General features: G+C 33.7%; 15 protein-coding genes, 2 long non-coding RNA genes and 1 pseudogene across 19 annotated transcripts; 11 read left to right on the plus strand and 7 right to left on the minus strand.

The window, feature by feature from the left end:
* Window positions 1-2706: 2706 nt before the first annotated feature.
* On the minus strand, window positions 2707-6998 carry LOC108217566 (triacylglycerol lipase 2). The gene is made up of 9 exons (XM_017390398.2): window positions 6721-6998; window positions 6474-6584; window positions 5048-5188; window positions 4503-4613; window positions 4255-4398; window positions 3687-3727; window positions 3499-3578; window positions 3319-3414; window positions 2707-3224 (listed from the first exon to the last, which is right to left on the minus strand). Exons 1-9 carry the CDS (start codon window positions 6892-6894, stop codon window positions 2902-2904), a joined length of 1221 nt encoding a protein of 406 aa, XP_017245887.1. The 5' UTR covers window positions 6895-6998; the 3' UTR covers window positions 2707-2901.
* Window positions 6999-13248: 6250 nt separating this feature from the next.
* Window positions 13249-16367, minus strand: LOC108217578 (uncharacterized protein At3g27210). The gene is made up of 3 exons (XM_017390412.2): window positions 16045-16367; window positions 13911-13991; window positions 13249-13808 (listed from the first exon to the last, which is right to left on the minus strand). Exons 1-3 carry the CDS (start codon window positions 16232-16234, stop codon window positions 13405-13407), a joined length of 675 nt encoding a protein of 224 aa, XP_017245901.1. The 5' UTR covers window positions 16235-16367; the 3' UTR covers window positions 13249-13404.
* Window positions 16368-18167: 1800 nt separating this feature from the next.
* On the plus strand, window positions 18168-21635 carry LOC135146801 (uncharacterized). Its single transcript, XR_010290934.1, has 3 exons — window positions 18168-18384; window positions 20139-20337; window positions 21263-21635. It is a non-coding gene; the product is annotated as an uncharacterized LOC135146801 (long non-coding RNA).
* Window positions 21636-36078: 14443 nt separating this feature from the next.
* Window positions 36079-37009, plus strand: LOC108217585 (major allergen Pru ar 1-like). The gene is made up of 2 exons (XM_017390421.2): window positions 36079-36356; window positions 36477-37009. Exons 1-2 carry the CDS (start codon window positions 36173-36175, stop codon window positions 36773-36775), a joined length of 483 nt encoding a protein of 160 aa, XP_017245910.1. The 5' UTR covers window positions 36079-36172; the 3' UTR covers window positions 36776-37009.
* Window positions 37010-38182: 1173 nt separating this feature from the next.
* LOC108217222 (major allergen Pru av 1-like) lies at window positions 38183-39075 on the plus strand. Its single transcript, XM_017390064.2, has 2 exons — window positions 38183-38465; window positions 38584-39075. The coding sequence occupies exons 1-2, from the start codon at window positions 38282-38284 to the stop codon at window positions 38880-38882; spliced, it is 483 nt and encodes a 160-aa protein (XP_017245553.1). The 5' UTR covers window positions 38183-38281; the 3' UTR covers window positions 38883-39075.
* A 10000-nt stretch (window positions 39076-49075) lies between these two features.
* On the plus strand, window positions 49076-49886 carry LOC108217225 (major strawberry allergen Fra a 1.07-like; annotated as a pseudogene).
* A 1664-nt stretch (window positions 49887-51550) lies between these two features.
* On the minus strand, window positions 51551-52682 carry LOC108218066 (calcium-binding protein CML38). Its single transcript, XM_017390990.2, has one exon. The coding sequence runs from the start codon at window positions 52315-52317 to the stop codon at window positions 51895-51897; it is 423 nt and encodes a 140-aa protein (XP_017246479.1). The 5' UTR covers window positions 52318-52682; the 3' UTR covers window positions 51551-51894.
* A 2971-nt stretch (window positions 52683-55653) lies between these two features.
* LOC108218212 (uncharacterized) lies at window positions 55654-57363 on the minus strand. The gene is made up of 3 exons (XM_064092323.1): window positions 57120-57363; window positions 56963-57035; window positions 55654-56309 (listed from the first exon to the last, which is right to left on the minus strand). The coding sequence occupies exons 1-3, from the start codon at window positions 57283-57285 to the stop codon at window positions 56072-56074; spliced, it is 477 nt and encodes a 158-aa protein (XP_063948393.1). The 5' UTR covers window positions 57286-57363; the 3' UTR covers window positions 55654-56071.
* A 3418-nt stretch (window positions 57364-60781) lies between these two features.
* LOC108215986 (probable adenylate kinase 7, mitochondrial) lies at window positions 60782-64490 on the plus strand. The gene is made up of 4 exons (XM_017388630.2): window positions 60782-61178; window positions 62532-62672; window positions 62993-63226; window positions 64106-64490. The coding sequence occupies exons 1-4, from the start codon at window positions 60861-60863 to the stop codon at window positions 64256-64258; spliced, it is 846 nt and encodes a 281-aa protein (XP_017244119.1). The 5' UTR covers window positions 60782-60860; the 3' UTR covers window positions 64259-64490.
* A 2000-nt stretch (window positions 64491-66490) lies between these two features.
* Window positions 66491-73681, plus strand: LOC108219267 (COP9 signalosome complex subunit 3). Its single transcript, XM_017392625.2, has 11 exons — window positions 66491-66825; window positions 68234-68349; window positions 68437-68683; window positions 68995-69052; window positions 69153-69242; window positions 69771-69836; window positions 72038-72127; window positions 72240-72398; window positions 72495-72616; window positions 73129-73201; window positions 73293-73681. The coding sequence occupies exons 1-11, from the start codon at window positions 66638-66640 to the stop codon at window positions 73359-73361; spliced, it is 1278 nt and encodes a 425-aa protein (XP_017248114.1). The 5' UTR covers window positions 66491-66637; the 3' UTR covers window positions 73362-73681.
* A 1236-nt stretch (window positions 73682-74917) lies between these two features.
* Window positions 74918-79890, plus strand: LOC108219268 (succinate dehydrogenase subunit 5, mitochondrial). The gene is made up of 5 exons (XM_017392626.2): window positions 74918-75105; window positions 76564-76740; window positions 78518-78834; window positions 78920-79105; window positions 79465-79890. The coding sequence occupies exons 2-5, from the start codon at window positions 76578-76580 to the stop codon at window positions 79519-79521; spliced, it is 723 nt and encodes a 240-aa protein (XP_017248115.1). The 5' UTR covers window positions 74918-75105; window positions 76564-76577; the 3' UTR covers window positions 79522-79890.
* A 1417-nt stretch (window positions 79891-81307) lies between these two features.
* On the minus strand, window positions 81308-85478 carry LOC108216451 (kelch repeat-containing protein At3g27220). 2 transcript variants are annotated; one of them, XM_064091572.1, is made up of 7 exons: window positions 85142-85478; window positions 84694-84806; window positions 84267-84386; window positions 83224-83394; window positions 82142-82247; window positions 81805-82011; window positions 81308-81697 (listed from the first exon to the last, which is right to left on the minus strand). In XM_064091572.1, exons 1-7 carry the CDS (start codon window positions 85301-85303, stop codon window positions 81527-81529), a joined length of 1050 nt encoding a protein of 349 aa, XP_063947642.1. In that variant the 5' UTR covers window positions 85304-85478; the 3' UTR covers window positions 81308-81526. The 2 variants fall into 2 exon arrangements, with proteins under 2 accessions (XP_063947642.1, XP_017244706.1); XM_017389217.2 differs by having other exon boundaries at window positions 84267-84496; window positions 84624-84806; window positions 85142-85477.
* A 24696-nt stretch (window positions 85479-110174) lies between these two features.
* LOC108217226 (TLC domain-containing protein At5g14285-like) lies at window positions 110175-111217 on the plus strand. Its single transcript, XM_017390065.2, has one exon. It carries the CDS (start codon window positions 110264-110266, stop codon window positions 111011-111013), a length of 750 nt encoding a protein of 249 aa, XP_017245554.2. The 5' UTR covers window positions 110175-110263; the 3' UTR covers window positions 111014-111217.
* A 1915-nt stretch (window positions 111218-113132) lies between these two features.
* LOC108219262 (lysine histidine transporter 1) lies at window positions 113133-116123 on the minus strand. 2 transcript variants are annotated; one of them, XM_064091718.1, is made up of 8 exons: window positions 115959-116123; window positions 115332-115501; window positions 114579-114962; window positions 114086-114479; window positions 113894-113999; window positions 113728-113819; window positions 113568-113636; window positions 113133-113474 (listed from the first exon to the last, which is right to left on the minus strand). In XM_064091718.1, exons 1-8 carry the CDS (start codon window positions 116022-116024, stop codon window positions 113376-113378), a joined length of 1380 nt encoding a protein of 459 aa, XP_063947788.1. In that variant the 5' UTR covers window positions 116025-116123; the 3' UTR covers window positions 113133-113375. The 2 variants fall into 2 exon arrangements, with proteins under 2 accessions (XP_063947788.1, XP_017248104.1); XM_017392615.2 differs by having other exon boundaries at window positions 115947-116086.
* Window positions 116124-116174: 51 nt separating this feature from the next.
* Window positions 116175-118283, plus strand: LOC108219264 (uncharacterized). The gene is made up of 2 exons (XR_010291243.1): window positions 116175-116660; window positions 117613-118283. It is a non-coding gene; the product is annotated as an uncharacterized LOC108219264 (long non-coding RNA).
* Window positions 117945-121485, minus strand: LOC108219263 (lysine histidine transporter 1). The gene is made up of 8 exons (XM_017392616.2): window positions 121252-121485; window positions 119981-120138; window positions 119484-119867; window positions 118994-119387; window positions 118799-118904; window positions 118625-118716; window positions 118480-118548; window positions 117945-118385 (listed from the first exon to the last, which is right to left on the minus strand). Exons 1-8 carry the CDS (start codon window positions 121306-121308, stop codon window positions 118287-118289), a joined length of 1359 nt encoding a protein of 452 aa, XP_017248105.1. The 5' UTR covers window positions 121309-121485; the 3' UTR covers window positions 117945-118286.
* A 13035-nt stretch (window positions 121486-134520) lies between these two features.
* On the plus strand, window positions 134521-138264 carry LOC108215692 (isopentenyl-diphosphate Delta-isomerase I). The gene is made up of 6 exons (XM_017388237.2): window positions 134521-134861; window positions 136186-136241; window positions 136357-136448; window positions 137128-137230; window positions 137315-137452; window positions 137753-138264. The coding sequence occupies exons 1-6, from the start codon at window positions 134593-134595 to the stop codon at window positions 138004-138006; spliced, it is 912 nt and encodes a 303-aa protein (XP_017243726.1). The 5' UTR covers window positions 134521-134592; the 3' UTR covers window positions 138007-138264.
* A 1639-nt stretch (window positions 138265-139903) lies between these two features.
* On the plus strand, window positions 139904-143240 carry LOC108216780 (prohibitin-3, mitochondrial). Its single transcript, XM_017389618.2, has 2 exons — window positions 139904-140998; window positions 142968-143240. The coding sequence occupies exon 1, from the start codon at window positions 140154-140156 to the stop codon at window positions 140991-140993; it is 840 nt and encodes a 279-aa protein (XP_017245107.1). The 5' UTR covers window positions 139904-140153; the 3' UTR covers window positions 140994-140998; window positions 142968-143240.
* Window positions 143241-143528: the final 288 nt, after the last annotated feature.

The raw sequence follows: 143528 nt of genomic DNA on the forward strand, positions 1-143528 counted from the left end.
TCTACAAATGTTAAATCATGAATATACTCTTTATAAATAGCCACAAAATTATTATACTCTACGAATATTAATATTAAATCATTAATATAATTTTAATAGGCCGCCGCAACGCGCGGTTTATCAACTAGTACATATATAAAGGAGAAGCGAGGGGCGTGTAGGTGGCGCCTCTCACATCGCTCCGTTCTATTTTTCTAATTTTTTGAAATTTTTGGATAAAAAATATCAATAATTAGAGCTACCTTTTTTAGTTTCAGATATATTAGAAGCAAGTTCAAGAATCTGATTTTATTTCAGATTATTTATGGAATATAGTATCTTGAAAGTTTTAATCTGATTTTGTTTCTATATAACTGAAATTTTTGCGCCTCTCACATCGCTCCGTTCTATTTTTCTAATTTTTTGAAATTTTTGGATAAAAAATATCAATAATTAGAGCTACCTTTTTTAGTTTCAGATATATTAGAAGCAAGTTCAAGAATCTGATTTTATTTCAGATTATTTATGGAATATAGTAGCTTGAAAGTTTTAATCTGATTTTGTTTCTATATAACTGAAATTTTTGGATAAAAAATATCAAAAATTAGAACTACTTTTTTTAGTTTCGGATATATTAGAAGCAAGTTTCAGGATCTGATTTTGTTTCAGATTATTTATGGAACATAGTAGCTTGAAAGTTTTAATCTGATTTTGTTTCTATATAAAGGAGAAGCGAGGGGCGTGTATGTGGCGCCTCTCACATCGCTCTGTTCTATTTTTCTAATTTTCTGGAATTTTCGCAAGTTTCAGAATTTGATTTTGTTTCAGATTATTTATGGAATATAGCAGCTTGAAAGTTTTAATCCGATTTTGTTTCGGATTATTTATTTATGGAAAAGAGTAACACACAAGTCTTTCTGCACTTATAAATACCCCTATAGGTTGTAGGGTTTTGGATCATCTAAACACAATCTACTCTTTCTCAATACCACAACCCTACCTCTCTCTGGTGGTAATTTTCTTGCTCGATTTCTAACTCGGTGGTGCCGTTCTTCTACAGTGATAAGTGAAGGCTGTTTATACGGTATTAAAAAAATAAAGGTTGTTTAAAGCAAAAGTAGTTATAGACCGTTATGTGGGAGTCGACAAATCCAAACACGGGAGAAAAATATAGTCTTGACATGATATTGATGGATGATATCAATAAATTAACTATTAGTGATGTATGTTTGTTCGTTATTCTTTTATAATATTTTCTTTTGTTCAACGGACATGTTTGTTGTTGTTAATTTTTTATATGATTTACATTGTACACGGAAAAATATTATTCATCATTATCTGTTTTCTCCGTTCAAGCAACTTTTAAGTGAAGACTGTTCATACAGTATTATTGTTACAAGTAAGGGTAGTTATAGACTGTTATCTCACGGATTTAAGTTAGATGTTTTTGTGCACAATCAATCGGAAAAAAATTGGAGGAAGGTGACAATGTAAGAACATGATTGCTTTTTAAAAAAAAACACAAATAAAATTAAGATTCGTCGTGCTTTAAATTGTTAATTACGTGTAGAAATTTATTTTCATTTTTTTACCATGAATTATAATCCAATTTTACAATTTTATATATTAGTATTAGCATTTTACAAATATTAATATTGAATCATTAATATACTTTTTATAGGCCGCCGCAACGCGCGGTTTCTCAACTAGTTCAATTGAAAAGGAAAGACGAGTACATGTTTCGTTAAAAAAAGCGAAGTTGTAACAGAGATGGGATATACTTATTCAGAAAAACTTCATTAATCAACTTTATACATTTATAAGATTTTTAAATTGATAAAATATAATTTTATTTTAAATTAGTGATGCAAACGAAAACAAAAAATTTTCAATGACTCGCTTGATATATATATTCTAACGAAGCAAGTGCCCTACTTTATAACTAACCCAATATGAAAATATGCATGAGATCGAGTATTAAAAATAATGAAAAGACTTATTTATAAATTAGAAAATGATATTTTATCTTGTTATTGAAAATTATAAATAATCTATCTATAATTATTAGTATATTTGAAAAAAGAAAAAATATCTTATTATAAAATTATTATTTTTAGATAAACTTTGAGATCATAAAAATATGTTTTCTTGTGTACATCGTATATGGTATATTACGAATCATAACTGTAAGCATATTACGAATCATATATTCATCAACCAGAAAAAGAAAAATCATATATTCGAAATTGAGATGCCATATTCCCTGGTTTGAAAAAATTCTGATGCCACAAGCTAGCTTAGTCACTAGCCAGCAGAAGCATATTTCACACACCACAAGAGATCGTTTCCTTCCATATATTGAAAAAAGAGGAAGAAAGAGAGAGCATTCCCTATTTCCCTTTGTTAGGTGAAGACTGAAGATGCTTTGGTACGAAGTTGGCTAAACTTTAACACAAGCAGAAAAAATATAATTAATCACTAATTAATTTAATTAATCAAATAATAAAATTTATCGTCCAAGAGATATCCAGACATTCACCCAAATCATCTTTGGACTCGAGTCCGGACATGTTTTATTAGTTTTGCTATCCTTGCACATGTTCTGTATAATGTCAATGTGTGAAAAGTCACTACTTACACTCAATCTTTATCATATCAACATTGGACAAACCTGCATAACCCTAATTTATTTATTTCAAATAAGCAACTTCTTCTTGATCTTATAGATTACACTGAGAAAATGTCTTTATCCAAAAATGAAAACTTTAGTCCTTGTAACAAAAAACACCCTCTAATCGTTAGTTTCTGGAAATTCTATCAAGAACATATATAAAATATAACTTAAACTTCCCATTTTCTAACACCCAGCATACAGTAGACCGCAAAAGCTCAAGCCAGATATATTATAAATCAATTCAAGATTTATGTATGGCGTTTGAAGAAGGCCATAATTTGATTATACACTATATCCTTGGAGGTGGTTCCCATTATGAAATCTGCGTGTGCAAAATCTTTTATGTATTGAATGTTGATCTTGTCTACATCATGCAACTTCAGATTATCCAGTAAATTCTCTACATCCTTAACATCTGATAGCGAATCTTGCCCTCCATAACTCAGGAAAAGAGGAAGGTCACGCGGAATGTTGGCCAGGTTATAGACAGGAGGCTCAGAATCACCATAATGCTGCGTATTGAAGTTGGCACTTCCATAGTCGTATTTTGCCAATCTTCCATTTCGGAAGGCTGCAATTTTAGACATTGTTATAACACATTAGGTTTCTCCCGGTGACCAAGTAGCATTGTAAGTTGGAATTGATTCAAGTATGAAGTAACTTACTTTGCGCTAAATGGACCATATTTTTAGTTGATGTAGACTGAGGTTCGTTTTTTAAAAAGAGCTCAACAGTGGAGGTATTGAGACAACAATTCTTACCTAAACAAATTCAGGTGAAAATTATGAAAGAACTTCACACATTAATAATGACAAAATGTGATAAAGTGGTAGATAACTATTTACCTGTCAGTGCAGTTATAAGATCAAAACAGTTTACTTTCGGGTCTAGGCATAATACCTTGAGGAAGTTTGCCACTGGCTCTCTGTATAATGTTAAAAAGGTTTATAAACCTTTATGTCAATTATGATGTTGCGTTGGAAAACAAGATCAAGTATAAATCAGAAATGCTGAAATGTTCGCAAAGATTTACCCTTTTGGATTGAATTCTGCAAAGCCAGCTACTGTAGTAATCTGTTGAGAAACCTTGGTCATTAGTATTGGGGAGACATTGTTTTGAATGTACTTTATATATGTATGTTTTAATTAACAAAGCTGTGCATAGAGAAATAGTTGGCATGTCACAAAGGGCAGAACAATAAGTAACGTGTTTATTATTATTCTTTAAAGAAATTCAGTGGCAAAATTCAAATATTCGCACACGTGTTGTTGATGCTTATAACGAAACAGCTATTAACAAGACAAGAAAAGGCTGGGAATGTTCGTTAGGATATAAGTGAAGTTTGTTACAAAGGGAAGAGAAGAAGAGAGTATTTAATATATCTACGTCAAGTTATGCAATATTTTTTGCTCTTCACTAACTACAATTTGACATTGACCTGTTTAAAATATGAATATTCATCAATCTTGTTTACTCTTCTGCTGTTATATATTTAAAATAGCTGTAATAGTTGAGTACTGCTCAAATATTCAGATATAGTGATTCAAGAAAATGGTAAGAACATTGCAAAAAGATAGGAGTGCATACATAATAAACGTACCTCGCCGACAAAGGCTCTGGCTGCAAGAATACCAAGGGCAGTGGTCATATGGCTCAAGTAAGCAATTGGGCTTAACAATGCTGCTGATTTCACCTTGTCAACCTGTTTACCTTCTGAGAATGATGTTAGAGCTATTAAAGTTCCCTGCCCACAAATAAGCTATCATCAGCACTATTAAATATGTGTAATAAGGAGTTGCCAACAGACTTCTCATTAAGACACAAATTATTACTGGTAACTAATATTACCATGGAGTGGCCAACATAATGAATCTTCTGCCCAGTTTGCTTGAACACAAAATCGATTGCGGCTGGTAAATCATGAGCTACCAATTCATCCCATGTCCAGTCCCAAAAGTCCTGACCATTTCCATGACTATGTCATATCAGCTATCAAAAATAAGAAATTTTGTATGGGCTAATATTGAGACTATCTCTAAATTTTGACAAATATCTCTAAACTTCTCTGTGTAATCCGATCCCACTCGACTTACACAGAAGTGCATAAAATCTGCATGATAGTTGAAAATCTAGAGCAAGATTAGCAGGAAATATGCCCAATCAGACAAGGGTCCAGGTCCCTAGCATATGTATGCTGGGGACCTGTTAAATAACATACGGGTTTTTGGTTGTTGGATGAATATCCAGTACCAGGATTAAAATATATTTTTAATACATATAGCGCTTTAAAAGCGCTGGACGGGGCATACATATGCTAGGGACCTGAACCTATCAGATAAACATGAAGCAGTGTGATGCAAGTAGCACACACAAATGTGTGGGAGATAGCGTACCGGATTACTGGGGTCAAGGGAAACATGTCTTCGGCTGAATCTGGTGCCTCTGGTATTAGCTATCCATACATCGTACCCATTATCCGCCAATATTAGTGCCAGGGACTGGTCAGCTGAATTTAACAGCCATGTCATGCCATCCTGCAATATATATAGAATAATTAAAGATGAGTTTTTATTACACCAGGCATCCATATATATTTTTATCCAGCGGATGCCCACGTTTACTGATTGTCAATTGTTACAAATCATATCAGAGAGCAGCCATATCCAGGCGACTGTGATGGAAAAAGAACTATACTCCCCCGTCTCACCAGATTTTTACATTAGAGGATGGAGATTCGGCATGTATTTTAAAGTTCTAAAAGTGTTCATTTTTTTTGTTAAATCTAATTGTCAATATGTGATGGGTTCGACTCACACTAATAATAATGAACCATGTATGCATATAAATCACCCAATCAAAATTAGTCATATATCTGTCACGTAAACAGAATTTGGAGTACATAACATTACTCTTTCTTTTACCTCGAAATGGGATTTAATTAATAATAATCCAGTCCGAGCAATAATGCAACAACGGTGAACGGTGTATATATGAACTTGAAATTAAGGTCCTTATCTCCGCATCTTGTAGGGTGAGAAATGTAACAATACCATGATCTCCGTGCATAGTTTTTTACAAAACAAAATCATGGAGTGGCATGTGTAAACGTACAGTTACTGAGAAACAGGCAACCCCACAGGAGGAAAAAAGTGATGAGCTTTTTCTTGATGCAACCGCAAATTTAGGCTTTAAGATTTTCTTATTCTTTGGTGGAAAGCAAGTGAGGGTTAATTATAACTCTTGAGAAATGGTGATAAATAATGTTGTTTTTGTACAATTACAAAGACAAGTCGTCTTGGGTTGACTAGCAAGCAGCTACTTTCATATTCTGCCAAAACTTGGGCGAGCAAAGTTGTTCAATAACCATTTTCTTATATATTTATGATTTGATTGGTTACGTTTTATGGGAGCTATAAGCAGTCACGGCTGTATCTTGTATATTACTACTCCCGTTTCATATTACAAATTAATTTTGGAAAAATGATGTATATTAAGAAATTCTAACATCAAATATTGTATGTTTTCATTTTTACTCTCATTAATTATTTCGATTATTTAATGAATAAAATTTTCATTTCACTACAGAATTTGACAATTAAAGTAATTAGTGCTACTCTATACTTATATTTCGGAATAAGCAAATAAATGATAAGTAGCGAGAAAAAAAAAAAAGTAGCGAGAATTATTTAAATTGTATTGAAACTAATACAGACAAGTATTGTAAGATAAAAATTTTCAAAAGTGACTTGTAATAATATGAGACTAAGGGAGGAGATCAAACTTTTCATGGTAACAAACTGAAATGAAGCAATTGCTTACCACAAGAACCCCATGTTGCAGCAACACTGGCTGCTTATTCATTCCACCGCCTCCATTTTTACCCTGGGGAAACCTCTGCAAGCTCAAGATATACCCATCCGCTGTAGTCACCTGATCCATTTCATAAGCAAATGTCACATATATTTTCAATGACAAGATTTCATAATTTGGAGTCTAGATACATAAACAAGTAGTGAGGATCGATAAAATGTGTGCATGGACGAGTGAATATATGAGTAGTACTTACATCATACTCCTGGCATTTGTAACCATGCATAATCTCCGCGGCGGAACATATCCCAGCTACTGCTTCAGTGCTAGCTGGTTTGGTTGGTGGCGAAGCCGAAGCTTGATAAGAAAGAGCTATAACTAGTATGGCTAAAAGAGCAGTTGAGCTTGAAATCAATATTCGGAGACTCATTTTGTTCTGGGACAAGTGTTTCTATCCGAATCTAGGACTATATGTAGAATGAGCGTGTGTACGACTGTCTGTGTGAACAATTGACAAATTGGTGTTAGGCCCGATATATGACATTTTTCATCAACAATGTACTCAAATATCACTCTTTAAATCAAAACGCTGCATCGCCTTTAATGTAAAATGAAATATTGTCTTATATTTTCGCCATGTTTGGAAGTTAGAGGTATGAGGCAAAATTAAAAGTTTGGGGTGGTTTAGAGGTTTGACCACTACAATCCGCTAATATAAGTGTTTGGTAGTTAGCGGATTGAAATAGAGATTTGGACCCAAAAAATTAATTTTGAAAAATCTACTTTGAGGAGCGTTTTGGGTTAGAGGTTTTGGTTTGTGTCAGAAAAAGCTAATCAATCAGCTATTTACCAAACAGTTTTACGATAAACAGCTAATTCAATCCACTAGTCAAAACATCTATTTCAATCCGCTAACAGCTAACCGCTAATCCCCAAACGAACGCTTTTGTGTTATGTTTGGTAATTATTTTTAGACCTAATTTATAAGAGAAAAGGCCGTTTTCTTCCGAGAATCAAAGTACTAAATTATTTGTTATCTATTATATATATAATACTACAACATGGGTTTTGGTGAGCCAATTTAATCATAAATATCCTCATTAATATCTACACTAATAATTATTTTCTTTCATCTATCGTTATTAATTATTAATAACTACATATTTAATATCTGTTATTAATTACATCTAACTATTATACCCTCATTAATATCTTGCATAATACTAATAATTAATCTGTTTTATCCACTAATAATTATCATCATTAATTTATTTCATCAATCATTATACATTATTACTAATAACTAATAACTACTTCCTCTGACAAAAAAATTGAGCTGCTTTGACTTTCACAGAGATTAAAAAAAAGGTAGTAAAAAAGAGTAAGTTTAGTTGAAAAAGTGGGTGAAGTGGTGGGACCTATCAAATTTTAATAATAAATTTGAAATGGAGTAGGAAAGTAGTGGGTATAATAGTTTTTATTTAATAAAAAGAAAGTATAAAATAGAGAAGTAGTGGGTGTAATAGTGAAAAGTAGGGTTCCAAAATAATAATTATACTAAGTTCATTTTTTTTGGGACGTTCCAAAAGGAACAAGGGTCAATTAAAATGGGACGGGGAGAGTATATATTTAATATTTGTTATTAATAATATCTAAATATTACACCCTCGTTAATATCTAGCAAATACTAATAATTAATTCATTTATCATTAGATCGTTTCATCAATTATTGTACATTGATAATTACTAATAACTGCATGAATAATATTTACTATTAATAAGATCTAATTCATTATTATAAAATAATACTTTTGAATGAATATGTTTTTAAAATATTTGTAAAATACTCATATCAATATAATCTATCATATAATGACTAACTATCAGTGTTGTAAAGAGCGCATTAAGGCCGTCTAAGCGGAATCGGCCCTAAAACGCTTCGATTTTGTATTAAGCGGGGGGTTAGACGTATTTGAAATTTAAGCGGACTATTAAGCGGATTAGACAGTCGTTGAGAGGATTAAGCGGTAATTAAGCGGTGATGTTGACTTGCTAATTTCTTTAATTTGTAAATAATATTTTTTTAATAACATAACTTTAATTATATTAAAAAAATTGAAAATTTATATTTTATTAAAAATGTAAATTCTTTTCACAATATAATATTATTTTTAAATATACTAATATTATAACTAAATTTAATTACATTTTATTAATCCGCTTATGGAGCCACTTAAATTTCTGTTTTACAGCTTAAGCGGTAGAAGGTCCTTCCACCGCTTAGAACCGCTTTGCGCTTTTCGCAACATTGTTAATTATTTCATGATTTTATTTACCATAGATTTATTTCATCAATCATTATACATTATTAATTATGAATAACCACATATTTAATATATAAATCTTCTTTGTGAGGTCCCTACAAAAAAAAAAAAATCTTCTTTGTGAGGAATTCAACAAACTAATGCACTCGAACCAAAGACTGAACCAATATATGGTAGTTAAAGGCAACTCGAGTTATATGTTATGATCAGTAAAGAATTGATCTAATGTAGTTATGGTATTTATTAATAAATTAAGCAAGTTATCTTGTCAAAATACTATGCACACATAATACTACAATAATGCGTAATTGTTCCATGAATGTCTATATGCATGAATGCTAAGGGTTCTATGCATGAATGTCAAGGGTTCTGATTATGCTGATTTGATTTAGTATGGCTGGAGTTTAGTTGTCGATAAGGTTATTTCGCAATATAGTATATAACATCATTAGTTTTCCGCTAATTTTTCTTCGAAGGCATCATGTCAAACAACTGATTTGTGATGATCTTTTTTCTAAACCACTTTGATAGATTTTTTTTTTTTACTGTTTTTCATTGTATTTTCTAAAACATATGAAAAATCCGAAACAATCCAAATATAGACATGTTTAGAGCATGCCCGTGCCTCGCACGGGCTATAAAGCTAGTTTATAAATGATATTTGAAATACTTTTTTATATATTTTAAACATTACTTGTAAAAAATGATAACACTGAGGAGTTAGGAAATGGGCCCTCTGGAGCCTAAAAAACCAAAGCTACTTTCATATTGCTCTGATATGGGCGTCACTTGGCTTTTGTGATCTTTTTGTTTTTGTAATTTGACGACCCACTAAATAATAAAAAGTGTGGTATCACTTGTGCAACTGAAAACACCTTTCAGGTTATATTTTTCCTACAGAAACAAGCAAAGTCGAGGACTCACCTCAGTCCATGTCAATAATATATTTGTTAGACACTTTCTTATCATTTGTATATTACGTTAAAGTTGCACAAAAAGACATTTCATTTTATCTGCTTCAGGATTATTACTTATCTTCTCTTTAACAGTATCGAATATATATGAGATATCTCTCTTTGTTCCTTTTTTATATTGTTGAATTTCTGATATCGTCCATTGCATATAATTACTTAACTTTAGCTCAACAAACAAATAAATACTTAAATTTTATTTACTTAAAACTAGCTCGGAAACTCAAAACAGACAGCTCCACGTGGCTGCAGAGACGCGTTTTCGTTTTTTGTCAAAAGGTTTTATTGACCAATTAAGACTAAGCTCTCGGATTCTTGTCCTCAATTTTAAGTCTAACTATAGTAATCATATGATTTTGTAAATAATTTAAGTGCAGGGAAATTAGATTCGAAACTTAGGAAAAATAGAAAAAAGGGAAGATAATAATCGATTGATATTTGATTCCATTAACAAGTTAGCGGACTGTCATGGTTCAAACACACGACGATCTTGCACTCTTTCTCTCTATGTCAAGCAATTTTTTTTTTTTGCCGGGTATCTAATCAAAATTAATTTTTATATGTACAAGTATTCGGTCAATATTTTCTAATGTATTTTAAAATTTGATGGTGGCATCATTCCCACCTTAAAATGAAAGCATTACTAATATTTTTTATCTACTAAAGTAGGAGCATCTCCAACTTTTCAAAATTTTAGCTAAAAATTTGCATGACATGTCAAAATAAAATTTATATGATGCACACATAAAATTTTAAACATCATCACTCCAATGATTAAAACCCTTTTATTTATAGGGTGTTAGTCAACATGTCCCTTCGTGAAGATTTAACATTATCTATTATCATATTAAAATGATATATTATATTTATAACAAATTTAAAATAATAATAACATATCTAACTAAAATATAGTCAATCAACATGTTCAGTGTAATCGAAGTAAAATATCTTACATATTCAATAAATTTTACATAATGTCTTACAAAGCCAGTTTAATCAACCATCTTTACCTAGTTACGTTGGAGTTAGATACTCTTATTTTAATAAATACGAATGTAATTAATACTATAAGAATATACCATTTAATAGATGATACTCCCTCCGTCCCACCCAATTCTTTACATTGGGTTTGGGCACGGAGGTTAAGAAATATGTATAAAGTAGTGGAAAAGAGAAGGAAAAGTGGGTGAAGTGGTGGGACCCATTGATTTTTAATATATAAAAGGGAGTTGGTGGAGTAAAAGTAGTGTGAAAGGGAAGAAAAAGTGAGAAAGTGGTGGGACCCATTAACTATTTTAGGAAAGTTTTGTGATGTAAAGAAATGGGTGGGACAGCCAAATAAGGAAACTGTAAAGAATCTGGTGGGACGGAGGGAGTATGTGTTAATAGATGAGGGTACAACCCCCTCAACTTGAATGACTCGTCTTCTTTGTAAAGTGCCTGCATATCCTTTATATGGGATTAAGCTCAATGTAGTTCTATTCATCTATCTTTATAATTTGTCCTCTAAATCATATTTTCTTATGATTTTGTATCTTTAAAGAACAGTAACTCTCATCCAAACACTAATTCATAGTGTTTGGGAGATTCTAGAATTCTCGTGAAGTTAGAATTGTGAACCTCAAAGTCTTTGATGTACCGGGTCTCTAGTCTTCAAGTTTCTCATTAATTCTTCATTATTATCTTCAAACAAATAGTAGATATGCGGTAGAATACCTCTGGAACGTGTTTCTAAATATTAAGAAGTTCATTCTTTCTTCTAACTACCGGCAGCTTCTCTTCTGTGTCCTGCATAAAGCTGTTTGTTGTGAACTTTACATCTTCTAAGCCGTGGAGGCTCCATAAATAACCTCCTTTATTTATCCTAGGAGCTATTGAAGTGACATCCTCATGATCGAACTTAAATAAGTTCTTGGACCACTACAAACAGTGGCGGAGGGAGCCATGTGGCTGGGGTCAGCTGCCCCTGCTTAAAAATTAAAACAAACTGTGTATACATATATAAATTGCAAACCCATTGGTCATTGGTCCTAAGATGTCTTTTGTATTCCTTAGTTTCTCTGTGGTATGCTTGCCTGTGTTGATCGATATGAACTTTATTGTACTGGCTCCCTATTAATGATTTTATTCGATTAATTAAAAAAAAAAATCATTGGTCATTAGTCTATTAAAACTTAATGAAAAATAAACAATATACTGAAATGTAAAAAAGTTGACAATGAAAGTTAGGCCATTATAATATTATGTTCCCTTCGTCCCACCAGATAATTTACGTTTATTGTTTGCACGTATTTTGAAACTCCTATAAAGTATAGTTTGATAATGTTTTTTAATTTATTTTTTTTTAAAATAAAAGTTTAAAAATCAAACTTTTATTCAGGAAAAAAATTTAAAAAAAATATTATAGAACTATACTTTATATAGGAGTCTCAAAATGTGTGCCAAAAAATAACATAAAGAACCTTCCGGCTGGCGGGACGGAGGGAGTATTTATATGACGTCCCTCCTTACATGAATTTCTAGTTCCGCCACTGACTACAAACCTCCTTATAACTTCACAGAAGTCACATAACTCTAAGTTATCTTCATAGACATCCATTAATAAACATCCATAACCATTTTAGAACCTTCCTAACTCTAAGTTATCTTCATAGACATCCATTAATAAACATCCATAACCATTTTAGAACCTTCCTACGTAGTCTCAAAATCTTATTTCCTAGACAAGTTCCTTGTCAGTGAGAACCTCCTTTTTGAATCTATTTCTTTAAACAAGTTCCTTGTCAGTGAAGAACCTCTTTCTTAAACTTATTTCTTTAATACAGAATAACTTCATTATCAGCTCAAAACCCTTCACTACTTAATTAATCGAGCCAATGCCACCTCTGTTGTCCCAGGTCCTGGGTTCGACCCTGGCTCACCCCGAGAGTTTCGTAGAACAGATACTCATTTGTAAGGCTATAAGCCATATTTGTCAAAAAAAAAAAAAAAAAATCGAGCCAATGCCACATTATGGGCATTCAATAATTGCTATAGACAACAATATGAAATCTTGTTACATAATTCCTAAAAATTCGTGAAATATAGGGTCTGTTTGCTGCTTCCGGCTTCTTTTTTTTGACCCGTTTGTGTAAAGAAGCAGAAGCACTTTTAGAAAGCTGAGAATGCTAGCTTCTCTCTCACAGCTTCTACTTCTTTTCCAAACACTTTATTAACTTATTTACTTCTCACTTCTACTCCACTTCTTTACTTTAAGCAAAAAATCACTTTTTTGAAGCTTGGCCAAACGGCCCCATAGCCAATATCAGGCAACTTATTCATAAGGGAACTTATTTATAGACGATGATGATTGGTGGTCCAAGTAAAAAAAATTTACATATTATCTGCAATTTTTATTTATGATATTATTTTTTGGATTTAGTCAAAGGTTTTAAAGAGTTGGAAGTGCTCCCAGGCTATATATTAATACTTTTGCAGAAAACGTTTAAATTAAGAAGGCAAAAAAAAGTTTATGGTTTTTAATGTTAACTTAAACCTCATAGATACCTCTTTAGCATCCAAGAATTTTGTAATCTCATAGGCCATAGCCAAAAAAAACTTGGCTTCACCAAAATACATGAGCAGTGATGCCAATTCTAATGCATGTTATTTAACCATTGGAGTGGACAGGGCTCTCATCTTCTTGTTTTCACTCAAGGTATTGCTTGCAGTCAGATTTGGAAGGCAACACTGAAACGACTTCAAAGATTTCGCCCGATGGGCCTTGACATTTGGATTAGGGATTTGCTCATTGCTCTGCAAACTGGTGGTGGAATTTTTGTCACTTAAACTAACAGGTGCATTTTGCTCATCATCATCATTTTGTTTAACTCTTATACTCTGCTTAAAAAGGTCAGATAATCTCATTTTCTTATCTGTTGGAGATGGTTGTCCTGGTATAACAACAGGTACATCAAGCACTGGCTCCTCAACAACTGCTCTGTGGACTCGTTGAGATCCAGTAGCAAAGCTATGATGTAATGGAGTGTTACCCCGGGAAGGGGTGAATTCTGCATTTAATTTGACAGACTGTTATAAAACAATGTTTTCAAAGCTGGTCATCATATGAATCAGAAAAGTTAAAGTTCAATCAGTTCAGACACAAAACTTACCCCCATTAACGCTCATGAAGTCGTCATCACAGTCTGAATCTAACCAGGCTTGTGAATCAAAGAATGTTTCTTCTTTACTACCTGCATGACCATATATCAGATTTGGTACAAGAATGATAAACTGTACAATAAAAAGTACACAAGTACAAGATAATGGGTCTGACTGCATAGTTAAGGCTACTAGCTCTCAATTGAATTTGAGAAGTCATTATAAGACCTCTCTGTGGAATGGACATTAGTTTAATGAGCAACAAATATATAGACAAGGTCGAACAGTCTTCGTGAGAAAAATAACACTTGACCGACTAAAGAGAATTTACGTTTTCCTAAAGAGGAGAGTACACTGGTGCACACCCACATGGCCACATTTGATGAACCTTGTTGATGAGTGATGAAAAAGGATACTCATCAGATGCATGCAGAACAAAGAATCTGCATAAGCACCAGCTTCCTAGAAGACTAAAGGATACCAGAAAATAGAATCACTCCTATACAAGAGAAGGTACCTACATTTTAAACAACTAATAAGCCACCATAAGCCTAAAGCGTTTCCCCTGGAAAACAATTGACATCAAGACCGCACAGGCAAGCCACACTTCGTTAAAGATAAAGTTTTGGACAGTGGTAAGCATGAGTATAATATTCAGATTCAAACCACAATTCTACTATCGTTTGAGCATCTTAAAAAACAACATTAATCAATAACCGCCAACTAATTACATCACAATCTGCACTTACTGTTGCTTAATATTTAAAGCACAAATAATCTCAAACTTAAATACGGGAAGTGAAAACAAGTAAGTTAAATCTTATTACAAAAGACACATAATCTATTATGACATTCACCAGTGAAATGTGAACATTGATATATATATTTGAAAAAAAAGGCCAACCCTTAGGGGCTAATCAAATTCCTTTTAGATTTCTAAGTTCCTGTATAAACTCTTACTAGTGCAGGCATGGTAGGATAGACCCCAAAGGCGAATTCTGAAATATTACATTTACCTGTATAGAAAAATAGTGATGATGCGTAACTGTCCTGTTACATTGTGCTATAGATTCAGCTATTGTATTTAACAATCTTTATCGGTGGTGGCCCAACATGATTCATAGCACATTGCACATATGAAACTTTTTAATAATCAATAATTAACAATAATGAAATTCTTTGATGCAAGGCATGTATAAAAAACAATACGAATTTTTCTAAAACTCACAATATGCAGCCACTTCATTGTTTGTGTAATACCTCCGTCTCTGTCCGTCTTCTTTACAAATACTATACTGACACTAGTTTGGTTTATAAGCAGGAAAACTGTGGTAGTAAAATACGTTCAGCAATCAGCCCCTTATCATATGGTGCTTGATAAAACTACTTGACCAAATTCCAGAGAATAGTATACTGTTGTGCAGTTTTGGTTGTATGTGCAATAAAGTAGCTACTTCAACATCATAAATCATAATTGTGTCCAAGATATCTGTAGAAAATTGCCCAAGTGGTCCCTCCTTTTACATGACTTGTAAAAACATATTGGTTCTAGAAACCATTATCCAGGTTCTCACATTGAATTTAATATAAAAATAGTACAAACCTTAAAGTTGAAACCCTTTCCGTAAACCATCATCTAATAGCCAATTAGTGGATAAATCTAATTAAGTACAGTAACTTCATAATTTTAGCTTTATGTTTTAACATATACCCTAAGATAGCCATCACAATACATACAACAACAGAACAAGTAGAATGAGAAATAAGAATTTACAATATCTCCTATTACGAAAATCCACCGGAAGAACCAGAACAATATCATTTACGAAAGAGTGGTTCAGCCATCAATTAAACACAAAGTGAACTGGTGAGAAATATATGTTCGATAAGCCTGTATATAAATGAATAAAATGATATCCAGTAATTCAGTTAGTCTCTACTCTCTAGTGACATCTATACTAACAACATCAAACACACCCAAAACAAAAAAACTAATTAACAAAACCCAGATTAACTAAAAACCAAACTTCATAACATCAAGTCAAGATTCAAGAACATAAAGAATATTACAAAAAGTCCACATAAACTCAGAGAAAACAGTCTTAACAGATAATCAACAAACACAAGATTGAACAAAGAGCATACCAAAATCAGCAAAGTTGTGAGCTGAGTCAGGCTGTGCTTTCGGACCAAGTTCACCATTGGGCTTGCTGTTATCTTTAATGGGTGAAAACACAACAAGCTTATTATCAGATTTAGCCCTAAAAGAGTTATGGAACTTAACATTATTATCTGATTGTACAGAGTGTTTGTGAGATGATACACAAGAACCCATTTGACCAGACACGGAAAAAATAAAAAGCAGGGGAAGTCTGAAATTATTTTGAACTCAAAGACATCGGTATCAGTGCCAGAAGAGACACGAAGAGGAACCTACTGCCATATAAATTTTGGCGTTACTGTATCTAAAGACGTTAAGGACAAATATATCAAGTATGAAAGCAAGTATCCCTGTGGGCCCGTCCAGCACATCTTATTCGACCAGAATATTATACGATTCAGATTATGTTAATTATATTCCGGTGTTTACATTCTCGCGATATTTTCTATATATAAGATTATGCTTTTTTATGAATTATACTTTTTATATTCCTATCAATTTTTATAATTTTTTAACAGCTTGAGACGTATTTTAAGGTGCATAGAAAGTATTGGTTCATGATTTGTTTTTAAAAATTTTCTTGCCATGTATAATTCAAACAGTAAACTTTTGTTCAGAAGAACAAAAAGAAAATAATTTATCAAATTATACTGACGAGAGTTTTAAAAAGCATTTTGAATCCTTCTCATGTAAATAATTATTGGGAATGGAGAGTGTATATTATATATTTTATATAAATATCGTAAGAGGATTAAATGATATGATGTGTTGTATTATTCAGTCACCCGTCTTTCATTTTTGTAACACGAAACTAATGTTGTAGTTACATGATAGAATGAAATGAATTTTTTTAAAAAATATATATGAAAGAAGAGAAAGTATGAGAAATAATAACTAAATATGAGTGAATTCAATTTTTTTGTGATGAATAAGTGAAAGGAGAATTCTTTCCAAAACTCAAATTTGTAGTTTTTTTTCTTTTGTCAAATTTAGAGCATATTTCATTAATATTTTCAAACAGACTCAATCGGGACAAATCTAAACTGATCATACAACCATGTTAAAAAAACAAATAAACGAGCAAAATAATATGTAACTTTTTTTCCGAATTGTTTAGCGCAAGTCCAATAGGTTAGCTACACTCCTAAACTCACATTTAGGTAATGTACTAAAAAAAGGCTGTAATGACCCGGATTTTTTTTAAAATTTATTTAATATTATGAAAGTGATTTTCTTCAAAGAAGGGAATAAGATTTAATATTTATTCCAATTTAATGAATTTTCAAAGTTTTATATTTAAAACCCCGGGTTATTGTGTTATTGATAAATAATTGTATTTTCAAAACTGATTTTCATATATTGTTTTGAAAATTCTGTATGAATATTATGTGAATATATGTGTTATGTGATTAAGCGGTATTGGTGAATTTGTTTGTTAATTAGTAATGATTAATTATTAATATTATAGGATTAATATATGAATTTTTGTGAATTTTATATTATCTGGTTTATTGAGTTAACAGCTCATACGTGTTCGTATTTGAGGGATTTCAATTTCTATATGCCTATGAGGAAGTATAATTTATTTGGATATTTTCATATCGATTTATGGAATGTTAGATGATTTTATAATCGATTTACGGATTTAATTGTATATATTTATATTTAATTATTGATTATTTGATTATTCGAAAACCGTTCACTCGTAACGGTGTAGCAAATTTTCTTCCCGAAAGTTTCGAGAAAACTCACCTTTAGCCTAATTTGAGTATTCCGGACATTTTTCGTGTTTTGACTTTTTTGATCTGGAGTACGTTTTTTCCTGGAGTCGGTCCGGCGGAGTTTTGCGGGTATTTTAATTGTTGATAATTATCCAGTTTGTCTCGATATACGTGAAAGCCAGATATTTTGATTATTATATTACTTTTTATCGAAATACGTGCAAATGGGACCCGCAGACTAATCATTGCTTTTAAAAAGCCCCGTTTTGATGATTATCCTGAAAACCGGTACCGATTGGACCCCGCTTTATTATATAAAGCTAGTAAATATCGTATTTTCATGTCATAAACGATCCAAAGGGGTACCAATTATTTGTAAATATAAATAGCCCTTTCTACACCTTATTTTCAACCGTAAATCATTTTCACCAGTTTTCCTGCACGAATACCGAGAGAAACCAAAGTGTGTTCTTCGTGTTCTTCGTAATCAAACGAGGATTTGGAGGTGTTATTGGAATCCGATGGAGGCGTATGAATAGTCAAAACGAAGCTATCGACGTGTAGATTATAGTTTAATCATTCGTTTGTGTGCAGATTCAACAGGTAAATTGCTATTAATTTTTGAAAATTCGAATTATATTGATTTGAAATATGAATTTTTGCAAACGTGATTGTTTGACTATTTTGATGATTCCATGATGTAGAGCATGTTTTTCTCGTCGTTTTGGTATATTATATGTCAAAAACGGAGTTCAATAACATGTTGAAAAGGAGGTTTAAGTTTCGGAATCCATGTTCTTGAAGTTTTGGCCGGAATATTTGGGATTATGCCGGATTTTAGTTCTGTTGGGTCTGGGTGCGATTTGAAAGCATGAACAGGTGCATTTAGTGATGAGAAATCGAACCGTGTAATCATTTTATGTATTGGAGTCCTAGTTTAATCTCGCCGGATTTTTAAAGCTTCGCCGGCGGCGGATCTTTGGCTGCTTTTTCCGGCCTTATTCCGCGTCATCTGATAATTCTGATCGCATGAGAAGGTTTTGGGTGGCGTATAGTATTTATCTGGAGAGTTTGATGAGCCCTGGTGGCCTGGAAAGCCATATCCGGTGATGACAGGGGTGGCCGCTGCCGAATTGCAGTTTGGCCCCCTGACTATCGGAGATGGTGAGTACTTGTCACCCTTGTTTAAGATTTTACAAACTGTGCACCAAACTTTCGGAATGTACACTTTTGACCCTGCCGTAAAACTTTTCAAAAGTTACACTTTAAACCTTTTGATTTTAATTTTCAAAAAAAATTGTTTTTATTTATTTCTTTTAAATTCAAAAATGCTTTTAATTATTTCTTTATTCAAAAATAAATCTAAATTAGTTTATTAATTAATTTTAATTAGTAATTAATTATTTTAATTGGTCAATTAATTTAAATATTAATTGATTAATTATTTTAATTAATTATTAATTGATTTTAATTGATTAATTAATGGGATTTAATTAATCCTTTTTGATTTAAAAATTTCGAAAAATAGTTTCGAGCTTTAAAATATTTTTCCAAATTATTTTCAAGGCTCGATAATTGTTTATGAATGATTTCAAGTCCAGTTTTGAGCATCCGGACTTGATTATTTATTCAAAAAGTGATTCTTTTATCCGTTTTAATTCCGAAAAATGTTTAAAAATTCCAGAAAATTCCCGAAAAATCATTTTTAACCCAAGACTTGATTTAATATCAATTGGGATGGGAAACCTTATGTGTTGTGTGTTGTCTGCTATTGGTTGGATGTGTTATGTGCCGATAGGAGAGTGAGAAAACTGTTTTGAGCATAACTTTTGATCCGTAAGTCGGAATCAAGTGAAACGAAAGAGAGATAGAAGCTTATAACGTCTATTTTAATATGATGTGATTATATGTCTGAGTCTATAAGGTGAATAATTGTTGATAAGTATGCATAATGTGATAATATGTGATCTAAGTGCTACCAAGTGATGATTATGTGAAGTACGTGTTAGTTTTGATATTGTGAAGTGATAAATGATTCGTACGATTGATATTGGATAAGAATATATGGATTATAGTTATTGGATTTTGTTGGTTGATTAATGATTGAGATAGGATAATAGGTGGATAGTCTTATACATAGACGAGACGATGTCGGATTTTCGATAAGGATTTATATGATAATTGATTGGTGATATGTTATGTGGAATATGATTGACTATATGTTAGAGTCAAAGCATGCTTATGTGTTACGTGGTATCTGATAAGTTAAAAGGGGTATATAAGTGGGTATCGGTATACGTGATATGTATATGCGATATATTGTTTAGTGACTATAGTATTATCTTATTCTCGTAAAGGATTTGGACGAGACGTGTACGCTCGAAGACGTCAGGAAGTCGAAATGGTATTGCAAAGCGAATAAGGGATGAATCGAGTAAGCGAAGCGAAGTGGTGAATAGAGTATAGCTAGAGATGGTCTAGAGATTTCGAAATGCATAGATTGTGAAAGTTGAAAGATGAGGTTGAGCTATGAAACTGGAGTCAGATTTAAGGCAAGTATCCTTAAACCTTCTCTTGGATATCCTGCGATTATTCTGATCCATTCTTTTTATATGTGTTGCAAGTATCCTAAACCTTTCTCTTGGATATATTGCAAATATTCTAATCCATTCCTTTGGTATATGTTTCAAGTATTCATACCTTTCTTTTCAATGTTCGAAAGTGCGAGTATTCTGACCCATTCTTTCTAATCTTCAAGTTTCTAAAGAATTTCCGTTTTACAAAATAATTCGAAGTTCAGATTGTCATTGAAGCATGTGTTGCTCAGTGATAGTTAGAGCTTTGAATGAATTGGGATCTTCTTGATTATTCAACCCGCCATTGTCATGCTGGTTTAGCAGGCTAAATTCAGTTGCTTAGCCGATAATGGAGGATACTGAATAGTTGAGGATTTCCTGAACTGTGATTTATGAAATGATGGATCATGATTTATGAATAGATTATTATCAAAGTTTGAATTGGAATTATTCTGTTGTTGATGATATTTATGATGATGTTCTGTTAATTTACATTGGCTTCTTGAATTGAATTAGAGAATTGGATTATTGTTTTTATATAAACCTGTGGACCAGATTCGTGGTCATGTTAGGCCAATGAGTGCCTTGGATCCAGTGATAGAGCATGGCGGGGCCTGCTCGGGGTTAGTGCGGAACTGATCAGCTGCCTAACCTTGGTTTTAATAAAAAATGTGATAGTCCAATTCAATAATTCTTCTGGAAAGATTGAATTCTTCGGTATTCCATTGATGCAAGGTATTGTAAATCTTTTTATACAATACCGGAACTTGTGAACTCAGGTTGAATCTTTCTATATCTTAAACTTCTGAACTCCTGTTATATCATTTCAGAATTTTCATTGTTTATTACTGCTTGCTGAGTATTGTTGCTCACCCTTGCTTTTCCCTTCTAACCATTTCAGAAAGGCTGAAAGATGAAATGATTGATTGAGATCGTGAATAAGGCTAATGCTAGGCGAGGAGACAGAGTTGAGAATCCAGTGGTCGAGGAGTGTTCAGGAAAGTTGATGAGGTTGGTACAAGCTAGAGCTGTGCTATAGAGATTCAGATGTAAGTCATGGCTGGAATAGATTGATTGGCAGTGATTCTTCTTATCGAAGATGATCTGATTTGGTAAGAGATGTTGTGTAATAATAGTGGTAGATTCTAATTTCAATACTGTAACCTGGATGCGATCCTGTTGCTTTTAGGGGGTTTAAATGTTCTTTTTCGAATCATTTATTAAAGTTTAAATGTTCTCTTGAAATTCTCCTATTATGGTTTTCAAGTTTGAAATTCAGGTTTTGAAATCATTCGATTTATGTTCTCATTCAAATCTTTTATTAAATGTTTTCAGGTTTTAAATTCTTTGATTTCATTAATAAAAAAAAAAAAATTATTACAGGTTTTCAAAGTGGTTTAAAATGGTTTTTGTGTGGTGACGTCAGAATCCAGGCCCCCGGATTCCTGGACCGTCACAAAGGCACTCCAACACTCTCCTGTGGTTACTTAAATCACTAGCAACCTCAAATCTCTTAGTTATTACCTATTTATAACTAACCTGTAGCCATTACCTATTTAATATTTATGAATAAAATAATCATCTCCCTCCTCCTTTCTTTGTCTTTTCGCTCCCTTTCCCATTCTCTCTCCCAAATTTATTATTAAAATAATATTAAGAGAACAAATATAGGGATTGCTATTGGAGTTGACACTAAAAATAGATTATTTAAATCACTAAGACTCACTAGTTGCTCTTAACAAATAGAATACAAATATTCTGAAAATTAAAAATGAAGATAATGAATAATCCAACGTGCATCTCCACTGAAAATAGTAACTTCACAATTGACCTGCACATAATTTCATCGCAATGTTCAGAAGACTCAGTTACAAAAACTGAGTTTAAAGGCCTCATGTTATAAAGATATATTTTTTGTGAGGTGAGCACGTGCAATTTTCATTATCGTTTCAAACGCACCTTAACTATCCACATGTCAGACACTAACTATAAACCTCAAAAGTGTTGTTGATGCGAGATCTGAATATCCCAATACACCATAAAATTCATTTTCAAGACTACCAATACATCACATAAAGTGAGACACACCGCACAAAGCGAGACATTCAAATAAACAAATAATAACTCAAATCAAAGGAAACGAAAAAACCCAAATAGATTTTCGAAATCTATTGTAAGTCTAAATGTAAAGACAACCCTATCTGTTACATAGGGATGATAACTCAACAATAGAACAGGACAAGTAAATAACACTACGCCTGCACCGGAATCGGAAGATACGAAGACAAAGGTTGAAGAAGCCATCTACAGTCTTGAAGGAATAAGTTCACTGGAAGAAGTTCATTAATATGTTCATGCCTCGGTGAAGAATAAGGATTGAAGTATTCAAGATTGTGGAAGCAATGAAGATGTTGTCCAAGTACTCGAAAGATTTCAGTGCAACCCCTGAAGCAAGATATTTCTATATATCTTGGTTGGTTATTTATAATCAACAAACTGAAGCATAAACTAACCCGGAATGACTGATCAAGTTTATTATCAAGCAAAGGATTCAAAGAATTATTTCAGTTCGAGTCGTTCGTGAACCAGACCAGTGCACAGGACGTCAGGACGTACGAAAGTATTCAGTGAATTCGACCAACGAATTAATTGATCAAGTCAATCGAGCTGCTCCAGGATATATTGCCAAAAGGATCTTATTAATTAGATATATATATATATATATTAATTGTGAATTATTTGAATTTAAATAATTCAAGTAATTAAGTTAACACAATTATTTATATATATATGTATATTTAATTAGTATACAAAACAAGAAGCAAGATCAAAACATGGAATTTGTCTAAGGCATTTCACAGGAGCACCCAGCGCAAGGTTTGACCAAGAGTCAAAGCGCAAACTTTGACTCAGGTCAACCCCAGCAAAACTCCTTGGTTTTAATTCTAAGTACCACACACTGCATATGATGTACAAGCGCAACTTGGGGCGCAAACTTTGACTGGTCAAAGTTTGCGACTCCAAGTCACAATGACACAGAAAATTCACTTAGAATTTCTTCTAAGTCACATGTACTGATGTCACAATGGTAAGGCGCAATGTTTGACCAAGAAGGGCGCAAACTTTGACTCCTGCACTCTACTACTTCCTGGCGCAACCATTGACCATGTAAGGCGCCATGTTTGACCTCTCAAGTTAGCACAACTTAGAATTTATTCTAAGTATTACAAATCATATACTATGATGAAGTCAAAGCGCAAGGTTTGACTACCACTGGTCAGTGGCGCAACTTTGGTATGCACTTGGAGTTAGTTTTATTTTTATAAAACGAATCCGTCCAGGACGAACTCAAGTCGTCCAGGACGAACTCGTTAACCATGGTTAGATTTTGTAAAGCCTATAAATAGAGCCTTGTAGTTTCATTTGAAACTAACTACACACTTTGTAAAGTGCACACACTACACACATACGAGAGCTTAGATAGAAGATCTGTTTTGATAGGCGTTTGTGTGTAGAGTGTATTGTAGTCTCTGCAGCCAACCTTCGGGTTTGGATTTATAGCACCTTCGAGGTATTTATCAATATACAGATATACCTTGGAAAATATTGTGTGTTGGTTTAATATTTTCATATCCTCAGAAACCGACCCAATAAATATCCGGAACACGAAACCCATTACAGAACTGCAATTTGTTTATCCGCAAGATTCGAAAGAATTTTAAATTGTAGTGAGTATCGTATTCAACCCCCCCTTCTACGATACTTTGGACCTAACAATTGGCATCAGAGCGCAGGCTGATTGATATACAAATCAGGATCCTTATCGTACGGAAAATCAAGAACCTAGCTTTTGATATTTGATAAGGGGAAATGTTCTTCCGGTTTGTGTTGCTGAATTTGTCCGTAGGCCTAAGCAAGGATTATCTGTCGGATACTGAACTTTGGACCAGGACTTATAAATTTATATTTTAAATTTTAATAAGTTTATTTTATAAATTTAACTTAATTTATTTTAAACTTATTAATTGAGTTTATTATGAATTAATTAAATTTATCTTATAAACTTAATTAAATTTACTTTATAAACTTTGCTAAATTCTTTTAATAAATTTGCTTAAATTTATTTTAGACTTGTAAAGTTTACTCTTAGACTTTATCAAGTTTATCATAAATTTTTATAAATTTATTATTTAAATTTGTATAGTTTATGATTTAAATTTAAGTTAAAATATAAAATATAAATTTAAGAGGATTTAACTGATTATGGATATAAGTTCAAGTTCAAGGGTTCAAATTCATTTGTTCTGGAAGCTATGATTTAATTGGAGACGAGACACTTGAATATTTTCAAAAGTTAAATTTATCTAATAAATTTTAATATATTTACTAAATGAATTTGAAATAAATTTATTCTAAACTTATTCAGTTTATTATGAATTTATTTGAATTTATTTTTTAAATATAATTAAATTTACTTTATAGATTTAACTAAGTTTATTTTATACTTTATTTTCTTTCATCTTTTAAAACTTAATTTTAAAATTTATTTTCTTTATAATTTAAACTTAGTTTAAATAATCAAGTGTCCCGTAACCTTTTTAATTATTCTACACCAAGACAAATCAGATTGACATTTAGTTGAGACAGATCAGGCTGACAGATTACAAGACAAACACCGGGATTTCAAATACCAGATTCTCAGAACCGGTAATGGAAGTACATTGATGACCCAATCCAATTGATTACTCAAAGGATTATTAGAAGCAGTTTTCTATGTTCGACAAAGCTGATTGTGATTCGAAGAAGATTCTATTGAAGACTAATTTGGTACTACTAAGAGTGGATTTTGAAGAAGGCACTTCAGGCCTTGATCTGAGTAATTACTCCGACTTGATTATCAGATCACCAGATCAGGATGGAAATTTGCTACATCTGCAGTGAAGCATCTTTCCAGGGCTCGGAATGTCAACTTTGAATGGCACCACTGGTAGTAGGAAAAGAGAAGTTTTTACGGACGAATCTTCAAGGGATTTCAATCTAACTCAGTGATTCAGGGATATACAATTACCTAGTGAATTGTATCAATGCTAAATCCATCCAGAATCAACTGAACAAAAGACAGAGAACTGTGGAGGTTTAAGGATATAATTATTGAGTTACTACCGCACCAAATCAGTTTCGTGCATTTATGTCAGAACCTTAGGATTGAACAGAAGAGTTTGTAACTACTGAATTTGAGGAAGCTCACGTCGACGAAAGTTAACACTTTTGAAGAATGTGAGGACAGAACTTCAAGGATTAGCATAACATTGTCTGAGAGGTTTAGTCATGTCAGATTCAGATGGAATCCATTGGTTTCAAGTGGAGACTCTTCAGGGTTCAATTCAACAGGCTGTTTGAAAACTGAGTTGGTCAGCGCACACAATATTTTTGGTATCTTTAGCAAAAGAGGGTTGCTATATATATTTGAAGCCTCGACAAACAAGGATGATAGGGCTTGTCTGAAATTCAAGTGGATGTTTTGAAAGAAACATCACAACAAGTTCTTATGCTATTTTAGGAAAGGTGTGAGATGGATCAATTGCTAATGAGAAGGATGATTATGGTTATCTGGCTATCCTAGCATTCTCTGAAGATGACTCAACTCGCACATCTCAGGTATGAATTCTTTCTAACTATGCAATACATATTCCTTTATATTCAAAGCATGTTATAAATCTCTGAGTAGAATTGTTTAACACACAAGTACAAGCATGATAGCATCACAGTAGAAAATGTTAAACTGGTATGCTAGATGACTGTTCTAGTTACTAGGCTTGATGATAATCTTGTGCATGTGTCTTTAGCAGATTCTTAACATGTGTATGAATATTTAGGATTTGATTATTTGCTATGGTGAGATTAGAAGCTTTCCTTTGGAAAACAACTCTTAGTTTTAGGGGTTATGATCCTAGCATATATAACTTTGTTAAAACATTTACTTTCAGATTCCCTAGTACAATTAGATTTGCTTATCTAATCTGAATTGTTTGTTAAGGAATTTATTTGTTCTATGATGGAATGTCTACCTTGTGTCAGTAGAACTTTTAGAACTTCATGTTAGATCTAAAACTGACTTAGGTAATAGAGATAGTATAATGCCATATAACAATAGAGTGGGATTAGTATGAATTGATAATGTGATTATTGATTTGTCTATGATCATTATGCTTTTAGGAGATTATTGAATATCTGTAATTCTACTTGCTACCTGTTGCACTTGTGTTAATTGGTTTAAGTAGAGAGTACTGAATCTTCTGAATTGCATAACTGCCTGTCTTGCTCTTGTCTTATCTTTGATTGTTTGCCATGTGTATTCAACATCATGTCTGCTTATTTTCATGTCATGAATGCATGTCTTTGTACTTGCATTGATTTTAGAAAAGCATGTTTGAGAATCACATTAGGGCAATGTCTAGATAAGAATTAGCATGTTAAGGTTGCTTTTGTTGTTACCATTGTTAAAGAAAAATCTCTAATCCATCCGGACCCAGTTATGATTGGGGACCATAGAACTCTTTCCATTTGTGATTGCAGGTTACATATGTTCCATATGATTTTTGGTGCACTCTGTTTGCTGAGTAGCTGAAATCATATATTCACCAAAAGTAACCTATTAGCAAATGTGATCATGTGAGCAGTTCCGTCAATAATCTTTGAAAGATGACAACAAAGATTCTCTTACGGGACATGCCTGTTTTCCTGGAATGTCATCATGGAAGCATATCTTTCTTGCAAGGAGTCAAAACACACATTCCTAGTATCAGACGGTTCTCTGACAAAGGACATTATGTCAGTTCATGGAATAGTGTTTTATCTTAAATCAGGAAGGATGTGAATTTGCTCGTGGCTAATATGGAACTTCAACTGAAGATGGAGTGAGCTGTTTTGATAGTGAAGCCTCATCAGATGAGTATTAGCTATGGCACTTGAAGCTCTCAAACTTGTATGTCAAAACAAGTAGCTCTTTTTATTAGTAAGAAGAGAATTGATGAGAGGACTACCTCATCTGGAATTCAATATGGATGAAGATTATGAGGTATGTCAATAGGGAAGTCGAAGGAGCATCGCACAGAAGCAAAGATATGACTAACATTACTGAGCCGCTTCAGATGATACGTATGGATTTCTACGGATCAGCTAATGTCATGTCTGCAAACAAAGCTAGATATCTTTTTGCGATGATCATTGACTGCTCTAGATTCTTTCGTGTTGTTCATATGTGTTCGAAGGACAAGACGTCACAAATGAAGGTTGATCAAGATGAACCCTGATCATTGATAAATCCAGAAAGACACCATTCTTGGCAGTGGCCAATCAGAAGCAAACACTAACTCTTGGTATGTGTTTGGAGGAAAATGCCTATTTGCAAGTCTTGCATTTGAAGCTCAAAGAATATTTTCCTCAGCTACTCAATGGAGTCTACAGTCTACAGGGTGATTGTGATTAATCAACAGAAGGTGATTGTAAGTCTGGACAGGACATTGAACGACACTTTGCTCCAAGCTGTTAAAGGTGATATTATTGGTTTAATAATGATTCAGATCCAAGCAGAATCTCTTTGCAAGGATAAGGATTATTAAAGAAATCCCAGCAACAGCTTAGGGGGAGCATTTGGTGGATCTACTAGTCAAACTCAACACCACACAAGATGAACAGGACATATAAAGAACGTATCTGCTTAGACAAAGGGTTTGGAGTCAATATCATTCCCGGGTTCTAGTTCTTAAATGTTCCTAACGGTGAAGTGAAGACTGGGAGAGCTATTGTGAAATGATGTTATTTCTTTGAGTTTCAATCTGAAGTGAAACTTGAGGAAGATTCAGAAGCTCTTAAATGGATCCAGATTGAGTGATTGCACAGCAAGATGATCTCAATCAGTTTGAAAGCAGATTGTGCGGATTCTGATACCCTGACCTAAAGACAATTCAGTACTTAGTACTTGTCGGGTATTCATATTCCAACTGGATAGTTTTGGCTCTGTTACGAGGGACAAGCCAATTTGGTTGCTTAGAGTTACTACAAAGGAGAAGGTTATGAAGATGATGGAAACAGAATCTTCAAGTTCAGGACTCTACATCTTAGGGGACTCAACGACCTTCATGATTGAACTAAAGCACCATTGACGAGACTGGGGTTTAGGATATTACAGTGAGCTAGAAGATGAAGATTCATACAATATTTCAAGGACTTTGCAGTTGCAGATCCAACGGAATTTGTATACCTATTTCTTCACCAGCTCTCTATGAGTTGCTATTCAACACCTGATGATCGTCACAGACATGGTATGACTTCTGACTAGCATATTATCTTAATATCTGTTTGCTAGAGTCATATTTGGTATCCAAATTATTACCTCTCATGATACAAGGCACACACAATACAACTATATGTGCTGTGATACCATGATTATATTATATGTGGACTAACGTCACTTGTGCAAGATAATTGCTAAGTGAATGCAGATTAGTGATATGATGAGTTTGTTGCAAAGTTGCAATTCTTTATGGTCTACTAGTTAGCCTAAAGAATGATGGCAATAAAAAGAAGTCAAGGATCTTTTGAATATGCGCATTTTGGAAGATTCTAGACCTGCCAAGACTTATGCCAACAACCACTGGACTTAATCAGTACAAGAAAGGTACATCAACTGAAATGTCAAGTCTCAGAGGTATTCAACTTATCACTTTACTTAACTGCAAGTGGATCACATGATATATTTTCTATAAGGTATTACTTCTTTCATGAGCATGTCTATCGTATTTCTTGAATGAATTCATGAGTATTAAATTGTCTATACATAGGACTTGTGAATTTATTTAAAATCCAGTACCTCGTGCTTTTTGCTATTATATATGATTGCCATGTTTATTGATTTGCATGCTTAGATGGTGATTATATGTTTTAGCATGAGTATTTGTTATTTCAAATTATTTAAATTGTGTTGCATGACAATTAAGTGACTTATTTGTTCATGATTTAAATGATTAGAGATGACATGAAGCATGACTTAATTATGTTATTTTTCTTGATCTATACCTCTTCAACAATTGGTATCTAGTAGAGAACTTTGTCATAATCTAGTCGTGATATATCTGTATTTGTGAACATACTTAGGATTATTTTCTAGGTTGAATTCATTTTTATAGGTATAAAATCTGATGCATGACTTATTTGTTTCTAGACTTGTGACTTGTATCAGTAATTGGTATGTGGTTAGAATCTAGTTAGAATTTAGTCATGATATACTAGTATTTGTGGAGTTACTTAGATTCTCTCTAGGCTGAATCCATTTATATTAGTGTATATACTTGAAGCATAACTATTTGTGTTGGATATTTGATGATTCATTAATTGATATTTCATTTCATGTCTAACTGCATATAGTTGTGATACTTTTAGTGTTAGTGATATTTTTGCATGCTTATATGTAGATCACTAATATTAATTGTTAATATTTTCTGCGAGGAGTTGTGTGAGTTTACTTGTACTCAATGCTTACATGTATAAGACTTGTGAACTTTTCTTCAACTTTCCCTCGGGCTTGCGTATATCTTTGTATGATTGTCATGATTTTAGTTGTTATATGATGATCTGATAATTATATGATATAGCGTAGGTAATTATTATTTTATCTTAGTTAAATTGTGATCCATGACAATTATATGCTTATTTGTTTCATGATTGACTTTGATAGAATAATAGATGCATGATTAATTCACATTTTGAATTATTTAATTGGTATCTCTCTTTGATGCTTTATTGATGTTTTATTTGTGAATTGATTGTGATATATTGGCACTGGTGAAATATTGTTGCATATTTCTTAAAACCACTAGGGCTAATATATTTTAGGTGTTTAATATTCTGAGTACAAGGGAGACAACATAATCTTTATTCAGTCTCATATTTATGTTCTAGAGTGGTGAGTTTCTTTAAAGAAATTTTCATATCAATTGATTTCAACAATTGGTATCCACTACTCTATATCATAAAATTTCTTAGAATATTTTGCATCTATACATGTAGCGTCATAGGACGATACATTGATTATCTTGTATTTGTGTACTTGGTGATCTTTGTCACTTGTAGCGTCTGTTTTGACGATGTGCTAGTATGAGGCCTTTTCACTAATTATTGTGGTGAGTGCTTTATACACTGTAGCGCATAAATTTTCTTTTTCCCTTTTTAAATTGTAGTGAGAAACAGGAGTCTGTGTCTTTTTCAAAGACAAGTTCATTTAAACCTTTTATGCATAGATTCAGACTCTCGTACTCAAACAAGTTTTTAATGGAAAACTTTGATTCTTTCATCGGTTGTGATTGTCATTCTTTATGAAAATCAATTTACAGTCACAACTGATTCATTTTTCCTCAAAAGATTAAATGCAATTGCTTTCATTCAAAATCATAGATTTTCTAAAATGCATTTATATCTCTTTCTGTTCTTTGGAACTTAATCAGCCTCTTGGCTTTCCTAGATAGTCATAAGGTTGAAAAACCAACAATCTTTATCCCAGACTACAAAACCAAATTCAGAACACATCCCAACTTTCCCCATGGAGTAATAAGGAACTTATTAGACTAGAGGTCAATGAGGGAGAAACTGTACTTGTTGCAGCAAATAAGGATGTGAGGGATAGTGTACCCACAGCTCTACCTCTCAAGAAGAGAAGGTGTTTTCAAACCTGAGGTAACTGTTGCTCATCTGTATTCTCTCAAAAGAATATAGAGCTGAAAAGGCAATAAAACAGTCTCTGGAATCATTCTCTCAACAGGATGAGTCCATTGAAATTCGCTCGTCAGCCAGAGCATCTTGTATTGAGTCAAGCACATTATCAGTAATCACTCTGATAAAGAGCCTACACAGAAAATCTTTTGGACACAATACAAGAGAGTGCACAGTAAGGTTAAAGGTTTTGTTCTAGAAGCAACTTCTTCATTTACCATTTCACGGTAGATAAGATGGTTGATGCCTTTACAGGTGTATGGAGGAAACGAGGATCTCAATTGCCAAATCTTCAGGATTCTCGTCTCCCTCCCCAGATAAGAACAGATCTGGATCCAATCGGAATGGATTTCCTATTTATAGGAGATCGGCAACTCTCTGACTATGAGTCAATTTATTGATGAGTCAGTTGAGGATCGGGGATTTACGAAACCCCATTGCACCGCCAGTGACCTCTCTTGAAGGGGCTATGGTGATTTTCTCATGCAGGTACAGAAGACCATACTTTGAGTGCTGAGAGAAACACTGTGAGCCAAACACTGAGAGTTAAACACTTGGTGAGATTCTGAGAAGGACCAGTGAGATATCAGAATGAGAAATATGTGAGCATGAGTGAGTGCAAACACATAGGATATTGAGAAGAGTGAAACACTTGTGAGGTACATATAATAATAATTGGTATTGAAAGCTCACAAGTTGTTGAAAGAATTGACGGAAGCAACTACGGTTCATTCCATTTCACGTTGTGAACCTATGGTTGATGATTCTCTTGAATCAAGTGTCTTCACAGACATTGAGGAGGACTTAGGCCTTTGCCATAATTAAGCCTTTGTCTAACCTCCCAGAGCAAACAACTCTGGATCCTTAATTGGATAAGCCACTTAGTGGTTGGCAACTTGTGGACCATGATTCGGATTTATCTGATGCGTCTACAGGGACTGGGAATTACGAACTCCCATTGCACCACCGGTGACCCCCTTTAAGGGTGGCTAAGGTGATTTTATTGCAGGTACTCAGCATTTTGGAAGCTTAGTATTTGTGTGGAGGGATACACTTACAGAACTCGTGAGTGACACCCTTACCCAGAAACCGAGAGAAAATTGAGTGTCGAGTGATACACCTGCAGAACATTTAGTGAGATAACCACTGATTACCAAATTTATACCTAAAGGCAAAGTGGATACTTTCACTGAAATGTTCGACTGACTGCCGTTGGAGCCATGTTGAAGATGTTATCGAAACCTTACCAGGGATCTAACAATTGGTATTGCGACCTAACAATATCGGGAAGCTTTAGCATTTGGTAACACCAAAGGGACACGATTGTCAGATTTTACTCATTACTTTTCCGTTTGGAACCTATTCTTTCAGCATAGGGACCAACCCAATCAAAGTAAACCCTTCTTCTGAACTCTTTCTTCGACCCCAGCTTTAGCGTTGTGTAGTTCTCTATGGGGAGATTATCTTTTGGTACAGGAAGTATTGTACACATTCCTTGACCATATTTGATACCACATATCCTCGGAGGATTCCACAACTAAGGGGGAGAATATATTTAGGGGGAGAATATATGAAAGGGGGAAGAAAAAGTAAGTTAGCTTTCTTCTGTTGTCTACAACTAAGGGGGAGTAAACTACTCTTTAGCTGTGTAATACGGAGGAGGAGATTCATCTTTCAACTAAGGAGGAGGATTCATCTTTCATCTAAGGGGAGATAGCTACTTATCACCAAGGGGTACTTGATCAAGGTAATGGGAGGAGAAGTAATAAAAACTCATGTACACCTCACCACTGTATTGCATTCTTATTCAGGTGGTACGTGGTATGATTCCTAGGAAGTAGTGGTATTAGTTCACCACTATCTCTAACAGAGGGAGAAGCATAAGCAAAGACTTGTTTCTTTACTTTTGAGGGATCACGGTGATACATTTATTCTTCAGTAAGTGGTAGACAGGAACTTATTCATCACCACTGAAGAATTTAAAGAAGCTGCTGATTGTTCTTTGCATAATGGAATGTTTTGAATTCTCTTCAAGACAAACTATGAGGATGATCTGGCAGGTAAGCAAGAACCAGAGAAATAAAGGTGATATGCACATTTGTTATTTCTATTCATGAAATCTGGAAATGTATTATATGATCCAGAAACTTTGTAGCATTATTTACTAGTCCAGGATTTTACTTTTTCTAGTGTTAGTTGAGTTATCCTCCAGAGGATTTGCTTGTTATGATTAACAAACAAATAGGGGGAGATTGTAAGTCTAAATGTAAAGACAACCCTATCTGTTACATAGGGATGATAACTCAACAATAGAACAGGACAAGTAAATAACACTACGCCTGCACCGGAATCGGAAGATACGAAGACAAAGGTTGAAGAAGCCATCTACAGTCTTGAAGGAATAAGTTCACTGGAAGAAGTTCATTAATATGTTCATGCCTCGGTGAAGAATAAGGATTGAAGTATTCAAGATTGTGGAAGCAATGAAGATGTTGTCCAAGTACTCGAAAGATTTCAGTGCAACCCCTGAAGCAAGATATTTCTATATATCTTGGTTGGTTATTTATAATCAACAAACTGAAGCATAAACTAACCCGGAATGACTGATCAAGTTTATTATCAAGCAAAGGATTCAAAGAATTATTTCAGTTCGAGTCGTTCGTGAACCAGACCAGTGCACAGGACGTCAGGACGTACGAAAGTATTCAGTGAATTCGACCAACGAATTAATTGATCAAGTCAATCGAGCTGCTCCAGGATATATTGCCAAAAGGATCTTATTAATTAGATATATATATATATATATTAATTGTGAATTATTTGAATTTAAATAATTCAAGTAATTAAGTTAACACAATTATTTATATATATATGTATATTTAATTAGTATACAAAACAAGAAGCAAGATCAAAACATGGAATTTGTCTAAGGCATTTCACAGGAGCACCCAGCGCAAGGTTTGACCAAGAGTCAAAGCGCAAACTTTGACTCAGGTCAACCCCAGCAAAACTCCTTGGTTTTAATTCTAAGTACCACACACTGCATATGATGTACAAGCGCAACTTGGGGCGCAAACTTTGACTGGTCAAAGTTTGCGACTCCAAGTCACAATGACACAGAAAATTCACTTAGAATTTCTTCTAAGTCACATGTACTGATGTCACAATGGTAAGGCGCAATGTTTGACCAAGAAGGGCGCAAACTTTGACTCCTGCACTCTACTACTTCCTGGCGCAACCATTGACCATGTAAGGCGCCATGTTTGACCTCTCAAGTTAGCACAACTTAGAATTTATTCTAAGTATTACAAATCATATACTATGATGAAGTCAAAGCGCAAGGTTTGACTACCACTGGTCAGTGGCGCAACTTTGGTATGCACTTGGAGTTAGTTTTATTTTTATAAAACGAATCCGTCCAGGACGAACTCAAGTCGTCCAGGACGAACTCGTTAACCATGGTTAGATTTTGTAAAGCCTATAAATAGAGCCTTGTAGTTTCATTTGAAACTAACTACACACTTTGTAAAGTGCACACACTACACACATACGAGAGCTTAGATAGAAGATCTGTTTTGATAGGCGTTTGTGTGTAGAGTGTATTGTAGTCTCTGCAGCCAACCTTCGGGTTTGGATTTATAGCACCTTCGAGGTATTTATCAATATACAGATATACCTTGGAAAATATTGTGTGTTGGTTTAATATTTTCATATCCTCAGAAACCGACCCAATAAATATCCGGAACACGAAACCCATTACAGAACTGCAATTTGTTTATCCGCAAGATTCGAAAGAATTTTAAATTGTAGTGAGTATCGTATTCAACCCCCCCTTCTACGATACTTTGGACCTAACATCTATGAAACAAAAATCAATTTTTATTGAGGATGTTTATTAATTGAAAGTTAAGAATAAGAAAAGAGGTGTCGTGTACATGGAGAAGGGTCTGCTAGGAATTGAGAGCGGGAGAGAGTTGAGATGGGAAGAAAAGGGATAAGAGATGGAGGTAGAGCTGAAAATGGGTAAAAGCATAGAAGAGGTGGACAAGGAGATGGTGCAGTTAGAGTTAGAAGGAGATGGGCGGCTGACTCTCATGAGAGATCTCACGAATGACTTCTTAACAAAGAAATCGTCGAGAACTTTTCCTACTAACTCTACTTAAATTTGTAGTTTAAATAGTTGAAATGAGAATTGTAGAAATAATGTAATTATAGATATTTTTTATCACTCCAAATTTAATATACGAATTTCATTTCATTTTCCATCCATTCTATTTTATCCAAGTCTGAAATCATGTAGTGAAGCACGTCCGTGAACGAGAATGACCTGCCACGTGTGTGCATTTCTTGACTACGACAGTCATTTTATCGAATCTTGAGTCTGAGTCTAGTACAAATTATATGAAAGCTCCTCAAGAATCAAGAGTATTGAAATATTGACGAGTAATGCTGGTTAATGCTTATTCCAACATAAATTGTTGTTACATCCCGCTAGAAATAGAAACTCGACCACAGTATAATCAAAATCTCAATCTAATTAATATTGGCTAGTTGGTCTCGATACCCTTAAGCAAAAGATAACATGTGCATGTCCGGGCACTCTCAATCTGACGCAGTGTGTGACACTAGCTTACAAAACACAACACAAATAGGCAATCTGATGTACAAATGTGAAACACAATTTAGTTGTAACAGAATAAGAATGTTGTAACATCTTAAGACTCTTATTGTCATCAGATCTAAGTATAAGTTTCCTAATACTCAGAGATCCAAGTCTCTGTCTTGTGCAGTTCCTTAGAATCTGATCATGTAAGAAACTGAAGAGTGTCCTTACCTCTTTATCCACATCTCATCTTGCTGTCTTCTGATTAATTATATGGCCACACCAAGATGGACAAACCCCAGAATATTTGCTCATCTTTACTAATATATCCTATATATATGGATACAAAAAAATCCTTTCACCATATCCCTAAATCAAACTTAAAAGGCTCTTTACTTTTAATCACCTCTTCTTTGTTTCCGGTACTACATTTTATAAGAAAGAGATGGGTTTTGCAAGCTACACTGATGAGTACACATCCCCCATTGCTCCATCAAGGATCTTCAAGGCCTCCATCGTCGACTCTCACAACTTAATTCCTAAACTCTTGCCACAAGGTATCAAGGGTATCGACCTCATTCAAGGCAACGGAGGAGCTGGAAGCATCAAGCAGGTCAACTTCATTGACGGTTAGCTATAACTTTTTCCTATTCATACATTCTAGCTAATTCGTATGATCACGTATACACATATATCTGCATTGGTATATACTAATTGGCTGAAATGATGTAACATTGTAACTCATGCAGGCCGCAATTTTAATAGTGTGAAGTACCACGTTGACGAGCTCAGTGAAGATAACTACACCTATAATTACACGTTGCTAGAAGGCGATGCCTTGGTAGAAAACCTAGAAAAAATTACTTACGAGGTTAAGTTTGAGGCTTCTCCAAGTGGTGGGACTATCTCCAAGGTGACGAGCAAGTATTACACTAAAGGTGATTTCATGCTTAAGGAAGAGGACATCAAGGCGGGCAAGGATAAGGTTCTGCTGATGTACAAAGTCGTCGAAGCCTACCTCCTTCAAAACCCCGACGCCTATGTGTAGAGGCTTTGTTTCCTTTTAAGCTTTTCCGTGCTCTCCAAAAGGTCTTTTATCTATATATGTAACCTGTCATGCTGTTTCAGTCTGGTCTGTACCAATTAATTATGGAATAAGGAGAGATTGGTTTTTGACACTGAGTCTTAACAATATCCAGTCATCTGTTTTAAGTTCTGTATTTTCATGTAAAAAAAATAAGGAAGCTTCTTTTTAAACTAATATCACTTTCATATGACCTAATGATATTTGATCGAACAGAATACAAGCAAGAAACCAACTATGTAACATCTTTTTTCCAAAAGTTCAGCACCTCCAAAAAAAGGAGGGGCCATTAAGACAACAAAAAATCATCCAAGAGAATTTAGTAAAATAAGACAAATGCTGAAGAATTCATGACTATGTGAATTAATTCAGTGCACTAATAAAACCAGTCATACAACTTTGCTAACTTAGCAATAAGGCCTGCTAATAATATTTCTGTATAAGTGGTTTAAAATATTTTGCGGCCCTTATAGATTGAAGGTCCTTTGCGGTTGGACTCCTTGCACACCCAGATCACAAGTAGTTCTCAACATGAGAAGTTGCTCGTAATTTCTACGTTGAATTCTGCAATCCAAAACTACATTCCTTTCTTCAAATAAGAAGTGCATTCGAGCCTTTAGTCAAAACTGGTGGGGGGGTTTATTACAGATTAATAATACTTCAGTCAAGTTCAGCATACTTTTGGTTCAAACTAGCAAGTTTCAGAGTAATTTAATCTCAGGTCAAATGGAACGTTTAATGAATCTTTTCCGATCTGAATGCTAATGCTACCTCTATGTCAATTTGAGCACTGAGAAATCAACTAGCTACCACCAGCAGAAGTGCTAACAACCAGAAAGATATTACAGCAAATTTATTAATTGCAAGAAATTAGCATTTGTCCAGCTTCTTCTACATTTTTAAGCAAATCATATATGTAACCTATCAATTCTGATACTGGTAATTTTCAATTGGATGTATTAAGATTAAAAAAAAACAAAATTACCAGCTACCAAGAAAGACAAGAAATCAGACAATTGTGTTGTAAAAATTAGATTATAGATGCAACAAAGAGTTCTCGGGCAACAGAATAATTATGTTGTCACTACTTAAATCCAAGTGAAAGTATCGAATGAGTATGTTGGATATGAGGACTCTGTTTAGCATTATATTTCTCAAATTCTTTGTATGCTTATTCTTGAAGATCCAAAGTTTTGTCTTGTGCACTTCATTAGAATTATATTCCCCTTCTAGTCTTGCTCAGTCACCATGATCATACATATGACATTGGACAAACACCAGAATCTTGTTCTCATTTTTATTGGTAACATATCATGGTATTGCATAATAAACAACACTGCAAACTGATCTCTGCTCATCCTATAAATATCATTCTTTCATCATATCTCTTATCAACCTCAAAAGCTCTTCACTTGTTTAACTAATCACTTCTCCTTTACTTTCAGTTTTCATCAACACGTCTTATAAAACATGGGTTTCGCAAGTTACACTGACGAGTACACTTCCCCTATCGCTGCATCAAGGATCTTCAAGGCCTCCATCCTCGACTCTCACAACTTGATTCCAAAACTCTTGCCACAAGGTATTCAAAGCATGAAACTGATTCAAGGTGATGGAGGAGCTGGAAGCATCAAGCAAATTAATTTTATAGACGGTCAGCTAATTTAATCTTTGCTTTATCAACACATTATTCATGCACATAGATATGTCTTCGAGTATAACATGACAAATGCTTATATACTGATTGTGCAACATCAATATTACACATGTAGGTCGCAATTTCAATAGTGTGAAGTACCATATTGACGAGCTCAGTGAAGAAAACTACACCTATAACTATACGTTGCTAGAAGGCGATGCCTTAGTGGAAAACCTTGAGAAAATTACTTACGAGGTTAAGTTTGAGGCCTCTCCAAGTGGTGGTACCATCTCTAAGGTGACCAGCAAGTATTACACCAAAGGTGATTTCATGCTTAAGGAAGAGGACATCAAGGCCGGCAAGGATAAAGTTATGCTGATGTACAAAGTTGTTGAAGCCTACCTCCTCCAAAACCCTGACGCCTACGTCTAGAGGCTTCGTTTCCTCTTTTAGCTGTTTCGTGCTCTCCAAAAGGTCATGCGATATATGTATGGTGTGTCATGTGTTTTACAGTTTGGTTCGTACCATTTTGTCACGGAATAAGGAGATTTGACTCCAGTCATCTCCTGTAATTAAGTGCTTGTATTTCCATCTTATACAATAAAGAAGCTTTTTTCAATAAAAATCACTGTCATCTTATACAAGAAGTTTACTACTACTTGTGATCTGATTTTCTAAAAGCAAGAAAGATACAAGTGTTATAAATCTTTAAGGCCTACAAAATACAGATTAACCCCAAAGCATGATCTGAATTGGCTCCTGACATGTACAACTTCTAACTTATCAGACATATAGGATCAAGCCTGAATCTTGTCGTCATGCTCCAATGAGACTTGATTAATCTACTTGCTGTTAGTGTTACCTACTATATTCCTAGACGCGTCATTAGTGACATATTTCATATATGAAGCACAGTCGTTAATAGTTCATAAAAAGCGGTAGATGTTTGAATTTACATGTTGATTCTGCAATCCTAAGTCACAGTCCTCTTTTCAAATAAAAGTACACTTTTCTAACCTTCAGTCCAAGTCAGTTGAGGGTTTTCTCGCAGGTTTCTGGTATCTCATCAAGGTTTGTTACTAACTAGGATGTTTAAGATTCATCTAGAATCCCACCTCTGCATGATGTAACTTCTGATGAATTATTCTCTATCTAAATGCTACTTTCATTTTTATTTGAGCGCCACGCTACCACTACCAGAAGTACTACTAACTAGAATGATATACAGTAATTTATCTCTAGTTATGAATATTTGCTTCTGCTTTTTTTTTTGGCTAATTGAATGTTTGCTTTTGTCTAGCTTCTTAGACATTTTCAACAATTTTTATGTATGACCATTGATACTTGTGATTTTCATTCGGATGTCTTAAGATAAACAACAAAACTCGCCAGCCACCAAGAAAATCAGACAATTAAGTTGAAAAAATTGGATAATAGTTGCAATGGGGATGACTCTGGTAACGAACTAATTATGGTGGATATGCAGGCTCTTTTTATCATTCTATTTCTCAATATTTCTTTGTATGCTTCCTAACTCTCAGAGATTCAAAGTTTTGTCTTGTGCACTTCTTTTATAATACATTTCCATCAAAACATCATATAAGAAAACTAAAAGTGTGTCCTTACCACTTTAGCCCCTTCTGGTCTTGCTGTCTTTCTACTTCAATCTTTATACCTGGAAGAGTAGCTCATTCACCATGGTCACGTCAAATTGGACAAACACCAGAATATTTGTTCCCATTTCTCTTGGTAACATATTACGGCATTGCAAAATCAAAAACGCTTCAAACTGATTTCTGTTCATCCTATAAATAACATCTTTTCATCATATCCCTTAATCAACCTCAAAAGCGCTTAACTTTTCTAATTAATCATCTTTTCTTTGTTTTCGGTTTCCACCAACACCTCTTACTGAATATGGGTGTCACAAGCTGATGAGTGTACACTTCCCCTATTGCTGTATCAAGGATCTTCAAGGCCTCCATCCTAGACTCTCACAACTTGATTCCAAAACTCTTGCCACAAGGTATTCAAAGCATGAAACTGATCCAAGGCAATGGAGGAGCTGGAAGCATCAAGCGAGTGAACTTTATTGATGGTCAGCTAATATACTTGTACTTATCACCCCACTTGGAATACACATAGACCATTAATCTAGTTAAAGGATGAATGCTTATATACCTTTTTTCTTGTAAAAAATGATAAATGTCTGTATATTTATTGTTTAACACACTACTCATGTTGCCCGCAATTTCAACAGAGAACCTTCAAAAAAATTATTTCTGAGGTAAACCTAATGTTGGTACTATCTCTAAACCACCAACTATTACACTAACCATACACAAGTTCTTAGATTGGTTAAGCCGGGCCTGGGTCAATCTGACTTTGGCTCTTGCAGGTATACCTGGGAAGACTTATACCCGTGCAATGCATGGGCGGTTAACATATTTGTTATTTTATTATATATATTTAAATTTATCTAATTTTATTGTAAAAATAAAATTATAATAGAATAATGTGATTTAACAAAATGTTTTATTTAACAGTTGGATAAATTTTTCATAGTTAAGTCGGTCAAATGGCTAACTAAAAATTGGGTCGAACATATATATTTTAATGAGAATGTTAAATCTTTTACATGTTATAATTTAAGAAGACTATAAATTCAGATATAAACTAACCAATCAACCTTTTGATATTTCGTTATTAATAATTAATAATATGGTATAAAACATATTATTATAATTTAAAGAGACGCATGAAACCAACCTAAATTTAATGTTTTGCTTTAATAGATAATAAAAAATATACTATAACATGTTATAAATTCAAGAGCTCCGTAGGTCGAATACCAACCGATTCACCAAACTCAACTAACTGACCAACCAAGTGAACTTTTTATTTTCGACTTTAATAGTGTAATAATATATAGTATATGATAGATTTGTAATATTTTTTTAATGTAAGATCATTAGAATATTTAAATATAATGTTATTAATGTATTTTAGTTGAATAATATCACATGTTATATATTAATAATTATATTTAATGATATTATATTTTTTTTATACATGGCGCCCGTGTTAATTGCAAAATCTCGGTTTTTTTAGTTAGAAAATCTAAAAAAGATAATGCGTTTTGATTAAAAAAGCAATTACTATGTTGCTCGATATTATTTTAGAAGATTGAGTTTTTTTAGCTAAAAAATATATAAAAGATAATTTATTTTAGTTAAAAAGAATAATTGGTTATATATATAGATATGCTCGTACTTCGGCCCAAGTACTGACCGCCCGACCAGTACAATAATACTCCTTCTATTTTTTATTATTTGACGTTTAGACTTTTGGCACACATCTTTACGTATAAATATGTCGCCCATTTCCTCATTATTGTAAAAGATTAATTTTTAGTTTGAAAATTTATAAAAAGATAATATATTTTAGTTAAAAAAGTAATTACCATGTTTCTCAATGTTATTTTAGAAGATTGAGTTTTTTAGTCAGAAATATAAAAAGGTAATATATTTCAATTAAAAGGATTAATTGGTTATATCGATAGACCCGTACTTTGGCCCAAATTAAAAAGGATAATTGGTTATATACATAGGCCCAGAATAATTGGTTACATAGATAGGTCCAGAATAATTGGTTATATAGTTAGGCCTGTATTTTGGCCCAAGTACTGACTTACCAAACTTTTAATGTTTCGGTTTTAAAAGGATTATTAATTGGTTATAAAGATAGACCCATATTTTAGCCCAAATTAAAAAGAATAATTGGTTATATAGATAAGTCTAGAATAATTAGTTATATAGATAGACCCGTATTTTGGCCCAAGTACCGACCGACCAAACTTTTAATGTTTCGGCTTTAATAGTATAGTATAGATTTCGCATCTTAAAAAATAAAGAAATTTCTGTTAATTACTTTTATATGGATGAATGATATGGCTATAATTGAATACAAAAACGAATACCTTTCAACTCAACCTTGTGACTAAATTTTATTTATTCGTCTTCCTAAACACAAAACCTGTTCACTTGCTAGCTTTAATTCTCCCTAATATCTCAAATCTTACGCAAATAAATGTAGAATGATAATATCGGAATCGACTTGATTTCAAATTATAAATTATAAAGTCAAAATTCATTATAATGTGATCTGTGAAAACAAAACGTGAAACTTCGTATCATGCCAAATGGGTCTACTCGGGTTTGTTAAAGTTTTATATGTCATAAATCAAGTCATCCCTCTCATTTCTTTACATTTCATTTATTTTAAGATATATATAAAATATAGATTCATAATTATTTTTTTAAAATTTTCTTATTTTGTATAAAAATTTAAACATTAAACTTTTATTTAGAAGAAAAGAAATTTAAAACAATTTATCAAACTATATTAATGAGAGTTTTAAAGGGTTTTATATCAAAGGAGCCACTCATTCTGTTCAAAAATCTCACTTACATCACCCATTAAAAAACCATATCATTTAAACCACTAAATTGAGTATATATATCATTCTGTTTGATAACGTCATGGTAATTGACGGAGAATGATAAGTTTTTAAACATTCTGTCCCATTCAAATTTGAGGGGTCGAATTTATGACATCTCAAATACATTTTCTCCCAAATGAATAGTTTAATTAGGGCTTTTATTCTACTTACATGTTATTATTAGGTTGGCCCGATTAATCTATTTAATTTATCTTTTTTTCTAGACGCCATGTCGGATGCATGCCGGATTTAACATTGATGAACACGTCAACTTTGAATTGGGACAAAAAGTTTAAAAAACTTAACAATTTATGTCAATTACCATAACCTTATCAAACATAATGATATATATACCCAATTTAATGGTCTAAATGATATGGTTTTTCAATGGGTGGTCTAGGTGAGATTTTTGAGCAGAACGAATGGCCCATTTGATATAAAACCCGAGTTTTAAAATGCGTGTCAAGTCCCTTATCCTCCAACTATCCTCCATTAATGTAAACAATTTTGAGAAACGGAGGAAGTATGAAATAAAAGGATTCAGAAGCTATAGAACTTCAAGGTCTACAGAGTACAGATTACTACTGAAGCATAATCTGAACTGGCTACTGGAATTTAAAGCCCATTTTTGGGTCAAGCTCGTATCACGGGTGCACATCTTTGGGAATATTGATGGTCGTAATGTGGCGAACCCGAGTCCCCTGCAAGCCTCAAGTCTAATAACATTTTAAGGGACTAGTTCTCTTAAAACGTATGTTAGGAGAGATTAACAGGAACATATTATATCTATTAATAATCAACTCGTAGAAATTTGGAAGACATTTAATTTAAGACATACAAAAGCACCTACATTTGTAAACTGTTTGCGTTTATGACAACTGCAGTAGTACTTTCTTTGATGAATTGCCTGTTTTATATAAGATACTAGTAGCAATCACATGTTTCTATGTGCTACAAGCAACGACTTGATAGTTCTCAACTAGAGAAGATGCTTGTAATCTATACCTTGAGTCTGCAGGTGCATTTGTTCAGTCCTCAAGGTTTGCAAATTGCAGTAACTCTTGTTACTACACAGGAAGTTCCAGAGTACTTTAATATCAGTTCTGATGTAACATCTGATTAATTGTTCTCAATCTAAAAATTAATATCTTGTATATAGTTTGGGTCGCGGTACCATTAATGGCTGTGGAGCAGTTAAGTAGCCCACAGTTTTTGGACCGTTGGATGAATATCCAGCGACCAGGATCATATTAAAAATTTAATATGTCCCGCACTTTTTTAGCTCTGGACGGAGCACTGGACATGAGTATCCCCGTCCAGCGCAAATAAAGCGCTGGACATGTTAAAATTTTAATATGATTCTGGCCGCTGGATATGCATCCAACGGCCCAAAAACTATGGGCCAGTTAAACCGTCCCTGACATATGACTGCCAGGGACCCGGACCCATATAGTTTTTCTGTTTTCTGATATTTGTTTTTATTTTCTCCAAAAGGTTTAACCTATTTGGCCTGTCTTGTCGTGTTACAGTTTCATCTGTAACATTTTGTTTCGGAATAAGGAGAGATTGGTTTTGACACTGGTCTTTACCATATACCGATATTCACGTCAAGTCATTTCTAGTTTTACATCATTTATTTTCATTGTGAAGGGGAAAAACAAGGGACTGAGTATCCAAGTGAAAGTATCCGGAGTGTATTTAAGGAGGTGTATCCTTAAAGCCGAGACACCAGCTAAAGATATGAGTCCGTATTGTGGCTCATGCGATCAATGCAACCATTATCTGGGAAGTTCTTAGCAAGAAGCATCAAGTGCCTGATGGTAATTACTTAGTGACCTCAACACGATCTGATAAACCAGTGCCAAGACTCTCCAAATGCTCTGCACACCATCTACACTAGTGGATGCCAGATACTGATGATAATCATTATAAAACTTGTGCACATTTTTTGTTTCCATTATTCCAAATTCCAATACCCTGCTGTGCCGGTGGATCAACTTTCCAGCCTGGTTCATTCTCCATTACACCCTTCGATATCACTGGAGACTTTAAAACGAATCCATATTGCACCATACCCTCTACTCCTGGCCTCACCCCACCCCAGAACCCCATTATCGCATGCCACACATAAATATACTTTAATCCGTATTTTTCTTTTGCAATGCTTACTATGTTCTGGATTCCTAGCCATTGTAATTTGTAGCTCCATATTTTTCAGATGTAGGTGTCTGGCTTTCTGGCATTGCAACATATAACCCTATCATTCCTAATTCTCATATATCACATGTTTAATTAACATGGGGCAAAGATATATAAAGTATATATTTAATATACTTTGTACAGTTGTCCACAACTCTATAGTCTATACAGAGAATTCACTAAGTTTTAACAAAATGACGAGTGGCCAAATATGACAAGGAATTATGACGTTGTATATCAATTTTAGCTAGTAGTCTTAAAGGTGAAGAAATATATATATGACGAGATGGCCACCAGATATTATTCAAACTGTAACATCCACATTTTTTAATATCAAATATCAGACTTTTTCCTAGGGAGGAACTCATCTTATTCACTGATAATAGGATTTTAAAGGAAATTATATAAACAAAAAGCAAATTAATCTTAATACTAATTATTATCATCTTAACAATATTCAAAAATGAACACGGCACGCAGGGTGAGGCTATTGCATTTTCATTGAAATATGCTCAAAACTATGAGACGGAGATAAGATCTGCCTGATACGTGTTTTCATACAAAGCATAGTGCACAATTTGACTAATTATTGGAGAAGTTGCTGTAAAAGAATTTGGTACCTTTCATTTGATTTGAATCAGACATGGTATCAGTTGCCTGAGCAGCGACTCCTCTCCTAGATACACTTATTATATTTCGCAAAAAGTAATTTATTGGGGAACCAAACCATCAAAATAGGACTGAGCCTGGTGATAAGCAGAAGCAACAAAATCTGACATGAAAACGGAACAATGATAACAATAAACGGAAATCATGAACCTATATTTTGTATATTCATTTTTGGTCACATAAAAAAGCTATTTTTTGGATATTGAATGTATTTTTTTAATGTGAAGGATTTTGTCGCTACAATTTAGACATTTTTGCGAGGCAAGGGATACACTTATAGCAGCAAGCAAAAGCAAACAGAGGGAGGTTAAAAAACGGGGACAACTACAAGTCATCAATTTGCAAGTAAAGAGTTCAAAACTATACAAAAAAGACCAAGTGTCATACATGCAGATGGTAAGTCCTTTTCATAAAGCAAGTGTGATCAGCTTTTGTCCAAAAAAATAGGCAAATTTCAACGCGAACAGCATCAATTGGTAAGGTTATGGATAAATTATACGAGGTCCTTGCTATATGATATGCACTCTGACATTTCTGATTACCTCCAAACATTTAAGCATACTTCAAAGGGCTTATAATATTCTGAATTACCTCCAAACAATTAGCAGGAGAAAGAGGCATACGATGTCCAGCATCAGTCTCTCAAGCAGTACAATTTTATTTTAACAGCTTTCTTATCATCTTCATCGCATTCATGCTCCAGTTTCTCTTTTGCCTTTAACAAAGCTTGTTGAAGACTGTGGGTGGATGCTGCTGTCTTCTTGCCTTTTGAGAAAGCAATTAATTCCGAAATCAAATCAGAATTAATTTCTGTCAATTTAATTGATAAATTCAGCAAAACTAGTCCGTAATTCTCCGGGCCCAGATTTTGCTTGTGACACGCGGAAAAGCGCAAAGCCCAGAATTAATTTCTGTCAATTTAATTGATAAATTAAGCAAAACTAGTCCGTAATTCTTCGGGCCCAGATTTTGCTTGTGACACGCGGAAAAGCGCAAAGCCCGAGGCTTGCGAAGCCATGAAATTTGCCTCGAAATCCCACAATTTGCACCCCTACGCGCACGTAGATGGTGGAGCATAACATACTAACACAAGTTAAACACTACAAGAGTGTTCTACTATATAAAGCCATTAAAGGCCCATATTCTTTTCTATGTGGATACTAGCTTTCTTTTCCAATTTTCCACTACCAAGGAAGCAATTTTGGATCATCACAACTCATCCATTCCTTAGTCTTTTTGAGTGAATAAACATGCATTGGAAAGCTCTCTCGGAGGAGAACATAATCCAAGCATAACCCGCCACGAGCACGTAGCCGAGCCTCACTCAAATTTGTGCTCAAAATGACAAACTTCCAACAGTATAAACTAAAAGCGAGCTGAGTAGAAGATTTTAGAGAGAGGAAGGGCACCTCTGGGTTCTGGTGAATAATGTGTGTTGTTAGATTTAAGACTGAATAAATAAACTTCCCTGCTACTCTTTTTGCCACTTCTTGCCAGGGCATACCCCAAGAGTTCATACCTAATTACACTCCATGCCACCGAGTCAAATATTGACTGTCCAGAGCTGTTCCCTGCTTTACGACATCTCTTTCTTCCCTATCTCAGAAACAAACGAAACTGCAGCTGTAGTACCGTCTGCTTTGCTTCCTCATTTGCATTGTTGTGATTTCAAATTCATATCCTCTTATTGGATTCAAACTCATTCAAATCTCATCTCTGTTCATATCAAAACTCTCTAACCTCACACCTCCGCCTGCGTATCAATGTGGAATACATTCAGATATAGACCCATAAAGGCACCTATGTGAACTACTTGAGTTTATAAGAGCATCTCCAATGGTTGGCACCCTTCAAGGGGTGCCAAATTTGACTCATCTCAAAATATTATTTTTTATATTCACACTCTTCCAAATCATTTTTAGCACCTTTTTTTCAAAATACACTCCAATGGTTGGCACTCCGAGATGCCAACTTTATTAACATAGAAATAATATTTTATGTATTATTAGGACCACAAATCTATATTTTATGTATTGTTGGGACCACAAATAATGTTGGCACCCTACTTTATGGGTTGCCAACTTTTGACACCCCAAAGTGTGCACATGGTGCTAACGAGAGTGCCGGTCCATGTCATGCCACATGGCATTGGCACCCCTGTTAGCCCATTGGAGATGCTCTAACTGCACTAGTGCAAATCCATTGGAGATGCTCTAACTGCACTAGTGCAAATCCCTCGGTGCTACAATACTATCTATTGTTTCCTCTGTATAACTATTATTATTATGTTTTCTCATTATAATTTACCATTTTCTTAGTAAGTTAATAGTGGCAATGACATGCTGCTATGTGCCACAAGCATCCACGTATAGTTCTCAACAAACAGAAGATGCTTGTTATTTATATGTTGAATCTGCAATCCTAAGTTACAGTCATTTCTTAAAAAATGCATTTGTCGAGCCTTCAGTCCAAGAAGGTGGGCTTTAATCCCAGATCTATGGTATCTCAGTCAAGTTCTGGAAATTGCAGTAAACTTTGGAACCAACAAGGAAGCTTTAAAGCAATTTAATCTTGACTCTAATATATTTGATCGCCACCACCACCAGAAGATATACAGTAATCTATCTTTTGTTATGAGACATTATCCTTTTGTGTAGCTTCTTGAACAATTTTAAACATTTATTAAGTAATAACCTTTCCCCATCGTGATACTGGTGCTTTTCAATCGGATGTTTTAAGATAAACACAAAATCAGCAGCCACAAAGAAAAACAAAAAAATCAGATAATTTCGTTAAGATAAATTAGATTATAGTTGCATTGATGAAAATTCTGGTAACATATTAAGTGTGTTGCCCCTACCTATGTCCAAGTACAAGTATCATATACTATATTTTACAACCATGTTGGATATTTGGACTCTTTTTAGCATTACAGTTCTCAATTCTGTATGTTTTCTAATTCTCAGAGATCCAGAGTTTTGTCTGGTGCATTTATTTGAAAATAAATGTCCATCACAACATCATATAATCATATAAGAAACTAAAGGGTGTCCTTACCTCTGAGCCCCTTCTAGTCTTGCTGAATAGCTTAATCACCACGATCTCATCAAGTTGGACAAACACCAGAATATTTGTTCCCATTTGTCTTGGACTCTTGGTAACATTCTATGGTATTACACAGTAAAGAACCATTCAAATGATCTCTGCTCATCCTATAAATATCATCATTTCACCACATCCTTTAATCAATATCAAGAACTCTCTTCTAGTCTAATTAATCAGCTCTTTTTTGTATAGTTTTTACCAACAACTTTTACAAAACATGGGTTTTGCAAGTTACACTGATGAGTACACTTCCCCTATCGCTGCATCAAGGATCTTTAAGGCCTCCATCCTCGACTCTCACAACTTGATTCCAAAACTCTTGCCACAAGGTATCCAGAGCATTAAACTCATTCAAGGCGATGGAGGAGCTGGAAGCATCAAGCAAATTAACTTTATTGACGGTCAGCTAATTTATTTGTGTTAATCAACACATTATGCATACACATAGATCTGTACTGTAGAAATACATGACGAATGCTTACATACGAATTGGTTGACATTGATATTACTCATGTAGGCCGCAATTTTAATAGTGTCAAGTACCACATTGACGAGCTTAATGAAGATAAGTAGATAACTATACCTATAACTATACGTTGCTGGAAGGTGATGCCTTGATTGAAAACCTTGAAAAAATCACTTACCAAGTTACCAAGTTAAGTTTGAGTCCTCTCCTAGTGGAGGTACTATCTCTAAGGTGACAAGCAAATATTACACTAAAGGTGATTTCATGCTCAAAGAAGAGGACATCAAGGCGGGAAAGGAAAAGGTTTTGATGATGTACCAAGTTGTTGAAGCCTATCTCCTCCAAAACCCAGACGCCTACGTCTAAAGTTACATGTTTTCTGATATCTGTTTTTACTCTTCAATATGTTAAATGTATTTGGCATGTCATCTGTTAAAATTTTGTTTCGAATAAGGTGAGATTGGTTTTGTTTCGAATAAGGTGAGATTGTTTTGACTCTGGGTCGTTACTCTATATACAGTTATACATATCTAGTCATTTTGAGGTTGTGTATTTTTTTATTTATTTTATTTTTTTTTTGCTAAATGAGGTTGTGTATTTTCATTGTGAAGAATAAGGGAGCTGCTTTTCAATGTAGATATGTATTTGTCTCAGATATAGTTCTGTATGACTTCATGTTTCAAGAATATTGAATATCTCATGCAATAACTGTTAATGTTATTGACAATTTTAACTTGTAAGGCTCTGTAGGCGGACACTGAACTCTCTGTTCTTAGACATGTTGAACCTTACGGCTGAAAATATTTCGATGTTGACTGAATTCATGAAGTTAGCGAGATTTTAAAATCATGTAAAAACAAGGGAGTGAATATTTAAGTGAAACTATGAGGAGGGCATGTAAGCAAGGCAGACTCTTCGGTAAGACAACCGAGATGAACGTTTAGGACACCACTCGGGACCAGAATTCGTATATTTTTATGGTCTGTTGCTTTATCTGCAGTATATTTTTCTTTTGCTTTCGGGTTGTCTATCACTTTTTCTGGGTTTGCTGTTAGGAATGCATTCTCTACATTGCATTACTATCTGAGAGCTGGAAATTTATAAGGTTGCGCTGTAACTGGGAAATGCTTCATACCCCGAAAGCTCAAGACTAGAAGCTTCCGCTGAACTTAGAAACAGTGATAACTGTGGGATATCTAGCAACAATTCACTATTTCATTATCTGCAGAGAAAAATGATCATGTGGTCCAGAGTAATCTTTGTGGCCCATAAAATCAACGCGAGATAGTGTAACTTTTGTGATGCAAATAAAACATCATTCAACAATGTAATTTTCTATGTAGCAACAGAAAAGAAGTGTCACTATCCGACTCTTTGAGAGTGTGTGGTGCTCGTGGTTTTTGATTAAGTCGATAGTTTGCATCTTTGTTGCTTGATCCGACCATAATCATTATTTATCATTAAGAAGCTAGTAGAATGAGGAGAAAGATCAACAGCGTACTACTTGGGTAGTTGAACTTTTATTATATTGGATAAGAAAGTACTTGGTCATAAAACACATTTATACATACATCCTTAGTTTAGCAACCGTGACTTTCTCTCCGGACAATTTCTTTTGGCTCATTATACATACATCCTTAGTTTAGCAACCGTGACTTTCTCTCCGGACAATTTCTTTTGGCTCAGTCCGACAATTTTTTGATTTGTTTGACTTTTCATCATAATTTAGTTTATATATTAGCTTTTAGAATTTTAAAAATTACAACTTAAAATAAGAATATATATATATATATATATATATATATATATAACTTTAACTTCTTTGATCATATAATATATATAATTTATAATCAAAGTTTGATCAATTTTATCCTAAAAAGTCAAATAACTAAAACAAATTTGGGATGGAGAGAATACATCCCAAGAACATTTCCTAAAATATTAGTTGAGAGCGTTTTTAATGTCATTTTAAATTACGTGTGAAACGTCTAATTGATAATTAAAAAGAAATGAGAATTATAGTTTCAACACATTCTTATAATTTTATATACATTTATATTAACGAGTCTACTAAAAACATGTCAATCAGAACAATACCGATAAGCATATCTAGGTAGACCTATTTTAACTTGCCACTTCAAAAATAAATTTCAATATAAATTAAATCCCAATCTTAAAGTTCGTACATTATCATTAAAACTATAAATAACTATAAATAAATAATAGAAGTCAATATACAAGACACTCTCTTTACAAATTCGTACGGGACGAACATATTAGATCAAAACACTGCAGAGAACATATGAAATGATCGAGATTTGCATATCTACAAGAAAGACTAACGGATCTACAAGAATGTTCCAAGAATTACTACATATAGTATACACTATACAGCAATGCAAGAAACATCACAAGCTTACTTATATATGTAGTGTTGAGACTAATACTATAAACAACGAGAATCCCTATATGTACGAGAGAAGTGTAAATGAAGCAACGATGGATCAAGACATCATCACAATAAACTCATCGAACTGGAGAACTCCATCCCCATTAAGATCATAATTTTGTATCATCAGCTTACACTCATCCACGCTCTTCGACTCTCCTATTTTACTAAGCATCCTCTTCAAACTCTTCGGCGTTATGCACCCCCGCCCTTCCATTTCGTACAGCTTAAATACCTCCTTCAACTCGTTCATTTTCTCCTCGTGTCCGCCGCCTTCTACTAACCTCACGAACTCCTCCAAGCTCAGCATTCCGTCTCCGTCCGAATCTACTGACTCCACCGCCGCCTCCGCCTCCTGCACTGTCAGCTCCCCGCCGATCAATGCCACGCATTTTTGCAGCTCCGGCGCTGATATCTTCTTGTCTCCATTCTCATCAATGTGATTGAACACTCGTTCATATTGTTGATTTCTGTCCATTATACTCGTCACAAAAATCTCACACTCTGGTTGTAATTGATAGTTCGGATTTATCCCGGCTGGATTTCAGTATTTGGATGAATTTTTTGTTTTTCGTCAAAAAATAAAAAAATTGTGTTCGGATATAATACTTCAAAATACGTGTAAAAAGTAAAATAAGAATCGACTTTATTTTCGTAAGCCCGAAAGACGCAGAAAGGTGTTGGAATTGAGGGAAGTGTGTGCATGTTGTATATATAGGAACAGAGAATTGCCGTGTTGTGCTGACCGAAACGATGAAGAAAAATAGAAATAGAGGCGATGCACGATTGCACGTTCGAAATAATAAAGACGGCAAAGACCGTTGATTTTTCTTATTGTTTGATTTAACTCGGAGCTAAGCAATGCGGTATACAAGTTCCAGAATATTGGGAGGAATTAGCAAGGAAGCGTCGGGAATGTGGTCAATCACAGATTAAAATGAAAAAAGGAGCAATCGTTTACAACAAGGGTTGACCTTATTATTCTTTTCCACGACGAGAAACAAAACTTAAAGCTACACACTAACCGTCAATCCTGCCGTAACCACAAAACTATGAACCACAGAATATGCCCTCTTTGGCCGTCATAATCAGTCGAATCCAACTTATTGGCATCATTTGTTTGGTGGTGGTATAGGGTTCGAAGCGAGAAAGTAGGATTCAGAATGAGGAATTAGACTTAATTATGGGTATTTCGGCAAACTTAAAAAAAATATAAGTGAAAAAGTTGATTATAAGTGAGAAGTAAACAAATTAATAAAGTGTTTGGAAAAGAAATAAAAGTTTTTAGAAGTGCTTGCAGAAGTCAGTAGCTTCTTATTCCTCAAAACAAAAATTTGTAATTTTTTATTATTATAATGATAACTTTTATATTATTAATAAAATTATTTACTTAAACTGAAAAGTTAAAAATTATTCTTCATTTACAGATTAATTATTATTTAATAAGTATCTTTTCTAAATTAAACAAAACGGACGCTTCATTTATTCACAAAATGCAGGACTTTGTTTTTTTATTATGGATAAATAATAATGTCCGAATCCCATCAATACCCTTATTAATAAGCGAAACCACGTTTGATGGAACATCGGTACCAAAAGTATGGTCATCTTATATCATATTTAATTATTTTTATTATTATTATTATTATAGCAATTATAGCTAGCGGAATATTATGGCGCTGCCGGATGCTTCTGATCAATAGGAAGAGGAGGAAAATAAATAGACTCCTATTAAAAGTATAATATTATCATTAGGAAATTTATATTGGTTAGGAATTTATAATATTTTTAGATATAATAATTAAAGACGACTTCTATAGTTATCAGGATTTTATAATCAATATAAATTTTTTATTTAATAATGATAATCATTAAACTATTATGAAAAAAATGTCGTATTGGTTAGGATTTTATAATTTTATTATATTATTATGAAAAGACTTTCATATTTATTATGACTTTATAAATAAAAACTTTAATATTGGTTAGAATTTTATAATTATCAGACTTTGACATTGATTAGGATTTTATAATTAAAGACTTCAATGTTATATCATTAAAAAAAAGACTTCTAACGTTGTTAGGATTTTGTAATGCAACAGTTATACCACCAATAAAATTATTTATTTTAATTTCTTTGAACTCAAATAATAATTTATGAAACAACTCTGTAAAACTCCTATCATATTTCAGCATTCAAATAAATAAAGGTTTATATTGATATTAATAGCCAAATCGATATTATCCATATATATACTTTTTATTAATATGCGAAAATTTTCTTTAGTGGGAGAACATCATTACCAAATACCGAATTATCAAAATTTGGTTATTATCATGTAATTTAATGTTATCCTACTCTTCACAATATTATAATATTATTATAATAATGGAAAGGGGAAACAGTTATACCACCAATAAAATTATTTATTTTAATTTCTTTGAACTCAAATAATTTAATTTATGAAACAACTCTGTAAAACTCCTATCATATTTCAGCATTCAAATAAATAAAGGTTTATATTGATATTAATAACCAAATCGATATTATCCATATATATACTTTTTATCAATATGCGAAATTTTCTTTAGTGTGAGAACATCATTACCAAATATCGAACTATCAAAATTTGGTTATTATCATGTAATTTAATGTTGTCCTACTCTTCACAATATTATAATATTATTATAATAACGGAAAGGAGTGGTAGCACCATGACAAACACAAATTCCAACGATAATAAAATTACTGTGAATTCTCTGGTTATAGCCATGAAAAGAGGTTTACAAGATTTTCTCAAAAAAGTTATAAACAAATTAATTTTAAATTCATTCAATTTATAATCTCTGTTATGGTTTTATATTAATTTGACAAATATTCATCAATATTAAATTTATAAGAAATTCAATTAGCGTTACACTTAATAATATTTATTAGACGTCTAAAACAATTATGAACTAAAAAAGTTAAAGTTTATTAAAGATTGAATACACTCTCAGCCAATTTATATATGCTGGTGTTGAATTTTTTTCCATATATCTAGAATCAAAAACAACATAATGATTTTATTAAAATAAAACATATCATTTTAAAATAAATTCATATAATAACATGTATCTTGAGAATATTTATTTTGAAAAATAAAACTTAAACATAATCAAATATTAATATGTTAATGCATAATAAGTTTTGTATCTCAACAATAATAATTTAAATAACATTAAAAATATTATATTTCCAATAAGTAATGAACTTAAAAAATTCATATAATCCTGTGCTTGGCGGGTTATTAACTAGTATTAAAATAATATAATAAGTCAAAGTTTTCATTAGTTTTCTTTTCAACTTGGTTTAAATATCTGATTAAATTAAAGCCAAGGATGTTAAAAGTTTGTATTAACAATTTTGCATAAACTACTTTTCAACGCGGGAAAAGTAAATTGCCATCGGTATAATATAATATTATTCTTCTATTTCAATTTGTAGTTATTGTTTAGGTTCTCACAAATAAATCCTCATTAGAAATGACAAAACAAGAGTGTTTGAGAATTTGTTGCATCTATTGTATGTTGATTTGCAGATATGGACGTTCAAATATTAGCGGGAGGAATATGGACGATAAATATGGAATAAAAATAATTAAGAAAGAATAATATTAATTAGGATGGACGGTGTATCAAATCAGCAGGGTTGACTTTGGAATGAGTTCTGTATTCCAGTCTTAAAAATTATTTAAGTATACAATACATATCTTGTATTCGAAATTTATAAGCATGACTAACAATTTCCATGGTGCATTGACTCGGTAGGTGAGGAAAAGATTAGGAACCAACCTGTATCTTTCATAATTTACCATAAAAACACTCACTCCCATACAGTGGAAAACCAAATGACATCAGCCAATACAGAACCAAATGACATCAGATAGAGCCTAGAAGACAAATCTACCACTAGGGATTCTCTGCTCAAGTTTACCGACTCTTTTCAGTGGCCAGATAATGTGGAAAGGAACCTGCGATGCACATAGGATTATAGCCAGTGGTGGAGCTAAGGCAAGAAAGTATATAAGAAAAAGCAGACCGCATCCTTCTAAATAACCAAATCCAAATGTTTAGCAAAGTCACATGATCTTTAGAACAGTGAAGATGAGCTGACAAGCTACGCTTTTGCCTTCTCGAAATTTTACTGAATGGAACTACATTGAACAGTTAATTTGCTTGCCTTTTAAAGATTAAATGGTATACTCAAAGTAAACACTTACACCCCAATTGAGAGAAAATAGAAGGTATGGATTTGAGCATACCGGGCCAATGGATCTTGAATCCAGGCTAGAAGCTGAATTATCTCCTTCAACCCAACAATGCCCATCTGGAATCTTCACAACATCATTGGAGAAAGGAGAACTGACCCAGTAACCTGGCAATGCAGTGATTCTCTTCACACATTTTTCCTTGTTATCATTGGGGGAGCTGCAAAAGATGGAAACAGCAGACAGTCAATATTTACACATTAAGTACTCCAGCAACTAATAATTTATATAGTATTCAGGAATAAAGTCTTCTGTGTCTATCCTGACCAAAAAAAAAAAGTCTTCTGTGTCTATTGTAACTTGTTCAAACACAATTCCACGGGCCAGTACCCAGGTCATTACACAAAAAAACTTCATTCAGTGTCTAGTCATGAAGCATTTACATTGCAAAAGAACTGTAAGCCCCCAGTAGACATATATCTGCACATCAAGTAATGCTAAATTTCATTTACAAAAAAATAATGTCAATTTGATTTCTTTTTTTACTATAATGCAAATCAATATATTTGTCCTAAAGCACAAATAAAAGGGCATATTTATGTAAAAGACATGATAATTAGAATAAAACTTCAACAGAGAAAAATTCCATATTACAAACATGAAAAATATAATGTATACACACATGCAAAAGAATAAAACTCAAACATGTGTCATACCTAATATGTTACTTCTGAAAGAATTTTAGAATGAACACACAAACAGGCATGCCATACATGTATTGCCATAGAATTAGTTTACTACTGGTGCATCATTCATTTAATTTACTAGGATCCACATTCTTTAAATTAGCAGAAAGAAAATCGGTAATCATACCAGAAAACTATGACATCACCAAGTGAGAACTCGTACTTCTGCAAGCAAAATTTTTCTACCAAAACACTGTCATCTGTGGCAAAACCAATATATTAGTATTAAACAGCTAATCATTCAGGCATGAGGGTTAATAATTTGATCCTCTGAAAGATTTTACCTGTAGATCCTTCCAAAGAAGTACTGCAATGGGGATTGAAGGTTGGAGACATAGAACAGCCTCGAACGGGAACAACACTGATATAACGATCAGATATGGTGAGGCCTTTAAGCCCATATGTGAAGAAGTTTTTTGAGAGACTTGAGATAAAGTTCAGGCTTACCATCCTTGTTAGCAAAGAACAATCAAACTGACAGGAATGACATCTGTACAGAAGCTTTAATCAAATTAGAGAGGAATAAGCGTACGGGTGTGCGCGCGCACACACATATATATTATTGATATAGACTTATCGGAGTGTAAGTATGTTAGCCATGAGTTCACAATAAAAAAATAGTTAGTACAACAATCACCATAGGATCCTCAAAAACGCTTGATAAGTTGATATGTTGAGTACTAAGAGTACAATTGACAGTATATCAAGTCTCTTAATGCTAATGATGGAATGCGGTTTCTTGTAGGGCGGCAATCTTTGCAATTCTCTACATAAGGTGTCTTGGGTTGATTTTTGTAAACCAAGGACAGAAGGAGGCTTAGGGCTTCGTGATTTTATACCCTAGAACAAAGCTTCTATTTAATTTCAGTGTGGAGGATAGTACAACCTAATTCAAATTCAATATGGATTCAAGGGGCGAAATCGAATTCCTCGCGGGGTAAATCTCTCTGGAGAATGAACATTCCTGATGACTGCCCCCAACCTTCATCATATTTTAAAAACCAGCAATTAGGCCCTGCAACATTTATCTTATTAGACTAGTGTTGATTCTCAACTTATCACTTGGCATGATCATTGGCTGGTTTGTGGTGAAACTTTAATCTCTGCTGAAGAATCTTATAGGGGGGGTACTTGGATGGTAGGCGGGAATGGGAATCGGAAATTGGATTGAGGCGTATGGCAATGGGGTATTCCAATGGGTATCCCAAGGAGTGTGGAAGAAATGATTTACCCACCAAGTGGAAATGAGGTTTCCATTTCATACAACAAAATTGCTAATCCAAACATCAACACATGGGTTAGGATTCCAGTTCCTGTTAACCGCACTCATTAACCATGAACTATACACCCCGTAGTGTGGCAAAACTACTAGCTCTAACTTTCACAATCATGAGAAACTCTGGTGACCAACATTCCCTTTGGTCACTATGATGTTATTTGCTGGAACAATCTCTCAACCATTGGTGTGTCAGCTTAGAAGTCTCTTTGGAATCAAAACCCTTGTTTTGGCTGGTACAATCTGGTTGAGTGTTGTTGATCTGACTTGTAATCGTCTAGTAATATTTATTTTCTTAAAGGATTATATTAACATGTCCAATTACCCTCCCTTGGTTCAAATCTATGTACTCCCTCCGTCCCACACATTTCTTTACACTTTCCTTTTTGGAGTGTCCCACCCAATTCTTTACATTTCAAAACTTACCAAAAATAGTCAATGGGTCCCACCACTTCTCCACTTTTCTTTCCTTTTCACACTACTTTTACTCCACTATCTACTTTTTATACATTAAAAACCAATGGATCCCACCGCTTTACCCACTTTTCTTCCTCTTTTCCACTATTTTATACATATTTCTTAACCTCCGTGCCCAACCCATTCGATAAGAAATGGGTGGGACGGAGGGAGTATATTCTAATGGTATCTATCGGATGAATGTGTGAGTTGGCGGAGTGTTGGTCAAATATGTTTTCAACAAGCAAATGAGTGCAATTCGTTTTCAGATGTTAAATACTTATCATGTTAACCAAAAACCAATTAGCGACTTGTCCGCATTGGGTTTAATGGCATAATATAGATGAATCTTTTGCGATTGACAAGCAGATGAATTAGTAGCTTGTAATTCAATACATGCAAAGAGGGTTAAATATCAATCAGGTGACTCATTTCAATTCGATGATTCAAGTTGATCACTGATTGAAAAAGTGACTCAAATGAGTTACTCATTTAAAAATCTGTATCAAAACTATTACTTTATCGTTAGTCGAAATTCTGAAAGTATTATATATTGAGTTTCGCATATTTTATATTAACGATATTACATCCAAATGAAAAGTTCGGAGTTCTACTATTTTAACTAACATTGTTAGAGCATCTCCAACCATGAAGATCCTTTAGCTAAAAGGTGAGTTGTCATGCCAAAAATAAAAAATTTAGCCAACCACTTCAAAAATTCACACTCCAACCACAGTGACCTGTTGTCTATAAATTTAGTCAACCTCCTATGGATGGCTAAATTTGTCGAACCACTACAGGTCTGTAAGAAATCTGTAGGAAGATTGCACATCATTTATTACCATATTGAACTGATATATTCTATTTTAACAATCTAAAATATTAATAACATGCTATTTTTAAATTATATCCAACCAATATACCCAATACCATTGAAGAGAAATCTCTTACAGGTTCAACAAATTTTACATAACGTCTTACAGGTCCAATTTAGCCAACGATTATAGCCAACACCGTTGGAGATGCTCTTAGATTTTAAAATTTATCAATTATTTATTTTTATTTAAATCAATAAAACAATCAAAAAATTAAAAATAAATAGATGATAAAATTATAAAAATCCAACAAAATTAGCTAAAATAGTAGACTTCGAAACCTTTCATTTGGATGCAATATCTCATAAAAAATGTGCGAAACTCAATATATGATACTTTCAAAATTTCGACCAATGATATTTCTGATGCAAATTTTTAAATGAATAACTCATTTGAGTCACTTTTTCAATAAGTAACCAACTTGAGTCATCGGACTGTCAGTTACCTGATTGATATTTAACCCATGTGAAGGGAACATACCTTTTCCATTACAGGGGAGCTTAGCTTGGTATACCATGACGGACTAGGATTGGAGCCTGTAGATGAGTTTTTTTGTCGAAACTGGGCCTTTCCGACAAATAATTTGGGCCTCCGTTATTAGCACAGCCGTCGGGTTGGGCCAACAAAACCGACCCTAAAGAGAAGGAGCCGTATAATTTCAAAACCGGTTAGGTTTGATTCCAACTTTTCCGGAAAAGTTTGGTTAATTTAGTTTATAATTATCGATCGAATAAAAATACAGTTAGGTATTATTGTACTTTTCCAAATTTTTCAAGATGTTGGCTGACTTTAAAAATTACATAATAATGATCAGAGTTTTTTTTCGCTTTTTAATAAAGTGGCGGTCGTGAATCTCCGTTAATTTTCCTCCGTTAATTTCAAAAAATAAAAAAATAAATGAAAAAGTGGTGGAAATCGAGCCAACATTTTGTAAATTTTGGAAAAATACGGCCACCACTTTGTTCTTTACTTTTTTAGTTTTAAGAGTTAAAAGGAAGAAAATTAACGGAGGTTCCCGGCTGCCATCTTTTTAAAAGACGGAAGTAAACTCCGGCCACCATTATGTAATTTTTAAAGTCAAGCCAATATCTTGTAAAATTTTGAAAACAACGGCCACCACTTTGTCATTTACACTTAAAAATATAAATTCCTCTTTTTTTTTGTATTTAATACTTTTTATTTAATTTCGGGAATTGATGGATAAAAAAATATATGGAAAATATGGTGAATTAAATTGGAACCGCAGAAAGACGATGTACCAATGACAAGTTGCCACGTCTTACTCCAAAAGTGGAAAAAAGTCAAACTCTTTAATTACCCCCTCTTTCCTCTCCTTAAAACACTAACCTAAACTTAAACCCCTCTCTCTCTTCGCGTGCCAAACACAAGAACATTCTCTCTCTTATTTCTCCGCCGCCATGGCCGTCGTGAGCCACCGCCTGAAAGCGGCCGCTTCAGCCTTACCCCATCATTTCCTCCGCCGCAGGCCTTTCGGATCGGCCGCGGCGCTTGCTTACGATTACGACGAATCGGAGCACGAGGATGGATACACAACAATGGAGGATAGTGAGGGCTGTGTTACAGGGAGAGATGTTCAGTGGGTTATTCTTGGGGATCCAATGGCTAAGCGACACGTGTATGCTGATAGGCTCTCTAAGCTTCTTGATGTGCCTCATATTTCTATGGGCACTCTTGTTCGTCAAGAACTTAGCCCTCACTCTTTCCTTTACAAACAGGTGCGTTTGTATATCTGTATGTATGTATTTGTGGTTATGTGCGTGGTGAAATGTTTGTTTTATATTCTTGATTTTTAGTTTTTGTGGGGTCTTTGATGGAATTTTGTGAAAATAGTTTTCTCATTGTTGTTTGAAATGTTATTTTGGTGTTCTTACGAGTAATTGTTACTACTGCCGTGTTCTATTTTTCTTGGAATATATGGTAGTATTGATTTCTGAAGATCGGAATTACTTGATCGATAAAGGTCATTTGCAAAGATACCGCATTGGAGGAAACTCGAGCACTCTGTGTATGGGAAAATGTTATTTATAATCCATGGCATAAAATTGTGAACTGGATGCTGTTAAATTATTTTTTTTGGGGGGGTAGGGGTTTCATGATTGTTCGCTGTTTGATAGGGTTTCTTGGGTTTTAGCTTGGAGTGAAAAAATGGTTTTTAATATTTAAAGGATTGTGATGTATCAAGATATTTGATCATTTCCCAGGTCATGAATCGAATCGTCATCCTTCCATCCCCTGTAAAAAAAACTATGTGTGAATGTCACTAAAAAAGGGGGAACTTGTTTTTAAAAAAAGTAACGACTATGAACTTTGATGATATGATGCTGTATATGTATGCTCTCCTTCACCGGACTCTTCAGTTTGACCTTCATACCCTTTCGACCGAACATGACATGGGAGTGGGTATAAGATCTGAGTCGGACACTTCATAAAAGCTGGTAAAACAATCTTATTCAAAATGTTTTACAAGGTCTCAAAACAACTCGTTTCTAGAGTGATGTTCACGGATGACTATTATATGTCATCATTATGATTTATGCTACACAGTTAAAAATAAACAATTATGTGTTTGTTTATTAGTAAAAGACACTGATTTGAAAAATGTAAAATAATTAAAAAATGACAGTTTCATTTATGTTAACATTATATGCTGAATCCCGGCACCCGTATCCACTTCGGATCCATATCAAAGTGAACATATCCACCAATCCTCTTAAACTACAGATCCGACACTTGGATCCGCACCTGTACCTGAGCTCGATAACCGGCAATTATACTTGTAGTTATGATTACTTAAGTCATGGCTTGAACTCTGAAAGTATTTTTTCTGTACAGAAAAATAATATTAAATATCATCTAATTATTTGGTAGAAGTTACCTTAACTGCCGGGGCCCACTTAGCAATCTTTTGAACACTACTATGTTGGGACATTAGAAGTTTTCTTCAAGGAATAGTATGTTGATACTTGCATGATGCATCCCCTCTAATATGTATATTGCAAGTTATGTATAGTGTTTTACACTTTAGATATTCATTTCTTCTGATCTCATTCGTCTTTGTTCTTACTTAGATTGCAAACTCTGTAAACCAAGGGAAGCTTGTTCCACAGGAAGTAATTTTTGGTCTATTGTCGAAGAGGCTGGAAGAAGGATACTGCAGGGGTGAATCTGGGTTCATTCTGGATGGTATTCCTCGAACAAGAGTGCAAGCTGTGAGTCATATTTTTATTGCCTTTTTATTTAAGTAACTGTGACCAATTATCCTCCTGAGCATGCTTCTTGAAGCTATCACGTGTCCAGCAATGTTATTCTATCATGTCGAAATCTCTATGGATTATTCTTTTTACTTTTTGCAATCTGTTGTAAATGGCTGTTCTTCATGCCCATATTTCACAGCAGTCTTGGAAGAAGAGTTTTCCGTCTCTGTGTTAAAGTATAGGTTGCCTTTCTTAGTAAAATCTAGAGTGCTGTAATAGTCATAGAAATACGCTCATGTTCTTAATTATTTCTTTGTTTTCTATTCATGGTGCAGGAAGTCCTAGACAAAATTGCTGACATAGATTTGGTCTTAAATATCAAATGTACTGAGGATTGCATGTTAAAGGGACTTTTAGGTGATCAAGCTTGTTCTGCCTGCCATGATTTTCTGGGCATGCACAGCTCCATAATGACTAGAAATCTGCATTCCAAAGTTAATACTGCAGAACTCAATGGTGCTAATCTAGCAGGTGTTGGTGGAGACAAACTTCGTACTTATGCCGAGCAGGTACACTGTCTAATTCAGAAGTATATATATTCCTGGTTCCAATTGTATCACGTGCTTTAAATATGATGATATTTATTGGTTGGTGTTGAAAACTTTTTAAAAAGGCAGTCCCTTGTTCATGCTCCACCCCACCAGGATCATGCGTTCTCTCTCAGGTGGGAGGTTGAGTTTTCAAGTGTTAGGGAACCTCCATTTGAACCTTCTTGCATTTAGAAATAAGTTTTTATTCCCAATATGTTTCTTATTGCATGCATCATTGTGTTGATTCAGGTTGAATGTTTTCCATTTGTTTAGGATACAATAGGTTAGCTTATAGAAGCTTTGCTTTGACTCCTAATTGTATAATAGTTATTACTCCAGATATGAATACTTAGACAGATAATGATGGTAAGCTAGTTTACGTTGTAACAATTCGTGAAACACATGTATGGTTGTACCGATGGTAAATGAAAATGGATCCTGAATTGATTGATAGGTCTGAGGTTATCAAAAAAAATGGTCGTCTTAACCATTTTGTTTCTATAATGTTAAGTCAGTTTTGTCCAAGCTGTTTTTCTTTTCCCACCCTCTTTCTTCTGCCCATGTAAGTGTCATGAATATCCACAGAACTTTGTTGTTAAAAAATATAATTTATTTCCATATTAAAAATGAGTTTAGACCTGCAATTCTAATGGCCTTCTTCTAACATTATTCTATTAAATTTTCCTACTCTTTGTGAACTTGCAGTTATCTATTTGATCCTGCTATGTGTTGTGGTTTTTGTGTTAAGATGCTTTGTTAAATGTATAGATTTTGGTAAACCATGCTAATGTTTGATATTATTATAATAAATGTGATTACTTAGTCGTTATGAAGCGTTTACAATTCTCCTTTCATCAGAGCAAGCCCATTGAAGAATATTACAAGAAACAGAAAAAGCTTCTGGACTTTCAAGTGGCTGGTCCTCCCGGAGAATCATGGAATAGTCTCTTGGCTGCGTTACATCTTCAGCATATGAGTGCTTTCAGCTCTTCACAGAAGTTGAATGCATAATCTATAGAATTTAATTCAATGATTCAAATACCAACCGTATGGTCTTTATACGACACATCGGCTTTATAGTAGTATATATGAGTTGCCAGTATGGCTGGGTGATTTTGTTCCCCAATTTTTGTTTAGGTTTAAAAGACGAGCTATATGAACCCAAAAATAATGAAACTGTGATTGATTCGCCTTTATGGTGTATTTTTGTTATATATGAATGACAGGTCATTTTACCTTTCCAGCCTGCGGTAAAGTGTTTTTTTTTTCCCTTTTGAAGTGTGCGTAAATATGCTGTTAATTCGTTCAATGTCTACTATCTTTGGCTCTTGAACTGAATCATTTATTTGTATTGAGATTTGAGAAGACTTTGAAGATCAATGTTGTGTTTGGTTAGGGTGAATGATTCCGGAAGGATTGGAATGAAAAATGAACTATCTTATGAACAATTTATAAGAAATTTCATTCCTTCCTCCATTTTATTCCTTACCTCATGTGCTAGATATCACACCTTCAATTTGAGATGGAATGCTTCATTCTCTCCCATCCTCAATTTCTTCTCAAATCTCATCATAGCAATTTTGCACTTTCTCAAATTTTTTTCAAATTTTTTTCTTATCTTTATTAGTTTCAAGTATCTTTACACATTTCATTTCATTCTCCTCAACCAAACATAACACAAAGGAAGCTTTACAAGAATGAAGCACAACTTTCCTTTTGTTGATACTAATAAATATCAACAATTCCAAACTTTCTTGAGCTGTAGAGGTGACAACAGACAATGCGCCGGTTTGTTTTGAAGAATCAACTAAAAAGAATGCTAACTATTGTATAACAACTTCTACTTTTTTTATAAACACTTTATTAACTTATTTAATTCTTACTTCTTTTTCACTTCTTTAATTTAAGTAATAAGTCACTTTTTTTATGATAACCCAAACAACCCGAATACCTTATACTTTGTTACAGAAACCAGTAAGTATAAGAGTAAGGAAAAAATAACTTGATGCCTATAAAAATTAGAAGGTTTTATTTTATGGGATATATGATCATATAAAGTTTCTTGGCTGAGTTTACCGTTTACACAGGCAATTTAGAGGAGATGGAGGAGATGGTTTAAACATGTTTTGACAAAGGAAATGGTTTAAACATGAACTACTTACTACCTGTCAAATAACTCGTTCAATGTAAAATCGTTTTAGGTTAAATTCCCCTGAGTCTGGTAACATGTATATCATTTTAAACTTTAGATTTCAAATAACATGATTTCAGTTGTCATTTCAAATTTTTAGTTTTATATTAAGAGGGGTGTATTTGATTGAGATTTTAAAGCATTTTTTTGCATTCATGAAATCCGAGGGTATTCGATTGGGATTGTTTGAAATCCATTAAAATATTGAGGTATTCAATTGAGATTTCAAATTATGCTACAAAATCTGGTGGTATTTAATTGGGATTTTAAATTATGCTTTAAAATCCGATAGCATTCAATTGGGATTGTTTAAAATCCATTAAAATCTGATGTTATTCAAATGGTGATGGATTTTTTTGCATTTAATAAAATGATGATTTTGTGGCATTCTTCAGTGTATTTTAGGTTTTTTGAAATCTCATCAAAATCAATGGAATTTTGAAGCATTGTGCTTAAATCCTATCAACTCTGCGACATTTTATCAAGAATCCGCGCAAAATCAAAATCAAACACAATCCATTAAAATCCATAGACTAAAAACAATCCATTAAAATCCCAATCCAATACACCCCTCTAATTTTAAAATTCCTGGATTACAAATGAAATTCAAATCTAACCTAAAACATTATTTGAAATGAAATCCAAGTTTTCAAATAGGGCATTAGATATTTTTAAGATGGGAAAACTTTATTTTATTATAAAGAGATAACTTTTAAATAAAAATCAGTTTTTAGATAAGAGTGAAGACCATTAAGTGGTAGCTATTTATTAGTTTTATGGTTATTATTTTGAATTGATATGATTATTGCTCTCACACTAGTTTTGTTGTTGTTTCATTAATTTTATTTGTAGACATGAATGTTTTATTATTAAAATATTTGGAAAAATATTTACATAACCTTTGTTTAGATATTAAATCTTCATGAATTAAAAAACTTTATTTTATGAATATTGTACTTCGATACAATTCATCATGCGAAAGTGATTATCGAAAAAAAAATATTAAATGATTGAATGCATCAAAGTCACCAAGGATGGAAGAGGAAAGAGAAACCCGAACATAATAAAATACTAGTAATGGTCCATAGTTGACGGGCCCAGTAGTGTGATATATAAGTAGAGAAATCGCGACAACATACCCTGGGAAGAACACCACACCACCGCAGCAGCTGATAAAGTCGAGACTAAGAGGGGGAAGCATGTCGGACGCCGTGGAATCGATCGTCGGCCACATCCAATCTCTATCAAGCTCGCCCATCCAACTCGATCAACTCCACCGCTTTCTCAATCGCCGTGAAAAACAGCTTCGCTCCGAGTCCACTCATTTGCTTTCTGCACTCCCTCAACTCGATCCCTCCCTTCATTCTCTCGGCTATCTCTACATTGTGTATGTCCATCTCTCCCTCTTTTACACGTAAATTCATTAAATCTGTATTGTTTGTTTGTGTTTATTCACAATTCTCTTGTTTGTTATTTTATGTATGTGTTTTCACCATGGTTGTACATGATGGATAGTACTCCCTCCGTTTCATAATACATGTCCACTTTTGAACAAATTACGCATATCAAGAAAAACGAACTTTTGTAGAAATCTTTCATTTATTATTGTATTTATTGCATTGACCAAGTATAATATGTGGCATATATTTGATCTAGGAAATATAATTTAGTAAGGTGTTGTATAAAACTTATCTTGGAAATACAAATATTGACTACACTCCATTGAAAGTTGAAATGGACAAGTAATTTGAAACAATTTTTTGTTCTCAATAGTGGACATGTAATATGAAACAGAGGGAGTATATGGTAATTTTTGTTTGATTGTTTCACGACTAGTAAATTATATCGACTATGATTTGAGGATATATATGTACAGGGAATCTTATTGAATTATTTACTTATTGTTGTGTATGATGTGATCAGTTCCTGAGTTTTGTAGGGTTAAGGTGATTTCTAGTGGCGGCGCACAGCACATTTGTTGTATAGTTTAATAATTACCGAAGTTTGGGTGAGAGAAAAGTCGGAAGCCCTAAGAGAGTTATTCAATTTGATAATTACAGAATTGTGGTTGAAAGACAAGTTGAAAACCCTAAAGTGTATTGTGGATGAATTATAATATTGTTGATGACGTTATGGATTTCTAGATTTGGCTGGCGAAATTGTGGATTCTGGTATCTGACACGATCGATCATATTTTTATAATATTTAATATTATAAACACTGTTGATGAATGACAAAGGAAATGTTTATATGGTATAATGGCATTTCAATGTGGCTGCGGATTGACTACTCAGTGTGGACTGTGGATTTTGTTACTCGTTGGGAATGTGATTTTGTGCATATATTAGCGGGTTATCTATCCAATGTGTGGCAATCTTTTTCCCTAGATCTTGATGATTCGCACAGGTTGGCTGTATGGATAGTTAGGAAATACCCTATGTGTTTAAGAAACACATTATTACCGTTAACCTAGTAGCACGCAGCATTAACTTCCGTATATAGGTTACTGCTGATTAAGATATGATTTGGGCAAAAATAGAGTTGCAAGTAATTGCCCTTGTATGAAGTACAAACTACAACCAGTACTGGTTGTCTCAATGCATTGTTTTTGATCTTTAGAATATTGACCATGGAGTACTAAAATAGCAATGTCTTCATGAGCAGTCTTATAATGCATATATAATATATTGTCATTGAGATAAATTATTTTTTGCTGGTGTTAATATCTTTGTAATTATACCATTTCATTTTACACGACAAGGAATACTAATGCTTTAGGTTCATTGCTTCAACAGGGACGGCTACACTACAGCTCATGACACAAAAGAGCTTCCTGATGAATTTGTTTCTATTATCGGAAGATTTCTCAATACTTGCTCCGCCAACCAGATTCGCCTTGCGCCTGAGAAGTGTACGAATGTTTATTATATTAAATCCACTATTATGATGTATGTGTACAGTGCTTAGTGTTATGTGACGATGAATTTTGAATTTACAGTTGTAGCTGTGTGTAGAAGGCTGAAAGATCAGGTGATGCTGATCCAATCCCCTATACGAGGGGTCGCCCCTTTGCGGGCCGCTATCAGGAAGCTTCAAGCATCTCCTGAACATTTAACTGCTATACATCCCGACTTTCTTCTTCTCTGTTTATCGGCTAAGTGCTACAGAACTGGCTTAGCAGTCTTGGAAGATGATGTATATGAAGTTGAGAATTCAAAAGACCTCCTTCTTTACGGCTATTATGGGTGAGTTTTTAGTCTAAAGAGTTTCTTACTCGATCGAATCCATACTTGTATCAGTGAAAACAAGACTTGATATGTTAGCAGCTGGTCCCGATAGTCTTACAGCAATTTCCTTGAGGTTACAAAATATGTATCTGATCATTTTTTGAGTAAACAGTGCTAGGATTTTATTAAATACATGTGCTTTTAGCCTTGACCTATAACAAGTGCTTGATGGCATTCGTTACATTTTCAAACAATTAAGTTAACCCGTGTCACGAAGCAATGGAATACATGTTTAATTACTGACATTATTCAATTTTACACAATGATAGAGGGATGATTTGCATCGGACAGAAGTGCTTTCGCAAGGCATTGGATCTCTTACACAATGTATTATTTCTTCTCATTAGTACATTTAGTTAATTTTGTACAGATATGTGGGCAGTTTAGTAGAATGATTATAATTAATACACTAACTAATTAATCTCAGGTCATAACTGCTCCTATGGCCAATTTGAGTGCTGTAGCTGTAGAAGCTTACAAGAAGTATGTCCTAGTTTCACTCATTCACCTGGGGCAGGTTTGCTATATTCTCTCTTACCTGGAACAGAAATTTACTGTTGTACATTTGATAACTGTTTTTTTTTTAATATGTTTGCTCCGCCACTAGTTTATAAGCTGGTTACCTCTTTGGCTACTGCTTGTGTTCTGTAGTTTCACCATTTTTTGTTGGTGGTTGAAGAAGATGGTCTCCATCTAGTGGTTTTCTGGATGACACGTTCTCTTTCACAATGAAGTTAATATAGTGTTTTGATCTGCTAGCTAATCTCGATCTAACTATAGAAGTAATGCTGTTGTGTTTATGCTTATTAGCTACTAGTATTTAATAACATCTATTGTATCGTAGTTTTGCAGAAGGCTCTTTCCATTATATTTTATTTAGTTCCTATGCAAATCTTGTATACATTAATTTCTCATAGGTTATATCTTTCTAGGCATTATATAATTGGAAATTGTCAACATTTTATGAAATGGGGTTTTGTATGTATCTTACTATGTGTGTGGATTATTATATCTATACTACTTAACTTGTTTACTTCTATTTCAGTTCATTCCTGACTTCCCCAAGTACATTTCTGCAACAGCTGAAAAGAATTTAAAAAGCTATGCTCAGGTAATGTTTTGTACTTGTAAAATTGATTTTCTTTATTTGTATACTTTGTGAAAAATGTTACATTTCTACAACACAAACACTATACTTCGTCATATGGTAGAAGTGGACTGACTGGCACTTGTGCCTAGTATAGTGTGCTCCTGTATAGTACATTAAGCGAGTTTGGAGATACAAGTTACCTTCATGTTTGAATATTTCATAGAACTGGCAAATCGTTCATGTCGTGTATAAATGTGTCATGTACTTTCGTGTTTCGTGTACTTGGTGGGTAGACACGAACACGACACGAATTCAAGTCGTGGACATGATCTATAGACACGAACACGACACGGTTTAAAAAAGGCCAAACACGACACGAACTGTAGTACACCAAAATTTTCTATTTATACGTGATACGTGATCGTATACGTGACACGAACTGAGTTATACATGATTGTATAATTACACTGATTGCACTTGGCCATATCTGACACACCTCCAACACCTGCGAAGTAGTCAAACGTATCCCATACTTTTGACCATTTTCTTTTCCTGCCCTTGCCCTTATCACTCTCTGGCTTCACATAACTTTCTGGTGTTGGTCCCGTGTCTTCATTCTAGTTTTTATCTATGTTACTCGGACTCGGGTACGGAGTGTCGGACACGACACATATCCGAGTGTCGGACTTGAGAACTATGGAAATTGGGGACACGGGGACACTGTCCTATTTTTGGACACGGGTACGGGGACACATCGTAATATACTAAGAAAGAAGTATGGTTAGTAAGACATCTTAACAAAAAGTAACAATTAAACTCATATTAGACATGATTTTGTAAGGGATTTTGCAAATTAAGCGTCTTTTGTACTTAAATCTCATTCTTGCTTCTATCTTTTTTCTCACATATTTCTTTTCAATTATAAGTTTTACTCGTATTTGATTTTTAAATTGGTCAAAGTGTCCACATTTTAGTCAAAGGATCCGACACGAAATAAGTGTCGTGTCCGAGTGTCCAAGTGTACGACACGGGTACGACAACCTAAATAGAAGAGTCAGAGTATTAGAGTAAGATAGGTTTTTATCCGCCTCATCTTCGCTTAAAGATTCATATTGCTAAGGAATCACAAGAAGAAACCAATTAATTTAACGAAAATTGAAAGGAATCCAAGATTCAAACAATATATAAGCTATAAGCTTCGATGAAATCGAACAACTACGAAACAAAATCTAACAACTATGAACTAACAACTACGAAACAAAATCAAAGACTCTAATTAGGAATCTTACAGGATTATTTGAATTCGGATTGTCACGATCTTCCTCCATAAGCTAATGTCGGTTTGACGAGAGATGCGGCGGCTTCTTCAGTCGTCGTCGTCGTCTCTAAGACTGTAACCCTAATCTCGCGGTGCAGCTTGAATGTTTGTGACTTTTTTGATTGTTTTATTATATTGTATGAGTATTATAGACTTGTTACTTAAAACAAATGTTTGACTGTCTTTGACTACTTTAAAATAAGTCATTTTTCTATATATAATATGGCACAATTTGATTTATAATTTACTTATATTTTGAATATAAAAAAATTGTATTTTTATATAAAATATATGTTATTAAAATAGAATATTGAATTTTAAATTATATTATAATGTGTATTTATTTATTTATTTCGTGTACCTCGTGTCGTGTCGTGTACCTAATAGGCAAACACAAAACCGACACTACATCTTGGTTGTGTATTTCGTGTTCGTGTATTTTTCGTGTTGTGTACTTAATTAAATTGCAAACACAAATACTAAATTTTAACCGTTTACATGTTTGTGTGAAAAATTGCCGAGTCTAGTATTTCACTTTAAATTGTTGGATGACATAGATGCATCGTGTTCAGCTGTATCTTATAATCCTTTGACCGGAGGCAAAATGGTGTCACATCTGTTAGTTTTGTACTGGCCATGTGGTAAAAAGCAGCTCATGTTTCCGAACAAAATATCTTTTTCTCCCTTTGCAACAATGCACTTTACATAATTTTCTCTTTCCTTGGAATAGTTAGCTGAGTTGCAACTGTGCTATACGTTAGGATGTATTCAAATGGGTGATCATGGAAAAAGATGACCTTACCTTGATTTTATCTGTTATCCTATACTTGTACAATATACTTACATGGTTTTCTGGTTCAATTTCTATCGAGTATGCATTCTTATTATAGTCTTTTCTGGGCAGCCCTATCTGGAATTGGCAGTTACTTATGATACTGGAAAAGTAACAGAACTGGAAAGGTGTGTTCAGAAACACCAGGAGAGGTTTCAAAAGGTGAGTATATTCGTGTTATAAGGTTTTATGTATAAAATGGAACACTTTGTGAGGAATCCTGAGGTGAGTTTTTACCTTATTATATCATGTAATGATTACATTTGCTGTTCAGGACAACAATTTTGGGTTGGTGAGGCAGGTCGTTTCATCAACGTACAAAAGAAATGTGCAACGATTGACTCAAACATATTTGACTCTTTCTCTTCAAGATATAGCCGACAGAGTGCAACTGAATAGTTCCAAGGAGGCAGAAATGCTTGTTCTTCAAATGGTAGCTAGATTATGAATTGCTACCTCTTTACGATGCTTTATGTGGGTGCTTCTCTATCCTATAACTCAAACCTTCATTATTTTAATCTCATTGTAGATCCAAGATGGTGAAATATTTGCTACAATCAACCAGAAGGATGGAATGGTTAGATTCCTGGAGGATCCTGAGCAATATAGATCATGTGAGATGGTTGAGCGCATTGACTCATCAATGCAAAGGTATCTCTCTAGTCTATTATGAGCCTGTACTAAATATAAGTAAACAACACCTGAACAAGCTTTTGGAAGAATTCTAATTCGAAAAGAAGTCCATTGGGTAGGCTTGTGCCTAATTAAAATCACTTCTCTAATTCTAATAGCTACGAGTAAAAGTTTATTATAATGCTGAACAGTTTATGGTGCAAACATTAAGCACCAACTCCTGCTTTCTCTTTTACTTCTCTGCTCTTTTTGCTCTGATCTGTTATATAGAAGTAGTTTGATGTCGGATTTGGTGAAATTCATCATATATAATATTAGTTGTCACTTCTAATTAGAATATTGTTAATGTCAGCAAAAATGTAACCAGTTCTTTTTTTCTTTCACTCTTCTCTTGTCACTTCTCATTAGGATATTGGTTGATGCGAACAAAAATGTTACCAGTTTCATTTTTCCTCTTTTCTTAATATAAGAATACAATGTTATACTTGGTTCCCTAAATGGTGAGTTTAATTGAAATCACTTTGTTCCAGGATGATGATGTTATCAAAGAAGCTCACTGCTACAAATGAAGCATTGTCATGTGACCCTGCTTTCTTGACAAAGGTAACTCTATTCTTTTTTCTTTTTAGCATTTCCATTAGGATATACACAAACACATTATAGTGTCGGTAACTGAAATGCACTTTTCGATCAGGTTGGGAAGGAGCGATCGCCAATGCTCGACTTGGATGACTATGACCCTGCTCTTGAACACTTTATGTGAAATGAGAAAGTCTTGTGTGTTGAGATGGTTAAAAATATAATGCAAAGCTGTAGCATCCTGCCATCACTGTAAAAAAACTCTTAGATACCACCCATGTGTTGTCATTGTAACCTTAGTTGTCAGTTTTATTCCTAGGAGTTTGAATTTGGTGATAGAAAGTAACAGGTAGCTAGTCCTAGAGCGGTGCTTATGTTCAATTTTTACAATTAATTTTGAAATGCAGTTTGACCATAGATAATGATGGACATCAACATGTGTAAAAAAAATTATGGATGTACATCCATATGAATCGCTATGGATCGCTTTTGAGATTCGAGTAATCATGTGCTTATTAATTTAAAAATGATATTAAATATTACTCCATTTGTCCCATTGAATAATATACGTATGGGGAGAGTGGCATAGAGGTTATAAAAAAAATGTAATTTAGTGAAGATAAGTACAAAAAGTGGGTGAGACCAATTAATTAATATATAATGTATAAAGCGAATGTGTGTAGGTAAAGTGGTGTGGAAGAAAATAGCGGGTATAGTTAAAATTTTATTATTTATGAAATGTGGACAATTTAGTGGACGTTTCAAAGAATAAATTGTATTTAAATAAATTGGACAGAACTTGAAATGAGTATTATTTGTGTATAAATCATGTTGATCATCAAAGTTACTAGTCAGTAACTAATCTTTTTGATGATATTCATTCGTAATAATTGTAAGTATAAATTTCATTGTTAAAACTATAATGATATATTTGAAAAGAATAATATTATGTATACTAATTTTTTTTTTTTTTTTGTCAAATGACGTGACAAATAAAATCTCATTATGATTATAAAATTTGGGAATACCTTTTGCATACCTAGATTTTTTCATTAAAAAAAAAAGATGATTACGATAAGTGTAAAAGATATAAAAATGATTATATGTTGAAATTAATGCATCAATGTGATAGTTTGTGTTTGTCTATTGGACATGCTAAGCATTAAAATGTATGATTTTGGATCCTTTTGATTAGTGTGGTTGTTGTAAATATAAGGGGTCTATCATTATTAAAAAGCGTGAGTCAATTAAAATATGAGAAATTTATCAAATTTTGTGTTTATTGTTTGTCCATGAGCATAACATAGAAAAACCGTAAAATAAAAATTTTGAAACATATTATTTATGTGTTAGGAGTATATGTTTAACATTTTATTATTAATAATTCTTTTTCATCACAACAAAGTAGAGTGAGGAAAAATATGTATATAAAAAATTTAATATAAAATATAAAATAGGACAATAAAAAATGTGTCTTAAAATATATGATAGGATAGTAGGATCAATTTTTTCCATCAAATATAATAAATTAATGTTAGGACATAATATAAGTCTATCTCTTGAACTTGCTCTAAATATTGCGATAATATCGTTAGATAATTTTATTTATTTAATTACTTAAACTATAACTTAAGACATTATATAGCGTATTGTGTACATTTATATAGTGTATGGTGTACATTTGCTCTTAAATTATCAATTAAACTATTTAGCAAAAAAATAAAATAAATTTATCAAATTAAACTAATTACGAGGAAACGCTGTTTCTTCTCCGTCTCCTCCTTTTATCTGTTGAACAGAAAACAATAAATTGAATAAAGAGAAGATTTATCCAGTGTGCCTGAGAAAGAGAAAACGCGCCCTCGATTTGTGTAATTCATCAAACCTTCGATCTACGGTTGCGCCACTCACTCTCACATAAATCTCAGGTACTCGTTTGCTTCATCGATACATTTATATCAAATTATATACTGTATGTGTTTGCAGGGACTTGATTTGTTTGTTGCTTCTAATCTATTTTTGGATTTAGGAGTGTATAGTAGTTGTAACTTTGGAAGTTGCTGAATTTTTTAGGGGACAGATTTATTGCTGCTAAAGTGCTGTCCTTGTTACTGTATAATGGTGAAATAAGATTCATTTAATTTGCTTATTAATTTTTCTTCTTTTATTGTAATTCTACTGTTCACTACTAGCTTTTGTTGGGAATGTTTCTATGTGATTTTGTTGTAAGGTTTAAGGTCACAGTATATTACACGAATTGGAGGGACAGATCAGTTGCGAAGCTACCGGTGCTTACTTTTCTTTTCAGGGGCATGTCACATTTTTGAATGATTAGATGTTACGGTGGAATATGAATCCGTGACCTTCAGCCATGAGGAGGTTGCAACAAGCATTTCCGCTGACTGTAAAAGTAGATGGATGCTTGATATTTACTTTTTCATTTATGTTTAATTGTTAACATCAAGTTTAGAGTGAGGGGAGTTGAGAATAGAACTCTAGACCACTTCTAACACTACAATCACCTTTGCCACTGCTCAGGAAGTCCTTGATTGTTTATGTTATTCTTCTTTATTTTTGATAAGTTGATATTGACTATGTTTTTTTTCAAATGGTATGTACTAACAGGACTTTGAGAAATTAAATTAGGAGTTTATTTGCACTAATTTTGAACAAGTTTCGCAGTCCTATGAATTGCTGTTTTCTATGTTTGGACTTTGGATTACTTAAGAGTTAAGGGTGAATCTTTTATATAGGCTAATACTACGGGACGTGCAGTTGGAGTGGAGTGTTGGACTAGGAAATGATTTTTTGGACAGTCTTGTCTTATGAGTGTGGTGTTTTTTTAGTAGATGTTATGCGGACAACTCAGTAGAAAGAATGAATATGATTTAAACACTATAACAAAGATAAAACTTGGGTGGATTAAGCACAGAAAACCCACTACCTCAAGGGTTTCATAACAGCAAAGGCAAGAAGACTATGGATATAGATAATAGAATACCCAATTAAGTAACCTAATGGAATAAGGCTCGTAAGAATTTGGGCCCTGTGATCATGAACTTATTACTTATATGTAATGAAATATTAGCACCACGTATGAAACATATACATAGATATATTATTTATCTGAAAACTAACTATGTATATACTAATTTATAACAAGTACATATATTCTTCAATTCTGTTCCTCATCAAGGTTTTTGTTTTGTGGTAATGCAAATAATTAGTTGTAAACAGTCATGTATTTTTATTTTTTTTTGAAAGTAAACAGTCATGTATTTTACTTCTCAGTTAATATCATTTTCTGATGAAAGTAATTTTTATAGTATACTATATCAATCTACTTTTTGGTACGTATAATCTGATCGTTTATTATCTTTCCACAGGAAAAGAAGAAGATATGGAGAAAGCTATATTAATAAGAGCTTTATATCGTTCAGCCATTCGCAGATCCTTAGGTTCCCCTACCGTCATTGGAAGCACATCAACTAACATCAACCACTACCTCACCCAGGGTAACCGATGTTTACATCTCTCTGCGACTGTTAAACGGCTTTCTCCAGGTAATCCATTTGCTTTGCAATCACTTGTCTATGTGTGTTAGCATGGGAGGTTCTGATTAAGTTGAGTGGCACTTCTGTTCCATTAGTTTGATATGTGGAATGCCGTTAGATCAGAACTTCAGTCACGAGCATCTATGTTGGAGTCCAATTGGTATCCATGTTTTTGTACACTTATATTTACTTTGTATATTAGAGCTTGAAGGTTTATAATATGGATGGTAGCTACCTTACATGCAAATAAGGAACTTAGAGGAGTGCTAACCAGCCAATGTAATAAAAACTTTGGAGACATTTATTTAAAGGGATAATATATTCATACGTCCCTAAACTAATCCACTTTTATTTGATAGGTCCCTAAACAAAAGATTCCTCAAACCGGGTCATTTAACTTTTCCAAACGCTTGAATCTAGTCCTTCCGTTAGATAGATTCTAACAGACGTTAGAATCTTGCTGAATTGGTGACACATCACCCGCTGAATCATGCTGACATGGCGACACATCACTAGCTGATTTGTACCTACATTAAAAAAAGAAAAATGAAATTAAAATGAAACTAAAGTTAAAAGGATGATATAAAAAAACTCCTTCCTCCATCTCTCCTCTCTCCCTCATCTCCCTCACCAGCCACTGCCATCGCCTGGCCGGAGAAATTTCCGGCGACCTCCCTCGTTGCTCTCTCTCTCTCTCCTGTACACACACCTCACCTCCTCAATCTCCTCCCCGCACCAAGCTCACCACCGCCACCTATCTCTCTCCCCTTCTGCCGCCGTGAGTCTCCGTCGCCGACGCGAGACTCCGGCCTCCTCCCCACATTTTCATGCCCTTCTCCTTTCACACACAGCCAATCAACCACAATTAATTTACAAATTAAAAACCCCAATTTCTACTTATAAACCCTAACCCCGTTTTTGTTTTACAGATTATGGGGAAACAAGTTTTTGTATACATAAGAAAGGTGTGTGTATTGATAACCAAAACTTCAGTTCAGTAGAAGGGGGAAAAAAGCTATCTCTCTCTGTGCTCATCAAGTTATCTCAGACTCCTTGCCCTTTCAAAAAGTATGATGGGAGTGATGGGAGTGAAGATTACCATAACATTTTCTGTTTTAAGTAAGAATGAACTTGAGTTGCTGTGCTTTACTAATAGTACAATTTCATTGTTTTAATGTCTGTAAGAATCAGCAGGTGAATTTCGCCATGTCAGCATGATTCAGCGGGTGATGTGTCACCACTTCAGCAAGATTCTAACTCTGTTAGTATCTACTTAACGGAAGGACTAGATTCCGGCGTTTGGAAAAGTTTAATGACCCGGTTTGAGGAATCTTTTGTTTAGGGACCTATCGAATAAAAGTGAATTAGTTTAGGGACGTATGAATATATTATCCCTTATTTAAATGAACGCCATATTTTTGCATTAAACCAAACCTAAATCAAAATCTTGTTTACGACAAAAATATATGCCAACGCATGATTTCTTACTTTGGTACCTTTCTGACTTCTGAGTCTCTGGCAGTGATACACATATTGCTCGTACAGAAGGTAATTGAGTGAATGATGGTTACTAGATTAAGGATAAAATTACTTCTCGAAAGATAGTTTAACCCAGTGAGCTTATATAAGTTGTAATTTATTATGATCTAACTTCTTAGAACTTGGACTTCTGCTCATGTTTATTTGTGATTTATGTTTTTTAGTGCACTTAGCCTTTTGTTTGATTTAATTTCTTTGCATGACCTAATGAAAGATATAATTACTTTGTTGTGTCAACTATATGAAGATATCCGCACCCCTTTCTTAATGACGATGAACATTGGAAGAACACGTTCTTTCAGTGATGACGTGACTCACATGCCTGCCATAAATGATGCTGACATAAAAACCGCCATCAAGGATCTATTGGCTGCAGATTGGAGTGAACTTCCAAGTGCTGTCACTAAGGATGCAAAAAGGGCATTGTCTAAGGACACAGAAGACAAGGCTGGCCAAGAGACTTTGAAAAATGTTCTTCTTGCAGCTGAGGCAGTTGAGGAATTTACAGGAAAGCTTGTATCCCTGAGGATGGAAATTGATGACTCTGTTGGATTAAGTGGCGAGGTAACGCAATAATAATTTTCATTGTAACTTTTAAATAGTACTTATTGGAGTCATATTGTGTAAATATTTGAAAATGTGTTTGCAGAATGTGAAGCCTCTACCAGATCTATTCTCCAAAGCATTACTGACTGCTTTTCAACGTTACAATGCATATTTGGAAGCTTTTGGACCTGATGAGGCTTTTTTGCGGAAGAAAGTAGAAAATGAGCTGGGGACGAGAATGATACACTTGAAAATGCGGTGTGGCGGTCTTGGTTCTGAATGGGGAAAGGTACAATTATTCATCATCTTCTCTTGGGCACTGCTAAACACCATAGGATGATAGCTTTACCTAATAGTGTGTAAAACTCATTTTCTTATTTTTGTTTTATCTATATACTGCACCTAAGGTTATCATATGTTGCCAACATTAACAGCCAAATTATGGTTACTAGTAACTATATGAAAAAGAAAGTGAGGTTAAATTTGTTACAGAAGGAAGCTATGCACCCAGTTATATCCCCATTTCAACTTGCTTTTTTGTAGAGGCCTAAATAAAGTTAATTTGATTACATGAGTCTTAAAATAATAAAATAATAGCAAGTGATGCAGTACAGATCTAATTATTGATATTCTCTTATCCTAATGCAGATCACAGTTCTTGGGACTTCTGGGCTTTCTGGTTCTTATGTTGAGCACAGAGCATAATTTCAGGGGACAACTGAAATGTCGGTGTCTTGAAATTTGTTCTCTAAAAGAAAGACTATCATGTGGCTTATACTTGAGCCATGACGATGATGATATAATTGCTATCCTTTAGTTATAATAAAGTGCTGTTCTGTCTGATAACAGATCATCTGATGATCTTTTGGTATAAAGTTCAGAAACATCTGAATGAAAATATTTGGTTGGAACTTGGAAGCATTAGTTCGAAATAGTAATTCGAAATGTTTTGGAGGTAGATTGCTCCAAGAAAATGATTTGTGAAGGTGGATTGCATTATATGCTAATGTATCATAAAAAAAAACCTATGTTGTTTGTTTTACCTATATATATTTGTTAGAGGTTAGAATGTTACTTCCTTCGTCTCTCTCATTTCTTTACACTTTTTTTTGCATTTCTCGACACGCATGGTAAGACGCATATAAAATATAGTTTCATGAATTTTTTCTTTTTTTGTATAAAAATTTAGATAGTAAATATTTATTCAGAAGAATAATAATTCAAAATAATTCAAAACTCGCTGCAGTAGATAATATACTCTTAGACCGATTTCTGTTAAATATGGCTGTTGCCGTCATATTAGTCGGGGGTGATTGTGGAAAACATAACTGAAGAGAAGAATAAAGTTTCCTAAATTTTGTATACAGGAAATGCCAGATTAATTTAATTCAATCCAGGTTCTACAGGTAGGAACATACTTGCATATCATTTATTGTTCGTGATGAGTGTATAACCGACACCAGATCAATCGAAAGGAGAACGTACCTGAGTGACCAGTTTATATAGCGGCAAGGTGCTGGAGCTTGAGAGAAGTTGTCCTGCGAATCTAAGAGAAAAAAAAAAAAAAACGATGATGTAGAAGGCAATGAAATACATAGAGAAGAAAATGCATTAAAATTTATATGTAGTCATGTTAGCGCATATACACGGGAATGTGACTCAATGAAGCAAGAATTGTACCCGACTTGCTACTGCAACGAACATATCAAGTAAAATCAAAACTTCATCTTTAATGTCAGTTAAAAAAGTCTGAAAAAGAGCAAGAATAACCTCAGATGCAACTTTATGCTTCTCTGTTATGTTTATCGCAATTATCCCGACTAAAATGACGATAAGAGTTATATTTCACGGAAGTTGGTCCCAGAGCTGTGTACGGTGACGTTTTTTAAATAAGGAGATGTATGGTGCAATTATCGAAAATATGTATACTAAATGAACGTGACCCCAGATGTAGGGATGCAATTTGCAAATAATTCTAATAAGCTTATAAGCAAGAAAGTTGTATGACTTTGCAATAAACTAAGAAGTTCCAGGTTAGTTACTTATCTGCCTTCTTGTATACTTGTAATCTAGTATTACCACTTCAAAACCACCTCTTACTAGAACCACCCCAACCAACAAAAAAAGAAGATTCATGCCTTTTGTATGGAGGGTTGACATATACAGTGAGATGTAAGCTGATACTATTGTTTTATAAACCGCAAAATCACGTCGATTTGCAATGTGTCAACTTTCGGGGATGCTGTCAACAACTTAAGATGACACTGATGAATTTGGCTCTATGCAAAGAGAGCATTTTGATTTATATTACACTGATCCTTGGTGAGCTCAATGCTAAAGATTGCAAGTAAACTGGCAAACGGTCAGATTTGGGGCTAAATATATTGATAATTTAAATATGGAAGAGATACCATACTTTTGGTGAGTAATGCAAAATTTACAAAATTTCGTCTCTGGTGTGGAATATTGAGAAGTTGAAGGACAAAGACGATGAGGAAAATGTAGATATCCATCATTAAATATTCCCACAACTCACTGTCATGCTACCTACCCTGATCTTCTATTTGATGTTAAAAGACATAACAGTGCAGGCATGGAATGATTCACATCTTTATGCATGAACCCTATACAAAAAGACACAAAATCTTGCTCAACATTACTTGAGAAATGCAAAGACTTCTTATAAATTACAACACTCGTGATTACAAGATTACTGACTCAAACTCAATTTAGTTCTCCACATCTCTCCTATGACTTTCCTTGGTTGTGGGTTATCTGGTCCTCTATCTCTCTGTCCAGAAGTAAAATATAACCATCCATCCCAAAAGGCAGCTAGTGTGGTTTTGCAACGAAATGGAAGTTTCCCGATAACTGACCACTTCTGAAATATTAACAAAAATCTCAAAGATCAGTAATTGAAGTCATTTTCAACAATAATTAATAACATATTCCTTGAAGAGTGACTATTTAGGTGATGTAGAAGGTCACCTTTGAATCAAGATGAAACTGGAACACTTCTCCAACCAAGATCATCCTTTTAGTCACGGGGTGTTTCTCTGTCGTGCCTCCGATGAGGATAATGGAATTGTTAACAACCACCCAAGAAGACTCTATGTGAGAGTCAGGTTTAGGCATTGGAGGTAACACTTCCCATTTCATCTCGGCATCCAGCTTGTAAACATCAGGATAGACTACCTGAATCAAAACATGCAATCAGAATCTGCAAAGATACTCAAAATGCTTATGCTAAACCAATTTATACATTTATGGTTTGCAGTTCATCTCTAAAAAAACAATTGCATGAAACTTGCTCAGTAAACCATACCTCATGTCTGCGTGAGCACTTGAAGATAGGGGACCCAGGTTTAGCCATGAAATCCCCTTCTTGACCACCGATAACTATAACTCCATCATCAAGTGCAACACAAGCTCTGAGAAAACAAGTTTAAAGATTCATATCTAGGACAAAACACAATACAAGGTTCTCACAGAAACCTAACTGTCATTAAGTTACTTTATGATTTGAACAGGCAATAGAGAGCCATTTTTCTGTAACCAAGCATGGTGTATGGTGTCATTAGTTTGTTAAACATGGACCTGGATTAAAAAAGTTTGTCAGTTCTACTCGTGGGAAAGGGCATAATCTGAAGGCAAATTTTCTGATGGTTTCTTTGCAAACATAAAAAGTAGCGACTCCTTCCCTTCCCCTGAATTTAAAGCTCAGTAACAGATGATTGTCTTAGATTGTTATTATGATTTTAGCAACTTAAAGATGGCAATAAAAGATAAACAAGAGTTCAGAAATTGAAAGAACTATGTTTGTGGTGCATCTAACTTGCAACTTACAAGGAATCTGATAATGAATTGTAGATGAAATGATGTAAGCCAGTCGAAATGTTACAAAAATATATTCCGCTTGCTTGGGGAAAAGTATCATCAATAACTTTCCTACTCGCATATCTAACCAAGAGAGCATTTTTAACAGACACAAAACCCAATTGTTTTTTAGATATTTTAACTCAAGAGAAGACTTTTGACAACTTAACTACTAAAGCTACAAATACACCTAGACGGTGTATTTTACTACTAATTAGACCCCTTTGTGCCCTGTCACCACATATTAGAGAAAGGCGTACTGTTGAACAATTTAGCTTAATATTGACAGTATCGAACAAATACAAAGAACTTACAAAAAATTTAGCAAAAAAAAACTCGGAGAAAAATCAAACTACAAAAGCAGTTTATCTCTTTTTTGCTCACACAGCACAAAACATGTAAAGTAGAACCATCAAAAGTTTAATCCTCAAATTTTGGAGATACTATTGGCTACTGGCCATGGTATCTGTCTACATAAACATGTAACTACTAATGACAAGGAAATCTTCAAATGAATGTACTTCAGCTTACCTGTGGGGTCCACCCCGGGGAATGGGTGTTTCCAACAGCCATTGCTTCTCAAGTGCTTTGCCATTCTTTACAGCAAGGCTCCAGTGATCTACACCAGGCGTATGGCGATTCTCTTTGCTGCCACCCATCACGTGAAGTCTGCCTTTCCAAAGTTGAGTGGCTGGAGCATACCTGATATTCATCTGCACCTTTAATTGCAAGGCTCATAATATATAATAAAATTGTAATTTATTCAAAAGCAAATTTTTTGGACTTAATGAAGAAAGAAGTCTTCTTTTACAGATGATGCAACCCCTTTTTTTGTTTGTCAAATATATATTGAAGTATAGATTGTTAAGGATACAGGAAGGGGGTGTAATATTCGAACCCATGAACTTTAGCCATGAGTGGAAGCGCGAAGGAGCAGTTCCACTAGCCTTCCTTCCTATCAAGAAATCCCCAGTGTAAACCCCTTTTTCCTATTAGAGAAGTAATAGTGGTTCTCTAGGTGTATTGGCTGCATTTTCCTTTCACTCACCTTCTGAACTTCATTCATCAAATCAAACCCTCACAACTGTCCCATAACTCTTCTTACAATTCTAATTGGGACTTCTTCCTCTATATCTTAAAGTAATAGTGAAAATGTAGTCAATGCCTTATACTTTGGAATCTGAATACTGGATAAACCAGTAAGACCTCACAAAGAGTAATCCTTTTTAATAAGAACGGAATATGAGTGGTTCCTAAAACGAATATTGTGAGACACTCTTTAATAAGGTTACAGCTTACATTTTTACCTCTATCATAGTAATAAAATGCATCCTACTCTATACATGATAAGATTGAAGGTTCATACTTTGGTAACAACCGAGTTTCAGATTCTTAGAGTATGTCAGCTAAACTAGAAATTTATTTTAATGTACAATAATTAAAGTCCATGTCTGTAACAAAAGAAACTAATAGCTTCACGTTAATTTCCAAGAAAAAGCAACAACGGTATGAAGGTGAGAATGAGGATAAAGAATGCTAATTACGCTGCAAAAGACAGGGATCAGATGCCGTACCTAGGTGCTGGTAAGGGAGGCATTGACGTCCACTTCTTAGTCTTGGTGTCTAACACAAAATTCTGAGCTGTTGGACCCCTGCATTGCGGACCACGTTGACCGGAAATCACATATATGTACCTGCCATCAGTTGCCATTCCTAAATGTGAATTTGCCATTTCTTTAGGCATGTCAAATCTGTCTACCCAAGAATCATCTGTAAAATTATAAACATCTACGTGGGAGTGTACCTATAAAACCAAGAAATTCCACTGTCAACTACTCAAACCAGTCTTCCCTAAATTTTTACTCATTTAGAACAAATTCAAATATCTGCAAGAAAACACACACAATAAAGAAATTAACAAAGATTCTTACAACATCAATAGTTCCATAGCCTGCAAAAACATAGAAAAGGTTCTCAATCTGTATTGCAAACCCATCTAACCGTGGCACAGGAGCTGATGTCATCTTCTCCCATTGTAGCTCCGGTGCAGGTAGATCAGCAAACGTTGGAGAGATCGATTCCCCATTAGCCTTCTTTTCTTTAATTTCTACTTTCTACAGTGTACAATAACATAAACAAGATGAAAAAAACAAACATTCGTGCCTATTATCAGTGGCGGAAACATGATTTAAAATGATACAATGCTTAAACATCAAATAATATATTTTTTAGCAAAATAAAAATTATCCATTTTTAAGAACGAAATAAGACTCAAGATTAAATTTGTCACAAATTTTTCCTGCTCAGTCAGGGACTTGAATTGGGCTTTAATGGTTCCTCTTTATCACTCTTAATTAAACTATAATGAACACATTAAATTTATTGACATAAGCAATCAAGTACTATAACATATGCATATATGTATAATGTAAAAACAGGAGTGACAAACCTTAATATTCTCAACGTTGATAGAGTAATTTGCTATAACAACACGATGGGGTTGATTGGAAGGCCAATTAGGTGTGATTGAAGAAGAGATAGAAGCCCAGAGTAGATTGAAAAAGAGTGCAGCAGCAAGAATGCATGTGAACAAGAGAAGCAGAATGTTCATCCTCTTTTCTTGATTTTCGAAATCCAAAGACTACCCATCATCACAGTAGCAGCTTATAAGGATAGATGGATACAATTTACGAATCAAAAAGAGATTACAGAGATGGGAATGGGGAACAAGGTTAGCTCGGGAAAGCGTGGGCGCCAATGGTTTCCCCTGGTTTTAAGTGTTTCTTTTGTGTCCTTGTTTTCCAGAAGGCTCGTGGTTTCATTTCTTTTCTAATATTCTATTTTGGCCGTTATAATATATTTATTCTATTTATTTTAATGTAAATATTTAAAATATATATATTAATAATATGTAATATATTATTATCATGTTATATCAAATTTATAATTTTAGTTGTTATTTTTTGAGTAACATAATTAATTACATATATTGATTTTTATATTACATTCTAATTTAAATAGATTAAACAAAATTATAGACCGACACAAATATAATATATATAACTTTTAAAATTCAAAACAATAACGAAAATAAAATGAAATTGAAAACACACATTTATCGACGAGCATGAGCGAAAATAATGATAAATTGCGTAAATTAAATTATTGAAATGTTGTTTAAATGTTTATAACGATTTTATAACTATACCATATAATTAAAACAAACATCCTTAGGGGTGAATTTTCTAAATATCTCCGTATATGCTACAAAAGGTTCAAAGGTCGTCAACAACATATCACATTAAATTATTAATTTAAACACATATAAAAAAAATTATTAGACTATTTAAATACACACGTGCATCGCACGAGTTATAGGCAAGTATATTATTAAAGCTAAACATGCAAAAATTTGATCGGCAGTTTGTACTTTGTAGTCGGTAAGGTGAGTTATAACCGTTACATCACTTGATTAAATTGATCACAATTGTTTTTTTTTTTGAGTAAATTGATCACAATTCTTTAATTTAATTTTCTATTTTTCTACATCTATGCTACTCTAGGTTAAGGGTTCGAATCCCGTCAACAATATATCACAATAAATTATTAATTTCAACATACATAAGAAAATTATTAGCTATTTAAATACACACGTGTATTGCACGGGTTATAAACCACTATACTAGTATATTGTAGGGGTGGTAATCGTTTCGTTTCGTATACTTTCGTTTCGTGTATTTTCGTGTTTCGTGTACTCGAATGTGAAACCCGTATCTGCCCGTTATTAATTTCGTGTACCTAATTTGAAACCCGTATCCGTTTCGAATCGTTTCGTGTATATTTCGTGTACTTTTCGTGTATATTATATATAAAAATATTAATATATTTTTTAATCGAAAAATGGATTTAATATATATTTTCCTTTATAAATTTATTAAATGTGAATGATATATATTATACTTGTATACAATTCTTTATAAATTTGTTAATGTATCTACAATATATATCCACACATACATATAAATATATACTTTATACTCAATTATATATTTAATATATCATTACATATATATAATAAATATAATCTACAAATATTTCGTGTACTTTCGTGTATTTCGTGTACCCCAAATGAAAACCCATATCCGACACGAAATCTATCGTGTAATTTCGTGTTCGTGTACTTTCGTGTTTCGTGTATCGAAAATCAAAACCCATATCCATTTTTTTCGTGTCGTTTCGTTTCGTGTTAACGTGTTACGTGTCAAATTGCCAGGTCTAGTATATTGTAACCGACAATATAACATATGTATAGCTATAGTAAATTATATTCCGCTCTAAAATAGAGTATAAAAAATATGTCTTACACAATTTTGATATGTATTCAAGTGATATAAGATATTGTATTCGGAGTGACGTACTAAATGTCAAATACAATAAGTATATCATCTAAATTATATAGATGTTAACTTAACAAAGATGATTCTCATACAGATTGTACTACAAAAAGTAAGAAAAACTAATATACACTTATTATTCTAATCAAATCTAGGACGATCCAGTTGTACTTTCAACATATTTCATCAATATTGCAAATGATCACCGATAGTATATATACCTTATACAATTATGTACAATCGAGTAATATACTACATTATTTTTCAACCTTATCTTTCATAGACACATATTCATATATTAATTCGACTAGTTTGTTTGTTAATTTTAATAATAATCATTAATATATTTAAAATGAGACATAATCCAATTACTTAACTTTAAAAGATGTGTATCTCAATCTGTAAGGATAATAAATTTTCAAATGAAAACTGAGAGAATGACCATTTCTTTATTTTTTTTATAAATCTTGGTACATACAATTTATTTTCATTATTTTAACCTTATAGGATACTTCAGTATGTATATATCATTTATGTATTTTCAATTATATCTATTATACATGCATGCATATTATTACTTTTGGTTTCCCATTTTATACATGGAGATGATTTAATTTGATTTTTTTTTGATTTATAGATAAAAATTCATTCAAACATATTTTGTCTATAAATTTGATCAGTCATTTATTCATAGTTACTAAATATATATGTTGTGTTTGGTTGGGGTGAATGATTCCGGAAGGAATGAAATGAAAAAAAAACTATATTATGGGCAATTGTTAACAAATTTCATTCCTTCTTCCATTTCATTCCTTACATTATGTGCTAGAGATCATACCTTCAATTTGAGATGGAATGCCCCATTCTCTCCTACCCCCAATTTCTTTTCAAATCTCATCATAGCAATTTTGCCCTCACTTACATTTATTCCAAATCTTCTCGCTTATCTCTATTAGTTCCAAGTAATTTTACTCATTCCATTCCATTCCATTTCATTCTCCTCAACCAAATACAAAGTATTATATTTATATATAAGCACATGATAAAATACTATGTAATATTCAATTATTGAAATATTATGAATTATTATGTATGAATATTAACATTTTACTTAATTTTATATGTGCAATACAGAATTTATATTCATTTCATCAATATTTTATTTTTCTCAATTATTGTGCATTAAAAAATCTAAATATAAATGATAAGTTGAATGATTGTATACAATTAAGTTAACATGTTTCACGTGTTTATTGTACTAAATGAAACATGTAAAACTTTTTTTTATATTCTTAAATTAAAAAAAAAATAAAGCATCACATTTTTTATAGATGTATAATTTTGAATTTTTATTTAATTTTATTTTTTAAGTATTCGAATTAGACCCGAACATGAACTGGAACCCGAAAAAAACCCGACAAATCGGATCTGGATCTTCATTTTCTAGATCCGGACCCGAACCGATATATAATGGATCGGGTATGGATCTCAAGAAACCCGATCCGACCCGTTACCATCCCTAACTTATATCGAATGATAATTATTTGAATAACTGAAATAATAATGATGTTTAATGTTAGTGGATCATATCCAGCTCATATTCGATGGATTATAAACTACTCGGTTAAAAAAAAGAAAATATGATACTGAATCATATCCAGTTCAGATCCGGACCTCATATATCGAAGTATATAACTTTTATGTATGATTATATTATAATAACCTAATATATGCATTATTTTGGTATACTATTTTATATATATATGCAAAATAAGTTTTACTATATAATATTTTATTATAAATAATATATAATAAATTTATATTAAATAGAATAAAATATTTTTATATTCAAAATAGGCCTCCTACAGTCCTATTAGAATCTTGGAGCCTCAAATTCAGTTGAGCAGACACCGCAATCGCATGAACCATACCCCATCTATCTTCCTTGCACCCGTAATAATGTAAATAAATTAAGTCTTGCCTTAACATGTCTGTACTGGAACTTTAATCAAACCATACACGCGTCCTCATCCCACGTGACTTACAACGACAACCAAGCCAACCAATCATACAATAGCAATCTTTCCTTGTCCCAACCTAACTAAACCCGTCACTCTCGAACCAAGCGAGTGCATTTCACCCAAGTCATCCACCACGCGTCCAGCTTCGGGAACCTCCCACCAAAAGTCGATTCCACTTAGCCTACTCATAGGGTCATACGTGCCCTTCTTTTATTCAAAAACAAATTTATACGTGCCCTCACATGTATCGATCCGAAGCTATCCTCCAATCACAGCCCTCCATTCACTCTGATGCCTCTACTTTAACTGGGCCCCACTTGATTTAATGCACTCAGCCAGTCTAGCCCTAGACACGTGGCAGTCCATCCCCATTCTCGCCCGTACTGTTTCGACTATTCTCGTCGAGAAAATGAAGCCCCGGAGAGATATTAGAATTATAAACATAAAATTATAAAAGTTGTTGGGAGAGAGAAAGTGAATAGACCCGGGTCTTTATACATCTAGAGAGAGAGTGAGTGAGCTGGTAGATGGACGGTGATAAGACGATAATGAATCATATTATGCTTAGATTCCGGCCGATTGCACCCAAGCCGGTGATGACCGGTTCAGATTCGACTTACTCAGATCTGGCGAAGAAGGAAGCGATTGGTAAGAAAAGAACAAAGAGAAAGTACGTTAGGGTTAATAAACACGTCAAAAAGAATAGTGCACAAGAACCTAAGAAAAAATCGGACGATGATGATAAAACCGGGTCAGATCTGAGACCGGCCGAGTCGTGGGTGAGCCTAGAGTGCGTTACGGGTGGGTTCGGACACGGGAGGAGATTAGGGTGTACGGATGCGGAGAAAGTGAGGAGTTTGGAGAGGGACACGTGTCCAGGGTTTGTATCGGACGGAGACGGAGGAGTGAGGTGGGTGAATCTGGCTTATAAGCAGATGGTGGGGTCCAAGGAGGAGCTGGTGGTGTGGTTGATGAATAAGGAGAGGATTCCGGTGGGTGAGGAGGCTTTTTCATGCAGGGTTAGGGTTGATTCCGGTGGGAGGGGGAAGGTGGTGCCTTGTGATGTTTGGAGGATGGATGGTGACTTGGGTTGCTATGCATGGAGGTTGGATTTGGATGCGGCTCTTAGCTTGGGTCGTTGAATTATTCAATTCATCTCGCCACTCTTTGTCAGGTATAATATCTAAGTGTCTGTGTAATTTGTGTTTATATATCTATGACTCGTGGATAAAATGGATGCAGCTTCTAAGCATGTTTGAGCAGTTTCAACTCCGGAATATGGGGTTGGATTTGTGGAAGAAACTTGTGTTATATTTGGATTAAGTAAGTAATAGCCTGGAATATGAGAAGTGATAAGAACACATGCTTTCTCATTATCAGCTTTACCTCTAAGTGTAACTAATTTGACTACTACAATGGAAATTTGGCTTCAACCGGAATATCAAGGTGTGTGTTTGTGTATGTTTATATATATACATACATTGGCCAATGAACGGAGTCAAAGATTTCAGATTATCCAGCATGTCTCACTAGTAAGTAGGATCTTACGAGATTTTGGTAAATAAAACCACAGATAAATATATATCTAAGAATTAAGACAAGGCTTATAATTTATATATGACCAATGAACTTGTTAGGTAATAGTGCTAATACATATAATTATTCACGGATTTATATATATATATAGGGAAAATATAAATGTATTGGTGCATTGAAGATAAGGTTTGCAGAGATATATAGTAATGCGGCATCTGAAAAGCTCGAACAACCATAATATTTGGTTCCCTATTTGCTGGTGTACGCAAAGTAAGATATGTGGTGTCACTGGTACGTGGTACCACCTATGACCCAACCAACGTCTGCATTCGCAGATGAATACTCCCTCCGTCCCCCTCAATTGTTTACATTGGAGGGGGACACGGAGACCAAGACAATATATGAAAAATGAGTAAAGTTAGATGAAAAGTGGGTAAAGTGGTGGGACCCATCAATATTTAATAATAGATTTGAGATAGTTGAGGAAAGTAGTGAGTGTAATAGTAGTTTTTATTGTTAAATATGAGATAGTGGAGGAAGATAGTGGGTGTAATGATTGAAAAAACTTACTATTTATGGTAATGTAAAGAAATGAGAGGGACATCCCAAAATAGTAACTGTAAAGAAATGAGAGGGACCGAGGGAGTAATAATTAAAACCTCATCATATATCCTCACCTTATTTTTACTAGTATATGATATTCTCAATGACTATTTATTTCAATAAAGTTTATCATACAACCTAATTATTTGACAACACTGCATAAATCATGTACCTTTACCTAAACAAAATGAGAAACATGAGTACATTTTACCTGTCTAGATATATTTAGTAGTGTTCACATATAGTAGAAGGCCTACACAAAGCATGGGGATCCTTACGTGCCACCTACCGGAGCTTTTCAATTCTAGCTATATAATTGGCTCAGCCGAAGACCGAGTGAGCACAGAGTTAATAAGTGTTAGAAAATGGAAAGTTTAAAACATATTTTTAATATGTTCTTGATGTAATTTCCGGGACATTTTCTTAGTGAAATCCATTGAGAAATAGAGTTGAATACAGTGGCTTGAAAGAGCTTGAAATGAGAATGTGATTCATTTAATCTGGACAAATGAATCTGGTCAGTATATCTGATAGATACAGCTTCATTGAATCTGGACAAATGAATCTGGTCAGTATCTCTAACAGATTCAGATTCATTGAATGTGGACAAATGAATCTGGTCAGTATATCTGATAGATACAGATTCATTGAACCTGGACAAATGAATCTGGTCAGTATGTCTGACAGATACAGATTCATTGAACCTGGACAAATGAATCTGGTCAGAATGTCTGACAGATACAGATTCATTGAACCTGGACAAATGAATCTGGTCAGAATGTCTGACAGATACAGATTCATTGAACCTGGACAAATGAATCTGGACGGTGTGTTGGTGCCTTGGCCTCACTATAAATAGTGAGCCTCGACACTTGAGTTGCAACACGGGAAAAACACAAACACCATTCTCATTCTTCTCTCTTACACTCTCACCATCTACTCCGATATATACACATATACATACTGTTCTCGGGCGAACTGAGGTGTTGATCGCTGTTGATCGTACTCGTGTCTGTGAGCGGTTCGGTCTGTGCTGTTTTATCCTGGGAGCGATATTGCGACTACCCATCACAGCGTAGTGGGGCAATAATCACTTCAAGAACAGTCTAGTCTTCATCGAAGGGCTAGGCGACTCAGCTGTTCTGTATACTAATTCTAGCGACGGTGTAAGGTGCGCCTTTCTCTTCTTTTCTTGTAATTTATCAGTCACTGATTATTGTATATACGATCTTCGTGCATGCTATATTGTTGTGGTTTCGTTGGCCTACACTTGTTTATATAATATAACTGCTCTATACATTGTTGCTGTGATTTTCACTGTGACTCCCAACATTCTTGAAGTGATTATCTGTTATATTGTGTAGTAAGCAAGATGGTTAATGAGATTGCGGATTCTGTTGTTGGTGGTGGTGCTGGTTCTGGGTCTGGTGTTACTAGTAACATCGATTGGACTACGTATCGTTTTCCACAGCCCATTGATTTATCAGGTATTCCTGATAAATTCGGTGGGGGAGTTTCTTTTTCTCGTTGGCAGAAAAAGATGAAACTGTGGCTTACGGTTAAGGGTCTATGGCCGGTGTTGCAGTATGAGAAACCAGTTGTGGTACAGGAAAAGGCTGAAACCCTTAAGGCCTATGCTATGTGGGAGGAAAAGGATGGGGTGGCTAGGGCTGCTATTCTAGCAGCCTTAACGAACACTCTGTTCGATGTTTACTCATCTGACTCCTACACTGCTAAGACCTTGTGGGAGAAACTTGATCAGACACACAATACTGACTCGCAAGGGTTGGAAAAGTATTCTGTGGCTAAGTTCCTGGACTTCAAACTGGTGGATACAAAATCCATGACTGAGCAGGTGCATGAGTTTGAGACGTTGGTGCATGCTTTGAAGGAGTCCGGAATGGACCTTCCTGAAAAGTTTTTGGTTATGTCTGTGATTGAAAAACTCCCTAAGTCTTGGGAAGAGTTTGCACTCTCCCTGAAAAGGCAGAAGGGAGAGATCACTTGGACTAGCCTGATGCTGGATATCTCTGTGCAGGAGCAGCACAAGTCCAAACAGGGACATGTGATGCCAACTGAATCTGGTAGCTCGAAGGTCAATGTAGTGACTGTGGGACAGAAAAGAAAGTCTGTCGCTAAGAAGGTGAACACTAAGCCCAAAACTGACAAGGGCAAGGCTAAGAAATCAAAGGCCAACAAACCATGTTGGTCTTGTGGACAGGTTGGTCATTGGAGTAAGGACTGTCCTGTAAAGAAAGCAAAGAAAGCTGAGGTGGTAGCACAAGCAAATACTGTGCTTGGAACCACTGATGGGCCTGTGCTTAACATGGTTGTTGGTGAGGCTGTTGCTTCTGAAACCAATGACGGGTATGTTAAGTACAACCCTGAACTATTTTCCACTTATCTGTCTAATGAGTGGTTGATTGATACGGGAGCTAATGTGCACATTTGTGCTGATATTACTCTGTTTGTATCTTATCAACAGGCTCATGGGATGACAGTGACGATGGGGAATGCTAGTGCGGCTCAAGTTCGTGGAATAGGAAACGTGGACCTGAAGTTTGCTTCAGGGCGTGTTCTATCCCTTACTAGAGTGCATCATGTTCCCGAGATTCGTAGAAATATTATTAGTGGAAGTTGTTTAGTTAAAAATGGCTTTGAACTTTCTTTAAAGTGTAATAAAGTAGTTATTACTCAGACTGGTGTGTTTTTTGGCAAGGGCTACTTGTCAGACGGCTTGTTTTTAATAAATGTGGAGCCTGTTTTAGGCGGTTTTATTAATGATATTGCTTCTCCTTCTGTTAATAATATTGAATCATCCGATTTGTGGCACTCTAGGCTTGGTCATTTAAATTTTGGTGCTCTAAAGAATATGATGAACTTAGAGTTGATTCCAAAGCATGCCATTGATAAGACTAAATGTCAAGTATGTGTGACAGCTAAACTAACAAGGAAACCTTTTCATAGTGTGGTTAGGGATTCTGACTTGTTAGATTTAGTGCACTCGGACATATGTGAATTTGGTGGTGTGTTGACTAAGGAACACTGTAGATATTTCATTACCTTTATAGATGATTGTAGTAGATATTGTTATGTTTATTTTCTTAAACATAAAGATGAAGCACTTGAAAAATTCATTAGATTTAAAACTGAAGTTGAAACACAAACTGGTAAAGTACTTAAACGTTTGAGATCTGATAGAGGTGGTGAATATACGGGAAACACCTTTAATGAATTTTGCAAGAGCAATGGTATAATTCATGAGGTGACTCCACCATATACACCTGAGTCTAATGGGGTGGCAGAACGAAAGAACAGAACTTTTAAAGATATGATTAACAGTATGTTGATTAATTCGGGGTTGCCCAAGTACATGTGGGGGGAGGCTCTGAATACGGCTTGCCATATTCTGAATAGAGTCCCTCTGAAACATATGGACAAGACACCTTACGAATTATGGAAAGGCAGGAAAACTAGTCTAAAGTATCTTCGTGTGTGGGGGTGCCTTGCGAAGGTACTTGTCCCTGAACACAAGAGAAAGAAACTAGGGCCGAAAACTGTTGATTGTATCTTTCTGGGCTATCTCGAAACCACTACAGCTATGAGATTTTTAGTATTAAAATCTGACATAGATGGTATAGTGGCAAACACGATAGTTGAGTTTCGTGATGCAACATTCTTTGAGGATGTCTTCCCTATGAAGACTGGTATACCTCAAAGTTCTTCTAGTGTTGATCCTACTCACACATCTAGTTCTATTCCCGATCAAGTGGAAAAGATGACAAATGTGGGGGCAGATCCTACTAGTAGCTCTACTCCTAATGAAGTTGAGGAACCTAGAAGGAGCAAGCGTGCAAAGGTAGTTAAGGACTTTGGAAGTGATTTTATCACTTACAATGTCGAGGACGAACCTTTGACTTTCCGACAAGCCATGGATTCTTCGGAATCTAGGCACTGGAAAGGCGCTGTGAAGAGTGAAATTGACTCTATTGTTTCTAACGGAACATGGGAGTTGGTTGACCTCCCTCCTGGGTGTTCTACTATAGGATGTAGGTGGATCTTCAAAAGGAAGATGAAACCAGATGGCTCAATAGATAAGTATAAAGCTAGATTGGTTGCTAAAGGTTTTAGGCAAAGAGAAGGTATTGACTACTTTGATACATACTCTCCTGTTGCAAGATTGACAACGATCCGAATGCTTGTAGCATTGGCTTCCGTACATGGTCTTATCATCCATCAAATGGATGTAAAGACAGCTTTTCTTCATGGTGATCTTGAAGAAGAGATTTATATGGATCAGCCTGAGGGATTTGTTGCATCTGGCAATGAGAGCAAAGTATGTAAGTTAGTCAAATCCATCTACGGCTTGAAACAAGCACCTAGAGACTGGCACAAAAAGTTTGATGACACTGTTTTGACTTTTGATTTTATAGTTAATGATAATGACAAGTGTGTCTACTATAAGGTTAAAGGAAATGAACATATTGTGTTGTGCTTGTATGTGGATGATATACTACTGTTTGGAACCAATATTGAGATTATTAACGAGACAAAGAATTTCTTGAAAAGACACTTTGAAATGAAGGACATGGGTGAGGCGAATGTCATTCTTGGACTCAAGCTGACTCAGTCAACTGAGGGAATAACCTTGTCACAATCTCATTATATAGAGAAATCTATACTTGAGAAGTATGGTTATTCAAATTGTAGAATTGCTAGTACACCATATGATCCTAAAGTTGCTCTTATCAAGAATGCTTCAGGTGTACCTGTGTCTCAGTTAAGATATTCTCAGATTATTGGTAGTTTGCAATATCTTGCTAATGGTACTAGACCAGATATAACATATTCTGTGTCTAAGTTAGCAAGATATACAAGCTGTCCAAACAGAACTCATTGGGATGCTCTAGATAGAGTACTTAGATATCTGAAAGGCACCATATATCTTGGGTTGCACTACAGGAGATATCCGAGTGTGCTTGAGGGATATAGTGATGCAAGTTGGATAGCTAAGAAGTCTGGTTCCAATGGAGTGACTGGATATCTGTTTACCCTTGCGGGTGGAGCAGTATCCTGGAAGTCGACTAGACAGACTATAGTAACTCGGTCTACGTTTGAGGCCGAGTTGTGTGCATTGGATGCCACGGGTACGGAGGCTGAATGGTTACATGGACTCATGTCTGTGTTACCTGTAGTAAGTCGTCCGCTACCGGCAATTTCTGTTCATTGTGATAGCCGTACAACTATCGACAAGATCAGAAGTGTCAAGTATAATGCTAAAACAAAGAGACACATCCAAGTTAGACTTAAGTCTATAAGGGGTTTGGTGTCTGATCGGACTATTGCTATTGAGTTCATTGGAACTCAAGATAACATAGCTGATCCACTGACTAAAGGGCTTGAGCATGCTGTTGTCCTTAAGTCAAGGTTGGGGATGGGACTGATAACCCATCATGATTCATCTACAGCGGGAACCCAATACATCTGAGAGGAGATCCCTCAAAGTGTATTCAATGTGGTAAACAAGCTGTAAGGGTGGATCGGTAGTACCTTTAACTACAATATAGATACTTATGCATCTGAGTCTATCCCCTGCAAACCTAAAAGGTACTGACACTGCAAGTATAGCAAGAGTTTTTAGAACTCTGAATGGGGTCAAGTCATTTGACGAGATGGTTGCAGTACATCTCTGGAGATGCCCAGCTAAGCGAATGTAATTGTGAGGTCGCAATTAGAGGAAAGGGTTATTCCTTGAAACATTCGACGAACAGGATCGAGACACGACCATTAATGTCTCAAAGCCGTAGATCGGCACCATAGCCTTTGACTTGTCGTCGTCTATGGAGTGTGGTTACACCCAACGGATAGAGATTCAAGGTGAAACAATCCATCTATATCCGGTAGCCATCGAAGTAGGGGACTTAGGAGGGTTCAAACCCGGAAGGGTACCTACTCTGAAAAACAAGTCATGATGAGGACTAATATGCATATCTATATGGAATTGTGGGGGATTGTTAGAAAATGGAAAGTTTAAAACATATTTTTAATATGTTCTTGATGTAATTTCCGGGACATTTTCTTAGTGAAATCCATTGAGAAATAGAGTTGAATACAGTGGCTTGAAAGAGCTTGAAATGAGAATGTGATTCATTTAATCTGGACAAATGAATCTGGTCAGTATATCTGATAGATACAGCTTCATTGAATCTGGACAAATGAATCTGGTCAGTATCTCTAACAGATTCAGATTCATTGAATGTGGACAAATGAATCTGGTCAGTATATCTGATAGATACAGATTCATTGAACCTGGACAAATGAATCTGGTCAGTATGTCTGACAGATACAGATTCATTGAACCTGGACAAATGAATCTGGTCAGAATGTCTGACAGATACAGATTCATTGAACCTGGACAAATGAATCTGGTCAGAATGTCTGACAGATACAGATTCATTGAACCTGGACAAATGAATCTGGACGGTGTGTTGGTGCCTTGGCCTCACTATAAATAGTGAGCCTCGACACTTGAGTTGCAACACGGGAAAAACACAAACACCATTCTCATTCTTCTCTCTTACACTCTCACCATCTACTCCGATATATACACATATACATACTGTTCTCGGGCGAACTGAGGTGTTGATCGCTGTTGATCGTACTCGTGTCTGTGAGCGGTTCGGTCTGTGCTGTTTTATCCTGGGAGCGATATTGCGACTACCCATCACAGCGTAGTGGGGCAATAATCACTTCAAGAACAGTCTAGTCTTCATCGAAGGGCTAGGCGACTCAGCTGTTCTGTATACTAATTCTAGCGACGGTGTAAGGTGCGCCTTTCTCTTCTTTTCTTGTAATTTATCAGTCACTGATTATTGTATATACGATCTTCGTGCATGCTATATTGTTGTGGTTTCGTTGGCCTACACTTGTTTATATAATATAACTGCTCTATACATTGTTGCTGTGATTTTCACTGTGACTCCCAACAATAAGAATAGGAAAAACTGTAACGGAGTTTCCTAGTTCCGGTTCACTACTAGACACAAGACATGACATTGGTTACATAGGTGAGAGATGTGCATGGTACAATTTTTAACTTGTTGCATTAAACGAGCACCGTATGTTTCGTGGAGTTTTATTTATTGGATATTTTGTATTTGTATATACTTTGAACGTTAAATGTTGTTAAATGTTATTTTCCTAATAATTTACTTATTTTCATAGATATAATTGTTTATATTTACTAATCATATATAAGTTACTTACATTTATATATTAGAATATATATATGCAAGGTTGCATAAGAAAGTTTTTTATAATGAGGTATGAAATCTAATACTATTCTCATAAATTTAAAATTATATTTGATGTGAGCCATTCATTTGAAAATACTATCCAAGTCTCCAACCACTATTATATTCTCCCTACAAACTCCGCCCATATTCTCCATACAAACTCCGCCCACCACCCAACAGCAGGCTTTGGTCGCTCTCTAGCCGTCATGCTCCGTCGACCTCCCCGCCCACCTCCAATCATTCCCACCAAAAATCTTTGACCATGTTATTCCTCCGACTTAACCTTTAATTATGATCACTTCAATTATACGTATTATTTTTCATCATTGTTGAATTTCCAATCTTGATCATTATCATCATTATTTTTTTACTTTCCATGTCTTGTATTTTATATTTCATGAAGACTTTCAAAGATACTTAATGATTACGATCAAACTCCCTCGATGAGTATCACATGAAAAGTTAAATTTTTGTATATGGTGGTGAATTTTCTTGAAATTTTAGTGATTTATATTTTTTTTACTGTTTTTGTTTATTTTCTAGTGATTAGCGGTAAAAATAGTGATTAGTGGTGGCGGTTCGGTGGTTGTGACAATTTTCACTTAGTTGTGTTGATTAAATTTAAATTATATGATTTCAGCACAATGTTAGTGAATATGTGGCGTTGGTCTTTAGGCGGCGAAGTATGATGGTTTGTGACGGTTCGCATATGATTATCTTAAATTGCTTCTAATTTTATGATATGCGAGTGGCGGTCATAAAAAATGATGGTCGGAGGTTGGTAGGAGCTGGCTGTGGAATAATTAATGTTGGACAATACTACCAATATAAGTAATACAATCATCGTTATATATATAGGGACTGTTATACAGCCACTGTTGGATTGGGAACCCCCAAATGTCAGCTGTTGGATGAGAAGAACTCCCAGCAATATTTCATTGCGGGGACTTAAGTAAGTCACCGTTGAATAGGGAACCACCAAATTTCAGCCGTTGGATGAGAAGAACTCCCTGCAATGTTTCATTGCGAGGACTTAAGTACCCGCGATAAAACATGACGGAAACTATTATACCCGTAATGAGACATAGTGGGGACTATTATACCCATAATGAGACATTGCATTGAACACTAAAGGATTTTAGCTATTATATCTTATCCAAACTGCCCTTCCACAACTTTTACTTTAGTTAATATTTTTACTTTCATTTTTTTTAAATATTCAATTATCTTCATTAAATGAAGATAGATATTAAAATTAAAAGATATGTAACTTTTTTCAAATGAATGAATTTATCTATTATATTATTCATACTAAAATAAATTATATCACTAGAATGTTTAAAAATATTAACATATTTTTTTGACAGAAAAGGTATTAAAATATTTATTTATTGCGGTACACAAAAATATCCATCCCCGCAATGTATCATTGCGGGTACACCAAAATATCGTTAAACCTCATGCACAGCTAAAGAACCTACTGCCCAGCTAAAGTACACCGCAATGAATCATTGTAGGTACTATTCATCCCCGCAATGTTTCATTGCAGAATATTATTCAATCCCGCAATGTATCATGATCACTAAAAGAACTGATCGAAATTATCATGATTACTACAAGAGTTAAAATCATTATCAAATAAATATGCCGTAATATGGTAAAGAGGAGTACCTTTTTTTTATCTTCAAAACGTTCAAAATCAAAGAATGAAATGGGTGACGAAGATGGAGTAATTTTGATGCGGGGACTTATATACCCGCAATTTTTCATTGCGGGGATGCAATATTTCTTTGCGGAAAGTTTTTTTTCAACCGTAGGATCACAGCAATGGGTGTATATAATTTGGTGGCTGAAAACCGGTCCTATCCACTTGTGGCTGTGGACCGGTTTCATATGTGTGTGTGTGTTTTTATGTATAAATTCATAAACCGATACTAAATGTTAGACTAATATCATTTATATTTGGACCAAGTCTCTCAAAAGTTTGTATGAAATTATCACTAGAAATATATCGATAATTCTCATATAAATAGAGTCAACTCACTCCACTAGTATAAAAGAGAATTTTCTCATATTTTTTTTGAATAAATTGGAAAGAATAGATATTAAAATATAAAAGCAAGATTTTATAAGAATCAACTTGTCCTTGATGTATGTTTATATAATTATCAAAACACTAATAAGAAAATTATTCTCACAACAGCATTAATATAATAACAAAACTATCTCAAAATCTTATATTAATTATATATATATATATATATATATATATATGTATGTATGTATGTATATATATTAGTATCTCTGTCAAATTCAAGAACTTATTCAAGAGTTTTTCAAACCAAAAATGGGGTAAGATATCTAAATAAATTTAAAGTTACAACCATAAAAATTGAATAAAGAACAATTATGTCACCTAATAGAAAATCTTAACAAAATTATGATCTACACATATATTTTTAAGAAATACGGGAAAGAAAAATTAATCAAGTGAATAAAAATAAACCATATCATTATAACCAATTGAAATGACTTTAAAAATATGCAAGAAACGAACGAGTAAGCGAACCCCAAACTAAATCAAATAATCAAAAGTGAAGCCAATTCAAACCGAACTATTTAAAACTAAATTGGAATCCATCAAAATTCATAAACTATATCCCAATCCAAATTAAAAATAAAATTGATTTTATATCCAAACTATTTTTGAATCTAACTAAGAACCTAATCAACAAATCAAACATAAATCAACAAACTGTAGCCAATTTTAAATTAAACATAAATTAAATTCTTTTTTTTTGAAAAAACATTAATTGAATTCTAATTCACACTATATCTAAATTTAGCATATATATATATATATATATATATATATATATATATATATATATATATATATATATATATATATATATATATATATATATATATATATGCGCGCGTCATTGCTTATGTGTGTGTCATATGTGTGTGTGTCATTGCTTATATATATACATTTCCACTAATAGATAAGAGAAATAAATTAAAATAATCAATTCTAAGAAGTTGTCAGTCCCGTTAAAGTGTGAAATATGAAACCATTCAACGAACATCGAGAAATAATCAAGATTAAAACTAAACTCAAATAACAACAACAAAAATTATCTTGACTGATTTAAAAAGGAAGCTATTATTAGAAATCAAAAGTAATATCGTCGAAGGAAAATTTGAACCTATATGTGAAGAAGAAAACTTGAATACCATATAACTAGTCAGGAACCATGTACAATTATCGATGATCAATCTATTCTAGGTAGAATTAATTTAACTGTTGATACCATGATAAAGTATAAAGTTATTCATATTTTGGAGCATTTGTTACTCCAATATAATTTGATGTAAATTATAGTTGTGATCATTATGATACAGATGATACTTATGTGAAGGTCAATTACCTAGTTCAATGCAGGTTGGATCGCTCGAGATGTCATTATAATACGTTTTAAATTAAAAAATTGAGATATTCCATGTGTTAGACAATCCACAAACAAAACAAATATTGTTTTAGCTCGTGCTTTATTTCACAACCACGTTGTAGTTGACAGTTTGTATCGACCGGATTCAATGCTTTCTTAAAATGTTGTCTTAGTAAAAATTATTTTTTTAAAACAAAATGATCTAAACATTAGGTTTTTGAAAGTGTTTTTAAATAAAAAGTTGTTTTCATCGCATTAATGTTCCCTTCCTGCCGCTTTATATTAATAATACATTGTTTGTTTCATATTTGATGGGCTCATTAACTTTTATATTTATATATATATATATATATATATATATATATATATATACTAACTTATAACCCATGCAATGCACGGACGGTTAACATATTTGTTATTTTATCGTGTATATTTCAAATTTAAATAATTTTACTGTCAAAATGAAATTGTGATAGGATAATATGTTTAAATAAATGTTTTATTTTACGGTTGGATAAATTCTTCATAGTTAAGTCTGACAAATAACTAATTAAAAATTAGGTCGAACAAATATATTTTAATGATAATGTTACTATTTTTTTACATGTTATAATTTAAGGAGACCTATAAACTCAGATATAAACTAACCGATCAATTTTTTAATATTTCGTTATTAATAATTAATATGGTATAAAATATATTATAAGTTAAAGAGACGCATGAAACCAAATACAAACCCATCATACAACCTAAATTTAATGTTTTGGTTGTTTTTTTTGGTCATATAATGTTTTGGTTTAATACATAATAAAAACATATACAATAACATGTTATAAATTCAAGAGATCCGTTGGTCGAATACTAACCGGTTCACCAAACTCAACTACCGACCAACCAACTCTAACTTTTTATATTTCGATTTTAATAGTGTAATAATATATAATATATTATAGATTTGTAATATTTCTTTTAGTGCGAGATCATTAGAGTATGTAAAAATATTTTATTAATGTATTTTTGTTGAATAAATCACAAGTTATATATTAATAATTATATATAATATTATTATATTTTTATATATATGCCGCCCGTGTTAATTATAAAATATCGATTTTTTTAGTTAGAAAATCTAAAAAAGATAATGTGTTTGGGTAAAAAGGTAATTATTATGTTACTCAATGTATTTTAAAATATTGAGTTTTTTAGCTAAAAATATATAAAAGATAATATATTTTAGTTAAAATAATAATTGGTTATACATATAGGCCGGTACTTCGCCCCAAGTACAGACCGCCTAACCAATATAATAATATATTTAGTTAAAAGGGTAATTACCATGTTTCTCAATTTTATATTAAAAAATTGAGTTTTTTCAGTTAAAAATATAAAAGAGTAATATATTTCATTAAAAAAAAAATAATTGGTTATATCAATAGGCCCGTACTTTGGCCCAAGTACCGACTGACCAAACTTTTAATGTTTCGACTTTAATAGTCTAGTTTAGTATAGAAAAAATAATTGGTTATATGGATAGACCCGTACTTTGGCCCCACTACCGACCGACCAAATTTTTAATATTTCGGCTTTAATATAATAGTATAGTATAGTATATGATAGCGTATATACATACATACATACATACATACATAGATATATATATATATATATAAATTTATTAGTTATATATCTACATAACTTTTTTAGAATATTATATTATTCAAATAACAATTTATATATAAAATTTTTGTACTAAAGAAATTAGAAAATCCACTATGAAACTAGAAGTCATTCTAAGTACTGCGGCCAAACTCAATTTTAATAAAATAACATAGTTCATATTCAACAACAATTATTAATTAAAATTATATTAGTTAGTCATAATATTAAAAAAAAAAATACTCTCGCACAATGTTTTAGGTATCAACGTCAAAAATGCTAGTAAATGGTTAGGTCACGTATCACTATGTTCCGAGGTCAAAAATGTATTTGTGAGTATATTTTACTATGATATTTGTAATATGTATATAATATATATTTGCTTTTATGAGTAAATTATTATTTATTAGTTAGATTATTAAGGAGTGGCATTCTCAAATAAATTTCGAGTTGAGCACGGTTGAATATCTCAAGTGGTTAATAGTTTATCTTTGTCATTCACTATGAATTATTATATTGCTGAAATAAATCCTTATTTTAAATTTTTGTACTTTAATATTCTCTTATTTTCACTCATTTTAATATTATTTTTTCATTAATTGATATGTATATTAAGATATCTATAAAATATATTATATAACTTATTTTTAAAAAAATATTTCTAAATAAAAATTTAAATATTAATATTTTATTCAGGAAAATGAATATTTAAAACAAATTTTAAAAGTACAATTTTTAAAATTTTGGAATAAATACAGAACACTCTCTACCAAACTTACACGATTCCCCGGAACTGAAGGGGTTTAAAACAAATCAATACTTTAGAGCATGTCCAACGGGCTCCTCAAACAAGCTTCTAAGTCTAAATTTTAGGAGGATTTGAAAAATTAGAGCTCTAATGGGCTCCTAGTAGCTCTTTAAAAATTTAAGAGCTTCTTCTCTCTCCCATCTAGGTGCTCTTAACTTATTTTCATTGAATAAAATAATCATTTCATTCTACTTTCATTCACTTCTCTTTAATTCTCTCTCCAACTTTTCTCTCAAATAATAATAAAATATGAGTTAAGAGCAAATATAAAGAGCATGGTTGGAGTTGTCACGATATTCAATGTATTAACTTACTAGGAGCCATATATTATATTATTTTTTAAAGAAGGACTTAGGAGCACCATTGGAGATGCTCTTACTTACTTACTCTACTGATTTACTCATTTAATTTAAGGTAAATAAATAAAAGGGTGGGACCAAGAAATCTTTGCAAATATATTAAAGAGTCATTTTATATCCGGGCCATGGGTAAGAAGCCATGTGTGCGAATTAGAGAAGAGTATTGCAGAGTAATGAAGTAGGATTTTCCCACGTGTTTTCAGCTTTATGGAGCCCAATCACATCTGATCATTGTTAAATACTGTACTTGTCCTCGACTGTTCTTTTTCTATTGTTGTTTGACAGATATATATGTCTCTTGTTCCACTCCATTCACCATTCAAAAACACTGCTCCCTCCGTTCCATTTTAACTGTTTTTGACTTTTTTACACGTATTTTAAGATGTTAAAAAAATTACATCTAAACATGATTATTTTTTATAAAATTTATATCAAATAAAAGTTTAGAGTTTAAACTTCTATTTGATATAAGAATTGAAATTTTTTATTGAGTGTAGATATTATTTTTTTACACCTCAATATACGTGTTAAAAAGTCAAACATCAGTTAAAATGGGACAGAGGGAGTACCTTCATCCGCTCCTCAAATTTCTCGATTTATTGTCAGGATGTCACAGATTAAACTTCACAAGAGTTTTATTTATGTTTTTTTTTTAATTTTATGGATCACTATAAATTATTTTTAATGAGTGTGTTTTCTGGTGAACAATATCAATAAATAAATATTTATTTATATAAAATACAGCAGTAGCGGTTGTAACCTTTTTCTTGATTAATTTTAAATTATTGATTTATTCCTAATCAATATTTAATAAATATAAATGGGGATTTTAATTTTCTGGGGTTTTATAAGATGAGAATAGCTGGAGTTGGCATCAACAACTTCTCCGATAGAGTAGACAATATGTTCAACATTAACGATAGTAGTTCGAACGGCTGCAAAAATAATAATAGTCTAGGCCACTTCTTCTCTAGTCTCATTGTTATCTGAACATCCTTAAAGAAGCTATATGAGATCCCACTTCTTCTTCGTTATCTGCAAGATCATCAACAATTCTTGCTTCATTTGAGATAGCAATAACATTTGCAGGGATTTTTAAGAGCTGAGGTACAACTTGTGTCCTCACTTACTCTGCAATAACAACGTGGATTGTAGTTGTGGATCATGTAGGATGATGTTTAGAAAGTGCTAGATTTATATCTTGTTCGCAATGATCATTTTAGTAAATAACAAGAAATTTATCTAAGTGAATAACAAATACTGAATTATTTATCTTTTGTTGAACAGAAGATTTATTTATTGGGAAGCAAACGTGATTGTTTAATTTCCGGACAGAGAATTTGTTATGAGGACAGCCGGGCAAGTTTACTTAATCTCTTCCTTGATGTGTTAAAAAGTGTACCTTTAATTTGTCTAATGCGCTTACTCTTCCTTGATAAAGTGTGCCTTTATCAAGGGTAAGGACACGGTGTGAGACTGTGGCAAGATGAAGGGTTCGAAGATTTATTCCCGTGACAAGTGTGTTTGTATTAATAATAGTAGAATTTTGTAATTTTGGACTTGATGTGTGTAAGTGTAATATCGAACTTGGACTTGCGGGCGAGATGTGTATTGTGATACATGTATGCCGAAGTTGTTTGACGGCTTGAATCCGAGAGCTGCGGATTTGGGGATGTCACACCGATACAAAATATTATATGTGTGTGTGTTATATGTTAAATGTAAAGTGTATATATACTGAAATATTATGAATTATTTGGTATGTATATTAACATTTTACTTAATTTTTTATGTGCGATACAGAATTTACCTTCATTTCATATATTGTGTTTTTATTTATTATTGTGCATTAAATAATCAAAATATAATAAAAATATACATGATAATTTGAATGATTGTGTAAATAATTAAATTAGCATATTTCACTTGTTTATTGTATTAAATGAAACATGTGAAACTCTTTTTTTTTACACATATCCAAATTTTTTTAAAAAAAAATCAACAATCACATTCTTGATACATATACAATATTTAATATATTTTTTTAAGTATTTGAATTAAACCCGAACCTGAATTGAAACCCAAAAAAATATAACGGATCGGATTTAGATCTTTATTTTAAATATTCCAACCAGGACCCGAATCGAACCGAATATTATAATAGATGGAGTCTCGATCTCAAAAATCCAACCCGATCCGACCGTGACATATCTAACAAGTTAATGGTCTTTTTCTCTCTTTGTCCGTCCCTACTTTAGTCTATCTTTCCCTAATCTATACTATACTATAAAAAGCCAACATGGGTATAATTTGTAGTCGTACAAAATTTTGGTTTGGTATAGAACTAAAAGTCTGCAACATGTAGATATCTATTAAACAGTTTCATATACTAAAAACACTCCTGATGTATATCAATATCTTTTAAATATAATTTATAATTAGTTGAAAAAAGGTGAAACTATTGTTAATAACATATATTAATATTAAAAAATACTTATAAATAAATGTATAACTAATTATAAATATACAATTTTGAATATTTTTTGTCTAAAATACATATAAATAATTGAAAACGCTATTTTTTAATTATAACGTATTCTACTCGAAATTCAACTCTAACATGTTATATTTTATTACAAATATGAACCATTACATAGCATATGAAGATATATGATATATGAAAATTTTGATTTAAAATTAATTGAATAATAAACTGTCACATATCAATATCAGAAAAATATTTATAGGTAGATAATAAATTGTGAAAGCTAAATTTCTGTTAGAAGATATAATCAGTTGGTTAATATAATTTAATTAGAATTCAATTCATTAATACTAAAATACTAATAAAATGACATTATCATTTAAATTATAATTAAGAATTATATACGCGCCCGTGCTTTGCACGGGTTAAAGGCTAGTAATTTATAAATCATGGTCCGGCTTCTCTTGTTATACGGCTTTATAGCTGGGTTTGCTTCCTATACTGGGCTTTGGCCCAACAATAAGAGCTCAAAATATGTCAAGAAAGTTGGCACTGCAGTCTGCAGGAATTTCGTGAAGGAAACAAAATCATGGCTAAAGATTTAAATCCAAGATGACGGACCATTTCAGCTTCGATATTATCAAAATGAAAGAGCGAGCATATGGGGAAAAAAAGGAATGCACAAGTTTGTCACGAATCCATGGCGTGTGCAAAAATATTTGAAAACATTCGAAGCCCCTGGGATGATTTTCCAAAACTAGTTTTTTTTTTTAAACAAAGGTGTTAATCTAATAACTGAAAACCATACGGCATCATCGAGTCGAACAAACACTAATTTGCAATTGCCTGTTCTCGTAAGGAGACAATTAAACGAAACGATATTTTGAAGAAAATGTATATACAAATACAAGTACCCGCTTCATCATGCCCTGACAGAGCTATCGTTTGAGCTATCGATCAAGACGGCGATTCCATACAAACTTTCATCACCAAATCAAGACCCTACTTACAATTAAGAAGCGAAAAACAAAGCTCTCACCAGGGAGAGAAAACAACCTTAGATCTGAAGTAGAACCACAGAAACAAGAGAAATCGGACTTAAAATCCACCCGCTTGAAAACAGAGAAGAAAGACAACGAAATCTCCGATGGTTTTAGATCTAAGAATTCTTCCGAGAATGGATCTGGAGCAGAACCACAAAAATAAGAGAAATCAGACTGAGACTCACCCGCTTGGAAGAGAGACGGTGAAATCTCCGATGGTTTTAGATCTAAGTTTCCCGAGAAAATGTATTATTCAAAAACTAGAAAGAAAAACAAAGCAATCAACTGACTCGGGGCTTTCCACCGGTGAAAACCGATGGAAGCCCCAGGCGGCTACGACAAGAAAGAGACTAGAGAGAATTAGGGTTATAATACTACTTGATCAATATTTGTAACCTTCAAATATATAATAAAATTCCCAAAACTAGTTGATGCTTAAGTTTAGGTTTATTAAATATTTATGTATGGGAAGTTGTAACTTATTGATTTTTGACAAATATCGCTTATAGCTTATAAGTAAGTATCTGTACACATAAATATACTATGTAACTTCTTATATATATTAGCATACATATATGGATAATATTTTTAAATACAATTTTATTTTAATAAATCGAATAATATACAGATATTTTCTAAATATATAATTGTATTAATATTTGTAATATAAAATGTTATTATTTAATTTACTTTATGAATAATTTTTAATATTTTATAAATTGATTTATTTTTGATTAGAGTTAAGATTTCCAAATGAATGAAAAGAAAAAGATTGAGTGATGATTTAATAATTATATTTGAATTAGAAGAGAGAATAAAAATGGGAAAATAGTTAGGAATTTAATAATAAGAATTGGAAAATGCGAGGTACTCAAAAACTTTCCCCAATTTTTTTTTCCAAATCTATTTGGCAAAATATGATTGGTTCAACTCACACTAATAATAATACCCCATTTTTTACACATCAATCACCCAATTAAAATTAGTCATCTGTCTACCACTTGAGAAAAAAATTTGGAAACAAAATTCCGGAGCATTACCCATAATAATAATGTCCCACTTACAAAATCTTCTTTTACTTAGTTTTAAACATTAAAAAAGTAAAAATTATATTCTAATTACAAACCTCTTTCTTTTTTATTTTAACAAAATCTACATATATTTTGTTTACAACACAAAAAAAAAGAATAAAGAATATATTTTATTTATAAAACATTCTTCGAATTGATTTAGATATCTGAAGTGTAAGTTATTTTCATATTTAAATATTATATATAAATATATTTTGCTATTATGAATATAATCATTTGTCAAATAATAAGATCAAACGATCTGTATTGATACTGTGATATTTAGAACATACAAAGAATAAAAGTCGTATTATAATAAAAAACCTTACTTTTATTTGAATCGTATAACAACAATTTTTATTTTAATTTTACAAAAAATAACTCTATCTAGTTGAGAACATAGAAAAAAAAGGAATGTATTCTGTTATGGCTTGTATTTTATTTATAAAAACTACTTCTATCTAATACGAAACAGTATATAAATTTTTATTTTATATTTAAATATTACATATAATCTTTTTTATTTTATATAATTTCAATTATTTATCAAATAATAAGATCTAACCTGTTTTCACAAGCTCATAGCTTCATTACTCTTATTATATACATGAATATAATATAATAAGTTTTAAAACATTCACATTATTTGTTCTTTATCATTCGAAATAATTTTTACATTGATTTCTATTGAATATAATATTTACCTCATTTTGGAATTGGAAGAGATAAAAATCAAATTTCCAAGATTACAACCCAAAATTGCACACGTGTCATTTGTCATGTGTGTATATATTTGTACGTAAACGGAGGATTCGCAACTCGGCATCATCTCCCAGAATAATTTGAATGGAAACCTCAGCCTTAATTCCCCCACTCCCAGATCTTCTCCTCTTCTTCTCATTCTATCTCACAGTATATCTAACAGCCCACTTCCTCATCTTCAAAAACTGGAGCTCCAAGCTCCGACCCGAAGCTGCAAGCTGCCTAATCTCCTACTCCCATGGCTCTCCGGCCGTTCTCCTCGCCGGAAAAGCCTTACTTTCCGATCAAAATCGTGGGTTTGCTTCAGCCAACACTACTTTCCAGACCCTTGTTCTTGAATACAGTATTGCTTACTTTTTAATGGACCTCATTCACTACTTAATTTTTTACCCAACTGATGTTCTTTTCATAGCTCATCATTTAGCTACATTGTTTGTATTCATGACTTGTAGATTTGTTGTTTTTCATGGGGCCTATGCTGTTCTTATGCTTTTGATTATTGCTGAAGTTACTAGCTTCTGTCAAAACACTTGGACTTTAGCTTGTGCAAGGAGGAAAGATTCTGAGTTTGCTCATAAGGTGTTTGACATTTTGTCTCCTCCGTTTTATGCTCTATATACTGTTGTTAGAGGTTTTGTGGGGCCTTGGTTTTTGTATCAAATGGGTGTTTTTTATTATAGTGGCAAAGGTGGGGATTTGATTCCTACGTGGGTTTGGGGTTCTTGGCTTTCAGTTGTTTTTATGGCTATTCTTGTTAGTATAGTGTGGATTTGTAATCTTTGGGTGGAGTTGTATAGGGAAAGAACTCGGAAATTCGAAACCAAAGTTAGATAGATCAATGATGGAGGTGGGTTTGGTTTCTAATTGTTGTATGTACATTGTTCGAAATTTGTGGGAAATTGATATAAATCTTACGTTCTTGATGTGATGAAGTCATTTGGAAATTTGTGGGAAATTAATATACATGTTCGTTTATATTTTGTTCTCTTGACAATGTGTTTTCTTTTGGATGAAATATATACTATCGTTCCTGGTTAAGATGTAGTGTTGTTTTGAAAGTCAAACGGAGCATTTGACGATGGCGCCTACCCCGGTCTCAAATGAAGCTTCAACTTTTCTCCGGAGGAAGACGGTTGATAGCGCAATGCCGCTTTAGTGTTTGAAGCCATATATTCTGGTATACGAATGCTGCCTTTCTGTATAATGATATATGCATTTAGTTAGTGATCTGAACTTTATTGTTCAGAATTGTTAGAGGTTGTCCCAAATATTAAGTAAACATCTGACTAATTTGTAGTGCTATATTTTAAGACTTCTGTCATCTAGAAAATATAGACTTTATGGCTTTTCTATACTGAAAGATTCGGCAATGTTTTTGTTAGACATTAAATATATAATTTATACATGCTTGAACTAACATTTGCTTTGCTGTCTGAACTAAAAGACACAAAGTTGATTATTATAATTTCCCGTGACTATTACATAAACCTTACAGAGTATCTTGTAAGATTGATCAACCCGAGAGTAAATAATACTTATAAAGTTTAGGTACAGAAGTTGTTGGTTGAGGTTTGTAGAGGGCTAGGGAGTTTTTTTGACATCTTCTGGTAGCATTGAAATTTTCTATATATTCATTGTTCTATGTATCATACTGCAGAAAGTGAATCTTGGATCTTACATGTTGTAGTTTATTACTCTCTCTGCACCTCTCATTTCTTTACAGTTTTTCTGCACTGCTCGACACGCATTTTAAGACGCATATAAAACATAGTTTCATAAATTATTTTCAAAAATTTCCTTTTTTGTATAAAAATTTAAGCATTAAACTTTTATTTAAAAGCAAAAAAAATTCAAAATAATTTATCAAGCTATATTTTATGAGAGCATTAGAATGCGTGTCGAGTACCCGTCCCCCAATGCAAACAATTGAGGGGGGCGGAAGGAGTATTTGACATACATGTTACTTCTGTTTTTCCCAGTATATTGAAGAAGTGATTATCTCATAGCTTACTGTTTTACGAGCAATCTTGAAACTAGTATAAGAAGTCATTTCTGCTGGTTAATACTAGAGATTTCAGCCAACGTTAAAGATTATAGACTTGTGGCTTTTTATTCATAAGATATGGAACTGTTATTTTTGTGGAAGAAATTAACTTGGAATGTTTAAATTAATCCAAGTTCGAACGTACTTTTACTTTGCTGTCCAAACTATCAATGTGTTGGTGCAGAAGTTGTTGGTTGTGAAGTTTGTAGTTATTACAAGTAGGGTTGCAGTGGAGCAGTAGTTTTCTGACATTGTGGTGGCATTAATATCCGCTGTTATTTATCGTTCCTGGTATATACTGTGGTGGCATTAATATCTGCTGTTATTTATCGTTCCTGCCTTCCTGGTATATGCTGCAGAAGGTTAATAATATTTGAACTTTTAAGTATATGCTGTTATATCACTACTATTTAACATACATGGTGTGGAATGCTGATTTATTGTGATTTCCCTGCATATTGGGAAGGTAATGCAGAAGTAGTTGATATACATTATAGGATTAGTCTGCTTCAGTGGTAATAATTTTGTCGCGGTGGAAACTCCGTGCATATGTTTTATCGTCTACTTGACAGACTTTTCCTTGGACATCTTGAATTTTAAACACTGCAGCTGCTAAATAAGCGAGATGATCATACTATTGAAAGGTTCTCGTTTGTGGCTAACCCTGATAGACTTTTGTCGTTTTTTTTTGTTTCATTCAAAAGAAAAGAAAAACTGTGAGCCTTTATTGTTCTTCTGAAGAAAGTATGAACACTTGTATCAGCTTCAACTCGAACGCAAGGTTGAGTAGATAAGTTTAGTGCCTGAAATGCAATTCATTTGTACTACACAGGTTCCCAACTTCAAGAATTCATCAGGATTAACTATTAAGCAAAATTATATACTTTCAATAGAAAACATACCACAAAGTGTAACAAAAGATAAATTATCAGTAATCATTGATGTTTATACATATAAGCAATGCACAATGAAATAGAGGATGTTCAGAAATTGAAATTCCAGCGGCTACTCGTGGTCACTCAAGGATATTATGTACTTAATGACCTCAATCTGTTTGTAGATACTGCCAGCACGTAAATACGTAATGTTATTCAATATTTCTTATTTGGTAGTTCATTCATATTTGCTGCAGTCCAAGGTCTTGGAAGATGACTAGTTGTAGAACTTGTAGGTTTTAGCGTTGATAATAATATTCCTTAGCCCTCCGATTGGCGATAAGGTCATCAGAAGTAGCCCAAGAACAATGCAGGTCTGAAAGACATTGCCGGAAAACAGAGCGTTAATCTCAAATACTTGAAATACCCAATTTATGAACATAATTTAGGATTCTACAGCATATCATACCCAATTAGCGAACCAAGAAAAGCTGAACTTCTTCGGCTTAACGATAGCGAGCCACATCACGCAAGGGAGCTGGAAGACAACATATTGATGTCAGATCAGTAGTTGTACTAAAATGTCCAAGCTCGAAGCAGGAGATCTATGTAAAAACAATAGGACTTACAAAGTACGTTGTTGGTGCAAAAGCAAAGCCTCCGAAGAATCCAAGGAGACCACCGAAGAACGGAAATGTGATTGCGATGAACATTGTAAACGCTGGAAGCAAGGAACACAAGTAAGTGGATTTAAATTACAATGACTTTAGCAATGCTGTGAATGAATTTACTCACCAACATATGTATTCCTTGTGATAAATCGAAGTGGTCGGCTAGGTTTGAAGTGCAGTTTTTTCACCAGCAAGGTTTCTAACATGTCGAAGACGGGCATTGCATAAATCTACATTCAAGGATGAAGAAGAAGTCAGGTGAATTTAAACTGATGCACATGAGTAGGATAACTTAATATAGGGGAATTTATTTTACCTGATAACTTCCAATAACGTGGATGACAACAAACATGTTGGCTGCTGCAATAAGCCATGCCGGATCCTTTAAAGTGATGAGGATATTGTCATCTACGGTGTTTCCAAACATTTTGTAGCCGATCAGCGCTACTGGGAAATAGCACAAGGCGACAACAAAGTATGCAACCATCACTCCTTTCCACATGGGCCCTTTCGACGGCTTCTCAGGGGTCGAAGGTATTGTTGCCTGTATCTCCAGTACCACATTGTGTCCGGCATATGCAAATGCTACATCACCCAGGGCGGTGAAGAAGTTGAAGACTGTTCCAATGGAGGATTTAGATCTGTAGCCATATTCAACATCTTGTTGGACTCCTTTGTGCAGAGACGCTGACCAAGCGATTGTGGAGTAACTGCACAATACCAATAACAAGATGAGCTTACATAGGCCAAGGAAGAGGAACAATAGGTGATCATAATGGAAAATTGATGCGTAAAGAGATGAGGTTTACGTCAAAGACATGACTGCAGCTGCCAAAGAGATACCAGAGATAGAGTTGAAATTGGGAAGGTGGGATAGTACAAAATGGACCGAAGCGAAGATCATTATGAAGAATGTGAGTTTGATGTCCTTGCAATCAGGGCATACGGTTTGATGGAACTTCTGTAGAGATTTTCCTCCGGTGACCATGTATACTATGTTCACACCTACCTCAACGATCAATTGCTGCGGTACCACAATATAAAGGCCTAGCTTTTCACCAAATGCATGTTGGCCTAGCTCATGGTATCTATCGAATCGTTTTCCAGGAACCATTTCATGCATTTCGACCATTTGCCAGAGGGTGTACAAAGTAATGACCCAGGACAAGATGAGTACCACAATTCCAGGTCCCCTGCATTAGAATCAGGTACACATCTCTCAATCAAGAAACTTTATTTTAACTTGATAAACTGTGGCAGCATATTAAGTCAAAGATATATCTTAGGGATTTCAAGAGATAAACCCATATAAAACTTCTTTTTGTTGTTGTGTAATCAATATGCCAAGAAAAATTATAATCTTCCATTCTTATAACAAATCTGGAGAGTTTATGCATAGCGTTTAAGTATGTTGCTTGATCTAATTCCTATAACTAACCTTTTCAGGGCTTCTAAAGAATTTTAAATAAATCTTTTAGAGCTTTTAAAGAATTTTGAAATTGTTTTTGGGATTCCGTTGAAATCAGTTGTAGTATTTGGATTCCTGAAATCTGTTTACTAACCATCCAAGAGCCGCCATAGCATAAGGTAGACTAAGGACTCCGGCTCCAACCATAGCAGTGACATTGTGGAAAGCTGAGTACCACCATTTTGCATTCCTTGATGAGGTAATTGGAAGCCAATCATCGATCGCCTTTTGCTCTGCCGTCTTCTCTGCTGCTAGCTTCTCAGCCTGGGATTTGCATCAAAATTTAAGTAAATATATAGACATATATACATGAAAAAAAATAATTCATGGAACAAATCAGTTGCTCATATGACAGGACTAATATGAAAACTGCAGGCAATCCCTCAAGTGGACCTGCATCTCAAAGAGAAGGAGAAAGCATCCTACTTCAGCTTCTTAAGCTTGCAAGAATAAAGTGAGTGCATTCTTAACAACAATCTATGTTTCCAAATTTGAACTGCTAGTATTTTAGGTATTATGTCCTGTAAAACTTTTTTTGTTGTAAATATCTGTATATTACTTTTGCAAATTATTATTTTTTGTGCGATTATAAACCGGAGCTAATATAATGTGTGAGGCAATATAGCAGCCAAAAAAGTTTAGCAGATTATAAGAGAGATACCTATGAAGCAAATATTCCTATCTCTAGAAAAAAAAAAAAAGAGTTTACATGCAATGGTACTTGAGAGGTTGCTTCTGATGGGGCTGAAGCAGCATATGATTTATCATCTTCTGATTGAGTTCCCATGGTGATACCAAAATAGAAGTAGATGAATGATTAGGCAGAAAACAAAGCGATCACTATATTTACTTGCATCATAGTTATATATAAACTTGGGAACGATAAAATCAGTGTGAACAGCTGTTGAACTGTGACCTGCCGTTTGTACTACGTTGTAAGGTGGAATAAAATTATTGAGCAGATTATGTTAATGTTAGTCTTTTGTTTTACCCCTTAACCTGTAGCTAGTTGGAGCAGGATCTTTTGATAAACAAATGAAGAAAGAAAGTCTCTGTGCCTTAGAAGCTGAAAGGTACTGTATTGAGATATAATTTAGCAGTATTAGAATCAGTTTTAAAATCCATTCTTGTTATTTACGAACACTATTGATTAGGAAGCTTACACCAATGGCACTGTCTTAGTGTCTTGTATCGAGACCTTAGAGATGTACATCATCTAAACAATGCAAGTAATGTGAATCTATGATAATGTAATAAATTGGAAGTTTATATGATTGCGGAGATCCACATTATATATGATTGCACTCTGTCTTCTGATATATATCCTCTTGTCTTTTACATGTCATAGGGATTTGATAAGGGTTTACTGCTTAGAAGGCTATCCAAAATGGAAGTACATGCTCCGAAAATTCATTCTTCTGAGGTACACTGAATAACTATTGACAAAAAACGATTAATGTATATTATTACAGCGTGATCTACAAAGTTGTTTTTCTCTCCTGCACTTTGTTCCCCATATCGCTACTTGCAATTTGCAAGCTGTAGAGATGACTGGAAGAGACATATGGTGTATCAGAGCTATTATTCTTCTGTTTTCATTAGCCTGTATAAAAAGTCTACTGTAAAGGAGTTGGATAAAAAAAGTCTAATGCAAAGGAGAAGTTGCTTATGCTGACAAGTGCCAAGGCAATAAGCTGTGTCCACTTGGATGATATATGTTGCAGCATTTTAGGGCAACAAGCCTTTCTAAATGAATTCGAAGCTTCGGTTTTAAAATAAAAATGATGCAGACCAAATTACAAGCAAAGTTTTCATTAGCCTGGTCTTTTTTGTTAGATTAAGATAATTGTTGAGCAAGACCATGGTTGTGACAATTGGGTATGTGAATGGAGAAATAGGTTTTGTAAGGAGAACACCTAAGTTTGAAGTGTCGTACCACACAACACCGATTAACTCTGAATATAAGGTATTTCCGTTTTGGGCCAAGATGACCAAACCTTCACGAAATTGTTCTTAGACTTCTCCCAAAACATCTCATACTAATGAAGTTGTTTGCTTAACTATATTCAAAATAATTGTTATCTTGATTACATAAGACTTGAGTTGAATACCCCTCTACATGAAAGTGCATGAAAAACGCAACCCTCTTGTTGCATTTTGTTGATTCCAAACACATTATTGACGATCTAGACAAGCTGTGTTTGTAAACAAAATGAGTGTCAAAGTGCCTCTTACCTCAGTATCATAATCATGAAGCTAACAATAGTCAAAAACTAAAATTGTGATCAGACTGATAAGTAGATGACATTTAGTAGGTCAATAAGTATTTTTTATTTTCCGGTATCGGTTATAGCATGAATATTAATATTCTACAGAAAGTATGAGAAGAATCCAAAAGGACGGCGTAGAAATGGAAAGATTCAAAGGGTATCTGCACTGCCGACTCTGCGAATAAGCTGCCGATTGGTGCGATAAAAAGTGGACAGTGGCTACATGGTTTTTACCATTCGGCAGAAAAGGTCACTGTCTCTGTAATCCTAAGTTCTTTTAGTTTTAAAAATCCTGTGATCGTAAGTTGAATTGCATTAAGTTATGATGTTATAGCATGCCTTGTACTGTTTATGTTTCATACAATTTGCTGTGCTCTACCATTTCAAACTTGCAGAGACCCTTTGTGTCTCTACAACAATTTGTTCAGCTTCTCAAAGATTATAAATTTGCTTTCATTTATCCATTCCAAACACTAACTAGAAGTAAAAGCACACAAATGTATATTATACACACAATAAAAGCAAAAAATCAACAGGGAAGGCCTTGTGGAGTATTATGTTGGATCTTCTCCGCGTTTCCTTCACTGGTATGAACGTTCAATACGATAGTAGTACTCCTGGAATATATATGTATCCTCTGACACAAGGTTTTTGTAGTTGTCTAAGATGTTTCATCTAAAATGCACAGTATATCTTGCTTCTGATCAGTGTGAATCATCACAAGCTTCTAACTTTTCTTTGAGATACCTATGAAATTCATCTTTTTTGCTGAGAGACGCTTATGAGAAAAATTCATAGGTCTTGGCCTGAAGTATGATCTGCCTCAGCCCTCCGATAGGTGCTAACACCATTAGGCATATGCCGATGAAAATGCATATCTGAAATAAATGATAAAATTTGGATAGAATCAGCTTCAAATTAATGCCAGTCGCAGAAGAGAAGTTAGATTAAATAATTTTGAGAATCACTTACCCAGTTAGTAAACCAAGACAGACTGAATCTTCTCGGCTTGTAGATAGCGAGCCACATTACACAAGGGAGCTAGATAAAACAAATAAGTCCATGAGTTTTTTGTTTAAGTTTAGCTTGATCATAAAGTAAATAGACATGAACTTACGAAGTATGTGGTTGGCGCGAAGGCAAATCCCCCAAAGAATGAAAGAAGACCACCGAAGAAAGGGAAACAAATGGCGATGAACATCGTAAAAGCTGAAAGCAAAGAATATTGATCTTAACCTCAATTTAAAGAGATCACAACTTGTAATCTAGTGTTAAAGACATATTTGCTTACCAACGTATATATTCCTTGTGATAAAGCGAAGTGCTGAAGTTGGTCTGAAGTGTAATTTTTTTACCAGCAGAGTCTCAATCATATCAAATACCGGCATAGCATAGATCTGCGATAAAGAAAGGCGAAATAAGCAATCAGCATAGATTAACAAACATATGATAAACATCCCAGTTGAACTCAGTTATAGGCTAGTACCTGATAGCTTCCAATAACATGGAAAACGACGAACATGTTGGCGAGTGCAATAAGCCATTTAGGTTTCTCCAAGTCTATAAGAATATTATCTGTAACTGCATTCCCGAAAATATAAAATCCAATAAGAGCAACAGGGAAGTAACACAATGCCACAACTATGTATGCCACGATGACTCCCTTCCACATCGGACCCTTGGAAGGCTTTTCGGGGGTGGAAGGGATTGTTGCCTGAATCTCTAGAACCACATTGTGTCCAGCATATGCGAATGCAACATCTCCTAATGCACTAAAGAAGTTAAAAACTTTTCCTGCTGTGGACTTAGCCTTATAGCCATAGTCGACATCTGGTTGAACACCTTTGTCGACAGAGGCTGCCCAAGCAATAGTGGAGTAACTGCATCAAATATATCAAACCTTAGTTTTCCCCTCACAAATCTATGCTCTGTTTTTTTTTTAAATTTATGATCAGTCATTGAAAAATAGTGCTTACCTCAAGGACATGATGGCGGCTACTAGAGAAACCCAAGAGATGGAATTGAAGTTGGGGAGATGGGAGAGAACAAAGTGAACGGAGGCAAAGATCATAATGAAGTAAGTGAGTTTGATTTTTTTGCAATCATCGCAGACTGTATCATGGAACTTTTTCAGGGATTTTCCTCCAGTAACCATGTAGATAATATTTACGCTAACCTCAACAACTAGTTGTTGAGGCACTACGATGTAGAGACCGAGCTTCTCCCCAAAAGCCTGCTGGCCTAGCTCGTGGTATCTGTCAAAACGTTTACCAGGTATCATTTCATGCATTTGCACCATTTGCCATAAGGTGTATAATGTGATAACCCATGATATAACCAGCACCGCTACACCAGGACCCCTGAATATCGTCACAAAACACAGCATTTCAGATAATACTCTACTTCTATATGGACATGTACTTATTTGAAACACAGAATTTTCATTTCCTTAGGAAGAAGCATAAAATTTTACCATCCAAGTTCCGCCATGGCGTAAGGAAGACTGAGAACTCCGGCTCCAACCATAGCAGTGACATTGTGGAACGCTGAATACCACCATTTTGCGTTCCTTGCAGACGTTATGGGAAGCCAGTCGTTGATGGCCTTCTCTCTGGCAGCCATTTCATCAACCTAAATGACGATGTCACATTCTTTTACAATTAGGCATATAGTAAAAACCACCAAAAAAAAAAAAAAAAACTAAGGTCGATATGGAGATAATAATCTTAATTCCCGAAAATAAAATTCCAACTGTAAAGTATCATATGAATTCATATGTGGGCAATTCAACTGTTTCCAAGCTTTAGGGATGGTAGGACAACCACACCCTTGTCTTTACTATGTGGGCTGTCTCATCTCTACACACTTCAAGAATTTTGAAGATTCTTATTAGTCAACTAAAACTTAAACTATACTAGATTGGTAGCGTAATCAAATTAACTAGTCCAATAGTTTGTATTTTAAGCCTGAGAATGAGCTGTAGTGTGAAAAATGGACACAGGACATGACTTCTATTGCTATATCAGATAGCAGACTCAGACTGTTGTCTGGAAAATTATTAGTCTATTACTATTATCAACTCAACAAGTCATCAAACTGTAAGTAGCAGAGCTTAATGAAATGATTCTTGCTGATAATAACTAATGAGAAACTAGTAATCTTGATGGTCAAATTAAGATGGAAAGCAAATTAGGAACATGGCAAGCGGATAGAGCGGTTCCTGCGGGCTCTTATATATAAGATTTTGGATGAAACCATGCATGCTCCGACTCTTTATTTCATGTCTGATATCAATATCAGAGCCAGAGTCTGTCGCTACCGACACTAGACCCGGCAATTTTTCATACGACACGAAAATTTAGTGTTTGTATTTACATTTTGAGTACACGACACCAAAAATACACAAACACGAAGTACACTATATGTAGTGTCGGTCTTGTGTTTATCTTTTGGGTAACGACACGAGACGGTATGAAAACGGAGGGACACTGAACATGAAAGTACATGAATCCTAAATGGGTTATGTTTGATCTTTGAGCACACGACACGAAAAGATACACGATACGAACGAATTGACAGCTCTACCCAACACCTCATATGGTTAATCATGTAATATTTTCAAAATATTTTTATCCGACACTCACGGCCGAGGCCAAATAGTAACAAAAAAATCGAAGCACTACTAAAGATTAAATTGAGAACAGGAGTATAATGCAGCACTGAGAGAGGGAAAAAAGAGATTACATTGTTGCTGTTGTTGTCATCATAATGACTATCATTATTCCCAGTTTGAGTCACCATGACTTTACACCTGAACGAGCTGGAGTTGCAAGACAAAACAGAGGAAGCAGAAATGGTGAACTTTCAGATTAACTTCCAGCCCATAACAAGTGAAATGTCTGGTTGCATGTATTTATAACGAAAGAGCTTAGAGCTAGCTAGGCTATGCTAGTTAATACAAGACGTACAATTCTATCCTTCTTAAGTGTTGACTCCCAATTTTGAATGAACCATCTATTTTTCTACTCTTTCGCCGAAACAGCACACATGAGTCATCAATTGCAACATATCTTTATATTTATGTTGAATTTTCAGCTGACTTTACAAAAACATTAAACGTATACACATTAATCTTCTTATGCAACTATTTCAAGTCATTATATCGCACCTTGTACATTCTTGATATTTCAACATTGAACGTTATCATCATAACTTTTTGACATCTTGCTTCTTTTTGTATTTTTTGAAATTGGATTTTTTCGCACAAATATTCTTGTTAAAACTACTAGTGGATTGCTAGATTTGACTCAATTGCTCAACATGATTCGAAACAAACTATCTTTACATTTATTACATACAGGGAACCAGGGATCGCGACGTAAGACACTGATATACATAATATTATTCTCATTATTATTTTTTTACAGAATATTATTCTCATTATTGTATCTATGAAATATTATAAAATTTTCATCTTGAGTTTACCCGAAAAATTCCCCTGAATTTCACTCCAAACAGACGGAGATTTGTTCAAAATTGAGCGTGGAGGATGATTATTGCGATGTGCACACTACAAGCAATTCTAATGGGGGCTGTATCTTGTTTTGTGCAAGTGTATTATATTTTCTCCGTGAATTTTTTTTTTTCATTCATTAAATCTGAGGTATTCAATTTCACATGATTTAAAATTTATTAAAATATTGAGATATTCAATTAAGATTTTAAATTATGTTACAAAATCTTGTGATACTCAATCGGGATTTTAAATTATATCCTAAAATCCGATGGTATTTAATTGGGTTAAAATCCTTTAAAACCCGATAGTATTCAAATGCTGATGGATTTTTTTGAATTTCATAAAATGATAGGTTTTGTAAGATTTCTCGATGTATTTTATGATTTTTGAAATCCCACCAAAATTCATGACATTTTGAAGGATTGTACATAAATTCTAAAGAATATATACCAACTCTACTACGACATCCGCACAAAATCAAAATCAGATACAATCCATTAAAATTCATAGATAAAAAATAATTCATCAAAATCTCAATCGAAAACACCTCCTAAATGTCATTTTAATTTTTCATACTTAATTTGAGGTTATATTTAATTTTTTAAAATTTTTCTGAATAAAAATTTAATATTTTTGTTCAGAAAAATTTTAAAGATAACATATAAAATTATATTTTTTACACCTCAAATTACACAAAAAATCAAAACAACACTTATTTTGGGATAACTGAAGCATAAAAAAAACAAAAATCACCATTATAATGGTATTTCACATCTTTGTGCTAAAATAGACAAATATCATAATTTATTATAAATATTAAACAATATATATATGGTTAAAATTGTAACCACATTAAAAAGTGAAAATAAAAAAATGAGATCTTTAATACTCCCTCTGTCCCTCTCATTTCTTTACAGTTTTTTTACACTGCTCGACACGCATTTTAACGCACATATAAACATAATTTTATAGCTTATTTTTAAATTTTTTCATTTTTGTATAAAAATATAAAAATCAAACTTTTATTCAGAAGAAAAAAAAATTAAAATAATTTGTCAAACTACGTTTTACGAGAGCAAAAGAATGCGTGCCGAGTCCCCGTCTCCAATGTAAACAAATGATAGGGACGGAGGGGGTATAAAGTCTTTTTTTTTTTTTTAATACGGAAGGGGTATAAAGTTAGTTTGAAAAGTTTGTTTTGTAGTTAAAAAAGTTAGGTACTTGAGAAATAAGTTGAATTTGTAACGAGATATAGCACCATTACTGAGGATGTTATTATAGTATCAAAAATCATTTTTTATATTAAATTACAACAATAACCATCTATTTTATGTGCATTAGACTTGCTCTAATGATAATTATTTGACTTCATAAATGAAATTATGTTTATTTAAAAATATGAAAACTGTTTTCAGAAAACTAATGTGATGTTTGATCATCTTTTTAAAAATAGTTCTGAGATGATTTCTCAAAAACAGAACATTTGAAAATATAAATTTTGAAAACAAAAGACAATATCGATGAGACCTTTGTTTTTTCTAACAAGACTCAAAGAAGTTCTTCCTCTTAAAATTTTTATCAAAAGAGGTGTGACTTGTGAGGTGGTGGTCACCGTATTGGCAATTAGGTTAGTGGCTTCCGTCTAGGGGTGGCAGTTTCGGTAATGGGTCGTGTTTGTGTCAGCAATCGGGTCGATTTTGAGTCAATTTCGGGTCAAGCTTAAATCACTTAAAATTGAATAAAACTTAAAATTGAAGTTATTAGAAACGAAATTCTAATTTCAGGTCATGTCGGGTCCAGTTCGTGTCAAAACGGGTCATTTTCGGGTTTTGTATCAGTAAATCGGGTTACAGGTTCGGGTCGGGTTCGGGTCGTGTCTGATATTGCCAGCCCTTCCGTACGAGGTATGAAACCTCACTTAATTAAAATATGCAAAAATTATATAAATAAAAATTAAATTGTATGTCCAGAATTATAAAGTTTAATAATATGTGCCTATTATTTAAACGTGTGTACGGAGTTCGGGAGAAAGACGGTACATGGTACTTTAAATATCTCAGTTTAATAGTTTCGTTTTGCTCAGCCCAACATGTTTCTGTTTATAAGTCAACTTCGATGAATGCATACCAGACGTAATATGAATACATATAGGAGAAAATTGGGAGCGTGGTGTCGACATCGAGTTCCAACAACTGTCTTAAGAACACATAAGTAGTTAGGCACAACATGAGTTACATCAATTACGGCCAGTGTTCATGGTGCATTGTTTATGTTATTAGGCAAATTGAAATTTGTTAGCTGTTGTGATGCTTGAAAAAAGGATTTAAGTCAAGGCACGGTGAATTTGCTAGAAGTTGGTTATATCCAGGAGCAGTGCAGACTCATGCTTCAAGATTCTCCAAGTATTCGTTTATGTCATGTTCGTAAGCAAGCTAATAGGGTAGCTCATTGTTTGGCAAGAGTTCCCTGTATGTTAAATTGCTTTATTGTGTTTACATCTCCTCCTACTCATTTGGTGGAGATTATTTTGGATGATTTGAAGAAGTAATGAAAGCCTTTTGTTTCAAAAAAAAAAAAAAAAAAAAAAAAAAAAAAAAAATAGTTTCGTCCGGCACCAAAAATGCTCAACAAGACAACCACCACCCACTGAATGTCGAATATATGCTCATAAATAAAAAGGTCAACTAGTAATATTCAATCAATTCGCTAAGCCGTTGCTGTCCGCTGAATATATGAAGAAACTTCTGATCCAAAACGCAGACGACTTGGACTTTTCAAACACCGTGCTTTTGTTTTTGTGGCAATCTAAACGCAGATATCTTTATAATATTATGTATATAGGGGAGGGTTCTGGTACAAACTTACAAACTTACAAACTTTTTTTGTTCAACACATATATAACTTGAGTTCAACATTTTTTTAACATATTTTGTTGAACATCGATTAAAATAGTGGTGGAGAAGTACGTAAACCAATTTTGAAATGTAAGAACTAAGGTAAACATGTTTTATAACTAATATTTATGTTTCTAGACCCTACCCAAACCCTAGAGGTATAGTTTAAACATCTTTTTAGATATATTCAACACAATGATAATTAGTGTTCAACACCCGATGTTGAACCCGAGTTATAAATGTGTTGAAAACGCGATTTATTTATGCGTTATTTTTAAAAATTGTGATGTTTTTTGAAGAATTTTCAACATGGATACCTTATATAACTAAGGATTAACACGATGGGAGAATAAAAAAAAGTTTGTAAGTTTGTAACTTAAAAAAGTTTTTATTTGATCCTATCCCTATGTATATAATATTATTTTAAATAATAAATAATAAGAAATATATCTATCAAAATTATTGGCGTGGACATATTATAAAATAATTTCACAATAAACTAAATATGAAACACCAAATTAACTATTTTTAATATTAATCTAAATAATTTTAATATACTAAATATCCAAAATTTATACTCCCTCCGTCCCACCCAATTGTTTACATTGGGTTTGGGCACGGAGGTTAAGAAATATGTATAAAGTAGTGAAAAAGAGGAAGAAAAGTGGGTGAAGTGGTGGGACCCATCGATTTTTAATATATAAAAGAGAGATAGTGGAGTAAAAGTAGTGTGAAAAGGAAGGAAAAGTGATAAAGTGGTGGGACCCATTAACTATTTTGGGAAAAGTTTTGTAATGTAAAGAAATGGATGGGACGTCCAAAAGAGGTAACTGTAAAGAACCTGGTGGGACGGAGGGAGTATATTAATATGAAATATATATACACATATTATATCCTTATATATACTCCCTCCGTCCCAAAAAGAGTGAACTGGTTTGACTTTCACGGAGATTAAGAAAAATGTAGTAAGTTTAGTTGAAAAGTGGTTAAAGTGGTGGGACCTACCAATATTTAATAATAGATTTGAGATAGTGGAGGAAGATAGTGGGTGTAATAGTGTTTATATTATTATAGAAAAGAGATAGTGGAAGAAAGTAGTGGGTGTAATAGTGAAAAGTAGTGTTCAAAAATAGTAAGTATTGTAGGTTCATTCTTTTTGGGACGTCCCAAAAAGGAATAAGGGTCACATAAAATGGGACGGAGGGAGTAATAAGCATTAAATCCACTTAATAGAGGAATATCGGTATAATATTTTATGATGCGCCTTCTCAACGAAAGGACTAGCGCACCAAGCGCAAGGTCAGACCATCAATTAAGATGCATGGCTATGTCTGAAGCGAGTTCGTAACTATTGGCTAAATAGTTTGGTTGACAGTAATATGTACAAGATAATTATGATACAATTAGTTGTTCAGCTTATGTGTTTGAGATGAGATGATTCAAGTATCAAGTTAGATGTTTTCATTTATCTAGTCAGTCAGTCACTCCTATCTTTTACATACTTGTTGACAAGATGATAATAAATAAAATTAGTATTATTTTTCCTTACATTATTTTGCTAGAAAATAGCCTTATTGAAACATCGATTCTTTCATTGAGTTAAAAAAGTGAACGACTATTTCTGACTCATATTAATAATAAATGAAACACTCAAATAATGAAAGACATCATCGTATCGCACTGCAACGATAATGACCCAGACCAAACACAATAATAAACTCTCTATCATTTATATTGTCGAGCGGTGACAAGACTAGAAACATCTATGTACTAGTATGAAAACTTGCATGTATGTGCGGGTCGGGCTTGAAAAGATTATGATTCTCATTGAAGACTCTCTGGGGTGGTATGAGGAACAGTCACATGTCTAGATTCTGTATTCATGTAGGTTAGCCTCATCGGAGGATTGATACGATCTTATGTCCTAATTGTTTAGAGGGAGACCTTACTTTGTATTCTAAAACGTATCTTTACAAGGGGTAAGGGCTCATCCTTACACCTCAAGAATGATCACGATAATACCAGACGATTCTTTTATTGTACGAAAAGTAGCAGTTAGTATTATCTTCAATAGTTAGGGATAATGTCGTATCTGTGATGTAATTGGATTAGGCGTCAGGTAGTTGGCCTCAAGGCAATATATACAACATACATTACCTACATTAAGGCTATAACTTAGGAAGCTGAATATACATCATGGCTATAATTCAAGAAGCTAAACTATCTCCATAACTAATTACAGGAATAAACTATATCACATATATCTTTGACACTAATCTTAACGGAGTAGGACTCTCCTTCCGAGTATATTGAAACCGTCTTGGCAGAAGACTGCTGAAGACCTATGAAGACTAGTAGATAAGCCATTGTCTTGGTTGTGGCCTTATTTTCAGAAGGCCTACTTCTATTCGAATTAAGTGTCCTGAATTCTTAGGATTATGTATGACTTGATTCCTATAAATACAAGGTACGTAGACACATTAAAGAGATATCACTAGTTGAGAGCACGAGAAAAACCATACATCTTCTATCACAGGCACCGATAAACACACTTAACTATCATTTTTTTGGTGAATTCCTATAATACCACCACCATGATACACTTTTATTCTGACAACGAACCTCGTTATTGTTGATTATCAAATTCCTCTATCAACGATGCCATTTAATTTTGACATGAAAATGACCGATCGCCGAAATTGCAAAACGAGCTGGCTGTTAATGATGAAATTCATAAGCGGTAATTAATTGTTACTCCCTCCGTTTTGAAATATAGGTCGCTTGACTTTTTTGCACGCATTTTTAAGCCTTTTGATCACATGTTAAAAATGATTTTAAGCATGTGGTCAAAAAGTTTAGAAGTACGTGCAAAAATGTCAAACGAAACAGAGGGAGTAAGATACATGAAAATACATAAACAATTGGATACGCCTCCTTGAGTTTTTAAGGTCTGAAACTTCAAACAAAACCAGACTAAACGTGGTCCTCTCATGCAACTTGTAATACAATACAGAATCGAAACCGCATGCATAAATCCATACAGTTCCGTCCAAAATTACATTACTAAACTGTTTGAAATGTCAAACGGACTCTAACGTATTCATTACTTTCAATATGATTTCACTTGCTGCCAGTCTAATTTAATTTAGAAATCTCGCAGATTCGTACGTCTATTCTATTTTGCCGTATATATTGAGTACACATTGTGTGTACAAAATGTCAGCATTAACCATGATTTTTCTTTTTTTTAGTGATGCATTGATGTTACGCGCAAGAATCTTGATAGTAGTTCTGAATTCTGATACAGTTTTACATTTGGTATGATAAGGGTTTCAGATATTCCTCGAGTAATTATCAGTAAGAGAGTAGTGACATTAATCATGTCATTATCTTGGATTGGAAAATTAAAAAAGAGAGCATGAGATTACAAGTTTTACTCGGTCAATAGATTTGTGTGGTCATTATGATGCTGCGGTACGTGGGAATGACCGGGGTGAACCAAAATGCTGGATTTACTTTTATTGATTTTATTTAGGAATAGGTATTTACATCGACCAATTAAGTTTATAGTTTAGGTAAAAACTGAAGTCACACGTAGTTTAAAAAATTGATTAAGTACGATGTTTAGGGAGATTGAGTCAAGTTAGGCAAAAATAAAGTCACATATATTTTTTGAAAAAATAAAATAATGATTAATCAAATTATTTTATTGAAAGAAGTTGCAACTGTTACGCAGTTGTCCAGAAGTAAACCCATTTTCTATGTATCTTTCCCATTTTTGTATTTCAAAATTTATTTATAATAATAGATTTTATAACATAAAATTGAATGAATCAACTACTTTTTATTACACCTACGTAGTTTATAAATTAAGTACTAATCATTTGTATATTAGTTATTAATCATTCCTATATTTTACCATCTTTGTAATTATCTGACATCTTTTATTCGATTTTTTAATTTCCGTTCTCATCCAAATGTTAATATTTTATCGAAAAAGCACCGTCATCAACAATAAACCAGCATTTATCTTATCTTGACCATTAAAGCTGCCAGGATAGAACAGGAATACAGTAATTATTCTATTTATTTGTGTAAAGATAAGTCGACAGAAAAGGAATCAAACTATTATGATATGATTACTTTAAAAAAAAAGGGTTGTGAAAAAAATTTGGGAAAACCGATGTTGCAAAGTTTTCTGGAAACAATTTCCCAAGAAAGTATATTTCGGGATCCTTTTTTTTTTTAAAGAAAATTTATTCTTAGAAACTTTTTCCAAATATTTTTTGGTAAAATTTTTTGAACCAAATTTTAAATTTTCAATTAATTTATTGAATTTTCATCTAAAGAGGAATGAACGAATGGAACGGAATTCAACAATTTTGACGGAGTTAAACATTAGAATGATCCTTCTATTCATTTGATCCAACCTTACAATTTACGTGTCATTCTAACATAACAATTTAAACACTGGTGACATCATTTTGTGTTAATATTCATTCCATTCGATGAACGGCACACCAGCACGACTAACTATGGACAATAAATCTTCATCCCAAATCGCAACAATGCTATAATCCTTTCACAACATTTTTTGTGGGAGATGAATCGAGTCCATGTTATCTTGATGATGAGAGGAACAAAACACTTTTTTATGGAAGATGAATCGAGTCCATGCTATCTTGATGATGAGAGGAGCAAATTAACTTTATGACAATTATGTAAAGTTATATTCCTAATGTGTGTTAGCAAAGGATTCCAAAAAAATGTTAAAACTGTCCTTCCTTTTAAAATTTTCTTTTTTTCTCTTAAGGGGTAGGGGTGTATTTTTGCACGGTCGAGTCATTTACCTAACACGCCGGATCAAACCCATTTCTTCCGTGTTCAATTTTTTTGGAATTTGCAAACTTCGGGGTCTATCCATTCCATCTGGATTAACTCCAATTTTTATTTCTCATCTGCTGCAAATTTCACGCGAGAAAAACTCAACCGTCTTATCAACACTACTGTTGTCATGTACATTCGAAATTTGAACTGATTTCTATTACTAGACAAATTCAAACCGGTTACATACGCTCTCTCACAGGCGTCTTTGTAGTTTCGTTTTTATATTCTGAATTTGTGAAGCACGATCTCCTCTGCCGCTCGGCGTCCTATTGCTCTTTTTTTCCATTCATGACCTTGAGTTTCATAGAGGTTTTTTGTCATTCCTTTTTGCTTTGATTCTTAGACCAATCCAGATTGCAGCAAGACCCGCCGGCCTCTGCGAGAATAGGTCGACGAGATCTGCAGGTTATATATTGGATTTAATTTATTTTGATATTTTTTTTATGATTTGTCATGTATGATTTCTAATTTATGGTTTGTATAATTGAGAGGTGTTTATTACAAGCCTAAACTAAATTGTTTGTTCTTTGTATTTTTTGATCCATATAATACGTTTTTTAATTCTAACATGTTACTCTCTTCAAGCTCTATTTGTGTTTCTGGTTGATGTTAAAAGAAATCAATGAAGATTTTATGGTGAAATCTTATTTCACCAAAAAATGGTCATTTTTTTAACTTACTCAAAAAATATCAAATATTAAAATGATGAAAAATTATACACGACCCATATAAAAAAAAATTATGACACACAATTTGAAATATTATTCATATTTTTTAATTAGTATTCGATAACATTTTCATATATAATTATATATTCAAAATTAGACACTGATTCTTAATTAATATAAACGTACGTAGACGACAAATATGAAAGAAAATAGTAAAAACGCAAAATTATATTAACTGGAATATACTACAGGGGTCATGTTCTACGTGGAAACATTAGGCATAAAACCCTTCGACATCTTACCTTATTTTTAGTATTAGTTTTTTTTTTTTTGAATAGCGAAATTATATTATAAAGTTTCGGAGGATCCTACAAAGACCAAAAGGAGGGCACTGCATAGCTAAAACTAAAAACCTATAGAAACTACTGAGAACTATGCAGCCAAAACCTAGACACCCAGATCATAAAGATTTAAAAAGCTAATTCTTAGAAACTCCCAAACCATGGAGATAAGCGTTCTCAGGCACCTGAGCTTGGACCTGGCTTGACTTCACCCCTTGACACTTGACTTGCCTCAAAGCCTCTGAATCCTAACAAAACTAACACTTCTTCAACCCCCATCAGATTATCAGCATCAGAAGAAGAGCAGAGCAAATTGCACATGAAAAAAATGTCTTTAGTATTAGTTAGGGTTCTGTAGCAGAATTGCACATGAAAAAAATGTCTTTATGTATCATATTTTGAAATTACTTTTGAACACACACAACGATGCGAAAAAACATGTATTTAGATTTAGATCCTGAAAATCTATGAAAAATATAGGGTTGTGCAGTAGAACCTTAGTAGTTTTATGGTTATATTTTAAATACTGATTCTCTCTTGAGCGCGACCCTATAAAGATATTCAAATTAACTAAAACACATGACAAATTTATCGAGTGCGAAACACATGCAATATCTAATTTAAGTGTGTGTATTCGTTATTATCATTTGTCTACTATTTTGGGTGTTTAAATAAAATTGCTATGGATGATATAAGAGTGTAAATTAAATTTTTTGTTTTTCTGAGAGTATATATAATATCAAAACAATAGTATATAAAAAAAAATTTAGTTTACTCCAGTGTTTTTTTTTGTAATAATTCTTTTATAGATATCAAATTCTCTTATTATATAAGTTTAATTTACCGGACTATATAACTAAAAACACATAAAATCTTTAAATTTTATATAATCATCGACTAAAATTTTACATAATAATAATCGATAATCGGGAAAAAATCTAATAATATAAAAAAAATATAAAATGTAGGACGACATAAACATGCAAACGTTACTATTTACGACTAATGAGAATTCCAATTAAAATAAAAACAACATGATAATGATAATGTCTTCTGACAGAAATATATATAAATATAATTTACTGTGTGCGGAGCACGTGCAAGATAACTAGTCTAGAATAAAGAATGCTTATATTGGGCCTGTTTGGTTAGCAGAAGGAGAAACTAGCAAAATACTACTTTTTCTTTCACGCCTTCTACTTTTTTTTAAATATTTTATTAACTTATTTACTTCTCACACCGAAACAGCCCCTTTGTTACTGCAACATTTGCGACTTTTATTCATGCTAAAGTATAATTACGTTGTCACACTTTTTCTATTATTCGTAATTATCTTTGTAATGCTAAAGTACTCCAGTTGTTCTCATTTTTCTAGACATAATTTAAAATTTTTATAAATTATAAAATTTTAAGTAAATTATATTTTCATAATTTACTTAAATTTATTTATTAAACGATATTTTTGTAGGAGTGTGTCAAACCTTCTACTGTCCAACTTCAAGAACACGGGGGCAGGCGAGTATACCCCACCAGGCATGTGACGATTTTGAACCAGGACTCGTGAGAGTTCTTAATAGTTCGAAATCAATTTTATGAAAATTATATAACTCAAAACAAGACAGAGATATTGATGGATCTGACTGCAGAAAATGTTAATTGTGATCTCTCAAATTAGTCCGCAAATTGTCAATTGTGGTCTCTCAATAACCACTATGCACTCTTCGTTTTTCATTGATAAATTCTTTTTGAAAATCCCTTATGCAACCTGATTATAATAAAATTACATAAAAATAAACCACCTATAAAAAGGAACCTTTTCTGCCACCGACTTCATTGTCACATCACTACCTAGACCGGAAAACTTATTTTTATCTTTGTCAATACCAGCAGTTCTATTACTCTTGCTAAAGAACCCCGTGTAAAATTCAGTTGATTTTTCTTTAATATAACCTTCAACTATACAATCTTCCGGATAAAATTGGTTCCGTACATAACTCTTCAATATTTTATTAATCGTTCAAACAAAAACGTCCATCTATACCTGGATTTGGCTGTGGAGAAACAGGAAGGTTTGGGAGGAGAAGGTGACGACTGGTCCCATAGTTATGGAAAACAGCTTCATGTCTGTCAAGGAATGGAGAGATACCAAAATGAACAAGGAAAATGAACAAAATTTTCATATGTGAAGCACAGGTCAGGAAGGTGGAATCCGCCTGAGGACGGAACATTTAAGGTTAATGTGGATGCATCGTGATTTCGAGGAGCCGAGATTTTTTCCATTAAAATGGTTATTAGAATTTAGAGGTCACACAGGTCATTTTTCAGAAGACAGAACCCTTGCACTTCAACACACTGAAACTGTGTTTGAAGCTCAAAGTACCGGCATGCGTGAATCATGCTGAAAGAAAGTCAATAACAAAGACATATTCGAAATTAACGACTGATGCGATAAATGACCAGTGAGAGTATGTAACAGGAGTTGGGCATACAATTTGATCAGTGTAAAGAATTTCTCCCATTGTTGCCATAAGTTAGTCTCAAACATGTTCGAAAGCAACTAAACAAGATAGTTCACGGTTTAGTGATTTAGTTAAATTGCCTCGTAGGATCAATTGCTTTTATATTTTTACGTGTCCTCCTATATATAGTTGATGCTTCTCCTAAATGAAAGTTTGCAGTTTGCCTTCAAAAATTTTAAAAGCAGAGAAAAGTTGGAGCTAGTGTTTTTTAGTTAAATTCTTAATTTTATCCACACAGGTGTATTATAGGCAAAAGTTTGCAGTTTGCCTTCAAAAATTTTAAAAGCAGAGAAAGGTTGGAGCTAGTGTTTTTTAGTTAAATTCTTAATTTTATCCACACAGGTGTATTATAGGCAAGGGATATGCTCGGAAGGACATGGAAACCCTCTCAATATTTATTATTACCGAAACTTTTTATATTCAATCTATTTATTAAAAAAATGGACTTTTATTTTCGCAAAATTAATATAATAGAAAACCAATGTTCACCATTCATATTCCGGATCCTATGTACTCCCTCCGTCCCCCTCATTTGTTTACATTGGGGGACGGGGGCTCGGCACGCATTCTAATGCTCTCGTAAAACGTAGTTCGGTAAATTATTTTGAACTTTTTTTTCTTCTGTATAAAAATTTGATGTTTAAATTTTTATACAAAAAAGAAAAAATTTAAAAATAAGCTATAGACTATGTTTTATATGCGTATTAAAATGCGTGTCGAGCAGTGTGAAAAAACTGTAAACAAATGAGGGGGACAGAGGGAGTACATAACAAATTCAATATACACGTGCTGCATGAAACCTCAAATGGTTGACCTCAAACTGTTAACAAATTGAAACGAGAGAATCATGAGAGAGAATCATAGTAAAAAAGATACTGCTAAATTTTAGCCCCAAAAGATTGAAAAAAAACTTCAAAATGGTGAGCCCAAATAAGTAGAAAAGAAAACAGGCTTATGACATAGATTTTATTTAACAATAAACTTTAGCCCAAAAACATAGAAAACTAGAAATAGGAAAAAGAAAATGACATAAAATTTACTGAAAAATAAAGTTTAGCCCAAAAACTAAGAAAATTAAAAATAGAAAAAAAAACATGGCATAGATTTCATTTAATAATAAACTTTAGCCCAAGAACACAGAAAATAATAAGAATTTTAGCCCAAAATAATAGAAAAAACAGAGAGATGTTAACAGATAAATACTACTGGGAGTACAAATCGGTCCCGAGAAGGAAAAAAACAAAAAAAAAGAACATCATCATGTTTTTGGTAGCACCAGCAGCGGTAAAAGCACCGATACAAATAGCAGCATCCTTTACATCGAGATTCTCGCCTCTCTCGTTTTCTAAATCTCGTTCGTGTTTAAACAACACTCTATATAAAACCAGTAGCACTCATTTTACTGGTGCATCGCATCTCTCTGTATCTACTACACCTCTTCGTCGTGAATCTCGCTGTTTCGCTGCCATGGCTACTGCTGATGATACTACTATGGATGCTGTTCAGAGACGCCTCATGTTCGATGACGAGTAAGTATTGATTTTCTTCTCCATCGATATTTGTATTGAAGTGTGTGTTTGTGTTTGTCTTTGTCACTTTTGGTCTTATTGATTTTGATTATGAATTGATGATCTCGTGATTCAGTCTTTTGAATTGTAGATCTAATTGAATTAGTTGTTTTTGAATCTGATGTACTGTTTGATTTGGTGATTGATGGAGGTTTTAGTTTGAATTAGGCTTACTTGATCATTTATGTGAATGAATGCGTGTATGTATCTCTGGTTCTGGTTCTGTGCATTTTATGGATTGGATTTCATCAATTACGATGTTATTAGCTTAGCTTAACTTAAGCTCGCAATACTTGAGAAGACAATAGTTTCTTATTTCGAAGTTTTTGATTGGTTTAACAAAGTTAAAAATGAAATAGGAGCGCTCATCATTTGTGTTTTGCCGATTTATCCTGTGTGCTTCTGGTTTGATGTGTGTAGTATTCTTTTATGGCTTGTTTGGGAATTTGGATTTCATTTCCAGGATTTGATCAAATGACATGTTTGGATACAAAGAAAAGGTGGATTTGAATTTCATTTGAAATCCAGGACATTCAAATACTAGTATAAAGCTGAGAATTTGAAATGACACCTCAAATCAAATCATTTGAAATGAAATATATGTTCCCAAACGCAATCTTATAGCATTCAGATATGCAATGTGTTTAGTATGTGTACATCTCTATCTTATTTATTGCTTAATTGCTTACTTCTATTAATAAACATTAAACTGGAAATTCTGGATCATTACTTGTTGGACTGTTGGTCTATTAATACTATTTTACACGTACAAAGTTAGTTAAAAATTTGGTTTCTCTACTGGTGTTTTGCTCATCATGTACGAAACATGCAACTTGTTATGATATACAAGAGATCGAGTTTTGCAAGGTGTCGCGAGCATGCAAAAAATGTGACAAATAATTTAAATTAATTGTTTAATGAATTTCTTGTGGATTTATATGCTTTAAGAGTCTATAGGATGTACTGATTTTGTACTCCATACATTCTACGTTAATTTCATAAACACGCCTTCAGGCATCCTGCCTGAGTATTGGACTTTGTTGTGTGATTCATATTATTTATTAGACTTCGTTGATGGCTCGATATTTATGGATCATTTTATATTACAAAATTAGTATAGCCCCAGCAGATTGTAGTTTGTAGGCTAATCTAGTTTGTACATGAACAAAACCTATTTATATGTCTTTCAGCTAGAAGAATTGAACCTTTTTATTTCTTCCTCATTTAAATTGACACTTAGTAATGCTTGCTTTAGTAACATTTATTTGATCTCTAAATCTGACAGGTGTATTTTGGTGGATGAGAATGATCGTGTTGTTGGTCATGAAAGTAAATACAATTGTAAGTGGGTTTCTTCTGTTCTTCACTATATTCTGGACTGTGTTGTTACTCTTGCTGCGAGGACCTGTATGACTATTCGCATTTTCCTCTATGTTAATGATTCTTTATTATGCAGGTCACTTGATGGAGAATATTGAATCCAAAAATTTGCTTCACCGAGCTTTCAGTGTGTTCTTGTTCAACTCAAAATATGAGTTGCTTCTTCAGGTATGATTTCTATCTAAAATAGGAGTCCTTATTTTAATTACCATTATTTACGGTAAGAAAAAGTTTGTGCTAAAATATAATGATGTTCTGTATGCATTATTCCCTCTCATAAATTTGGAGGATTTTGGATGATGATAAGAGTCATCTGTATGTCCTTCCTTTGTTGCATCAGAAGAGCAGAATGGTTTTGCCAACAATTTTTAGTGGTCTGGTGGTAGAAACTATTTCTTTTTTCTAATTATAGATAAGGAAACCAACTAGGGTGAGTTTAGTAGAAACTATGTTGGAATTTTCAGTATGATAATGAGTAGGAATTCATGTTTTTGCAAGTCACACAATCAAACTAAAAGGTTAACATTTGGCTTATTTAATCAGACGGGTGGCTTTTTTATGAATCATAATTTCTAATCAACTAAAATTTCTATAATTTATGATAGTGTATACTGTTCCCCTCTCAACGTGAGTGATATTCAATATTCTACATATCCACAAACCAGAAATCCAAGTTTTGATACCATGGCAATATATATTAAATGTGTATAGAAGTAAATCATCGATCAGATAAAACAATCTTATAAAGTTTTATGTATAATCTATTGTCAGTTTTAAAGTACATGTCTTTTGTCAGCTTGAAAATACACGACTGCATATTAACATAGTTATTTTTGTGAAAATACAGCAACGTTCTGCCACCAAGGTAACATTCCCTTTGGTTTGGACAAACACCTGTTGCAGCCACCCTCTGTACAGGGAGTCCGAGCTTATCGAGGAAAAGGCATTAGGTATTGTAAAATTAGAAGTACATTTAGGCATCATAGTATCCTTGTAAGTGGTTTGAGTTTTGTTTCTAATTTAACCACAAATAGGGGCAAGAAACGCCGCACAGAGGAAGCTTCTAGATGAGCTCGGTATTCCTGCTGAAGATGTTCCTGTTGATCAGTTCTTGCCTGTGGGTCGTATTCTGTACAAAGCACCATCTGATGGCAAGTGGGGAGAACACGAATGTAATTACCCCTCTCTTATTGCTCTTAATTGTTATGCTTTTTGTTCCTTTTTGTGTTTAGAATTTGTTTGCTTGATCTTCAGTACACTGATAGGTAGTTATTGTCCTCTGCATTATGTTCTCCAAGTTTTTTCAACCTTACTTGTACACGGTGCATAAATTGCCATTTGCGATTCCTGATTTTCTAATACGTTCATGGAAAGTTTCAAGTATATCTTAAGATAGGAACCTAGTACATGCTGGGGCATATTTTCAGTAGTACAAACTAAAAATCTTTACCATTTCTTTTACCAATTTGCAGTGGATTACCTTCTTTTTATTGTCCGTGATGTGAAAGTAAATCCCAACCCTGATGAAGTTGCTGACATCAAATATGTGAACCAAGATCAACTGAGAGAGTTGCTGAGAAAAGCTGATGCGGGTGAGGAAGGCTTGAAACTATCCCCATGGTTCCGACTAATTGTGGACAATTTCTTGTTCAATTTTTGGGACCATGTTCAGAAAGGAACCCTCAAGGAAGTTGCTGATATGGAAACGATTCACAAATTGACTTGAAAACAACAGAATTGCTCTCCTATGGAAATTCCTGATGAATAAAACTAGTGCCTGGAATTGCATAGGGGTAGGTTAGGGTTTCAATCCGAACTAGTAGGCACATCTGTGACTTTTGTATTTGAGACTAAAACTGCTGTCCACCGCATAGGAGTAGTTCAGGATTTTCATTTGAACTCACTATGTGAGTTTGCAACTTTTTTTAAAAAACTCTGTATCATCAGTTTTGACCTATGGTAAATGTCTTGGATTGGAAGCTTATTTTCAACAAGTTTCACTTTTCAGCTTTTCATAGATTTTAAACTTCTACTTATTCATTATGTGTATTTGCTAGAAAGAGTTGATAGCTTCTTCCAATGCAAAGCACCTCTGTGATAATATTATGAACAAGGTTGGAACCTATATGAAAAAAAAACATACATTTTTAAACAGCTGAAAGATCATGCTCAGCTACTGCCTTCTTAAATAATTTCCTAGAAGTCCACACTGCTGATCATTTCTCCATCGTATAAAGTCATGTTCAGAATGCCATAGTGATTGCAGTTATAACAAGGTAGAAGAGGAAACTTTGTTGTTTGGATTGCAGTTATAACAAGGCAGAAGAGGAAATTTATGCTTAAGACACAGTCCTGTTCCGAACTGTTCTGAACGCCACAGTGATGACAGTTATAACAATGTGGAAGAGGAAACTTATGGTTAAGATGCTTTCAATGACATTCTCTGACCGGGAAAAAATTCCAATGTAGGCCTTGATAAGCTCGTCTCTGTTCTTCAAACTATTTAACTTCATCTCTTCGAGAGTCAATGTTCCATCTCGAAAATTTACTATTAGACATACAACAAAATCCTAACTTATTTAGTTAGTTTTTTTTTTTTTGAAAGGCTGAGCTGACCATTCCGGCTAAATCCATGTGGCAGGACTGAACTGTTAAACTTTACGAGAAGAATTGGCTGATCCTTCTCGATGTAATTTTTTTTTTTTTTGCTAATTGATTACACACGCACACCAGGAGTTGAATCCCTGACCTCCCGTAAGGGGGCCAAGAGCTCAACCACTGCACCAACCTTTGTTAGCGCTTCCTGCATTTCTGATGCAATCTTTCGATAACAGAAAACATCTTGCTGCATTTTTCAAATTAAAGTAAAAAATTTCGATAGATGTGTTAGCAGATAGTAAGAAAAACTGACTTGTGTCAGGCATTTCGAATTCATTGGCTTGAACTAATTGATGAACTGAAGCGAAGAACTTCAAATTCCATGTGATGGTCTAAACATCTAATTTAAGTAAATTACTACAAACAGTAGAATATGAAAGATTCAGTGTCCATTACAAGTTTGTACAAAAGAATATATGAATACAATGGAGATCAGGGGCCGTAATGAATTCAGGTGTGGAACAAAAGGTTCACCTGAACAATATAAGATCATTTTGGATAGTTTGATAATAAACTCGCCATCTGCGTGACCTTTTTTCAGTTGGTAGATTTCTTTAATAAAAATTTCTCCTTTCTTTTTGTCTTAGAGCGTTTTTTTTCCAATTATGTGGACTTTCCGACATGTCTTATGAAAGATTTTCATGTATAAAAAAAACTCTTCCCATACTTCTACAATTCATTGACGAGAAAATCTTATAAAAAGTATTAAAAAAATTATCAAACTCAAAAATCGTTCAAAATTAAATTTGATAAAAAATATAAATTGTCAGAGTATGTAATATAATCAAAATTTGATTTATTATCATGATTCTCATACATTATTAATTAAGAATATTAAATTACTAATAAAATGATGTTCAAATTTAGACCGGTGCACTCTAAAATAATAAATTCTTTAATCTCGACTCCATATAATAATATAAACACATTTTTTAATTATTTTCTTAAACAATTTAGGCTCTAGGATGAGCGAGAGCCAGGTTCTGCCGCAATTTCATCGGTTTATGTCGCAAGCGGTTTGATTTGACGCATAAACATAACCCCATGCACAAGGCAAACCGAGCTCCGAGGCCCATAGTATGGCCCACACCCATTTCTTGTGCAACAATTCAACTTCGCCCGTTTCATCTAAAACCCTAAACCCTCTCCCTCTTCTTCTCCAACAGTTACTCCCAAACCCTCTCTCTCCCTCTCTCTCCCTTTCTATCTCTCCAAATGGCAGGTAACCAAGCAGCAGTCATCTCTCTCCTCACCAAGATGGGCCAGGCCGCCTTCGGCCTCGGCCTCGCCGCCACCGCCGTCAACTCCTCCCTCTACACCGTCGATGGCGGGCAACGTGCCGTCCTGATGGACCGCATTCGCGGTGTTCTCGACAAGCCCGTCGGCGAAGGCACTCACTTCCTCATCCCCTTCCTTCAAACCCCTAATATATTCGATATACGCACCAAACCCCACACATTTTCCTCCGTCTCCGGTACCAAAGACCTCCAGATGGTCAATCTGACTCTTCGGGTCTTATCGAGACCCGAAGAGTCCAAATTACCCGTTATTTATAAGGAATTAGGCACCGAGTATGATGAAAAAGTGCTTCCTTCTATCGGGAATGAGATTTTGAAGTCTGTTGTTGCCCAATTCAATGCTGATCAGTTGTTGACCGAGAGGCCTAAAGTGTCTGCCCTTGTGCGCGATAGTTTGACTACCCGGGCTAAGGATTTCAACATTCTGCTCGATGATGTGGCGATCACCCATTTGTCGTATGGTAATGAGTTTTCCAGGGCTGTTGAGCAGAAACAGGTGGCCCAGCAGGAGGCCGAGAGGTCTAAGTATGTCGTGGCCAAAGCGGATCAGGAGCGGAGGGCTGCAATTATTAGGGCTGAAGGGGAGAGTGAGTCGGCTAAGTTGATTTCTGATGCCACGAAGAGTAGTGGCATGGGTTTGATTGAGCTCAGGAAGATTGAGGCCCAGAGGGAGATTGCGGCGACTATGGCCAGGAATTCCGGTGTTTCTTACTTGCCTGATGGGAACAGCAATTTGCTTCTTGGACTTAGTCGTTGATTGTGGTATGGCTTTTTGTTTTCATTTTCGGGTTTTACTAAGGTTTTGTCATAAAATGTGTTGCAATGTGCCAGAGTTATAAGTATGTGTTGTTATGATATATTCTCATGTTCAAGCGTATTTGGTTTTATCTGGCCACATGCTTGTGACTCTTCCAGTTGGGTCAGATGGTTATCAACAATGACACCTTTTCAACTTAAATCAATGTATGCTTGGAGTTTATGTAGCTTATTCATGCCATTGATCACCATATGAATCACAGTGTGCTAGTATGTGTACACGTTTAATGTGTAAAGGTGGATTTGAATGTTCTAATCAACATGAAATGAACCATTTTGGTGTTTTGGTGCTGTAATAATAAGATACAATTTAATTAAACACGTGCATAGTTTATAATTGACTTGACAGAATGAAGGATGCATGTTATGAATGTTTTTTTGCTCATTTTCGTTAAATGCATCATCATCATGGACTTCCTTTTATCTGATATTACAGATTCTTAAGTGTATAGCGATTGCCGAGATGTGATATAGCTGACAAATTGAGTTGCTACTGTTTATGAATTGTACTATAATGGTGCGACATCTGTTAACATCCTTGTTCAATGTATTATATTGTATGATGCTTATAAGCTTCTATAGTTCAAAGCTGAATTCTCCAGGGAAGTCCAACAAAACATCAATAAATTTGGAGAGCCAGAAAGTTTGTTAAGGATATGTTGAACTATAACAAACATGCAATTCGAACATAGGAAGCCGAACTATTAGTATTGGATTGAGTTTGAAGAAAAACGATCATTGAATTTTTTGAAAATTTGCAAGCCTTTGGGAAACCAGAAGTTCAAAATTTCTAGTGACATCTGCTATATACTAAACTACACTATATTTTAATTTTAAAGCATATTAAAAAGTAAAAATGATTCAATATTGAAAATTCTTGTATTTGTTTGATTTATTGTGGAAATTTGTGATTTTGGGCATCCTTCGACAGACCACTGTTTTTAATAATTTCAAATTTAATCACAGAGTTTCAGGGATTGAGGGAGGAAATACATTATTGTTTGATGGTTAAACAATAGTTGATAATATATAGGCTAGGCATTTGTGGTTGAAAAGAGTCGGTTAGTTTAGATTTTTTTTCTTACCCACCCATATCATATTCTATCAAGGTATGCCCTTTCTTTCTCTTTCCAACACGAACACCTTAATTTTCTTAACTTAAGATCTTTCCTGATCTAGCTCTTTAACTTATAATAACCTGACCCAGTTTTAGATTCTGTCTATTAGTAAGATCACCTAGTATTTAGTATTGGGGGTACTATATATGTCTTAGAGCTTCAGTCCTAGACGTCTTTTCTTTATTTTCTTTCCAAGAGCCTTCCCATAACATGAACATGGCCCAATAGTTGAGGCTTTATAGTTCGGACACAGTTTCTTTCAACATGGTTTATGTTTATTACATATGGTAATATATAGAAGTTGAAACAATTGATGAAACTAGCCTAAATGGAATCCCTTCTATGGGATTATTGCTGCAAACATAAGAGATGGATAGTAGGTTCTTAAACTGTGGTATTAGCTCTGCACGTACTTATATTGAACTCCTACCTTACTAGCATCTTCCTCTGTGACTTTAATTTGTCATATACTAGAATATTTCTTGTGTTAAAGAGATTTGTTGATCCCTAAAAAATATTGTGACATGATTTAGTACTTTTTATGTTTGTTGATCACTAGACAGATATGTAACATGATATTGATAAATCGAAACTATTGGGAATTATTTAAAATCCTTAATTAGAAGAATTAAAATGATGCATAATTAATGAGTGAATCATGATCACTATTTTATTCGTTGTGACAATGATGATTTCGTCACAACAGTCCTGCCATGGTGCTTAACCTTTGACACTTCTATATGTATCTCTACAAATTACCTGTTGTATCCTTTAACATTTCCCTTTTAATATCTCAGGGACATATGGCATGGATGACGGAGCTGTAATAAAGTTACGGTTTTTCTCGGTGCACGGGAGAGATCTCTGCTATTTAGGTACTGAATTATTAGGAAGGAATGATCAGCGTTTGGGACTTGACTCTGTTGTAATGCAAATATTAGTGCATTGCCTTAAATGACGTCTTTTGGTTGTTGGCAAACATATATACTAGTATGCTTGCGCGCTGCTTATGGACATATTTTATTTCTTTTTAGTTGAAGATGCAAATAATTAATCATATTTTTTGTGTACGGGATTGTCTACACTGAATTATCTGGATGGTATTATCGCCAACTCAGATATACAAGGGTTTTAGCAAATATAATGCTTTTTGTAACTTTTTTTGCAATTTACTATCTTCTGAAAATAAATATGAATATACTGTACAACTAAATGCAACCAAACGAACATTCATATTTTTTGCAAAATTATATTATATGATGAAACGATGTTCCGAACTCGACATGATGGGACTTCTGCACTAAAATCACACGATTCTCTATTGTTTCTTGTTTTAAAATTGTTTTAAAGAATGAACA

Source organism: Daucus carota, chromosome 4 (assembly GCF_001625215.2).
Source record: "Daucus carota subsp. sativus chromosome 4, DH1 v3.0, whole genome shotgun sequence".
In the NCBI taxonomy this organism is placed as follows: Eukaryota; Viridiplantae; Streptophyta; class Magnoliopsida; order Apiales; family Apiaceae; genus Daucus; species Daucus carota.

Bases quoted from the DNA above. Each gene is read 5' to 3' on its own strand.
- LOC108219267 (XM_017392625.2), top strand. From the start codon at position 66,638: ATGTCGGACGCCGTGGAATCGATCGTCGGCCACATCCAATCTCTATCA. The intron at 68,350-68,436 runs GTACGAATGTTT...TTGAATTTACAG, and splicing joins TCGCCTTGCGCCTGAGAAGT to TTGTAGCTGTGTGTAGAAGG. The intron at 68,684-68,994 runs GTGAGTTTTTAG...ACACAATGATAG, and splicing joins CTTCTTTACGGCTATTATGG to AGGGATGATTTGCATCGGAC.
- LOC108219268 (XM_017392626.2), top strand. From the start codon at position 76,578: ATGGAGAAAGCTATATTAATAAGAGCTTTATATCGTTCAGCCATTCGC. The intron at 78,835-78,919 runs GTAACGCAATAA...ATGTGTTTGCAG, and splicing joins CTGTTGGATTAAGTGGCGAG to AATGTGAAGCCTCTACCAGA. The intron at 79,106-79,464 runs GTACAATTATTC...ATCCTAATGCAG, and splicing joins TTGGTTCTGAATGGGGAAAG to ATCACAGTTCTTGGGACTTC.
- LOC108217578 (XM_017390412.2), bottom strand. From the start codon at position 16,234: ATGGGTTCTTGTGTATCATCTCACAAACACTCTGTACAATCAGATAAT. The intron at 13,992-16,044 runs GTATGCTCTTTG...ATGGTCATGCAG, and splicing joins TCACAACTTTGCTGATTTTG to GTAGTAAAGAAGAAACATTC. The intron at 13,809-13,910 runs GTAAGTTTTGTG...AATTAAATGCAG, and splicing joins CTTCATGAGCGTTAATGGGG to AATTCACCCCTTCCCGGGGT.
- LOC108216451 (XM_017389217.2), bottom strand. From the start codon at position 85,303: ATGAACATTCTGCTTCTCTTGTTCACATGCATTCTTGCTGCTGCACTC. The intron at 84,807-85,141 runs GTTTGTCACTCC...TGTACACTGTAG, and splicing joins TCAACGTTGAGAATATTAAG to AAAGTAGAAATTAAAGAAAA. The intron at 81,698-81,804 runs GTGACCTTCTAC...TTAATATTTCAG, and splicing joins AGTTTCATCTTGATTCAAAG to AAGTGGTCAGTTATCGGGAA.
- LOC108219263 (XM_017392616.2), bottom strand. From the start codon at position 121,308: ATGGTGACTCAAACTGGGAATAATGATAGTCATTATGATGACAACAAC. The intron at 118,905-118,993 runs GTACTAGCCTAT...TCTTTATCGCAG, and splicing joins ATGTTATTGGAAGCTATCAG to ATCTATGCTATGCCGGTATT. The intron at 118,549-118,624 runs GTAAGTTCATGT...TGTTTTATCTAG, and splicing joins TCGCGCCAACCACATACTTC to CTCCCTTGTGTAATGTGGCT.
- LOC108217226 (XM_017390065.2), top strand. From the start codon at position 110,264: ATGGAAACCTCAGCCTTAATTCCCCCACTCCCAGATCTTCTCCTCTTC.
- LOC108219262 (XM_017392615.2), bottom strand. From the start codon at position 116,024: ATGGGAACTCAATCAGAAGATGATAAATCATATGCTGCTTCAGCCCCA. The intron at 114,963-115,331 runs GTTAGTAAACAG...ATTCTAATGCAG, and splicing joins GCTATGGCGGCTCTTGGATG to GGGACCTGGAATTGTGGTAC. The intron at 113,820-113,893 runs GTGAGTAAATTC...CCTTGCTTCCAG, and splicing joins CACAAGGAATACATATGTTG to CGTTTACAATGTTCATCGCA.
- LOC108217222 (XM_017390064.2), top strand. From the start codon at position 38,282: ATGGGTTTCGCAAGTTACACTGACGAGTACACTTCCCCTATCGCTGCA. The intron at 38,466-38,583 runs GTCAGCTAATTT...TTACACATGTAG, and splicing joins GCAAATTAATTTTATAGACG to GTCGCAATTTCAATAGTGTG.
- LOC108218212 (XM_064092323.1), bottom strand. From the start codon at position 57,285: ATGGTAAGCCTGAACTTTATCTCAAGTCTCTCAAAAAACTTCTTCACA. The intron at 57,036-57,119 runs GTAAAATCTTTC...GTTTTGCCACAG, and splicing joins TTCTTTGGAAGGATCTACAG to ATGACAGTGTTTTGGTAGAA. The intron at 56,310-56,962 runs GTATGATTACCG...CATCTTTTGCAG, and splicing joins GGTGATGTCATAGTTTTCTG to CTCCCCCAATGATAACAAGG.
- LOC108215986 (XM_017388630.2), top strand. From the start codon at position 60,861: ATGGCCGTCGTGAGCCACCGCCTGAAAGCGGCCGCTTCAGCCTTACCC. The intron at 61,179-62,531 runs GTGCGTTTGTAT...GTTCTTACTTAG, and splicing joins ACTCTTTCCTTTACAAACAG to ATTGCAAACTCTGTAAACCA. The intron at 62,673-62,992 runs GTGAGTCATATT...TTCATGGTGCAG, and splicing joins CTCGAACAAGAGTGCAAGCT to GAAGTCCTAGACAAAATTGC.
- LOC108215692 (XM_017388237.2), top strand. From the start codon at position 134,593: ATGTTTTTGGTAGCACCAGCAGCGGTAAAAGCACCGATACAAATAGCA. The intron at 137,231-137,314 runs GTATTGTAAAAT...AACCACAAATAG, and splicing joins TATCGAGGAAAAGGCATTAG to GGGCAAGAAACGCCGCACAG. The intron at 137,453-137,752 runs GTAATTACCCCT...ACCAATTTGCAG, and splicing joins CAAGTGGGGAGAACACGAAT to TGGATTACCTTCTTTTTATT.
- LOC108218066 (XM_017390990.2), bottom strand. From the start codon at position 52,317: ATGGACAGAAATCAACAATATGAACGAGTGTTCAATCACATTGATGAG.
- LOC108217585 (XM_017390421.2), top strand. From the start codon at position 36,173: ATGGGTTTTGCAAGCTACACTGATGAGTACACATCCCCCATTGCTCCA. The intron at 36,357-36,476 runs GTTAGCTATAAC...TAACTCATGCAG, and splicing joins GCAGGTCAACTTCATTGACG to GCCGCAATTTTAATAGTGTG.
- LOC108216780 (XM_017389618.2), top strand. From the start codon at position 140,154: ATGGCAGGTAACCAAGCAGCAGTCATCTCTCTCCTCACCAAGATGGGC.
- LOC108217566 (XM_017390398.2), bottom strand. From the start codon at position 6,894: ATGAGTCTCCGAATATTGATTTCAAGCTCAACTGCTCTTTTAGCCATA. The intron at 6,585-6,720 runs GTAAGTACTACT...GAAATGGATCAG, and splicing joins ACAAATGCCAGGAGTATGAT to GTGACTACAGCGGATGGGTA. The intron at 4,399-4,502 runs GTAATATTAGTT...ATTTGTGGGCAG, and splicing joins ATTATGTTGGCCACTCCATG to GGAACTTTAATAGCTCTAAC.